This window comes from Puma concolor, chromosome A2 (assembly GCF_028749965.1).
Source record: "Puma concolor isolate L17-30 chromosome A2, mPumCon1.1.hap2, whole genome shotgun sequence".
NCBI lineage: Eukaryota > Metazoa > Chordata > Mammalia > Carnivora > Felidae > Puma > Puma concolor.
This window is the reverse complement of record NC_141668.1, coordinates 158,655,203-158,783,555: the sequence shown is the minus strand read 5'-3', so window position 1 is coordinate 158,783,555 and position 128,353 is coordinate 158,655,203. Positions and strand designations below refer to the sequence as shown.

General features: G+C 55.6%; 4 protein-coding genes, 2 long non-coding RNA genes and 1 other non-coding gene across 14 annotated transcripts; 3 read left to right on the top strand and 4 right to left on the bottom strand.

Annotated features, from left to right (window-relative positions):
- The first annotated feature begins 5,575 nt into the window (after positions 1-5,575).
- Positions 5,576-13,377, top strand: PGLS (6-phosphogluconolactonase). Its single transcript, XM_086698676.1, has 5 exons — positions 5,576-5,891; positions 9,432-9,539; positions 9,979-10,080; positions 10,368-10,508; positions 13,012-13,377. Exons 1-5 carry the CDS (start codon positions 5,604-5,606, stop codon positions 13,147-13,149), a joined length of 777 nt encoding a protein of 258 aa, XP_086554802.1. The 5' UTR covers positions 5,576-5,603; the 3' UTR covers positions 13,150-13,377.
- LOC147583668 (uncharacterized) lies at positions 7,701-9,435 on the bottom strand. Its single transcript, XR_015248468.1, has 2 exons — positions 9,297-9,435; positions 7,701-8,177 (listed from the first exon to the last, which is right to left on the bottom strand). It is a non-coding gene; the product is annotated as an uncharacterized LOC147583668 (long non-coding RNA).
- A 3,861-nt stretch (positions 13,378-17,238) lies between the features above and the next one.
- NIBAN3 (niban apoptosis regulator 3) lies at positions 17,239-33,065 on the top strand. Of its 4 annotated transcripts, none has more exons than XM_086698671.1 (15): positions 17,239-17,482; positions 19,005-19,135; positions 21,729-21,854; positions 22,429-22,543; positions 24,479-24,646; positions 25,218-25,333; positions 25,408-25,512; positions 25,710-25,872; positions 26,460-26,650; positions 27,450-27,608; positions 28,584-28,667; positions 28,761-28,868; positions 29,776-29,887; positions 31,277-31,360; positions 32,854-33,065. In XM_086698671.1, the coding sequence occupies exons 1-15, from the start codon at positions 17,428-17,430 to the stop codon at positions 32,997-32,999; spliced, it is 1,863 nt and encodes a 620-aa protein (XP_086554797.1). In that variant the 5' UTR covers positions 17,239-17,427; the 3' UTR covers positions 33,000-33,065. The 4 variants fall into 4 exon arrangements, with proteins under 4 accessions (XP_086554797.1, XP_086554796.1, XP_086554798.1 ...); XM_086698670.1 differs by having other exon boundaries at positions 28,551-28,667; XM_086698672.1 differs by lacking the exons at positions 17,239-17,482; positions 19,005-19,135; positions 21,729-21,854 and having other exon boundaries at positions 22,435-22,543; positions 24,413-24,646; positions 25,408-25,872; positions 28,551-28,667.
- LOC147583667 (uncharacterized) lies at positions 20,817-21,814 on the bottom strand. The gene is made up of 2 exons (XR_015248467.1): positions 21,711-21,814; positions 20,817-21,408 (listed from the first exon to the last, which is right to left on the bottom strand). It is a non-coding gene; the product is annotated as an uncharacterized LOC147583667 (long non-coding RNA).
- Positions 33,066-35,338: 2,273 nt separating the features above from the next.
- On the top strand, positions 35,339-55,115 carry COLGALT1 (collagen beta(1-O)galactosyltransferase 1). The gene is made up of 12 exons (XM_086698674.1): positions 35,339-35,678; positions 37,194-37,304; positions 37,991-38,108; positions 41,989-42,123; positions 43,971-44,175; positions 46,593-46,712; positions 50,814-50,890; positions 50,975-51,081; positions 51,219-51,351; positions 51,899-52,026; positions 52,912-53,118; positions 53,371-55,115. The coding sequence occupies exons 1-12, from the start codon at positions 35,416-35,418 to the stop codon at positions 53,636-53,638; spliced, it is 1,872 nt and encodes a 623-aa protein (XP_086554800.1). The 5' UTR covers positions 35,339-35,415; the 3' UTR covers positions 53,639-55,115.
- A 2,696-nt stretch (positions 55,116-57,811) lies between these two features.
- LOC147583665 (U6 spliceosomal RNA) lies at positions 57,812-57,918 on the bottom strand. The gene has a single exon (XR_015248631.1). It is a non-coding gene; the product is annotated as a U6 spliceosomal RNA (small nuclear RNA).
- A 7,574-nt stretch (positions 57,919-65,492) lies between these two features.
- UNC13A (unc-13 homolog A) lies at positions 65,493-125,071 on the bottom strand. Of its 5 annotated transcripts, XM_086698664.1 has the most exons (45): positions 124,894-125,071; positions 115,868-115,897; positions 114,901-115,000; positions 112,902-113,019; positions 111,272-111,395; positions 110,597-110,670; positions 108,792-108,846; positions 106,869-106,904; positions 104,210-104,417; positions 100,886-101,440; positions 100,516-100,624; positions 98,677-98,723; positions 96,329-96,407; positions 96,160-96,165; positions 95,616-95,687; positions 95,134-95,353; positions 94,272-94,499; positions 93,253-93,394; positions 92,964-93,133; positions 92,014-92,129; positions 90,772-90,935; positions 90,225-90,375; positions 89,840-89,908; positions 89,434-89,523; positions 89,082-89,216; positions 87,371-87,504; positions 85,722-85,807; positions 85,391-85,517; positions 84,530-84,626; positions 84,006-84,149; positions 83,146-83,229; positions 82,519-82,596; positions 82,210-82,298; positions 81,600-81,752; positions 80,281-80,404; positions 79,360-79,365; positions 77,598-77,636; positions 76,382-76,411; positions 74,931-74,987; positions 74,480-74,560; positions 73,465-73,612; positions 72,340-72,396; positions 69,664-69,756; positions 68,518-68,677; positions 65,493-67,006 (listed from the first exon to the last, which is right to left on the bottom strand). In XM_086698664.1, the coding sequence occupies exons 1-45, from the start codon at positions 124,913-124,915 to the stop codon at positions 66,706-66,708; spliced, it is 5,208 nt and encodes a 1,735-aa protein (XP_086554790.1). In that variant the 5' UTR covers positions 124,916-125,071; the 3' UTR covers positions 65,493-66,705. The 5 variants fall into 5 exon arrangements, with proteins under 5 accessions (XP_086554790.1, XP_086554792.1, XP_086554794.1 ...); XM_086698666.1 differs by lacking the exon at positions 72,340-72,396 and having other exon boundaries at positions 124,894-125,070; XM_086698668.1 differs by lacking the exons at positions 72,340-72,396; positions 79,360-79,365; positions 96,160-96,165 and having other exon boundaries at positions 83,149-83,229.
- Between the last annotated feature and the right edge of the window lie 3,282 nt (positions 125,072-128,353).

Here is a 128,353-nt window from a genome sequence, read left to right as displayed (position 1 = left end):
AGGGTCCTGCCTCTGGGGGTGCAGCGCCCCTGGTGTGCTGACCAAACAACTGCATTCCCGTATAATGTGCCACGAGACCTCAACTGCCGTGGTCCCCATTGTACAGATGAGGAAACTGAGGTACAAGCAGGGGAATGGAGTCAATGCCAGCAGCTCCCGGTGCGAAAGCGGGCCAGCAGGACCTTTCTTGGTCCAAAGCTTGTGAGTCCCAGAAGGGTAAGACGCTCCCTCCGAGCTGACAAGAAAGTAATCCTGCGTCAGGCTCTGTGTCTGTCTTTTTAATTAATCATAAACTTTATTTATTGGGGCAACGTCAGGTTTATTAAAAAAAAGTGGAAAGTACAGAGTTCCCATATACTCTTGTCACCCCGCCCCCTGTCTCTCTTACCATTAACATCTTGCATCACCGCCCTGCATTTGTTAGGGTTGATGGGCCTTGTGTCCGTGCGTTCTTCTCTCAAGCCTACGGTTTATGTTAGCGTTCACTCCGTGTTGTGCATTCTGTGGGTTTCAGCAAATGCGTGCACCCGTTGTGAGAGTATCCTAGTTTCTCTGCCCTAAACGTCCCCGGTGCTCCGCCCCTCCTATCCCAACCCCTGGCAACTGCCGATCTTTTCCCCCGTCTCCATAGTCTTGCTTTTTTCCAGGTCACGCGCTTGGAATCACGCAATGTATATAGCCTTTCCAGACCAGCTTCTTTCGCTTAGCCGGATGAAGCTCCACTCAGGCGCCCTCCACGACGTTTCATGGCTTGAGAGCTTTGTATTGTTTATGCCGGATGAGACGAGTCGGTCTGGGACGCCCTCTCCCCACCCCCGCCCTGCCCCAGGAACCGGGCTTAAGTCTGGGAGGAAGAGCTGGGATCAGGAGGCGATCTGTGGCCTCAAGCCTCCCCCCTTCACGGAGGGGCCCCGGCAGGATGTGTACGGAGGGGATGTCCGTCCCTGTGACGTGGGAAGAGACTCGTCCTGGTCTGGCATCGGCACGTGGGGTCGAGCAGTGGTGTGTGAGGGACAAGGAGGGAGAAGCCGTGCCAGAGAGGGCGTGTGAAGGAGGGGGAGTTGAGGACACGAGAGCCTTCCAAGGAGAGGTAGCTGTGGGCTGGGACCTTGCCTCCTACCCTCCGAGGGTCTCCCTCACTTTGGGAAAGAGTCCAGGCTCCCTGGCCGGAGCTTGCCATCCTATAGGCTCTTTTCTTTCCACCGTGAGTGGTCATTCCCAGCTTGCGTCTCCCTTCGGTGCCTTTGCACCTGCTGTCTCTTGTGCCTGAACCATTGTTCGTCCGCTGCATGCCTGGCCAACTCCTACTGTTTTGTTTTGTTTAAATGTTTGTGTATCTTGAGAGAGAGCGCTTGTGTGAGAGCAGGGGAGGGGCAGAGACGGAGGGAGAGAATCCCAAGCGGGCTCCATGTTGTCACGGCAGAGCCCAATGCAGGGCTCAGTCCCACGAACTGTGAGAGGACGACCTGAGACGCAATTAAGATTTGGACCCTTAACCCACTCAGCCACCCAGGCGCCCCTACTGACTTGTTTTCACTTGAGGTGTCATTCACATACTTTAAAATTCATCTTTTTAAATTGCCCAATTTAGTGGTGTTGAGTGTTTACGAAGTTGTGCAGCCGTCACCTCCCTCTGGTTCTAGAACACTTTGATTCCCCTAAAAGGAAACTTCATACCCATTAGAAGTCTCTCTCCCCAGCCCCTGGCAGCCACTAATTGGCTTTCTGTCTCTATGGATTTGTCTGTTCTGGACATTTCATGTAAGTGAAATCATACAACATGTGGTCTTTGATGTCTGGCTTCTTTCGCTTGGCGTCACGTTTTTAAGATTCATCCAGGTTCATTCCTTTTTATGGACAAATAATATTTCGTTGTATGGATGGGCCACATGTTGACCATCGACCAGTTGATGGACATTGAGTTATTTACCCTGTTTAGCTATTGTGATAGTGCTGCCGTCAACATTTGTGTACAAGTCTTTGTGTGAACATATGTTTTTAATTGGGGGGGGGTATAAACCAAAGTGTGGAAATACTAGGTCATATGGCAACTGTTCCATATTTTGAGGGACTGCCAGACTGTTTTTCAAAGTGACTGCACCATTTTATGGTCTCGCCAGCAACTGTGTGTAAGAGTTCCAATTTCCCATGTCCTTGCCAGCACTTTCTTTGGGAAATATGTCTATTTCAGACAAAACACGGGCAACAAACGGACCTGCGTGTTCTCTCCAACCTGCTTCCGTGTCTCAGTTAGCTTAAGCTCCACCAGGCATCTAATTCAGTAAGCTCGAAACTCGGGACTCAATCCTGATTCCTCTTTTTCCTCGTACTCCTTGGCCCATCCATTAGAAAGGATCAGGTTAAAAATTAAAAAAAAAAAAAAAAGAAGAAGAAGAAGAAGAAGACACATTTGGAAAGCTTTCATACTGAACACCATGATGAAGCGACGCTGAAAAACATCCATCCTGAGGTCAGATCTGTATTGCAAACTTAACAGTGGGGCTATTTGAGGCTAACCTATCCAAAGAACCATTTGCTTCCTTGAATTTTAAGTAGATCTTTTAAAAAGCAATATAATGGGGCGCCTGGGTGGCTCAGTCGGTTGAGCATCCAACTTCAGCTCAGGTCATGATCTCACGGTCTGTGAGTTCGAGCTCAGGTCATGATCTCACGGTCTGTGAGTTCGAGCCCTGCGTCAGGCTCTGTACTGAGAGCTCAGAGCCTGGAGCCTGTTTCGGATTCTGTGTCTCCCTCTCTCTCTGACCTTCCCCTGTTCATGCTCTGTCTCTGTCTCTGTCTCAAAAATAAATAAACATTTTTAAAAAATAAAAATAAAAAATGCGATATGAGAGAAGGAAGGAAGGAAGGAAGGAAGGAAGGAAGGAAGGAAGGAAGGAAGGAAGGAAGGAAGGAAGGATCGATCAGGAGCCTTGCCTCCAAGACAGACCCTAAACCCACCAAACCCAGCCAGCACTAGATTTCTCTAACCCACTAAACGTGGCTCCTGGCTGGCCTCCCTACTCCCACCCCATCCCTCCACAATCCCTTTATGTCATAGCCAAAGTGATCTTTTAAAAACATACCCCAGGCCTCTCCCCTACTCAAGCCCTTCAGAGGATCTGCTAAGGGATGTGGCCCTTCCCTTCCTGGTCTCATCTCCAGTCTGGCCTGGGTGGTCAGTCTCCAGTCACACATGCCTGCCTTCTGCTGTCTCAAAGAAATACACTTTTTAGAAAGATTTATGACTTTGTTTTCTTCTAAGGGTTTTTCGTTTCAGCCCTTAACATTTAGGCCTTTGATCCATTTTTTTTTTTTTTCTTAACGTTTATTTATTATTGAGAGACACAGAGAGAGATAGAGCATGAGCATGGGAGGGGCAGGGAAAGGAGGAGACACAGGATCTGAAGTAGGCTCCAGGCTCTGAGCTGTCAGCACAGAGCCTCATGAGGGGCTCGAACTCACAAACCGCGAGATCGTGACCTGAGCCGAAGTCGGACGCTCAACCGACTGAGCCACCCAGGCGCCCCCTGATCCATTTTTTTTTAAAGTGATCCCTACACCCAACGTGGGGCTCAAACCTACAACCCCGAGATCAAGAGTTGCATGCTCTATTGACTGAGCCAGCCAAGCGCCCCGATCCATTTTAATTTGTATATCGTGTGAGGCGGGGGATCTGTGTTTGTTTTCCAGTGCAGATGTAACAAATTACCGCAAGCTTACTGGCTTAAAATGACAACACCAATTTATCATCTTCTAGTTCTGAAGGTCAGAAGTCAGAAATGGAGCTCACTTGACTAAAATCAAGGCATTGGCCTGTGGCTTGCCTTCCCTCTAGTGGTTGAAAGAACCCACTTGCGTGCCTTTCCTAGCTTTTAGATGCCACCCACATTTCTTGGTTCATTGCCCCTTCTTCCATCTTCTAAGCCAGCAACAGTGGGTTGAGTCTTTCTCATGCTGTCATTCCTCTGGTTCTCCCTCATCCCCTCCCTTCTTCCATTTACGAGGACCCTGGTGATTACATGGGGCCCATCCAGGCTATCTATTTTAAGGACAGCTGATTTGCAACTTAATTCCATCTGCAACCACTATTTCCCCTTGCCAAGTAACCTAACGTTATTCACGGGTTCTGGGGATGATGGTGTAGACACCTTTGCCAGGAGCAGTGGGGTGGGGGTGGGGGTGCCCTACCGTTCTGCCATTATAGGGTCTAACTTCATTCTTTTGCATGTGACTATCCAGTTGTGCCATTTGTTGAAAAGACCATTCTTTGCCCATTGAATGATCCCTGGCACCCTTGTTTGTAAAGATCCACTGACCATGGATGTATGGGTTTATATCTGCATTGCCAGGTTCTAATACATTGATAGCTCTCTCCTTATGCCAATACCACAAGGTCTGGATCACTCTAGCTCTGCCAGCAAGTTTGGAATCAGGGTATGTGAGTCCTCCAACTTCGCTTTTCTTTCCACATTATTGTGGCTACTTGGGGCCTCCTACAATTCCATATGCATTTTAGGATCAGCTTATAAATTTCTACCCAAAAAAAGAAGTCTGAAGTTTGATAGCAACTGCGTTGAATCTGTAGACGAATTTGGGGAGTACTGACATCGTAACGCTATTCAATCTTCCAATCCATGAACAGAAGATGTCTTCCCATTTACTTAGATCATCTTTAAATCATTTTTTTGCGAAGTATTGTAGTTTTCAGTGCACAAGTTTTGCGATTCTTTCATTAAGTTCATTACTAAGTATCTTATTCTTTTTGGTGCTTTTGTAAATAGACTGTTTTCTTAACTTGTTACTGATTTTAAAGACGCACTACCCATGCAAGTCTCATGGCACTTACCACAGGCTCCTGAATTCTCTGACCCGGATAAGTGGCCCAGCTGGCCAGGCCCACCAGGTCTCCTGCTTCCAGTCTTCCCTGCCCATGCTATTCCCTGGAATACCCTTTTTCATCAGCCAAGACCCATTTGCCCCATCTTAGGAGCTCCTCCAGCCAAGAGCCAGGGTAGAGGCCTCTCAGGGTCCTCAGGCACACAAATCGCCAGGGAGCATTTTCAGAAGCAATTCAACAAGAATGTTTCCAGCCCCAATTCTGCAACAAGCATAGTTCAGGGGGCTTTCGGGACACGAGTGAATAAAACGCACCCTGCCCTCATGTTGTTTGTACTTTAATGAAAGAGGAAGACAACAACGAGCAACGAGATCAGTATGTTAGAAGGTTCAGGAACTTCCAGGTCCACCAAAACGCGCCCTCCTCCAGGAAATCTCCCATCTCCTCCTTCCATTCCACCCCCACACCACCCTCTTGGGGACCCCAGATGTGGGGTCCTCTCTCCGACCCCGCCCTGACACCGCGAGGCTGAGATCAACCGCACCGGTTCCGCCTGCCCCGGCCCAGCAAAGAGCTCAGGCACAGCGTGCAAAGAATCAACGAGCCCCTTCGGCTCCACCGCCGGGACGAGCCGCGACTTCACTCGCGGGAGTGCGCATGTGCCGTAGGCGGCCGCCCGGAGGTACTGACAGCGGTGCGGCCGGGCCAGCCTTCGCGCAGGCGCGCTGGCGGCTGCCCGGGGCGCTTCCGCCTCCCCGCCGTCGCCATGGCCGCGCCGGCCCCGGGCCTCATCTCGGTCTTCTCGAGTCCGCAGGAGCTGGGCGCGTCGCTAGCGCAACTGGTGGCGCAGCGGGCGGCGTGCTGCCTGGCGGGGGCCCGCGCCCGCTTCGCGCTCGGCCTGTCGGGCGGCAGCCTCGTCTCGATGCTGGCCCGTGAGCTGCCCGCCGCCGCCGCCCCCGCCGGCCCCGCCAGCCTCGCGCGCTGGACCGTAGGCTTCTGCGACGAGCGCCTCGTGCCCTTCGAGCACGCCGAGAGCACGTACGGTCTCTATCGGGTGAGAACTACGGGGGCCGCCGGGGGTCATGCCGCCGAGAGGACCGCGCCCACCGCCTGAACCTGACTACGGGGGCCGCCGGGGGTCATTTCAAGAAGGCCGCGCCCACCTCCTGAACCCAGCTGTGGGGGTCACGGAGGGTCACACTGTCCCCTCTGCCACTGTCTGGGAGGGGTCTGCTGCGTGCCCTGAACTCCCACCTCCACTGCCACCCGAGTGGGCCCGTGGGGGCCTTGAGGTCCTATAATGCTTTATCCTGTGGCCGGGCAAAGGCGTGGAGGTGAAACAGAGTGAGTGGCCCATGCCAGGGACCTAGAGAAATTCAGGCGCCACACAGCCTGGCAACTTGCAAGGGCAGAGGTAGGGAAGGGCCAGGCAGGAGGTATCTGGTGTGGAGCTTGGGCTTCGGTTTTCTCATCTCCAGCCTGGACGTGTTCTTGATGTACCTCGAGCTACCTCGAGCTTTCGGTGCTGATCACCTCCAGGGGTGGTTATGCTTCGCTTGTGGCCTCAGATCCTATAGAATCCGGGAAACCGAGGCTTGGAGGGGGTCGTGGCCTGCCCTGGGGTTCCCCAGCTGCATCTGAGCTCTCTCCTCCTGCCCTAGGCGTGGAAAACGCGCCCAGGGAGGTGTGGAAGGGGCGGGCGTGGCCAGAAGCTTCTGGTCCCTCAGGTCCTGGGTGTGTTTCCCCCTCTTTAAAATTTTTTTTTTTTTCAACGTTTTTTTTATTTATTTATGGGACAGAGACAGAGCATGAACGGGGGAGGGACAGAGAGAGAGGGAGACACAGAATCGGAAACAGGCTCCAGGCTCTGAGCCATCAGCCCAGAGCCTGACGCGGGGCTCGAACTCACGGACCGTGAGATCGTGACCTGGCTGAAGTCGGACGCTTAACCGACTGCGCCACCCAGGCGCCCCATGTTTCCCCCTCTTTAGGTAGAAGCTGGAGCTGATGATTTTCTGTTGTCGTTGTTTTGTCACAAGAAGGAAGGCTTACTGATTACCAAACATTTTAGCCACATCAGCTCACGAAATTGCACGATAACCTATGAGGCGGGGGCTGTTAGTTCCTCCATTTCATAGGTGGAGAAACTGGACCAAGAAGGGGAGGGGAGCTTATGTGCCAGGCTAGTAGGGAAGCCAGAGTTTGAAGGGACGCCCCGGATAGCACTTGGGACACGTCTCAGGGGCGGGGGCCTCCCTGTGGGTCTTTTTCAAGAGTTTAATTAAAAAGCGGGCTCATGTTTCTTCATTTTAGTCTGCATAAATTTGAAGAACTTTACTTTTTTTTTTTTTTTTTTTAAGTTTATTTATTTTGAGAAGGGGGAGGAGGGGCAGAGAGAGAGGGGGAGAGGGAGAGTCCCCAGCGGGGCTGGATCTCACGAACCTTGAGATCGTGACCTGAGCCGAAACCAAGAGCAGGACGCTCAACCAGCTGAGCCACCCAGGCGCCACGCTGGGGACACGATGGGACGCTGGGCCATTCTCTCATGGGGCTCCTAGTGGGCAATCGGGCACTGACAGGGCAGGAAAGTGCAGCGTGGACAAAAGATAATTGTGTGAGATGATAGAAAGAGCCCAGGGATGACCTTTCAGCCAGGATGGTGGGGGCTGGGGGAGCTTTGAGGGTTGATGTTTGAACTGAGGCCTGGAGGTATGAGGACCTGGCCGTGGGCAGAGCTGGGGCAGAGGTTATGGCCAAGGCCTACGCTTTGCCACGGGAGCGAACGTGGGGCCAGGATTTACTCCTTCTAGGGGAGTCACATGAGTTCCCTGGGGCTGCCGTTAACAAAGGACCACAAATCGGGTGGCTTAAAGCAAGGATTTATTTTCTCTGTCCCGGAGAAACCTGAAATCCAGGTGTTGGCGAGGCCACGCTCCCTCCGGACGCTCAAGGGGAGGATCCTTCCTCGCTTCTTCCGTCCTCTGGGGGCTCCGGGTGTTCCCTGGCCTCCAGTCTCTCACCAGTCACTGGATGTAGGGCCCACACCAATCTACTATGAAGTCAGCTAATCACATCTGCAAAGACCTGCTTCCAGATAAGGTCACATTCTGAGGTTCTGGGTGGGCATGAATTTGGGGGGGGGGGGGCACTGGTCAACCCAGTATAGGGATGCAGAGGCGCTTCTGTCCTCAAGGACGGATCTCGCATACCCCGGGGCTCTGTCGGTGTGTGTTCTGTGCACCCTGCGTGCTCCGTGGGTCTTCTGCTGCTGAGGCCAGGGCTTTGTCTCCGCTGGAAGGATTTGCAGGGGCTGCCTTCGGGGGGAATGGTGCCTTGGTGCCTGCAGAATGTCGAGAGAGAAACAGTCTGGTCAACCAGCAGTTCTGCTTCCGGGAACCTGTCTGCCTGACCCTCCACCCCTGAGCTCCCTGGAAGGAGCCCAGCAGGAGGGGGAGGGAATGGCTGTGAGCCCGTAGGGGAAGGGCAGCTAAGGAGACGATCATGGGACAGAAATAGGGCCCTGATATTCCCCACTGGCTTGCTTAGTATAATCCCCGAGCGTGTGTATAGATGGGGACCTTGGACAAAGCAGAGCGGTCTTTCCGAGAACAGATCTGACCGTGTCCCTTCTTGGCTGACACATTGGCTCCCCATTACCCTCAGTATATCGCTCTTACTCTTCAGGACTGTGTGTCTGGCCTGTTTTCTCTAAAATTATTATTTTTTTTAATTTTCTAAATGTTTGTTTATTTTTGAGAGAGAGACACACACAAGTGCGAGTGGAGGAGGGACAGAGAGAGGGAGACACAGAATCTGAAGCAGGCTCCAGGCTCCAAGCTGTCAGCACAGGGCCCTGCGCAGGGCTCGAACCCACGAACCGTGAGATCATGACCTGAGCCGAAGTCGGACGCTTCACCGACTGAGCCACCCAGGCGCCCCTGGCCTGTTTACTCTATGTCCCTGTCACTTTCCCCCTCTAATACTATATTTTTGCTGCTTCTTGCTTTTCCTTTGTGACTCACCTGGGCGCTGCGTCCATGGGCTAGATCCTGTGTGAAGGGAGGCACCGAGGTGGGAGGCACCAAGGTGGGGTCGCCAGGGTCCATCCCAGAGCAGATCAAAGGCCCTGAGGTTCACCTGGGGAGACGAGGGAAAGGGCCGGAGCCCTCCACCTGGCAGGAGGCCTGACTGTGGCCGCTTCCACAAAAATTAAATCCATTTTGCAGAGGCCAGGGTGCGTGCTATCACGGGGGGGGGGGGGGGGGGGGGGGGGAAGGTCAGCTGGGCGTCATGGAGGGCAGAGAGGGGCTGGGTTTTATCCTGAGGTCCAAGGGACCCTGGAGACTTGGAAACAGGGCTGTGATGTGGCCACACAGGTGCAGGCTGGGGCCAGGAGGCCCCCAATCATGCTGGCCTTGAAAGACTCCTGGCGGAAACGCCCCCCGGGATCCCGACTCACCCAGGAGGTGGGTGTATGATGGTTCTGTCCTGGAGGCATCTTCCCCTGGAGGATCCAGGTGGTCACGCGTGCAAACCTTGTGCCTCTGGGAACCATGTGTGGCTGTTGGTGACTTTGTCCCTCCGTCTGCTGCAGACCCACTTGCTCTCCAGGCTGCCCATTCCCGACAGCCAGGTGATCACCATTAACCCCCAGCTTCCTGTGGAGGAGGCGGCCGAGGACTATGCCAAGAAGCTGAGACAGGTGAGTCCCATGGTGTGGCCCCAGGGAGGCCTGGTCCATGCGGTGGTGACGGAGCAGGCCTGTGGGTGGCACTGTATGATTATCACCAGCAAAAACTAGCGCCCCGCGCCCCCCCCCCCCAGCCCCGGGGGTGGTTGCAAATACGGCCCCACCCTGGACAGATGCTTTTCAGGACCACCCCGCTCCCCCTTCCCGGAAGTCCACAGCCCCACCGTTGGGTCCCTGAAGGTAGCCCAGCCTCTGACACTCTGGGAGCAGGTCTGGGACAGTTGCGTCCCCAGGCTTTTGGCCAGTCACACGGGTGAAATGTGGAGCCTCACAGAGGCCCTTTCATGCAGGTGAGGCTGCGTGTTGCTCCCTGTGTTACAGCCACTGTCTCTTTGTGTCCTTTGAGCCCCACCCCGCCCCCAACCTCTCAGGACTGTCTTTTCCCCCCCAGGCCTTCCAAGGGGACGCCATTCCGGTTTTTGACCTGCTGATTCTCGGAGTGGGTCCTGACGGCCACACCTGCTCACTCTTCCCAGACCACCCCCTCCTCCAGGTGAGCACACCCACATGGGCCTCTGCCGACTAGAACTTCCGGAGGGAGGACCACTTTGGGGGGACCGGGAGGTGCCCACAGCAGGGTTTGAGTCAGCCTCTGCCAACTAGCAAGCCTTAACCAACTCTGGAGCCTTGGTTTACCCATCTTAAAATGGGGATTTACATCAAGTACCACAAGATTAATGGTGGGGGCGGGGTGATGGAATGATGGACAGATCATGCCTGGTGTATGTGAGTGCTCGAGAAACTGAAGTGACATTCCACCCCGGGGCCTCCCTCCCCCAGGAGCGGGAGAAGATCGTGGCCCCTATCAGCGACTCCCCAAAGCCACCACCAGAGCGTGTGACCCTCACGCTTCCTGTGCTAAATGCAGCCCGAACAGTCATTTTTGTGGCAACCGGAGAAGGCAAGGCAGCTGTTCTGAAGGTAATGGCTGAGGGCCCCATTCCCAGGAAGGTCATGGCATGTGGGCCCAGGGATGGAATATGGCCCCAGACATTATTGTGCTAGAAGCACCAGGCCCCAAGGGACTTGAGTAACTCTTGGTTTGAAGGGGAGATGGCCACTATAATTACAGGCTACTTAGGAATAAATAATTATGAAATGAAGTGAAATTGATGAGATGAGGCCAAAGCTGCACTCAGAGGTAAATTTGTAGCTTTAAGGTGTGGTTTCAAAAATTAGTAAATAAGGGCATGACTCTTGATCTTGGCGTTGTAAGTTCAAGCCCCACACTGGGTGTAGAGATCTCTTAAAAATACAAATTTTTTTTTTTTTATTTTTTTTTTCAACGTTTTTTATTTATTTTTGGGACAGAGAGAGACAGAGCATGAACGGGGGAGGGGCAGAGAGGGAGACACAGAACCGGAAACAGGCTCCAGGCTCCGAGCCATCAGCCCAGAGCCTGACGCGGGGCTCGAACTCACAGTCCGCAAGATCATGACCTGGCTGAAGCCGGACGCTTAACCGACTGCGCCACCCAGGCGCCCCAAAAATACAATTTTTAAAAACATTATTAGGGGCACCTGGGTGGCGCAGTCGGTTAAGCGTCCGACTTCAGCCAGGTTACGATCTCACGGTCCGTGAGTTCGAGCCCCGCGTCAGGCTCTGGGCTGATGGCTCAGAGCCTGGAGCCTGTTTCCGATTCTGTCTCCCTCTCTCTCTGCCCCTCCCCTGTTCATGCTCTGTCTCTCACTGTCCCAAAAATAAATAAATGTTGAAAAAAAAAATTAAAAAAAAAAAACACAAAAACATTATTAAATAAAAAAACAGTTAAACAAATTGAGTGCTTTACTCTAGACTCAGGAAAAAGAACAATAACAAAAATCCAAGAAAAGTCAGTGGAAGGAATAAGTGACATTGAAGTCAGAAATTAATGAATTGGTTAATATTCTTTTTTTATATGTTTATTTATTTTTGAGAGAGCATAAGCAGGGGAGAGGCAGAGAGAGGAGGACAGAGGATCTGAAGTGGGCTCTGCGTTGACAGCAGTGAGCCCGATGTGAGGGTTGATTCACGATCCATGAGATCATGACCTGAGTCGAAGGCGGACACTCAATCAACTAAGCCATCCAGGCACCCCTGGATTGGTTAATATTCTTAAAAGCTTAATGGTAATAGATCCCAAAGTTAGACCCCTGGCAAAACTAATCAGGGAGGGAAATTATGCAGTAGGAATAACTAAACAAGGAGGAATAAGAAAAAAAAGTTTACTTGATATTTTAGGAACATATAAAACAAGTAAGATATTAGAAGTAAACTAAAAAGGGGCGCCTGGGTGGCTCAGTTGGTTAAGCGACCGACTTCAGCTCAGGTCATGATCTCATGGTTCGTGAGTTCGAGCCCCGCGTCGAGCTCTGCTGACAGCTCAGAGCCTGGAGCCTGCTTCGGATTCTATGTTTCCCACTCTCTCTGCCCCTCCTACTCTCTCTCTCTCTCTCTCTCTCTCTCTCTCTCTCTCTCAAAACTAAATAAAACATTGAAAAAAATTTTTAAATGTTTATTTTCGAGAGAGAATGTGTGCGTGCACACACACACACACGCAGGGGAGGAACAAAGAGAGAGGGGACAGGATCTGAAGCGGGCTCTGCACAGACAGCAGAGAGCCTGATCTGGGGCTCGAACTTGTAAACTGAGATCATGACCTGAGCTGAAGTCAGACACTCAACCCACTGAGCCACCCAGGCACCCCAGAAATATATGTTTTTTTAAATTAATAAGTAATAATTATTCCTCCCAAACTGTTAAGCCCAGATGTCCTCACAGGAGTGGCTTGGGATTAAGGGTTCAGACTGTAAAAAATCCAACAGGCCAGCATCCCTGCCTGTGACGTCCAGCATGGCCTTGGGCAGCCACTTAAGCCCTCAGGCCTCAACTTTCCCATCTGCAAGGTGGGTCGAGAGGCCCCTTCTGTATTGTCCTCCTGAGGATCAGTGCAGCGGTTTTAGCTCAGAGTAGGCTCACGTAAGACTGCCCAAGCCTCAGGCTTTCCCTGACTGTAAAATGGGGGTGGAAAATGAGGCGACCTCACAGGGCGATGGTCAGAGGAGATGACAGAGGGCATGGGGACAGGCCTGGCCATCAGAAAGCAGTATTTATAATTCCCACCGATCGTGAGGTCACATCAGGGGATCAGCACAGAACAGCCCACGGGACCACATCCTGCCGCTTGTGACAGCCGAGCTGAGTAGCTGTGACAGAGACAGGGTACGACCTGCAGAGCCGAAAGAGTGACTCTGATCTGTGCCGGAAAGGTGTGCCGACCCCGGTATTACACAGTCCCCTGCTGATCGTTTAAAGCCAGGACAGCCGGAAGGGTGACATCACATTCTGAGAGTAGGAGACTCTTGTCCGTGGGGGGTCCCGGGAGCTCCGAGGGGTGCTGGGGGTGCGGGTCGGGGGGCCTCACGATCCTGCCTTTTTTATGCAGCGCATTTTGGAGGCCAAGGAGGAGAACCCCCTCCCCGCCGCCCTGGTCCAGCCCCACACGGGGAAACTTTGCTGGTTCCTGGACGAGGCCGCGGCGCGACTCCTGACTGTGCCCTTCGAGAAGCATTCCACTTTGTAGCTGGCCCCGAGGGACACCGCAGCTGGGACCACAGACGGCCCCCGTGGGCCGGGACCTTCCTGGGCTGGGCCCCGCTGCCCCCCGCCGCCGCTCCAGGCTTCATTTTCGAAAAGCCGCGTGGTGCCGCCAGAAGCCCCCTGGGCTCCAGCCACCGGCCCGGCCCGGGGGCCCTCAGCCCACCGGCCGTGGCTCTGGGTGACCAGATATTAAAGGGCGCGTGTGCTTGAAGTCTGCACTGTCTCGTGGTCCTTGGTGGGCAGCGGGATCAGGGATGCCCAGGCTGTGCGTGTGACCTAAAGCCTTCGTCCCAGAGGGTGGAGGGCAGGGATGGGCACCCTGGGCTGCCGGAGCAAAGTGCCACAGAATGTGTGGTCCCCCAGAGCAGGAGGTCAGAAGTCTGAAATCGGGGTGTCAGTAGGGTTGGATCCTTCTGGAGGTTCTGAGGGAGAATCTGTCCCATGCCTTTCTTCTGGGTTTTGGTGGCTGCTGGCTCGCCTTGGCCATCCTTGGCTTCTAGACACATCACTCCGTGTCTGCCTCTGTTGTCCTGTGTCCTCCCTGTGTGTCTGTGTCCTCTCCTGTTCTCGTAGGGACACAGGTCATTGGCTATAGGACAACCCTAAATCCAGGATGAATTCTCAAGATCCTTAGGAATTACGTCTGCAAATAAGGTCACATTCTGAGGTTCTAGGGGTTAAGGGATGGACATATCCTGTGTGTGTGTGTGTTAAAAACCAAGTAACGGGGGCTCCTGGGTGGCTCAGTGGGTTAAGCATCTGACTTCAGCTCAGGTCAGGGTTTCACAGTTTGTGAATTTGAGCCCCGTGTCAGGCTTTGTGCTGACAGCTCAGAGCCTGGAGCCTGCTTCGGATACGGTGTCCATCTTCCTTCCTTCCTTCCTTCCTTCCTTCCTTCCTTCCTTCCTTCCTTCCTTCCTTCCTTCCCTCCCTCCCTCCCTCCCTCCCTCCCTCCCTCCCTCCCTCCCTCCTTCCTTCCTTCCTTCCTTCCTTCCTTTTTTGAGAGAGAGACAGAGCACGAGCAGGGAAGGGGCAGAGAGAGGGGGAGACACAGAATCCGAAGCAGGCTCCAGGCTCTGAGCTGTCGGCACAGAACCCAACGCGGGGCTCGAACCCATAAACTGCCAGAGCCTGACCTGAGCTGAAGTCGACACTTAACCGACTGAGCCACCCAGGTGCCCCTCTGTGTCTCCCTCTCTCTGTCCCTCCCCTGCTTGTTCTCTCTGTCTCTCTCTCTCAAAAATAAATAAACATTTAAAAATAAAACCACATAACAAAATTTACCATCTTAACCATTTTTTAAAGTTATTATTTATTTATTTATGTTGAGAGAGAGAACGCACACATGAGCCAGGGAGGGGCGGAGAGGACAAGAACCCCAGGCAGGGCCCTCGCTGTCAACACACACACAGCGCAACTTGGGGCTCAATCGTGACATCGTGACCTGAGCCGCAAGTCAAGGGTCGGACGCTTAACTGACTGAGCCACCCCGGCGCCCCTCATCCTAACCGTTTTTAAGTGTCCCGTGCGGTGGCCTTAAGTACGTGCACACTGCTGTGCAGCCGTCCCCGCCCTCCGTCCCCAGAACACTGGTAGATCGGAAACTCTACCCCTGTTAGACAGCTCCCCACGCTCCCCTTTCTGTCCCTATGACTCTGACTCCTCTGGGTACCTCCTATGAGTGGAGTCCTACAAGATGTGTCCTTTTGCGGCTGGCTTATCTCACTCAGCGTAACGTCCTCACGGTCCCTCCATGTTGCAGCCTGGGCCGGAATTGCCTTCCTTTTTAGGGCCCAGTCCTCTTCCACCGCGTGCGTGCGTCACGTTTTTTCCCGTTCGTCTGTCGAGAGACGTTTGGGTTGCTTCCACGCTCTGCTTCTTGTGACAGGGCTGCTGTGAACGTGGGTGTGCAAACGCCTCCTCAAGAACCTGCTTTCAGTTCTTCTTTGGGGATATTCCTAGAAGTGTAATTATTGATTCACATGGTAATTCCGTGTTTAGATTTCAAGGAGCCTCCGTAGGGTTTTCTGTAGCGGCTGTGCCCTTTTATGTTCCCGCCAACAGGGCACAAGGGTTCTAGTTGCTTCGCATCCTCACAAACGCTTGTTTTGGCTTTTTGATAGTAGCCTGTGGACATATCCTTTTGGAGCACAGAGTTCAGCCCTTTGTACACTTGACCGGGCTCTCCCGGCACACGTGGGGCCGGCAGCAGCCGCTGTGTCCCCCTGGGCTGCGGACCTTCTCAGAGCCTTGAATGTGCCAAGACACCTCCGTCTGTGATGTGCCTGCGCCGTAGCATTTTCCCAGAGCGTGACCACGCGTGGGTCACCTGTCGGCTTTGTGGCGTTAGGGGCTGCAGTGGGGGAGGCTGGTGGGTGCACGGGTGCCTCTCAGCCGTGTTTGAGCTTTGCCACGTTTGGGGGCTGGGGGCGTCCCGCAGAGGCACCTGATCGGGGCCATGGGGATTGAAACCCCGAAGCCAAAACCACAGAAACTGAACTTTGCTCCAACATCTTGTCTGGGTCAGTCACTCAGATGTGAGAGTGAGGAAGTGGGCCGGGGCCAGAGCGGAAACATGAAGAAAAGCAGAGAAAGCAACCCAGGCGTGGGCTCGGGCGACAGCAGGTGGCCGTGACCCCAGTGCTGCAGGCAGAAGGCAGGATGGGGGTGCCAAGAAGCAAAGGGAAGTGGTGAGATGGGCATGGGGACGCCATGTGGGGGGCCTCTCCCCTCTGCTCCTCTCCCTGTAGCCGCAGCGATCCAGACCTGTTTTGTCTGCCCCTCGCTTGCCTTCCTGTAGCCCACCCACCTCGGGCTATACCGGAACCTGTCAAGCCCGTTCGCACCTCAGGGCCTTTGCTTGTGCTGTGCCTGCTCCCCAGTGTTCTTTTTCCTCCAGCTTTTTGCATGGCTCGGGCTGTCACTTGCTTTAGGTCATGGCGCAAATCATGTCCCCGATCCCTCTCCACTCCTGGTATTTTCTACCTCTTCCTGTTCCAGCTTTCTTCCTCACCCTTCTCGTTACCTGACAGTTTTGTTGGTGTGCCAACGGATGGTCCGTGGGGGCTGGACCACGGTCTGCTTTACCCACTTCTGCATCCCTGGCACATAGTTCAAGGATGACACTCAGGCTGGCAAGGAGTGATGTTCGTTGACAGAAGAAACGAATCCGAATCCGGGGGCATTGGTGAGGGTTACAATCAGATGTCCCTGGTGGCTTAAACAAATGGAGGGTTAGCTCTTTTTCTGGAGGGAGGCCACCCAGGGCCGGTGGAGCAATGTCATGAACTCTTGGGGGGGGAGGGATCCCCGGTTCCTACATCATAGTTGTGCCATTGTCGGTATGTGGGTTTCACCTCACGGCCCAAGGTGGACTGCACCTGCTCCAGCCATCACATCCACATTCTGGCCACGTGCACTCAACACTCTCCTCATCTGAAAGCCTGCAAAACTCCCATTTGATCATATTTCAGCCTGGAGTGCCGACTCTGCTTCTTCCCTCCCTCCCTCCCTCCCTCCCTTCACTAAACTGAGGGCTGCTGTCTGCTAGGCACTGGAGAGACAGATTAAGGGGTAGGGAGACCCAACTAACCCAACCCAGTCCAGTGCTATGTGCACTGATGGAGGACAGGCTGACGAGACAGGAACACAAGGGACGTATCCCATCAGTCCATGGCATACCGACAGCTCCCCGTCCTCTCCCCCTGCGCCAGCACTGACCCCAGGAACTGAGGCTGTCAGGCTGGGGGCTGCTGGGGGCTGGGCCAGGGCCGGATCCTCTCAGAACCCAGCACCACCCAGCAAGGGGTTGGCAGAGTGGGAGCGGGCACCAGGACTTAGACACCCCGTCCCTGCCCATCACCCCAACAGCAGCTACTGGTCCCACCGGGTGTCTGCCCTGCGTCCCTCCTCCAAAGCCAGCCGGGACTCTTGTCTTCCATACCCCCAAAGCACCGCCGGGGCTGCCCCAGCAGCCCCTGCAGAAACCAGCAGCTCTGGAGGCCTTGGTCCCAGGAGGACGCAGGTGCAGGGTGGGGCAGGGCAGGGGTGGGCAATTCCCCACCGAGCCCAACAAACGCACACACTCACGCAGGGGCTTATGTTCTGGCTTCTGAGCCCAGGCGGCTGGTCTCAGCGGCATCCAGGCCTCTTACGGGCTGCCCTGCTCCCGGGGTGCCCCTGAACCCAGAAACCTTGGGGTCGTGGGAGGGAAGGGAGTGTCTGCTTTGCTCTCGAGGGAGCCCCCAGTGACTGCAGCAGGATGGGTGGGCGGCCCTCGAGCCCCCTGGACAAGCGGCGGCAACAGCACCTGAGAGGTGAGCCGGCACGGGGTGAGGTGGGTTGGGGGCCAGGTGGGGTTCAGGGCCAAGTTTGTCCGACACGGTGGCTGACCGTAGCAGGATGCCCCACGTTCCAGATAAGCAACGAATATTCTTGTTTTGTATGAGTATGTCCCACGTTTTGCCTGGGGTACATACGTATGCGAAAAAATGACTCCTCATGTCTCTGAATTTCTTCTGAATTTCTCTGAAATTCAAATTTCATCGGCGTCCTGTACTTTTACTCGGTAAATCTGGTAACCCTATTCGGGGCGTGGGTTCGGGGTGAGGGCGGGGGGCCAGGTGGGAGGGTGTCCCAAGCCCAGCCAGACCTCCTGGGACGAACTTTCTGCGGGGGACACGGTGGGGTGGAGCATCCTTCCGCCCTCCTGGGCTCGTGATCTAGACCAGGAAGGAAAGCCAAGTTATCATTTCAAGAATGGCAGTTGATTGATGAGCACGGTGGAGAACCCCCACGCTCCCCACATCAGGGGAAGAAGGAGGGGTGGGCAACTGCCCACTGAGATGAGGGCCAAGCCGGGGCTGGAGGGACGTGATGGAGTTGGTGGGCAGATCTGGGAAGAGCATCCCAGATAGGGGGAACAGCATGTGCACCGGCATGTGGCATGTCTTACCAACACCCAGACCATCCAAGTTCACCCCACGGCCACTTACTGTGTGACCTTGGGTGAATCACTTCATCTCCTAGGTCTCATTCTCTTATCTGCAAAACAGGGATAGCAACAATGCCTATCTCATGGAACCATTGTAAGGATTCAGTAAGTTACTCTATGCCGTGTTTTTCTTTTTCTTTTCCTGTAGGGGCTTAAACAAGATAAAGATTTATTTCTCTCTCCTATAGGGAGGTACAGTGGCAGGCAGGCTGATACAAGTTAGACACCTGAACTCCTTCGCTTCCTCATTCTCCCATGCGTGGCTTTTGTGCCTAAGGCCACCTCATGCTGCATAATGCCTGCTGATGCTCCGGCCGTTGGGTCCACATTCCAGGCAGCAGGATGGATTCATGTTTTACATACAGCCAAGTGCACACATCTTAGCGAAACCGCTTGGCGGACTTTAACACTTGTGTGGTCGCTTCCTAGATCGGGTCACCCCAGAAAATTCCCTGGTGCTAGGGTGAGGCTCTTAAAAGATTTTGAAAACCTCCCCGTGGAAGGGGCAAGAGGGAACTCGGGTGGGATGGCTCCGTTCACCGCCTCGATTGTGGCGATGGTTTCTTGGGCTGTAAAGGTGTCAGAGCTCATCAGATCGGATGCTCTAGACGATTAAAATTTATTGTGCGTCTGTTATAAATTAAGCCCGGGTCACCTAACTCCCCCACCCCCTGTTCCCACGTGGATGGAAACAGTCTGGAGGGTTCAGGGTGAATGGAATTTGGAGCACCTCTTGTTGGGCAGCTTTGGGGCAAGGGTAGGAGCTCACAAGCGGCCTCCCTGCCTGTTCGGCCCTCCCCAGGCAGGTCTGATTCAACCGCCTGAGTGTCCCCTTGTCCCTGCAGGCCAGGTGGACACCATGCTGAGGGACTTCCTGCCCTGCTACCGCGAGCAGCTGGCGGCCTCTGTCCTGCGACAGATCTCCCGTGAGCTGGGGCCCCAGGAGCCCGCCGGATGCCAGCTGATGCGCAGTAAAGTGGGTGCCACAAAGGGAGGGGGCGCCGGTTCAGTTGGGGGCCCTCCTGACGCCTTCGCCCCTGCTGGCGCCGAGACCCGGGAAGACTGTTAAAATGCATCCTTTGAACAAACACGCACGGGGCCCCTACCGCATACCACGTCCTAGGCCGGACGCTGGGGACACAGTGGCGGTGGGGGTGGGTCCTGCCATGCGCCACCCCTCCCCCCCCCCCCCCCCCCCGCCCCGGCTCACAGCGTGACGGGGAGAGGAATGACAGACTACTGTGTCGTGTTGCAGCGTCATTGCCGATAGGTGCCGTGAAGACAAGATGAGAGGCAGTGTTGGGGGCGGGGGCGGGGAGTCGGGGGGCAGGGAGGCCCCCTCTGAGCGGAGATGTACAGGACGAGAAATTGCTGGACGCGGAGCCCGAGATGAGAAGAGGATTCTAGGGGGAGGGCACAGCCAAATTCTGAAGTTGGGAAAGGCTCGTCTTGCCTACTGGGCATGAAACACGCCCCTTGGACCCTCGAGCCTTTGCACGTGCGGCACCCTCTGCCCGGTGCACTCTCCCTGTTCCTCCTCATGCTTCGGCCACCGCTTCTTCCAAGAAGCCTTCCTTGATCAGCACAGCCCCTCCCTGGGCTGGGTGCCTCCTCTGGGATCCCCGTCCCGCTGTTTATCCAGGGAAGCCTTGGGTCACACGTCTGCCTCCCCCATCTGTCTGCCCTGGGAGGGCAGGGGCCAGGCTTTGTCCCCACCCCCCCACCCCAAATCCCTTGCGTCCATGTGGTGCCTGCACCCAGTAGGAGCTCAGGACGTTTCTTGATAGGACGTAAGAGCCTAGAGCTGCCTGGCCCCAGCTCCAGATGTTGCCAAGCCAACAAATGACTCCACATGCCCTCTACCACACACCCTGTCCTCACCAGCCTGGGAAATGAGTCTCTGACTAGTGAGGAAACTGCAGCGCCCGAGGTCGCCCTGCCAGCGAGGGGCAAGGCAGGATTTGAGGGGCGCCTGGGTGGCTCAGTCGGTTAAACATCTGACTTCAGCTCAGGTCATGATCTCACGGTCCGTGAGTTCGAGCCCCGCATTGGGCTCTGTGCTGACAGCTCAGAGTCTGGAGCCTGCTTCAGGTTCTGTGTCTCCCTCTCTCTCTGCCCCTCCCCTGCTCATGCTCTGTCTCTGTCTCTGTCTCTCAAAAAATAAACATTAAAAAAAAAAAAAAAAAAAAAACGAGGCAAGGCAGGATTTGAACCTGGAGCCCATGCTGGTTACTGACACTTCCCCGATCAGGGCTCTGAGTTGTTCCTACCTCTCTCAGATGACTCCTTTTTCAGCTCTGCCTGCCCTGGGGTGGAGGCTCCCCGACACTGTGGACACAGAGCCCTCTCTCACCCGGGACTCTCCTTGTCCTGCCTAAGGCATCATGGGACCGCGGGTGTGGTCCCCACCTGCCCCTTTACCGCCTATAGGTTCCGGCCACGGGGGCCAGGGCACAGTTGACGCTGGGGTTCGACAGTGTGGGGGCTTTCCCCTGGCTTCAGTTTGAACATCTTACAAAACGCTTATCACATATAATTTCTATAATCATGTTTTAACAATATCACTAGGAAAAATCTCAGACCTCAGAAAAGGTTTGGAGAATCATTTAGCCAACACGTGACTTTCTATCAAAGAATGAAAACATCACAAATGCAGGTAGCGTATTCACAGAGTATTTATCGAGCACCATCTGGGTACCGGGACTTGCTCTGGGACCCGGTGATGAAATAAAAGGCACACGGTTCAGGTGGCCAGGTAGTGAGAAGAGTAACAAAGGTGATAAAACAAAGTGATGCCCCATCCTGCCCAAGGGAGGGGTCTGTGGGCAGAGGACTGGCTGTTTCTCCCATGAAGGTAAACTCCACCGGCTCCACGACCCAGCAATCCCACTTGTATCAGTTAGCTAATGCTGCATAACAAAACATCCCACAACCAGTGGCTGGAAACAACACACACGTATTACAACTGCTGTGGGTCAGGAATCCAGACACAGCCTCCTGAGTTTCCTTCTTTCAGGGTCTCTCACAGGCTGCCATCAAGATGTCGGCCAGGGCTGGGGCGCCTGGGTGGCTCAGTCGGTTAAGTGTCCGACTTCGGCTCAGATCATGATCCCGCGGTTCGTGAGTTCAAGCCCCACAGGGGGCTCTGTGCCGACAGCTCGGAGCGTGGAGCCTGCTTCGGATTCTGTGTCTCCGTCTCTCTCTGCCCCTCCCAGACTTGCACTCTGTCTCTCTCAAAAATGAATAAACCTTAAAAAAAATTAAAAAAAAAAAAAAAAGACGTTGGCCAGGGCTGGGGTGTCATCTGAGGCTCAGGGGGGAAGTGGGGACAAGGTGTCTGCCCCCAGGACTGTGGGGAGGACTGAATCCGCGTGTATTTGGAGCTGTCCCAAACAAGTGCATGCTGTGGGCAGGCTTAGAAAGGTAGCAGGGCTACCTCAGCAGCACCCGGGCACCCTGGACCTGGTAGAGCCTGGGATGGGGGGTGTGGAGTGGGGTGCTCTCCAGGCGGTCTGGACGTGGGGACACCGGTCTGTGCCCCTGACACCCACCGGTCCCTCTTCCCGCAGAAGCTTCCCCGAGTCCGTGAGCACCAAGGGCCTCTGACCCAGCTGTGGGGCCACCCGCCTCGGTGGCAGCCGATCTTCTGTGTCCTGCGGGGGGATGGCCGCCTGGAGTGGTTCAGCCATAGGGAGGTAAGGAAGCGGCTCTCCTCCCTTCCCTCCTGGCCTCGCCAGGCCACGCTCCTCGGCATGGGTTCTGGGGTCCAGCTCCCAACATGGTCCTCTCTCCTGTCTTCAGTCACCTAGTATGAATTGAGGGTCCCTATGAGATGGGCCTGGGGTGGGCAACCACCCCCCGCTGGGCTGGGTAGGAAAACCGAGGTCCAGGCCAGGAGTCGCGACTTCCTCATGGTCATCAGCAGAGCTGAGGTTGCAACCGAGAGGCCTTCGCACATCACGCCTGGCTGGGGAGCTCGGGCAGGTCATTTGTGCTCCTGGGACTCAAGTTTCCACCTCAGTGAAATGGGTTGGTGCTGGTCCACGTCATATGGGGCTGTGAGGATTCAAGGAGATAACCTTCGTATATTATTTAGGACTGGCCTAGCACCCAGTGGGTACTGGGTGCTCGACTACAGGGGAGGGAGGGAGGGAGGAGGGGTGGGGGACTTCCCTAGCTAACCCCAAGCCTTCCCCTGATCCCACAGTTAGGACACGGAAGCCGTGGTTTAGACCTGTCCCAAGTTGGTTCTCTGGATGCCTTTCATAGGAATATGAGAATGGGGGCCATCCCCTCAGCTCCGTGGCCTTGACAGGGTATACTGTCCTGACTTCCCAGCGTGAATATCTCTGCCTGTTGGATGCTCTCTGCCCAGTCCCCTCAGGTAAGGTTCCCGAGATCTCAAGAGCGCGTTTCTTTTTTTTTTTTTTTTTTTTAATATTTTTTTTTTTTAATTTTTTTTTTTCAACGTTTATTTATTTTTGGGACAGAGAGAGACAGAGCATGAACGGGGGAGGGGCAGAGAGAGAGGGAGACACAGAATCGGAAACAGGCTCCAGGCTCCGAGCCATCAGCCCAGAGCCTGACGCGGGGCTCGAACTCACGGACCGCGAGATCGTGACCTGGCTGAAGTCGGACGCTCAACCGACTGCGCCACCCAGGCGCCCCAAGAGTGCGTTTCTTAACGTCAGAACTGTTGACAGTTGGGGCCAAATCATTCTTTGCAAGGGGTGGGGGCACCCTATACATTGCGGGATGTTAAACAGCATCCGTGGCCTCCACCCACTCGATGCCCGTAGGACACCCCCACCCCCGCGAGGTGTGACCATCAAAAATATCTCCAGACACTAGCAAGCGTCCCCCGGGGGCAGCATTGCCCTTTGGGTGAGTACCCCAGCTCTAGCAAGAGGAATATCCACTCTTACTAGAGTGAGAAGGAGAGTTGGGACACTGGACCGGAACCAAAGTAGCGAGGGTAAAAACAATAAAACCCGATGTTAGCAAGCATGTGGGGAGATAGTCACGGGTGGGTGGGACTATCACACAGATTTGCTGCAGGGGGTACTGTTCAGCCTAGCATTCCCAGGAGGGTTTCCCACCGTCCCTCCCTTCCCTCCTCCTTCTACTTCCTCTCTCTACCCCCCCTCTCTCTTTCATGACCACAATACCGTGCAGGAATAGGGAAAGGAACCGCATTATTGGACTGGCATATGTATGACGAATGCTCAGCGCGGGGCTCGTGTGATCTCACTGAGCCTGCCCAGAAGCCGGCCCCATCGCTAACTACCCCATTGCACAGATGAGGCCACTGAGGCTGAGGACCGTCACACAGTAAGGGACAGCGCCAGAATCGCATTTCTGCTTCACTGTGGCGCTATCCTGCCACCAAACGATGCAAAGAGGTAGCAATAAGGACAGTTTGCAGAAATGTTGGTGCTAGCGGAAAGAAGAAAAGCTATCCGAATACCCGGCCCTCAGGGGTTGATGAAATCAGTTATGGCCCAGCCCTGAGAAAGGAAAGCTGGGTAGCCGCTGAAGGCGCCCCAGACGTATGCAGGAACAAAAAGGCCAGTTATAGACCGGAAAAGTCCATCCTCTCACTCGGATGCACATCATGCGCTTTGTGCGGATTTTAAAATCTGGGGTAATGCCCCCCAACAAAGCGTTAAAGGCTGTTATTGCCTCCGGAGGCTGCCGTTGAAGGGCCGGGATGCCCAGGGGTTTCCACCTTCTGGATTCCTGCATCTTGCTGCAGTTCTGGAAATCAGAAGAAAAAAGTGAGGATTTAGGCCCCCCCCCCTGCAATAAATTAACCCCCTCCCCCCAAAATTCACTCACCCTGGCTCCCGCACAGTTCTCCCAACGGGTCATCGATATCACTTTTAGGCCCATTTTATAGGCAAGGAAACTGAGGTCCAGGTAGGAAAAGCGTGCCCTACACATAGAGCTAGCAAGTGACTTGGCCGGGTTTGAATCTGGCCCTGGCTGACTCCCAGGGCAAGCAGGGCTCAGATGATGACGTGCCAACTCAGACAGACGGGTGGTGGCTGTCCAGGCCTCCGTGTTGAGGAGGAAGCTGAGGTTCAGAAACAACGCTGGGATGGCTCGCTGATGTCTCCCCTGGGCGCACCTCCCCCTGGGACCGAGCCAGAATAAGGATAGTGCAACTATGTTAGCAACTGCCCGTGCGGGCGGCGGGGGTGGGGGGTGGGGGTGGGGTGGGGTGGGTATTTTCATGGGTGTTTTCTTCCAGCGAATGAACGATTGATTGTAGAGCGAGTGAGTGGAGGATGACACCGCCTCCTCCGTCTGCTTCCAGGAGAGCATACCCAGGAAGAGCCCGAAACCCTCCTGGAAATGCCCGTGAACTTCCCCCTGTTCCTGCAGCACCCCTTCCGCCGGCACCTCTGTTTCTCCGCGGCCACGGGGGAAGCGCGGCGGGCTTGGAGGCTGGCCCTCCAGGGTGGCATCCGGCTCCGTGGGACAGGTGGGTCCTGGGAAAGGTCAGGCAGCTGCGTGTCCTGGGGTCCGAGGCGAGATAGCTCCGCCCCTGCTGGCTGTGGGGTCCTCTCCCAAGTTTCCAGTTTGTTTACGAAATGGATTCTGGGGGGAGACAGACGTGACAACAGGCTGTGATGGGGACGCGGCCCTGTGGGAGCTCAGCCTGGGAGATCAGGGAGGGCTGCTCAGAGGAGGGTGTGTTGAAGCTGGGGCCAGCCAGGGGAAGAAGGGGAACAGGACCAACATGCATGTTGAGCAGGCTGTTGAGCGCACAGATGTGCCTATCAGGAGGGGCCGCGCAGCCTGGCCTGTGACTGCCCACAGGGGATGCTTTTTCCTAAATCGGAGTATCCAGGTGCCTTATGGGCCGGTGATGGTCCTGGGGCACCATGTTCCCTGCAGAGGGCCCTGCTTGTGCAAGCGTCTGGAGATGGGTGAGATTTAGGTGTCTGGGGACCTGGTGAGGAGGTGGAGGGCTTCCCGCCCGGGTGAGAGGGAGCCGGGCAGAGGTGAGAGCAGGGGAGAAGTGGGCTGGCACTCAGGAACTGCCCCCTCAGTCTTGCAGCGCAGTCAGGCCCCCGCAGCCCGTGCCTTCCTGGACGCCTTAAGACTCTATCGGCAGCGCCGAGGCCACTTTGGCGAGGACGACGTGACCCTGGGCTCGGATGCCGAGGTCAGTGCGGTGCAAGGCCGCCCCCGGGACCCCTCTAGGCCCGCCGCGGGCGCCTAAGGCCCCCTCTCCCGCAGGTGCTGACCGGGGTGCTGATGCGGGAGCTGCTGCCGGCGCTGCGAGCCCAGACCCTGCCCGGCCTGCGGGGGGCCAGCCGCAACCGTGCCTGGGCCTGGACCGAGGTACACGCGGGTGGCCGCACAGGGGGATAGGGGCCGGACCCTGGGGCCCGTCTTCCCCCTCCCCGCGACTGTCCCCTAAACTCTCTGCGCGTCTCTCTGGCTCTCCGTCTCTGTGTCTCTCTTCCCCCATCCCGCCCCATCTCGGCTCGCTGTCGCGCCTCTGGCCCGTGTGGGGTCCCCTTGGCCGGTCCGGGCAGCTCCTAGACGCAGTCCACGCTGCCGTCCTGGCCGGGGCCTCCGCCGGGCTCCGCGCCTTCCAGCCGGAAAAGGACGAACTGCTGGCGGCCCTGGAGAAGACCATCCGCCCGGACGTGGACCAGATTCTGCAGCTGCGGGCGCGCGTGGCGCGGCGGCTGCGGGGTGAGACCTGGGGGCGGGGCCTCGGCCGGGAGGGGCGGGGCCTCGGCCGGGAGGGGAGGGGCCAGGGGCCTGACTGGTAGGCGGGGAACTGGGTGGGCGTAAGGGGTGGGGCCGAGGATCCGGACCCAAGACCCAGCGGGACAGGGCAGGACAAAGAAAGGGCGGGGCATGAGGGGCGGGGTAGAAGTTGGAGTATGGGCGTGGCCTTGGGCCAAGGCTGGAGGATGCCAGACCAAGGCGGGGTCAAGAGCGAGGTCGCGGCCGCGGAAAGGCGGCGGGCTAGGGATGGGGCTAATGACATCCAGTCGGGAGAGGGGTGGAGGCACAGGTAGTGGCAGACCTGACCCGGGTTGTCCCGGTCAGACGGCGGAGGCTCCCACTCCGCTCAGTGACAAAGACAACCGGCTTGGAATCCAGACTCTGGCCTCTCGGGCGTGCAAAGCCTCAGTTTTCTCACCTGTAAAATGGTAGAAGAGGGCGCTCAGAGTCTGAGCCCCTGTCCTCCTCGTGCTGAGCCCCGGGCCGCCTGCGCCCCCTTTGCGGAGCGCCTTGCGGAGGAGACCCGGGCTAGTGTCTTCCCATTCCAGTGGAGGTCGAGGGCCCCCTGGAGTCCTGCCTGCTCGGGAGGGTGGACACACAGCTGTCCCGGGTCACGCAAAAGCTGCTGAGCACCGTGGAAGCCGTGCTCTCAACAGTGCAGACCCTCCTAGCCCAGGGCATGGACCGCCTGTCTCGCCACCTGCGTGGGAGCCCCTCTAGCACCCGCTTGCGCAAGGAGGTGAGCTCCCGGGGTGGGGTTCATTCGACGGACGTGCGGCGTGTTAACCTCACAGAAGAGTTGCGTGAACCCTCTCATCTTTCTGTTTGAAAGCCTCCTTTGAAAACTGTTTCCGAACTTTGCCCTAGGGTGCTTTTTTCTTATTGTAGACCACCATGCTCTGGTCGTTGAGGGGTACAGTTTGAAACACGGTCGGGGAGGAGCAAAATGACAAGAGGAGGATTTTAGCAACATGCGTCTGGAATCACCTACCCTCAAATCCCTCCTTTTCCCGTTCCTCTGTTTGCCAGAGCCCATCCCCCATCCCCTAAGCCAGTGACTTCTGCTCCATGCAGGTCGCCCCTGTTCTTCTGATATTAAATGAACACCTACTAAGTGCCAGGAAAACTTCAACTCATTAGGCCTCCGTTTCATAATCACTTGATTGTCGATAGTTTATCTTCCCCAACTTTTCTGTGAGCTCCTTGAGGGCAGAGACCATATGGGGTTACTCCATTTCTGTGGCCCCAGAGCCAAGGACAGAGAGGGGATCAGGTGATGGGTGCGGGTGTGACAAGGGCTGGTGTGCCTGTTGCCCCTCAGTCGTGCCAGCACGGCGTGTTATCTATTTCTTTCAGGTTTTACCATTTTATGTCCTACACCATACCTGTTGTCTTTATTACGCATTTGGGGGGTAATGGCTGAGGTGGGATGTGTTTCCATTTGCATTTCTCTTGCTACGAATTGGCTGTGAGGTCCTTGGCCCGGCTTTTCCATCGACTGATGGTGTTTTTGTCACCTGACTGCCATCGGGGCACAGGTTTACTCGTTTGGGGAGATGCCATGGGACTCAGAGCTGATGCACGCCTGCTACCGTGAGGCTGAGCGAAGCCAGAAGCGCCTGGGGCAGCTGGTGGCGCCTTTTGGCTTCTTTGGCACACGAAGCCTGGTATTTGGGGCCCAGGATCTCGCACAGCAGGTGAGGGCGAGTGGGGGGGTATCATGCGGACATCAGCACATAAGCAGGCTGTGACCACACGTGGTGGACAGGGCCGTGGTGCTATGGGAGCTCTGAAGAGACACTTGATTCATCTCCAGGGTTAGGAGGACCCCCCAGGAGGAGAGGACTTTCAAACTGAAGCAGCGGTGGGAGGAATGGGGGGTGGAATACATCCTGGGTAGAGGGAACAGCACTGGGAGGTGAGGGAGTTCGTCTGCATTTGGAAGCCATTTAGAGACACTGGGCTGTAGGCTCCAAGTGAGGGCAGCAAGGCGGGAGATTTGCCAGCAAGGTGGAGGGGCAGGTGGGTCAGGGACTTGAGTATGGGGTTAAGGGGCCAGGCTCTGTCCTGAGGGCCATGGGAAGCCACAGCAGGTGTGTGAGCAGGGGAGGGGCGTGACCAGATTCAAAATTTAGGAAGCCCTACCTGCTGTGGGGAAGAGAGGCTGTTGGGGGCAGGAATAGAGGAGGCAGGCAGGAGGCCTGAAGCACAATGGGCACTGTTGGTGGAGAGAAGTGGCGTGTGTTTGAAGGCCAAGGGAATGGGGCCTGCTAATTGACATGGTGAGTGAAGGAGACGGGGATGGAGAAGACCGAGTGCTGCCTGGTACAGTTGTTCAAGTTGTACGCTGCACAAGAGCGCTCAGCCAACGAGGCTGAACTCTGACCGGCTCTCCGCTCCCCAGGCCGAGCACCCAGGCACCATCCTCCAGAGCGGAGGGCACTTTCTGCTAGATTACACACAGATCCCCACTGATTGGATGATGCCCCAGTCCCGAGAGGAAGGGGATGCTGTTTCCTGAAACAAGAAGGAGGCTGGGGAAAAGTGACTGGTCGGGTCAGTCTGCGCGCTGAGAAGGGTCAGCCAGGCAGGCACGGGGCTCCGTCGGCCGGAGCGTGATTCTGTTACTCTTCCCGCAGCTTATGGCTGACGCCGTGGCCACCTTCCTACAGCTGGCGGACCAGTGTCTGACCACAGCCCTGGACTGCACCCAGGCTGCCCAGCAGTTGGAGAAAGTCAGGGGGCGTGTGCTGAAGGTGAGGTCCACCGGGAGGGCGTGGCAGATGGCAGTGGGCCCGGGCGCTCAGAGGGCCACTGGACTGGCCGCTGCTGCTTTTCCCCCCCGGCAGAAGTTCCAGTCGGACAGCAGCTCAGCGCGGAGGAGGTTCATCCGTGGATGGTTGCTTTGTATCTTCTTGCCCTTTGTGTTGAGTCAGCTGAAGAGTAGCTGCAAAGCGGTGAGTAATGGGGCCCAGAGGACAGCCATGTGCCTGTGTCTTTCTATGAAAGTGGGCAGAATGCTCTCTCTCTCAGAGACTATTGTTCCCTGAGCCCTGTGGTTGGGCTGGATGGGGGGCCCATGCATTGTATCTCAGAGAAGGGAGGAGGCAGAGAGGGAATGTGGGGGGTGGGGGGAGGGGTCACCAGGTGGCCAGGGAGGCTCTTCCTGAAAATGACACCTGAGAAGCAGTGAACTGATGGCATGAGCCATGTCCTGGGGAAGACACAGCATGTGCAAAGACCCTGAGGTAGGACTATGCCTGGTGCGTTGGAGGCAAGCGTGGCTGGTGCTCAGTGAGTGAGGGGGTTGGAAGGCAATGGGAGAGGAGGTCACAGGGGCCCGGTCACACGGGGACACCAGGCACGGGTCTGCTTCAGGCGCTCACACGATCCTCTAGAAGAAGAAGCTGGGGAGGGGGGTTGGCCAACAGAGATCCCCGCACAATTCCCATTGAGATGTGCCGTGCTGTGGTTCATCAATGCCCGCAACAACCTGAGGGCATATGGATCCAGGAGTTCATTTTATTTATTTTTTTATTTTTTTTAATTTTCAACGTTTTTTATTTATTTTTGGGACAGAGAGAGACAGAGCATGAATGGGGGAGGGGCACAGAGAGAGGGAGACACAGAATCGGAAACAGGCTCCAGGCTCTGAGCCATCAGCCCAGAGCCCGACACGGGGCTCGAACCCACGGACCGCGAGATCGTGACCTGGCTGAAGTCGGACGCTTAACCGACTGCGCCACCCAGGCGCCCCTCCAGGAGTTCATTTTAAAGATGAGGAAACTTAGTCCCAAGGTCCCCCAGCTGATCAGGGTCACAGCCCTCTCCTCCAGCCCAACCCCTCACCCACCTCTGTTCTAGGAGCTGCCTGAGTTCGAAGGGGAGGTCCTCGCCGTGGGTAGCCCGGCCCTGACCATCGAGGGTATCTATGAAGACGTTGTCCGGGGGGTCCTGCTGCAGAAGATTGATGGAGGTGAGCCCCGTTCCTCTATGGCTCAAGGAAGCCTGGTGCCCCCTGGCTGTATATACCAAGCTCTCCCGGGTTCCCCATCACCTCTTACTTCCTGTGAACACTAACCTTTGACTGACTGTTAGGACTGGGACAGATGGGGACTAGGGGGAGCGAGTCTTAGAAGGGCAGTGATGGAGGTTCCCTAAAGGAGGGGGCATTGGGGCAAGGCTGTAAGGGGTGTGTAGGAGTTCTCAGGCTGAAGGCAAGGAGGCAAAATTCAGAAACTGGGGATAGAAGACACATTGACCTTTATTCATTCAGCAACCATTACCTGTTTTCTTGTTTTTGTTTGTTTTTTGTTCTTTTCTGGGCGGGCATTGAAGCCCCGAGAGTCCTTGGATCTTCTGGGCTGGGAAGTGGTTCCAGAACCATCTCTTCTCCTTCTTGCTTCTTCAGTTTGCTCGTGACCCACTGCCTGTGACTGAAGAGATGTGTGCTCGGATGAGCCATGTGACTTTCAGGGAATGTCATGGCATCCGCGTGGCTGATACAGAGGATATGAAGGGGAACGGAAGGGGAGGAGGCAGGAGGCTGCTGGGGCAGGTGTGCAGGGCCTTGAATAACAGGCAGAGGAGGTTAGGCTTTATTGGGCAGGCAATGGGGAGCCATGGAGGGTGTGTGAGCAGAGGGCAACACCGGCCACACCGGAAGCCAGGGGAGGAGGTTGAGGGCACAGTCCTAGAGGCAAAGGATGGACTGAAGGTGCAGCACACAAGGGGATAGAGCCCAGGCGTGAAGCTGAGGTGGGAGCCTGAGGTTGTTGGGCGTCATTGAGGGCACAAGAGGGGCCACGACACTGGGAATGCTGTTTACAGGGAAGAGTGGCGTCCTGGAGCGCCTGTATCTGAAGGAGCAAACAGGAAGTAGGGACACAGAAGGAGCACTTGGAGAGGTGGGGGGGGGGGGGGGGACCTGAAGACAGTAGGGTTCTAGGAGCCAGGAAGTAAGGGTGACAAAAAGAACTAAGTTCCCTTAGAAAAGGGGCATTTTAAATGGAAGAAGGCTATTCTCTAATTGGTAAAAAAAAAAAAAAAAAAAAATCCAGAAACAGGTAACCTCAGAGAGTCTCTATTCCTAGAGGGGTCCTTCGTGGTGTTTCATCCTTAATTGACTTGTAATGTCTGCTTGGAGTGTTGTGTTGGCAGGTAGGGTTGGTAGGGGGCTCAGTGAAGATGTGGGGATCGACTAGCAATGTCTGCCATGGCCACAGGTATGGAGAGAGGGTTATTTGAGCCACTTGTTTTGGGTTCCTGGTTGAGACATTTCCTGCCATCCTTTGCCCTCTTGTGGCCTCTCTGAGAGAACGCATGGAATCCCCAGATGGGTCCAAATGTTTATCTCTTGCTTTAGAACTGAAAAAGGCCCTTGGTGGCAGCGACATGTCCTGCGCTCTGGATGGCTGCTTGGAGGCCCCATGGGACCCGACAGGAGCAGGTGAGGATCTCACAAGCTCTTGGGCCATCCAGTGAATTGTTGGGGGGATGGTTCTTAAGTGTGGATTCCTGGATGGAACGGCGTATACCTTATCTCCTGACCCAGCCAGGTTGGCCAAGCTCACGGTAAACAAGGGCAGTGGGGAGCCACAGTGTTTGTCTGAGTCAGAGGTACCCTCTGACACGCACATGAATTTGTGTCCTATCGCATATTGCCAGGCCTCTGTGGAGCCTCTCCCAGTAGCTACCGGTTCCCAACACTGCAAGGGGAGCTCATGGCGATGGGAGCCTTGGGCTCACCACAAGCCAGGGCTGCTCTGGGAGAGGGGTACAGGGAGCCGTGCTCAGCTCCGGGGGAGCCTGACCTCCTACCGCAGGATCCTACAGCGAGCGCTTTGTTGGAGCGGTCAATGCATGTAGGACTGAGGTTGACACTGCTGGGAGGTGCCGGGGTCCTCGGCTCCAGCTGTGAGATGGAAATGTGTCATGGGGACCTCCCTGAAATGGGGCAGAAAACAACCGATCCAACCAGAAGCAGGCCAGGAGGCAGGACGGCTATAATCTGGATGTTCAGCACCCGGGGTAGGGGCAGGGATTCTGGAAGAGCTAACAGCTCAACCCCCTTGAGTATTACTGTTACGAGAGCCTTATGAGCCCACCCAACTAAGCAGTTCCCACATTCTTCATCCACAGAAACTCTGAGATCATGTGTGTTGTTTTTGGCTGCTCACTTTTGGGGGGGGGTCATTTGTTACACAGCAGCAGCTCACAAATACACCACTGATCTGGGCTAGCATCCCATAGTTGGTCACTGTAGATAAACTGAAGAATATTCACACTTGCTGGCGTAAATGGAGATTCAACAGTCTTTAGAAAGACTCCTGGGTGTCAAAATATTTGGGGATGTGCAATTGAGGATGAGGTCTTGTTGAACGGGCCCCTTAATGTTTTTAACCGGAATCTAAACAGTGATGGTTATTTTGCTTCTAGTCTTTTGAGCTGTTATTGCTTCAGGAAATGACCTTGAACAGACTTTCCAAGCAAGTGCAGGTCTCCGGGTAAATCCCCCAATACGAAATCTCAGGGTTTAGAGCATTTGTGTTTGTTACTTCAACAGCAGTGTCCAGAGCATTCTCCACCAAGGTGGTCCCACCTGGTGCCCCTCACCTGTATGCAGGTGGCCCATTTCCCCATCGGCTGCACAGGCTATCCGCTGACTCGGGGTTTCTCAGATCTTCTGAGTGAATAATGGTGTCTGGTCGTCATCTTAATGAGCATGTCTAATTGGAGAGGAGATTGAGCATCTTTTCATGTTTATGAGCTGTTTTTAGCTTCTTTTTGGTGAAACTTTGCTCCTCTCCTTGGCCCATTTACCTTCTGGGTGCTTATAATTTCTGCTCAGTTTCTTTTGCTAGGCTTACATTTACTGAGCATTTATTATGTGTCAGGCATTTGATGTATTTTGTCTTCCTTATGACGCTTTCTATTTTACAGGTGAGGAAACTGAGGCTCAGAGAGGGACTTGTCCCAGGCAACCAGGCTCTGGTGCCGAGGTCCAGCCGCTCTGCTCACGGCCTCCTCCAGGAACATCCACAGCAGCGTCTCGACCGCATCTCTCTTCGTTCCCATCGGACAAATAAGTCAAAGCATCCACACCATTTCAAGGCTTTTATTTTTCTTTTATTATTAAAAAAATTTTTTTTAAATGCTTATTCATTTTTGAGAGAGAGACAGAGACAGAGTGTGAGCAGGGGAGGGGCAGAGACAGAGGGAGACGTAGACTCTGAAGCAGGTTCCAGGCTCCGAGCTGTCAGCCCAGAGCGCAACACGGGGCTCGAACTCATGAACTGTGAGATCACGACCTGAGCAGAAGTCTGACGCTTAACCGACTGAGCCACCCAGGTGCCCCTCTGAGGCTTTTATAACCCTCATATCTCTACCTCATTCCTCTCCAGAAACGCTGGGTTTCTTTACCCTCCCACCAACAGCATTTGTGCACGTTCTCTGTATCCTTTCCAAACACTAGGGATGTCCATAAGAGAAAAAAAAGTCAGTTGGAGGGACGCACACATTTCATTGTTTCATTTTGAATTTCTTTAATGATTGAATTGAACCTAAAAATAGGCTTATTGCCATTTTTGTTTGTGCTTTTTTTTTTATTTTTTAAAGTGTATTGCCAGTTCATGGCTTTGCCTACTTTTCTCTTCAGTAGATTTTCTCTTTTTCTTATTGATCCCTAAAAACTCTTTGTATATTGAAGATATTAATGCTTTGCTATACGGTACAGGTTATTATTTATTTATTTATTTATTTGTTTGTTTGTTTGTTTGTTTATTTAATTCGCAGCATGCTATAGACCTTTCGGATTTATTTGCTCCAAATCTTAACTTGGTATCTAGTTTCTCAGCTGAGAGTGAAGCACTGATTGACTTCCCTCTGCCTGCCAGAGAAGCCATCTGTGTCCTGGCAGTTGACAGCTTCATTGTATCACAAGCCTTACAGCTGCTTCCGGAGCAGGTTCCGGAGGGATTTCCCCAGGGTCCTTCTGGGTTCAGCTTTCAGAGGGGGAGATGCAGACTCCCCGTGGAGATGGTTCCGCCTCTTTCCGCCCTGGCGTTTTCAGCCTCCCCAAAGAGAGTTTCTTCACTTTTCCTGACTTTACCCTCCAGCTCCAACTTCTGAGATAACATTTGTGCTTCTGCAGCCTTGTACAGCTGTTGTAGTTTTTAAACCCAGGATGTGATGTTAATCCTGCAAAACTGGAGAAACAAGAATTTGCCATCCAGTCCTCCTGGAGAAAATCGCTATTTGTCTTTGGTCCGAAAACCTTCTAGTCTTTTCTCAGTTTATCAGGGTATGGGATACATCTTGTCACTCTGTTTTTCTAACTTAGTATGAATGCTCTGGCCAGGTTCATAGAGTGCAGAATTGTTTTTGCCATTTTATTACAGAAAGTCTCTAACATACCCCTAAAGCAGAGCCCCAAGTGTGCCCCTACTCGGATTCAGCAGCAGTGACCAGTGTGGCCAGACCCCCTTCCTCCACTCCCTTCCTCACTCCCTTAGTCAATCATGTAACCAGTAAATTTTAGGTTGCGCTTCCAAAACATTCAGCTAAAAACTGAACTTGCACAAATGATTATTGTAGAAAAAACTGGAGAACAGAAGAAAGGAGAGAAATGAATTTGGAAGAAGGGGATGGACAAGGAGAAGGGCATGGGGAGGAGGAAGGGCAAATATCACGTGACTCGGTTAGCGCGCGCCGGAGCCGTGAGGCTTTTTGGGTCAAGCCCACCGCCCTGTCTTACTTAAATTCAAGCCCTACAGTCCCCCTGAGCACAAGGACACACTACAGTGCCCCGAATTTCACTTAACAATATTCAATCTCCTCCTTCCGACCATACTAATAAATGTACACCTGAGCATCCTTCTTAAAACTTAGTTTTTAAGAATGGCCCAGAAACAAGCAATCGTAAAGTACATTGATAAGAGTCCTGGGAAACAATTCCCTGATAGCATTTCTCTGGAAACTCCCACCCTGCCCCCAGATCGCGTGCTCAGCATTTTCAAGTATCTGGCTCCAGCAGCCGCCAGCCTTGAGGCGTCGGGAAGACCCTATAGTACAGATGGACAAACTGAGGCTCACACTGGGAGCCCACGGTGGGGCTGAATTTGAAGCCAGGTCTGCAGGACGCCAGGGACCACGCGCGCTTCACACCCAACAGCCCTAGACGACGTCCCCGTGAAACCTGGTCCTAACTAGCCAGTTCCGCCTGGAGGCACATCAGGCGGGGGCAGGTGTCGGGAGGCAGGGCTTGTTCTGAGCTCCGGCACCTTGAAGGCACCAGAGTCACGTCAGATTGGAAGGCTCCGGGCTCTCTGTGCCTTTAAGGCCGTCCTGAGGGCGGGGCCTGGGAAACGGGCCCAGACGGCTGATTCACTCCAGGCGCTCCTCCCCTTTAAGGCGCGCGGCAGGGCGGGGCCCCCCACTGGCCTCTTCAAGGCGCGGTCCGCGTCCGCCGGCAGAAAAAACGGCTTAAAGGCGACGCGTGGCGCGATGGCGGCGGCCCCACGCGCGTGCAGGCGGGGCTGGCGGCCGCGCCCGGTGCTGCTGCTGCTGCTGCTGCTGCCGCTGCCGCCCCCGGGGGGCCCGCCGGGCGCCGCCGCCTACTTCCCCGAGGAGCGCTGGAGCCCGGAGTCGCCGCTGCAGGCGCCGCGAGTCCTCATCGCGCTGCTGGCGCGCAACGCGGCCCACGCGCTGCCCGCCACGCTGGGCGCGCTCGAGCGGCTGCGGCACCCGCGGGAGCGCACCGCGCTGTGGTGAGCTCGGCCCCCGCCCGGCCTGCTTGCCCCCATTCGGGCGGCTCCACGCCACGCGCTGCCTGCTGCCCCGCCACCGGGCGGGGCGGGCCGGACCGGACCCACGCGTGGACCCCGCCGGCTTCCCTGTTCGGGGCGGGCCGGGCGCGCGGGCCCTTTGCTTTTGCCGTCCCGCCCCTCCCCCTGTCCCTTCCCCGCCGCATTAGGACTGACCGACCGCTGTCTGCAGATCCGGGACCCCTCGCGCCCAGCCCAGGGCTGGGCCGCTCTGCCTGGGACTAACCCTCAAACCCGCTTCGGAGCACCCACAGCCCCAAAGAAGGGGAACCCGGGGTCCCCGCGGCCCACACGGCACTTCCGCTAACAGAAAGACCTTACGGCTTCTGGCTTCTGCTGCCTTGGATCCCGAACCCAGCCGGAGTCGGATTCCCTGCCCTCTAACCAGCGTGGGTGGGTGGGTTACCGGACCCTAGTGGCCAAAGGGGGAAGTGGCTCTTTCGTGGCAGGGGAATGAGGCCGAGTTCTGCCTGACTGGTGACTTCCCGCCTCTTGCCTCAGTTTCCTCATCTGGAAAATGGGGGGCCTTAATGCCACTGCGGTTGGGTCCGTCTCAGAAAATTAACCAGTTAATGCCTGTGAAGCCCTTGTGCCTGGCGTCTCTGATTTGGTGCCCGATGGGCCGGAGCTGGGACTAGTACTCTTACCCTTATGTTGTCATTACTAATCATCACTGCTGCTGTTGGCGACTTCATAACAATTTTTTTTCGGTGGGGGGATAGCTCTCATCTTTATGGTTAACCTGAACTCTTAAATGGCTCTCACTCCTCCACCCCAGATTGCGTAGTCTGGATAATCCAAGAATTGTTTGTTGAATTAATAAGTAACCACAGCCCACTATAAGGTGGTGTTGCTCATAAGAGACAATTGAGGAAGGGGGGGGGGGGTGAGCGTATGTGATATACTGGATACGTTTTAAAATTCAATTGCACAGGGGCGCCTGGGTGGCTCAGTTAAGTCAAGTCTTCAGCTCTTGATTTTGGCTCCGGTCATGATCTCATGGGTTCTCATGGGTTCGTGGGTTCGAGTCCCCCCTCTGGCTCTGTGCTGACAGTGGAGCCTGGTTGGGACTCTCTCTTTCCCTCCCTCTCTCTCTCTCTCTCTCACAAAATAAATGAATAAACTTTGAAAACATGGTAAAACTAAATTGTACCTATTTAGTACTTGGGGTGGTTATAAGATCCTAGATGCTCAATCGTCCTAACGACGTCTGATGTGTTTTTCCAGAATGAGCTCGTTTGATCCCCTCTGCAGCCCAGGGAAGTGGGTCCAGTCCTCCCTTACCTGTATTTCAGATGAGGAAACAGGCAGCGAGGGGGGGGAAGCGTCTTGCCCAGGGCTATAAGCTAGTGGGAGGCTGGCTTGGGGTCCGGAGTCTGTTGTTGCCCCTGCTGCCCCGGTGGTCTGCCCTGCCTCACTGTCCCCGGCCTCACGCTGCCTGTCCTGCTCTGCCCGCAGGGTGGCCACGGACCACAACTCAGACAATACGTCGGCTGTGCTGCGCGAATGGCTGGTAGCTGTGAAGACTTGGTACCACTCTGTGGAGTGGCGGCCGGCGGAGGAGCCCAGGTGAGCTTCGGCTTCTGCCCGGATGCCCCCCCCCCCCCCCCCCCCCCCCCCCCCCGACAGCCGGACTGGGCTGCGCCCTCATTCACACACCTTTCCTGATTCCCCATTGTCCCAGCTCTGCAGCCTTAAGGGCTGGCCTGGGCTGCTCTGATCCGCCTTCAGCTTCAATGGGCCGGAATCCTCCAGCTGGACCTTTGCCCCAGAAATTCTCTTCCCCCGCAGTTCCCTTGGGCCCTTGTCCTCCTGGTGGTGGGGACACCTACTGCTTTGTCCCCAGTGTCCCTCTGTGCCCTGGCACGAGCTCTACTGCTTAGCTTCCCCATGATCCCCTGGGCAGTGCTGACCCCTGGTTTCTTTAATCCTTTCAGGTTTTTTTTTCTTAACCCGTCTGCTGCCCAGACCAGATTCCGAGTCTGGGAGGACAGGCTGCAAGTTTGCTTCTGCGGCTCCTCTTACCCTCAGGAATGACCCTGCAAGGCATAGAGGCCCCCCGACCCCCATCTCCAGAGCTTTCTTCCTCCTCTGCAGCTGGCCCTGGGCTCCCTCCCCCAGTTTTCTCCTCTTGCTTCCTCGCAGCCTTCAGATCCAGCCCACACATCCCCTCCTCCAGGAAGCCCTCTCTGACCACTGCCCCCTGGGTTGCGATGGTGCCCCACGCTTCCCACAGCACAGCTGCCTCTCTGCAGGTCCTACCCGGACGAGGAGGGCCCCAAACACTGGTCCGACTCGCGCTACGAGCACGTTATGAAGTTGCGCCAGGCAGCCCTGAAATCTGCCCGGGACATGTGGGCCGATTACATCCTGGTGAGTTTCTCGGCCAGCTGCCCCCAGATGGCGGGGGAGGTCTGGGTGGCCGAGGGAGGCCGGAGCAGTGGGCTGTAGAGACCAACTTTAACCCCCCCGTTTACGGAGGGAAACAGGCTCTGAGGGGGAGTGAGTTGTCAGAGGTGACACAGCTGGGTAGCAGAGTTGCTGGGATTCAGTCCAGGGCCCCCTGGGCCCTTAGTCATCAGGTTGTGTTCCTAACCGTCCCCTGTGGTTGGACCCTTGGGCCATCTCCTTTTTATTGCCCCTCCTGCACGACCGACGATAACATCCTCTGGGCGAATTCCGAGAAGCTAGTGGATGGGGTGGGGGGCTGGGGGGGCACTGGCGATGGGGCCTGACTTTCACTTCCTTCTGGGCCGGCCATTGCCTCTGGAGGGAGGGACGGTTCAGGCGCAAGTGCAGTAATGTTAAGGTATCTCCCCACAGGCCTGCGAGCCCCGTCAGCCCATCCCCTTGATCTGGACGTGATCTCCCCCCTGGTGCGGGTGGGGGTGGACGGCACTGAAGGCTGGGCCTGGCTCCCCGTGGAGGCTGAGTGCACCCATGCCAGCCTGACGTATCTGTGGTTGGTCTCCATCTACACGCCGGGCCCTTAGCTGCGGTCTGCACCTTCCTTATTTACTTAGTGGGCAGACGTCTGTGAGCCTCTCCCCTGCCCTCCGTCCGCGGGCTGGACCCCGAGGACACGGTGAGGGTCAGCACGGGCTGCACCCTGCCTTCCTAGTGTCCCCGGAAAGGTGGACGGGACCAGAAAACGAAACTGAGCGAGGACATACCGAAAGGCAGCCAGTGCTGCGATCGTACAAAGGCAGCTGGTGGCGGATCGGTGTCCTGGGGCTACGGTGATAAAGTAGCCCGCACTATGGGCGGGGGGGGGGGGGGGGGGCTTAAAATGATGGAAGTTTATTGTCACGCGGTTCTGGAGACCAGCAGTCTGAAGTCAAGGTGTCCACAGGGCTGTGCTCCCTCTGAAGGCTCTAGGGGAGGGTCCTTCCTCACTTCTTCCAGCTTCTGGGGGCTCCGCATGTTCCTTGGCTTGTGGCCACATCGCTCTGTTGTCGGTCTCCGGGGTCACACGGACTCCTCTCTCTGTCTCTTCTTATCAGGTCGTTAGTCATTGAATTTAGAGCCCACCCTACTCCAGTCTGACCCCCTCTTAACCTACATCTTAGTTACATGTGCAAAGACCCTATTAAGATCACAGTCACAGGTTACCAGGGGTCAGAATTTCAACATATCGTTTTCTGGGGGCCCCCGTTCAGTCCACAACAGATGGCATAATCAGGGTGTTGTGATGAGTGAGCAGGGTTGGGGGCCTCCCTTAGGAGGGGACCCTAGCAGTGGATCCGAAGGAAGAAGGAAGCCAGCCTCTGGGGGGACACCGGGGACAGTGTCTGAGGCAGAGGGAACAGAGTAGGGCACAAGTGTGGGGCATACAGGGACTGGCGAGGAGGCCGGTGTGGCTGGAGGGGTGATGGAGGCGGTCCTGGAGTGGTGGGTGGGGGCCAGACTACGCAGACCAAGGGAGAGATTTTGCTTTTACTTTGAGGGTAATGGGGAGCCATGGAGGGTATGTGAGCACAGGAGAACTGTGTTCTGATTTACGATTTTCAGAAGCCCCATGGCTCCTCCCATGGGGAAGCAGGGTCTGTTGGGGCAGGAATGGGGTTAGCAGGAGGCCAGGGTAGAGGCCAATATGGAGGAGGAGGAGTGGGGAGTGACTGCAAATGGATTGGGGATGCTTTTTCAGGCTGAGGGGACAGGCTCTGTTTGGGGACTAGATGTGAGGGTGCCAGGAGGACCCCATGTCCCTGGCCTGAGCTCTGCAGAGAGGGTGGAGGAGAAAGAATGGAACACCCTTTATAAATTACTTTTTCTTTTCTTAAACTGAAAAAAAAAAAAAAGAACAGACTCCTCCTGGGAGCCCTGTAGGTTGATGTCTTATCAGCCCATTTACAGACGGGAAGGTGGAGGCTCAGAGAGGTAGGTGACCATGTGCTGGGTGGAGTCTCGGAACCAGTGAGGTGCAGAGAGGAGACCGGACCCTCCTGGAACCATCTAGCACAGAGCCACCTTGTCTGCTTCCCCAGGTTCGAGGCTGGCTGGCTTGCACTTCTCTCCCTCAGCAAACTTGGGGGGAACTCAGTGTGTTTAAAACTAAAGAAACAAAAACAAAAACAAAAACTCAAAGCAGCTTTCAGCATACCAGTGTCTTTCTGTGACTGGGGTCTTTGGAAATCCATACTGGGATGTGGACCCCTTTGTCCGGTGTTTTAAAATTGTTACAAAAAGGATCTCTCTAAAAAAAAAGGAAGGAAGGAAGGAAGGAAGGAAGGAAGGAAGGAAGGAAGGAAGGAAGGAAGGAAGGAAAGAAAGAAATAGAAGAAAGAGAAAGGGGAAGAAAAGGACCCTCTTTTTTCCTCCTTTTGCAAGCGATATAGGTGTTACTGGTGTGAAAATACACAAGAAAAAAATAAGAAACTTAGGAAAGAAAAAAAAACAAGTAAACCTTATAATCTTACCTCCCAGGGAGACTCACTTTCTGGCTGCTTTTCTGTGTTTTCTAATTGAGGTGCAATTTACATAACATAAAATTAACTGTTTTAAAGCGGACAACTCAGCGGCATTTAGTACATTCATTATGTTGTGCAACCACAACCTCTGTCTAGTTCCAGAACATTCCCAGCACCCCAGAAGGAGACCCTGTCCCCATGAGCAATCACTCCCCACTCCCCCTCCCCCAGCCCCTGGCACCCACCAGTCTGCTGTCTGTGTCTATAGATGCGCCCGTTCTGGACATTTCATGTAAATGAATCATAACACCACGTGGCCTTTTGTGTCTGGCGTCCTTCACCGTGCACCATGTTCTCAAGGCCCATCCATGTGGTAGCGTGTGCCAGAACTCTAGTCCTTTTTGTGGCTGAGTCATGTTCCTTGAACGGATGGACCACGTTTTGTTCATCCCTTCTGCCATCGACGGACACTTGGGTCATTTCCGCCGTTTAGCTGCTGTGGCCAATGCCACTGGGAACTTGGGTGTGCAAATGTCTCATCCCTGTTTCCGGTTGTCCTGGAGCACGCCACGGAGTGTGGAATCGCATCGTGACCTGCGTATCCCCGGTGGACAGGACCACCCTTACCCGATCGTTTACTGCGGCGCGATTCCCAGCCGTCTTGGCTCACTCCGCTATGGGACGCGGCCCGAACCCCCCTGGCTGGTTCGCCACCACCAGACTCTTGGGTCGTCCCTGGGTTGTGTGATAAATAACACTGTGGTGAGCATCCTGGTGTGGCCTTGCTGGAGAGTGTTGGTGATGCGTGGTTTGGGGTGGGGGGACCAGCAGGCACCCCCCCCTCCCACGGTGACGCCGTTCCCGGGCTGGTAGATTTCATCTGATGCTGCAACAAGGAAGTTACCATCTTTTTATCCCAACATTCGAGGCATTAAAGGAAAAAAAAGGCTTATGTGAAGGTCTGATTTTTATACGCTTTTTATCAGCATCTAATTGACGTTAGGAGAAGCGTGTGTTCCTCCCAGCCACTCCGCACAGAGGTGGCCTCTGCTCCGACTGTCCTCGTCCTCCAGCACTGTCCGTTTTGAAAGTTTCCAGTGCTACATCTGGGACCCATTTATGTTGCTTTGTGCTGTGTGGTCTGTCCCTTCTCTTGCCGCGTAGTGTATTGTATGAGCATGACTTGGCTTGTCACTTGAGGAACCAGGTGGCTTCCAGGGCCCCATCTGCTGCTCCGGGATCCCCAGGCACCCCTCCCCTGTAGGACTCTGGCTGTTCAGAGCCGTGGCCCAGCCCAGGTCAGTCCCGTGACCCATGCTGATGCTGTATTGGGTGTTTTGCAGTTTGTGGATGCAGACAACCTGATCCTCAACCCTGACACACTGAGCCTCCTCATCGCCGAGAATAAGACCGTGGTGGCCCCGATGCTGGATTCGCGGGCTGCGTACTCCAACTTCTGGTGTGGGATGACTTCCCAGGTCAGGGGGCTTCTGGGGTAGGGTGTGGGCCGGGGGTGGGAGGGGTGAGCAACTGGGGGCTGTGGCTAGGGTCTAACTTATCATACCACCTCATGTGAGCATCTCACAACATCATTGTGATAATTCCTAAGTAGCTCCTCTGGGGAGGGGCTGTGATTGTGCCGTCTCCTCCCCACCCTCTTCCCAGTTACTAAAGCAGAAATAGAAGCACAGAGAGGAGTTGACTTGCCTAAGCTCACACAGCTAGGAAGTGGCGGTGCCAGGATAGGACTTCAGGCACCACTTGATCTAGGTATTCAAACAGCATTCCTATCTTCCTCCATCCTTTGGGTGGCTTCATTTTCAGACTCTTGAGGCATGATCCCAGCACCATCTGGCCAAAGTCCACTTTGGTCCCTGTCTAGTCTCCTCCTACACCCGAGCCAGTTACTGAAGCCAGGAAAATGCCAGGTTCGGATTGACCAAGCCTGGGCCACAAGTCCCACCCCAGGGTTGAGGCTGGGGTTGCAGGCAACTCCAGGGGGAGTGAAAGGGTAGGTGCTGGAGTGGGGACCATGCCAGCGGAATGGGGTTTGGTGGCTGGAGCCGGGACCCCTCTTGACTCTGCCTGTCTTTTTAATTGTTGGGTGATTCACATAACATAAAACTCAGCTTTGTTTGTTTATTTTTATTTATTTTGAGAGAGAGAGCAAACAGGGGAGGCAGAGAGAGGGAGTATCCCAAGCAGGCTCCGCACTGCCAGCATGGAGCCCGACGTGGGACTCAAACCCACAAACTGTGAGATCATGACCTGAGCTGAAATCAAGAGTCAGACGCTTAACCAACAGCTACCCAGGCGCCCCAAACTCACCATTTTAAAGTGAACAATTTCACGGTTTCTATTTGTTAAAAATATGTCGTAGAAACCTAAATGTTACACTCTAAGAATTACAGTTTGTAAAGGTATGATGAAGAGAGAGACCAACCTCCGACTGTTAAGTCATCTCTTCTAGAAGATTCCCTCCCAACTTCCTTGAAGTTGTCCAGTGTAAATCAAAGGATCACAAAGATCCAGCCCTTTCTTGACTTTTTTTTTTTTTTTTTTTTTTAATTTTTTTTTCAACGTTTATTTATTTTTGGGACAGAGAGAGACAGAGCATGAACGGGGGAGGGGCAGAGAGAGAGGGAGACACAGAATCGGAAACAGGCTCCAGGCTCCGAGCCATCAGCCCAGAGCCTGACGCGGGGCTCGAACTCACGGACCGCGAGATCATGACCTGGCTGAAGTCGGACGCTTAACCGACTGCGCCACCCAGGCGCCCCTTGACTTTCTGATTTCCTCCTTCCCTAATGTCTCCTGTCTTTCTTCTTCTTCTTCTTTTTTCTAATTTTTTAATCTTTCTTTATTTTTGAGAGGGAGAGTGCTAGCAGGGGAGGGGCAGAGAGAGAGGAAAACAGAGAATCCAGCGCAGGCTCTGTGCTGTCCGTGCAAAGCCCCACGTGGGGTTCGAACTCACGAACCGTGAGATCATGACCTGAGCCGAAGTCAAGAGTCCAGGTTGGACGCCCAAGCGACTGAGCCCCCCAGTGGCTCCCTCCTGATCTGAAGTGTGGAGCTAGGTCTGCGGGTGGACAACTGCTTCCCTTCCCTTATCTGCCACCCCCCACCCCGGGTGGCTGAGGTTCTGGTGGGGGGGTGGGGTGCAGATGAGGCCTGACCGCACCCAGAGCTTTGCACTCCGCGAATACCCACTGCGGCCAGAGGCTGGCATCTGGGTCTCGCTCTCCGAGTTGTTCCATGCCTCCCATTGTCCCAGGCCCCCCGCCTCACCTTTAGGGACCCCCGCACTCTGCCCCTCTCCCTGCAGGGCTACTACAAACGCACACCTGCCTACATCCCCATCCGCAAGCGGGACCGTCAGGGCTGCTTTGCGGTTCCCATGGTGCACTCGACCTTCCTGATCGACCTGCGGAAGGCGGCATCCAGGAACTTGGCATTCTACCCTCCTCACCCCGACTACACCTGGTCCTTTGACGACATCATCGTCTTTGCCTTCTCCTGCAAGCAAGCAGGTGAGCCCGCAGGGAGCTGGCCATCACTGGGGCGTCCGGTTCATTGGGACGGTGCCGAGCCCACGGAAGGCTCACAGAATCAGAGCTGCAGAGTGCAGGGATGGCTTCAGGTGTGGCTGTCGCCAGGTGTTGGGCGATATCCTCAGGACCTACTTACTTTCCAGCCCCAGCTTTGCTGGGGCGCTTCACTGCCCAGGTGTTTAAGACCTATTTATTGAGGGTTATTCCCATCTTGATATTCTCCTGTGTTCTCCCAGTTTCCTGTAGCTGAGCGTAATTGTTCCCTAACTGTACAATTAGGGGAAAAAAAACTAAAAAAAAAATTTTTTTTTAGCATTTATTTTTTGAGGGACAGAGAGAGGAAGCGGGAAAGGGGCAGAGAGAGGGAGACGCAGAATCCGAAGCAGGCTCCGGGCTCCGAGCTGTCAGCACAGAGCCCGACGTGGGGCTTGAACCCACAAACGGGGAGATCATGACCTGACCTGAAGTCGGACACATAACCGACTGAGCCACCAGGTGTCCCCCCCCGAAAAAAAAAAACATTTTAAAGAGAGAGAGAACACAGCCAACCATAGCTGACCTGTCGTATTTTTTAAAACCACCGTGCAGCCAATTATGGCCCATGGGCCAAAGCCGGCCCACCATCTGTTTTTCTGTAGCCACGAGCTAAGAATGCCTTTGGTTCCTGGACCCAACTGCATCATGTATGTGTGCGGGGTGGGGGTGGGGTGTTGTCCAACAAACAATTCTCGGACACCAGCATTGTGTCCTATCATTCAACTCCATTCTGACACTGTCTACCCAGAGATAGCGTCAGATTCCACAGGTTGAGGGTTCGGTCCTACAAGACTGCCCCCCCCGCCCCGGCCCCCGACTTCACATGCCAGCCACCAACCCATTAATCACCCTTAATTTGCCAGAGCGGCTCACAGAATTCAGGAAACCCCTCGACTCACTAGATTACTGATTTATTATAAAAGGATAGAACTCGGGAGCGGCCATGTAGAGGAGACGCCCAGGGCCAGGTACGTGGGAAGGGGCGCCGAGCTTCCTCGTCCTCTCCACGTGCACTGCTCTCCCCACATCTCCACGTGTTTACCACCCCGGAAGCTCTCTGAACCCCATCCTGTCGGGTTTCTATGGAGGCTTCCGTGACATAGACGCAGTTGATTGAATCGTTGGCTCTTGGTGATTCAGCCTCTACCTCTCTCCTCTGAAGAATCCAACCTTCTATTCATGGTTGATTCCCCTGGCAATCAGTGTGTGTGTGTGTGTGTGTGTGTGTGTGTGTGTGTGTGTGTGTGTGTGTGTGTTGGGGGGGGGCCTCTTTAAATGCTTCTCAAAAGGCACTTCTTAACATAAGAGACACTTTTAAGCTCTCAACATTTAGGAAATTCCACGGGTTTGGGGAACCGTGAGCCAGAAACTGTGAACAAAGACCAAATATATATAAGAAGTATATAGTTGGTCACCTGAATGGAAAAAAATGAAAAGAACAAGAATATTCTGTGACATCTGAAAATCATATAAAATTCATATTTTAGGGCCTATAAATAAAGTTTCAGCGGCACGCAGCCACGCGCATCCATTTAAGCATCATTTATGGCCGCTTTCGCGTTCCAACGGCAACTGAGTCATTCAGACAGAACTGTCTGGCCCAGAAGCGTAAATATTGACCGTCTGCCCCTTCACAGAAAAAGTTTAACCAGTTAAAACGAAAAATCATTTTCACCGGGGTTTTTTGTTTGTTTGTTTTTTACTTAAGGGAAAAAAAAAAAAAGATTACACAAGATACAAAGATGTAAACCACTCAGAAAAGGGCGAATGCAGAAGGCTCTGATGTAACTAATGTTTTGTTCAGCTGCAGCCCCTTTCTGGGCATAAGGGTGCATCTGGTGGGGTCCACCCGCCGTTTTGCGGTTTGGTTTGTCATGGAATCCTGCGGGGACTGAGTCCGTGGCCACGCAAGGCGCCTGTTGACAGCTCTGGAGTTTGTCATGGGCTTGCCCGGCAGCGTGAGCCCCTCCTCTGGCTCCTGGCCCCAGATGGGGAGGTGAGGAGCCTCTGCTGGTTGCCAGGAGCAGCGGGACCTGTCTCAGATCCAGCCCCACCCGGGGCCGTGCGGCTTCACACCATTTGCACTTTTTTTTTTTTTTTTTAATAATTCGTTTTAACGTTTATTTATTTTTGAGAGAGAGAGAGACAGAGTGCGAGCAGGGGAGGGGCAGAGAAAGACGGAGGGAGGCACAGCATCCGAAGCAGGCTTCAAGCTCTGAGCTCTCAGCACAGAGCCTGACGCGGGACTCGAACCCACGGACCGCGAGATCACCACCTGAGCCGAAGTCGGGCACTCAACCGGCTGAGCCACCCCGGCGCCCTGCCGTTTGCACTCCTGATTGTTGTTTCCTTGGCCCCAGAGGTCCAGATGTACGTCTGCAACAAGGAGGTATATGGCTTCCTGCCAGTGCCGCTGCGGGCGCACAGCAGCCTCCAGGATGAGGCCGAGAGCTTCATGCACGTGCAGCTGGAGGTCATGGGTGAGTCCACCCGCGCCCAAGTCACCTCCCTTTCTCCGCCACCTCGCACCCATCCCCCGACGCGAGCGTCTGCCGCGCGCCAGTCCCTTGGCTGGGGGCAGGGGGTACCTGGCACGAACAGCTTGGGCAGGTAGCTGTGCGCAGCCTCCCGAGAGCGGTCGGGGTGGGCTTCCCGGAAGAGGTGGCATTGAGATGCAGGGTGGACGGGAGTTAGCCAGGAAGAAGATTGCAGCCGGAGGATCAGCCCTCGCAAAGGCCAGGAGGCTGGAGGGGACGTGAGCCCAGCGAACAGCCAAGGTTGATGGGGCAGAAATGGAGGTGGTGAGCTGGGCAGAGCTGGCAGGCGGAGCAGGGCAGTGGCCTCAGACACCAAACTGAGGAACAGGCCTTTTTCCCCGGTGGCAGGCGGGAGCCATGGAGGGTGTGGGAGCCCAGGGGCAGCAGCTTTTCACTGATAGACCTTCATGTGCATGGTAGCGTCTGGGACACTGTCATCTTGAGCCGTTTTCTCATCTGTACTCCTGCCAACCCCCAGACCCACCATTCTTTGTCTTGTATTTCTCTTACATGAATGCTTTTATTTTCCCCACTTGAATAGATTTATTTTAAAAAGGTATTTGTATCATAGTTGCAAGCTCACGTCTTTCTAATATGTATGTACATATACACATCAATCCATAAACTGTTAAGCCAGCCGTCCCTCCAGTGGGGCCCTGAGGTGGGACAGGCACGCAGGGCTGAGCTGCCCTCGTGGTGGTTTGAGCAGCTGGGGATCTCCGGAGCAGCCAGCAGTGAGACACTGTCCACCTCCACGGGGGCCTCGCCCTGTGCTGGCCACACACTCCCCCAAGACGGCCTCTGAGGCGGCATGGCCACTCCTCCCACTGCACAGACAGGGAGGAGCCCAGCTCTGGGGCTCCTTTCCCACTCTGCCCATGCTCTAGAAAGTTCTGTCTGTGGCACCCCCTGGTGGCTGAAGGTGGAATGGCACCCTGCCTTCTGGGGCAACTTCTGGGTATTTGGAGGTGACATCTGGAGGCTGCAAGGTGACCAGGCTGAAGACCGCCACCCCCCCCCCCCGCCCCCACATAACATCTGAGCGTCTGGGACGGATGCCCACACCCGGCCCAGCAAACCCCACCAGACTGCAGTCACAGGAGGTAGATCTCTGCTTGTCACCAACTCCCACTGGCGACTAGACCCTGAGAACTATCTCCGAGGCTTCCGTAGCTTTCCTAGTTTAAAGTTTCACAAATATTTCCAGTGTTATCTCCGGTCAGGAAACCATTCGCGCTGCTGTTAGAAACCGAAAATGACAGAGGGGCGAATATTTCCCCGTTTTCTCAGGGGCCAGAGCAAAGCATAGGGAACGAAAAGAAGGAGGGGCTGGAGGTTTCAGGTGTTGGTGCAAATCCTTCCTTCTGGTCTGAGTGAAAACCACGTGTCCACCTGTGGGCGCTTGGACCCAGGCTGTGCGTGTGATTTTTTTCCCACGCATTCAAGTCTGTCTTACGGCGAAGCTTCAGACTCGCAGAAAAGCTCCGCGAGGTCCCTGAGTATGGGGAACCCGGAGACTTGCTTCCTTGCCCCGCCCCCGGACTATGCGGCATCTCTCCCTGTCGGCCCCGTAAACCTTGCTGGATAGAAGTCCTGTCCGTTGAGCTTTAGCCACACGGGGGCGATGGGCGTTGTGTGTGTGCGCGGGTGATGATCGCTTTTGTATCCTGTCACCAGCCACAGCCCGGGCCCTGGCCTTCCCCTGGCCCTCCCACCGCCCCTATTTCCTCAGCGGATGGGTTTGGGCTGCCTGGTGCTTCTGGAAGTGGAATCGCCCCGCGTTCCTCTCTCAAGTACCAGGTCGTCCGCCCAGCGTCCCGCCGGTGCTGCCATGGCTGCTGGATGCAGCTGAGGCTCGTCCCCTGCCTTGCTGCCCGGTGTCACTAGTTCTCTTACTTCTTAGACCAGTTGCAGAGTCCGTGGGTCCCTGAGACCACACTCGGGTCTGATAATTCGCTAGAAGGACTCGACTCACCGGAAGCTGTTACACTCACGGTTTATTATGAGTGAAAGGACACAGATTACAGTCAGCAGAGGGAAGGGGTGTCTGGGGTGGTATCCAGGAGCGTTCCATGCATGGAACTTTCAGTCGTCCCCTCTCTGTGGGGTCGTGTGGACAGCTTGTACTTTTCCCAGCACCAAAGTGTGAACAACACGCATGGTGTACTGCCAGCCGCGGGTGCTCCCCTGAGCCTCGGTGTCCAGGGTTTTTATTGGACTCACAGGGACCTGGCTGACTGCCACATGGGTGACCTCCACGTCTAGTCCTCGCAGAGGGCGAGCTGATTCCACATGGCGCAAGATCCTACATCACACTGTTGGCATAGACCACCCGGTGTGGCCCAAGACCCCAGGCAAACAAAGATAGTCCTGCCAGGCAGGGTGTTCAGAGGGCTTCCACCTCCCAGGAGCTGGGGACAAAGGCCAGACCTCTCTTTGGGCAAGTTCGATTATTCACCCCATGATGGGTCTGCTGAAGGTGTTAGGTTTTTATAACCATTGTGATGTGACTTTCTGGAAAGGCTGCATGGCTTTGCTCCTTCTGGATGCCCGATGTGCTCCATTTTCCCAGAACAGGCAATAAAGAGGAGATCCTCACTCCCCACAGGCAGGCCAGGGGAGCCTGGGCCCCAGGGGAGGGGCAGAGGCTCAGAGAAGGGAAAGGCACCTAGAGTTTGCACCCGGGTGCTCAGACCCCAACATCTTGCCCTTGGTCTCCGGCTCCCCCAAAGAGGGCAGGGGGTGGTCAGAGCTGTGTAGGGACCCCAGCAGGCAAAAAAAAAAAAAGCCCAGGATGTGGTGTCCCTGGGGGGCCCAGGTTGGCTTTGGGCCTCGCCCAGGTCTGTCCCAGACAGAGGGGCCTGTGTCTGTCCCTCAGGCTCACATAGGGCCTGTATTCTTGACGGCTGCAGATGCCGCACTGCCCGTGAGGCTGGGCTCCTCTGGGCCAGCCCAGTGGGTGTGCAGGAGCCTCCCCAACCCCCCGTCCACCCGCGGATCTGATCCTTCTGAGGGAAACCACCAGGGGTGTGCCAAGACAGGGCCCCAGGGACGTGGTCTGAGCGTCGTTCACTGCAGCTGACAGGGGAGTGGTCATGGCCACTCTGAAGTCCTTGGCATAGCTTGGCTTGTAGGCGCTCCAGTCACACGGTCACCATCCCCCTGCACGTTTCCTGTGGTCCTCTGCGCGTGCATCTGTAACCAAAGTTCCCATGTTTCTAAGGATCCCAGTCACCATTTTAACTTGACTATGTCTTTAAAACCTTACCTCCAAATAAGGTCACATTCCGAGGTACGGGGGGTAAAGATGCCAACGCACTGGGGAGGACACAGTTCAACCCATAATATGTGTCGTTTCGTGGCATCTTTTCCTGAAACCTCTGGGAGGAGGAGGTTTTTAAAATCGGATCCCATTTTAAAGAATTTTTTGTTAGTGGTTTTTATTTATTAGAGTCCCATTTTATAGATGAGGAAAGCCAAGGCCCAGGCAGGTCAACGTCACACGGCTTGCCATCATTCCTGTGCTCGTTCTACGAGTAATTATTGAGTGCCTGCTGCGTACCAAGCGTTGGGCACTGGGGACTCAGCGTGAGTGGACAGACCTGGTGTCTGTTCTGTGGGGGCACACGGGAGACAGGAAACCAGAGAGGTAGGACTGCAGGATTGGGGTTCGATGGCAGAAGCCCAGGTGTTGTGGGAGCCAGGAGGAGGTGCCCCGCTCCAACTCAAGAGGCCGTCTTAGAACTCAGGGGATGGAGGGGGGGAAGGAAAGGGGTTTCAGGCAGAAGCCCAGCGTGTGCAAAGGTCCTGAGGTAGGAAGGGGGTGCATTTGGGGCAGTGCCAACAGCCCGAGTGAGTAGGGGTGGGGAAAGAGACTAGCACCAGAGTTGTGAGTGGAGCCGGCTCAGGCACAGCCTCCAGTGCCAGGCTAAGGAGTTTGGGGTGAAGGGGGGTCACACAGGGGCTGGGATAGGGAGGTTGTTAGGAGGCCAGGCCCCTCCCTGAGGGACCCCACCGAACCCGTGGCCTCGCTCCGCCCCACAGTGAAGCACCCACCGGCGGAGCCCTCCAGGTTCATCTCCGTGCCCACCAGGACGCCTGACAAGATGGGCTTTGACGAGGTGAGCCAGGCCTTCCTTCCCCGGGGGCGGGGGTGGGGACAGGGGCCGGGCCTGGAGTCTCCCACTGAAGCTCCTGGCCCGCAGGTCTTCATGATCAACCTGAAGCGACGCCAGGACCGGCGGGACCGCATGCTGCGGGCGCTGCGGGCGCAGGAGATCGAGTGCCGGCTCGTGGAGGCCGTGGACGGCAAGTGAGTCCCACCCCGGGGGGTCCACAAGCATGGGTGTAGACCGCTCCCTGGCGGGTGCGGACAGTGGGAGGGGGCGGGCTGACGGCGGGATGGCAGGCCGAGCGGGGCTTCCTCTGACCCCTGCTCCCTGCCTCCAGAGCCATGAACACCAGCCAGGTGGAGGCGCTGGGCATCCAGATGCTGCCCGGCTACCGGGACCCCTACCACGGGCGGCCCCTCACCAAGGGCGAGCTGGGCTGCTTCCTCAGCCACTATAATATCTGGAAGGAGGTAGGCCTCGCAGGGGAGGGCGGGCTGTCCTCGGGTCCTCAGGCTTCTGGCCCCTCCTGGAGGGGATCACTGGCGCCCCCTGCAGGCTTCCGGAACTTCAGCGGGACACAGGGCCTCTCTCCGGTGACTGCTTCACCGGAAGTCCCCTGAACCCTGGGTGGGGCAGCTGTTGTCCCTCCTTTGTGCAGAGGGGAAAACAGACTAGGGAGGGAGGGGGAGCCCGGCTCCCACAGAAGGTGGGGTCTGAGACCCAGGGCCCCCAGTTGAGGGCTCTTCCCACCCAGCTGCTGTCAAATGTCTCCGGAGCCTGGTCTCTGTGCTCAACATTTACAATTAGAAACGACGGCCACAGGGACATTAACCAACGCCAGCCCCATGCCAGGGGCTCGGCAGCCACCCTCAAAGGGAGGGAGGTCGATCCAAAAGACGGTGAGGAAGGTGCCTGTTTGCTTCCCTCCGGCTGCCCCAGGGCCTTTAAGCAGAGCTGACTTCAGGGTCGGGTCTGGCCTTGGTCTTTGTGTGACGTGGGCAGGGCGTCCTCCCTCAGGTGGTGGACCGCGGGCTGCAGAAGTCGCTTGTGTTCGAGGACGACCTGCGCTTTGAGATCTTCTTCAAGAGACGCCTGCTGAACCTCATGCGGGACGTGGAACGGGAGGGTCTGGACTGGGACCTCATGTGAGTGGGGGGGTGGGGGCAGGGCTGGTGGCGTGGTCCGGGGCCCAGTTTAGAGTGGGGTGGAGCTGGAGCCTGGAGCTCAGAAGGGTGGCCTAGAGCCTGTAGGTCTGATGGCCTTTGCAAGTTAACAGGCTGAGCCAACTCTTGGGGGTATAGCAGAAGAGGCCCCGCGCTCCCTGGATCTGAGAGCAGCCGGGGCTTGGGGCGTGGCCTGGGGTGGGTGTGGTCAGGGCTTGGGAGTGTTCCCAGAAGCTGGGGGCCTGGCGGACTGTGGGGGCATAGCCGGGGAGCCTGGGTCTTGGACCAGCTCGAGGTGGGGTGTGGCCAGCGTATTTCTGGAACAGTCCTTTGGAATCTCCTCTAGGTCAGTTGGATCCTCCTCCCTGCCTCTGTCCTTTCTTCCCTCCCTCTCTCGCTGTCCTGCTGGATGCAGGGCCCTGATGCAGGCTCTAGGCCCCAGACTGTGGACCATGTTTGTAACAGGAGCAGCAGCCGTACCCCTTCGTCCCTGACTCCTCACCACATTCCCGCGCCTTGCCCAGCTGCCCCACAGCCTTGTGAAGTCAGAGCAGCTTCCCTCCCGGCCCCACTCCTTCCCGTGGTTCAGCCTCAGCGAGGGTCCAGGACATCCTTCCCTTCCCAGCTCCGGATCCTCCCGTGGCTCCCCAGTGCCCTTGGAAAAACCCAGTCTCCTCCCTGCGTACCTCAGCCCCTGGGGTCCTCCCTGGCCCAGCCACTCCGGCCTCCCCATCGCTCCCCAAACACACCACGCCTGCCGCCCCCCCGGGGCCTGATGGAGGCTCGCTAGGTCTCTGATTTGCTTGCTGGGCGTCCTCTGGCGGGCGGGAAGGAGGGGGGTGACAGGGCCCTAACTCTGCACCCCAGCTACGTGGGCCGGAAGAGGATGCAGGTGGAGCGGCCGGAGAAGGCTGTGCCCCGTGTGAGGAACCTGGTGGAGGCCGATTACTCCTACTGGACCCTGGCCTACGTGATCTCCCTGCAAGGCGCCCGCAAGCTGCTGGCGGCCCAGCCGCTCTCCAAGATGCTGCCTGTCGACGAGTTCCTGCCCGTCATGTTTGACAAGCACCCAGTGTGAGAGGGGGTTGCGGCGGGCACGCGGGCCGGGCTCTTGCCGTGGGTCTGTCCTGGGTGGGCTCTTGCTGTGTGTCTGTCCCAAGGGTGTGTCTTTTCCTCTGCCTGCTTCTTCCCCCGTGCTACCCCCACCCTCCGGCTCCACGTGATCCCCCCCCCACCCCCCGCCACTGCCCTGCCCACTTCCGTCTCAGTCTGTCCCTTACTCCCAACCCACTGCTGCCTCTCCTCTCGCCGCCCCCCCCCCCCCAGGTCTGAGTACAAGGCCCACTTCTCGCCCCGCAACCTTCGCGCCTTCTCGGTGGAGCCCCTGCTCATCTACCCCACGCACTACACAGGGGACGATGGCTACGTGAGTGACACGGAGACCTCGGTCGTGTGGAACAACGAACACGTCAAGACCGACTGGGACCGTGCCAAATCCCAGAAGATGCGCGAGCAGCAGGCACTGAGTCGCGAGGCCAAGAACTCAGACGTGCTGCAGTCCCCGCTGGACAGCGCCGCCCGAGACGAGCTCTGAGGGGCTGCGGCCGAAACACCAAAGCAGGCATCGCTGGCCCAGCCTCCTTGTGCTCGCCCGGGACAGAAGGGCCACCCCCCCCAGCCCCCTGCGGACCCCTGGCCGGCCGCAGAGGGCCCTCCACGCAAGGCGGTATCCAGCCAGCTCTTGTTCAGCAATCACGTGCACGCAGGCAGCTTTAATGGAGTGCCTACTGTATGCCGGGAACGGGGCCCGGAACCGGGGGGATCAGATGGGAACGAGACACGTTCCTGTCTTCAGGGGCCGAACACCTGAAGTCCCCGCTGTGTCCCAGGCTTCTGTGTTAGCGGCAGTGAGTGAGGCGCAGTTATTCCGTAGGCCAGTGATCGATTCAGTCGTCAAGGTTCTACCGAACGCCCCTCCCCCCACCGCCCCAAGAATCAGCACTAGTGATACACAGTCATTGTTTTGATTCATTTAAGTATTTATTGAACGCCTACTGTAGGCTGGGCACCAACCATCCTAGGCTCTGGGAATATTGAGATTGACCAGCCCCTTTCGTTCATTTCTTCCAACAACACATCCGAGCACCCGCTCTGTGCCTGCCTGGTACTCGTGACACAAAGACAAGTTCTCACTGACTCAGAGCATTTATCGAGTGCCTGCTGTGTGCTGGGGATGAAGAGAAACAAGGTGCTTTTCATGCTTCGATCGGTTTCCTCCCCCCACCCCCCACCCCATCTACAGAGCACCTACAGGCATTAGCGATACAGTGTAACACTCGCCGGGTCGGCACCGGGTCACCTACGTGTGTGCCGGGCCACGTGCTAAGTGCCAGGCCACTGAGATGCACAAGACGAGTCTTTTATCTCTTTGTGCAGCGGGCATTTATTGAACGCCTGCTGTGTACCAGACCTCATGGACTCCCAATGGGACTGGGGAATGATTGGCTGAGTTTGACCCCTGCCCACCCCTCCCCACCCCGGTCACCCAAGCTTGTGCAGACAAAATCCCCCCCCACCACCCAGGAGGGAGGGTGGCTCTTCCTTCACCAGGGGCAGCTGTGGGTCCCAGTGACCACAGGGCCACACGCAAGCTCCCCTAGACCCAGCCCCCCTGGAGGGGGCAAGGGATGAATACGGGGGCTGGGTCTCCTGTGCTCACCCCTGCTCCTGTTTTGACCCATCCCCCTGTTGGCTCAACCTCCCCGGCCTGCATCCCACGTGTGGGTCCTGCCTGCGCAGTGGGGTTCCTGTGTTCAAGGCTTCGGTGGGGTTGTTTGTGTGTTTGGGGCCTTGCGTGGGCTCAGCTGCCCCCCCCCCCCCCCCCCGGCGGTCCTGCCCGAGGCCTGGGCAGGATGTCCCCCAGCGGGGGCTGGAGGGCTTGCTGTGTCTTTGGCCTGGAATGAATGTCAGAGCCAGGACTTTGCTCTCGTAGGGACGACTGCTCACTGGGTCAGGTCCTGGATAACTTGCTTATTTTTTTATTAAATGTTCCCGGTTGGTTTTCACATAAATCTGTGTTCTTTTCTTGGTCCACTGCTCCACTGACCACCAGTGCATAATCACGCTCCCCGCCCCCGCTGCCGGCCCGTGTGGGAGGAAGCCAGGTGCCGGAGAGAAAGCCACTGGTGGAGTGAATGCGGGTGAGGGTGTAGTGAGAGCCCCATAAAACTTCCCTAGAATAGCCCGGGGACAGCTGGCCAAGTGCCCTGTGTCCTGTGGGGTCGACCGCGGGGTTGCCGCCAACGACAGATTGAGGAGACAGGCTGCCGTGTTTTGGGGTCTCCGGGAAACTCCTAAGATGAGGATTTGAGTTGTCAGAGAGGTGACTCCAGGAATCCCCGAGGGGGGGTGGGGACGGGAGATTAGGATGCCAGTGAGCACTTGACTCTGGACAACTGGGGACCTCAGGAGACCGCATCAGACCAGTCCCACCCCAGGGGCGACAGAGGTGGGGCGTTTATCCACACCCAACCGCCTTTGGATCTCCTTTGTCCAATACTTAAAGGTCCTCAAGATTCTCAAGCCCTTGGAGCGCGTAGGCACCTACCCAGGCCTTTTACAAAGTAACACAGATAGTGTGTGATCCTTGCGGAAGAAGTAGAATGTAAACATGCGACAAGATCGCACCCAGTTTTTCAGCAATTGTCTTTTTTTTTTTTTTTTAAGTTTATTATTTTGGGAGAGAAGGAGAGAACGCGGGCGAGCAGGGGAAGGGCTGAGAGAGGGAGAGAGAGAATCCCAAACAGGCCTCTGCACTGTCCGCAGCGGAGCCCAACGAAGGGCTCGATCTCACGCACTGTAAGATCACGACTGGAGCCAAAGTCAAGAGTTGGAGGCCCAACTGACTGAGCCACCCAGGTGCCCCTCGGCAATTTCCTTTTGAATTTTTTTTTTTTCAACGTTTATTTATTTTTGGGACAGAGAGAGACAGAGCATGAACGGGCGAGGGGCAGAGAGAGAGGGAGACACAGAATCGGAAACAGGCTCCAGGCTCTGAGCCGTCAGCCCAGAGCCTGACGCGGGGCTCAAACTCACGGACTGCGAGATCGTGACCTGGCTGAAGTCGGACGCTTAACCGACTGCGCCACCCAGGCGCCCCATCCTTTTGAAATGTCACAACATACCATGGACACTCTGATCAGTGCAGACGTCTACCAGTTCTCTTCCGGGTCGTCACATACAAAGCTCCGCGATGGTGACGGACCGTGCACTCGGCCGGTCCAGCCCAAGAGCGTCCCGGCCCCACTGAGAGCGGTGTTGCAGGACGCATCTTCCTGCTGGAGCTCCTACTTCAGTTGGGTGAGTCGATACAGGTGAAAATGCTGGAAGGATGGGTGTGTGTGTTTCCTCGTGCGGCTGCCATATTTACTCTTCTCGTTAAGTCCTGACCGTTCCCCGTGTGTTTTTTCGGAGGCGGGTGATGTGAGCGTAATTAACCGATCCCCTCTTGTGGAACCTCGGAGTCACTTCTCCGGTGTTCCGGTTACTCGGGGTGTTTCTAAATCTTACTTTCAGATCCACCCAGTGGATCTCAACTGGGTGTTTTTGTTCCTCGGGGACATCTGGTGACGTCTGGGGACGTCTCTGGTGGTTACGACGGGGGGTGGGGGCTGCTACTGACATCTGGTGGGTAGAAACCAGGGACGCCACTGAATGTCCTACAATGCACAGGGCACACCACGAGAAAGACTGCTTTGGCCCCAAAAGTCCACAGTGCTGTGGTTGAGAATCCTGCACCATTCCATTCAGCGTCTTGGGGACAGGAGTCTCTAGAAGGGCCTTTTTGGGTGTGTGTGTGGCATGAAGGGAAGTTTCCTTTGCTTTGAAATTTCTCTGGTTAAAACACAGATTCTCAGGCTCTGCCGCCGGATTGAAAGGGTTAGAAGCTTAGAGGTGGTGCCTGGGAATCCCAATTTTATCTTGAATAAAATCTCCAGGAGAATCCTATCCTTCCTTCCGAAATATGTATATTTCCATGTTCCCACAGATAACGCGTATATATCAGAAGGTACATTCAGGGGCGCCCGGGTGGCTCAGTCGGTTAAGGTTCTGACTTCGGCTCAGGTCCTGATCTTGAGGGTTTGAGCCCTGCATTGGGCTCTCTGCTCTCAGCAGTGGAGCCCGCTTTGGATTCTCTGTCCCACCCCCCTCTGCCCACTCCCTGCTCTCTCTCTCTCAAAAATGAATAGAAATTAAAAAAAAAGAAGAAGTGAGGGGCGCCTGGGTGGCTCAGTCGATTGAGCGACCGACTTCAGCTCAGGCCATGATCTCATGGTTTGCGAGTTCAAGCCCCGTGTGGCGTTCTGTGCTGACAGCTGAGAGCCTGGAGCCTGCTTCGGAGTCTGTGTCTCCCTCTCTCTGCCCCTCCCCCACTCAGGCTCTGTCTCTGTCTCAGAAAGGAATAAACATTAAGAAAAAAATTTTTAAAAGAAGTTATATTCAGAAGTCTGGAATCCGTTTCACTTGAGGACAGTCAAGATGTCAGAAGGCTCGCTTCCTTCTGGAGGATTTAGGGGAGAATCCAAGTCCTTGTTTTTTCCAGCTTCTGGAGATCGCGGGCGTTCCTTGGCTCACAGCCACTTCCTGTATCACATCTCCTGCTCCTTCCTCTGACCTTCTTCCATCCCTCTTACAGGGAGCCTTGTGATTGCCTTTAGGGCCCACTTGGATAATCCAGGAGAATCTCCCACCGTCTCAAGGTCCTTAATTACGTCTACAACGTTCCTTTTGCCATGTACGTGCATCCTTGTGCAGGGGCCGTGCTAATCTTCTCTGTATCATTCCAATTTTAGGATACGGGCTGCCACAGAGGACGCTTCTTTTACCATTTGAAATACCATTCACACTTTCTGGGCAGTAGGACGTGGGTATCTTTGGTACAGGACACTATTCAGTCCTCCACATTCCCCTGTAGCATGCTGTAATTGCGGCTGGGTCTGTGGATGTATCATCACTTATTATGTATCAAAAATGTAGCATGTCAGGCAGGATTAAGGGTAGGAAACAAATTAAGAGGTCTTTTTTTTTTTTTTTCAGTCAATTATATGCTCAGTGTGGGGCTTGAACTCACGGCCCCAAGATCAAGAGTCCCATGCTGTACTGACTGAGCCAGACAGGCGCCCTGAAAAACCAGTTGAAGTCTTAAAAAAAAATTTTTTTTAATGTTTATTTATTTTACATTTATTTATTTTTGAGACAGAGAGAGATAGAGCATGAACAGGGGAGGGGCAGAGAGAGAGGGAGACACAGAATCTGAAACAGGCTCCAGGCTCTGAGCTGTCAGCACAGAGCCCGACGCAGGGCTCAAACTCACGGACTGCGAGATCATGACCTGAGTTGAAGTCGGACGCTTAACCGACTGAGCCACCCAGTCTTTTAACAGAAAGGGTTTAACACAGGAAACTCTGCGGCTGTAGCGTGAAAGCAGCCGCAGGCTGCGCCGAAAGAGTCAATGGATGGGCGTGGCCATGTGCTAATTCAACTTTATTTACAAAAACAGGCAGTGGGCTGGATTTGGCGGCGGCGGGGGGTGGGGGGGGAGCGGGGGCGGGGATAGTTTGCCAACTCTTGGTGCCCAGGAGCGGGACCAGGACTGGGCCTACAGGAATGATCCTGCAGAACTTGCTCACCAGGGGAACCGAAGCTCCTCGAAATCAAGGCAGAGAGTCAGGTGGGCCTTGAAACTTCCCACGCTGGGCACACACCCTGTATCTGTGATCCAGAAATAGAATGCCGCCTTTGCGTCGGCCACAACTGCTTTCCGACGCCCTCCAAGCCTGTCACCGGACAAGGGGATGCACCTTCCAGAACAGCAGGTGTTCCCGTGCCTGGCAGCTGGCAGAGCGAAGGGGAAGCAAAAAGCAAGACAGCTCTGGGTCTCTCCCGGCCTTCCAGACTCCCCCAGGCATCTGCGTCGGTGGACCTGAGCACGCGCCCAGCTGCGGGGAAAGTCCGTGAGCGCGGCGACAGCTCTGCAGCCTCCGCCTGGAAAGGGGCTGGATCGGGGCGGGTTCTGATGTCAACCCACCACGTCCTCCTCGTTTACCGCTGTACGTTATGGCGATGGTAAGAATGATTGGGTAATTGTAGGATGCATAATCATGGAGCCTATTATATGTAATTGCAGGATTAGGAACAGAGTAATTATCACGCAGTGTAATAAATTATGTAATGAAATGGAATCGTACATGGATCATGAATCACATAATTGGATTACACCCTCCAGGAACCTGGTTATCTTTCTTACGTTCCCTGGATGGTCCCAGCAGGTTGGCAGGTGGAGTGATGAGAGGGTGTGGGTAAATGGGGTGGGATTAGGGTAGATTAAGGGGGGTTGGGGGCAGAGCAGGAGGACAGGGTGAGGTTGGGGCTGGGGCTTCAGGTGACAGGGGCAGGTGGGCTGAACATGGGGATGGTTGCTGAAGTTTAGCCCAAGGCTAGGAGAGGTGAGGAGAAGCAGGAGGGGAAGTCGAATAATGGATTAATTAGGTCAGAGGTTGGCAAACCATGGCCCAGGGGCCCCAATCTGCCCAGCTGCCTGTTTTTCTTCTTAAAAATTGAGGGACGCCTGGGTGGCTCAGTCCGTTGAGCGGCCTACTTCGGCTCAGGTCATGATCTCACGGTTCGTGAGTTCGAGCCCCGCGTCGGGCTCTGTACTGAGAGCTTGGAGCCCGGAGCCTGCTTCGGATTCTCTGTCTCTGCCCCTCCCCTGCTTATACTCTCTCTCCCTCTCTCAAAAATAAATAAACATCAAAAAAGTAAAAATAAATAAATAAAAATTGAGATGAAACTCAGATAGCATAAACGTAGCCGGGCGAAAGCGTACAACCCCGTGGCATTTAGCACGTTCCCAATGTCGTGCAGCCATCACCACCATCTGCCTCCAGAACTTCTCTATCTTCCCAAACTGGAACTCTGTCCCCGTTAAAGACGAACCCCCCCATCTCCCTCCCCCAGCCCCTGGCGCCCCCCCCCCCCCCATTCTACTTTCTGTCTCTACAGATTCGGCTACTCAAGGGACCTTCTGTAAGTGGGATCATATTTATTTGTCCTTTTGTGACTGGCTTCTTTCACCCAGCATAGTGTCCTCAAGGCTCATCCATGTCGTAGCCTGGGTCAGACTTTCCTTCCTTCTTAAGGCTGAAGAATATTCCAGAACGTGGATAGACCGCGGTTTGCTCATCCATTCATCTCTTGATGGACATGCTGGGTTGCTTCCACGTTTTAGCTATTGTCACCCATACTGCTGTGAACACGGGTGTACAAATATCTCTTCAAGACCCTGCTTTCAGTTCTTCGGGGAATGTTCCCAGAAGCGGGATTCCTGGCTCACCAGGGAATTGTATTTTTCAGCTTTTTAGGGCCCTCCCGACCGTCTTGCACAGCGACTTGCACCGTCTTCCATTCTCACCGGCAGGGCACCCGGGTGCCAACTTCCCCACACCCTCATCAACACTTGTTGTTTTCTTTTTTTTTTTTTTAATGTGTGTGTGTGTGTGTTTTTTTTTAACGTTTTATTCATTTTTTTGAGAGACAGAGCGCGAGCAGGGGAGGGGCAGAGAGAGAAGGAGACGCAGAATCCGAAGCAGGCTCCAGGCCCTGAGCTGTCAGCACAGAGCCCGACGCGGGGCTCGAACCCACAAACTGCGAGATCACGACCTCAGCTGAAGTCGGAGGCTTAACAGACTGAGCCACCCCGGCGCCCCAAGACTGGGTTTTTCTCAGTCAACATCACGCTAACACTTATTCCCGTCCTTGGTCGGAGAAAAGCCTCCCGCAGAGAGAAGGGCAGGGGTGAGCCGGCCCCTCGCCCACAGGTATGGCCTTGGCTACAAGACTCGGTCGATCCCGAGCCAGCCCCTTCGGTTCCCACAGCACAAGCAGCGACGTGAGCCCCAACCCCCGCCCCGCTCCCGCTCCCAAGCCTCGAGGGTGACACGATGGACCCACGTGCTGAGGGGACACGGGGCCAAGGGCTGCGCACCTTTTGTAGCGAGCAGCCAGCAAGCCAGCCCCCTCTGTCAGGGAGCAAGCGAGCAGTTATGCAGAAGACACGCTGTGTAGACGTGCGCCCAGCTACGGAAACTGCCGGGTGTCAGGGGAGAGGAGAGAAGCTTTGCAGCCCGGCGCAGTCAGCAAAGACCTGCAGGGGCCCCGGTGGCCTGCGTCTTCTGACACGACGCAGACAGTTCTGGCCTGGCCATTTTCACTGCTAATACTCCCCCGTGTGAACCCCACCCCCACCCCCTCCAAGGCTGCTTCCGGCCTCCCGGCCCAAGTGCAAGGCTCCCTGAGGGCGTACTCGGAGGAGAGCCTCAGGCCTAGGTAACGCTGCTGCGGGTCCTGCTTTTAGCTTTTTCTGTTCCTGGTAGCTCAGAGCCCTCAGGGAAACCCGCTCCCGGTGGCCGAGCTCACGGCCCCTGCCCTGGCCACTCAAATGCGGAAGCCACCCCAGATCTTAAGAGCGGGATCCTCAAATTCACCCAGGAAACCCTGAGCTGGGTGAGGTTCCGTTTCTGCCCCCTGGTGGGATGGGGGCTCAAAACAGAAATTAGAAGGAGCTGCAGAAAAAGGAGGGTTTGTTCTCTGCATATGCGAGTTTATGAAATGAGATTCTTACCTGCTACATTCGAAAAAACAACAACAGACAACAGACGGGGCCGTAGGTTGAAGATGAGTGTGTCCCAACTTGCTTGAGCTAAGAGCGACAGCTACCGCATGAATGTCCTCGGTTCAGATCCCGGATCTTTCCTTCTCTGCAGTATCTTTTTTTTTTTTTTAAGTTAGCACCCCCCCCCCCTTTTTTTTTTTAAACGCATATTCATTTTTCAGAGAGAGACAGAGCGCAAGCAGGGGAGGGGCAGAGAGAGAGGGAGACCCAGAATCCAAAGCAGGCTCCAGGCTCTGAGCTGTCGGGCACAGAGCCCGATGCGGGGCTCGAACCCACGAACCGCAGCTCATGACCTGAGCCGAAGTCGGACGCTTAACCCACTGAGCTCCCCAGGCGCCCCCTTTCCTCTGCAATATCTTGAGTTCGTGGGTGGGAAGTGTGTTCAACAGCGTGTGTGTGTGTGTGTGTGTGTGTGTGTGTGTGTGTTAAGTGCTAGGCTGTTTTGGTTGTTGTTTTTGCTGATTCGGGAGTGAAAGGAAGCCACCACACGTCTGAGGCTTTTCGTTTTTTCTATTTTTTTTAATGTCTGCTGTTAATAAAATATTTTTACAGAGACCAAAAAGTCAGAATAGTGCAAAACATCTCAACACCATGCATTCATGACCGCTTCTCGTTGGGTTTTAAATGTTTGTTCCAAGTCACGTATTTACAGAGAGATGGGGGCATCTGTGCCGACGCCAGACCAACGGGATGGAATTAAAACAAACGAACGAACAAACAGCATTTTGATTTCACATTTGCAATCACATGCTAAGAGAAGGTGTGTGGAGGAATGAACCCCCCTGGACTGCGTGGCCGGGTCTGGGGGGAGGGGGGGCGGTCTCAGGGTGCCGGGGTCAGGGGTGAAGCGTGAGTCCCCCTGGCCGTGTGGCCTGGGATGCGCAGGGGACCCTCCGCCTGTGACCTGGGTCTCGAGAGAGCCACCGCGGTTAGGCAGGGGTTGGGGAAGGGGGAGGTCTTACTCGACACCGTCAACTTGATTTCTCTCTTTAAAAAAATAAAAGGCAAAGAGAAAAGCAACACGTGTCAGCGAAGACGACTTTGGTCCTTGACGATTCTTAGGAAAGGATGTTCAGGGGGCAGGCGGTGTCGCGATACGAACCCGAACCCCCAGTGAGCTCCCTTCCCTCTCCACCGGGGCAGCAGAGTGTGGGGCGACTCTGGGCTGTCCCTGCTCTGCCCCGCCCCTCAGTGTCCCCATCTGCAAAACGAACAGCACAGGGTGTGGGGGACAGAAAGGTCTCTGAGGTCCCAAAGATTTCTAGTTGGGTGTTAAGTTTTTTGCATCTCTGATGGGGTCACGGTGAGGTGTCAGGCTCCGGAGCCTGAGAGGGATTGCGGGTCAAGGCCAGGCACCTGCTCGTGTAACATAAATCCTTCCAGGCTGGACCGGGGAGAGCCAGAAACCAGTGGGTTCCTCTTCCTTCTAGATCCCTGATTTCCCTTTCTCCCCATCTCCGAGTCTCTCTCTCTCTCCATCTCAAGGTCTCTCTGTGTCCTCTTACCTTCTCTCTCTCTCCTTCCCTCCTCTTCTCTGTGTCCTTACTCTGGGACACTGTCCCTCTTGTGGGGGAGGGGTGGATGGGGAGAGGGGATCGGCTCTGTCCAAGATACAATGTCGCACTCCCCCTACCCGACTAGGGGCCAGCCCTACTCCACCCTTTCCCTGACCCCTGGAAATCTAGGGCCAGATCGTGGCGTGAAATGGGTCCGAATACAACCCCTAGACCCCACCAGGGCTCAGAACTTCGGGCCACCCCAGGTGAGGTGGTGAGTGGCCTTGGGGAAAACCCTGCTCCTCTCTGAGCCTTGTTCCAATACAGGAACTTCCTGGTTCCAGGGGCTTCGGGCCTCCTAGACTCCTTTCCTTTCCTCTCTCCTCCTCGTCTGCTCTCGTCCTCTCTCCCCCGTGTGTCCTGCGACCCAGTCACAGGCTGGCTGGAATGCCTTCTGCGTGCCCAGGTCTATGTGGGAGGGGAAGGTTGGTATGGCCAGACATGGATAGACACGCAGGCGGACCCTCCACCCCAAGACCGTTCAACTAGGCATACCCTTCTGTCATCCCCCTGTGCCCGGTCTGTGCTGGGTGAACTTGGGGCTGTCAAGAGGCCTCAGACCCCAGTCCGGGGGGGGGGGGGGGGGGGGGGAGGGGGAGGAGGGGGGAAGGGCCTGTCCCATGACATCAGGGACAGAGGGGTGGGGACGGGGGCTGGGGAAGTCCTGAGGAGGAGCAGGGAGGGTTTTCTACAGGACGGGATATTGGGGATGAGTCTTGAGGGATAAATAGGAGTCCCCTGGGGGAAAGAAGAGGGAGGAAATTTCTAAAACAGCTCTAGCCTGGGAGTCAGGGGGAAAAAAAAAATCATTCAACAAATACTCCCTGAAGCTCCCTCCATGTGCCTGGGCTGGTGCTGGGGAACTGGACACACACACACACACACACACACACACACACACACGCAGGTGCGCGCACGCACGCGCGCGCGCACGGTGCGCGCGCGCTCCTACATACACGCACACACACGCAGGCCTTGACCAGAGACTCCCAAGGATCTTTTGGGAAATAAGTTGGCTCGCTCAGGCAGAAGCTCAGCTCCCCCTTTTCTTGCTGGTCACCCAGAAATCCCGCAGGGCTCACCCCAAGTCACGTTACCTCCCCTTTGGCTGTTGGCTGGTGTTCTCAATCCACCTCACTCCCACCCCCCTACCCCCGTGGCCAAAATTTAAAATCTGCCCCTCAGTCCATGTGACAGAGATTCTCAGCTCCCCCCTTGCCACCTCCCAGCCTGCCCCTGGCCCCTGCCCCTCCCCCGCTGTCCTGTATGAGAACCTGCATCTCAACCTCTGGTTCAGAACCTTCAGTCACCCACAGCTGCCGAAACTCAGGGGACATATGCAGCACCTCCAGGTAACGCAGGAAATGGTGCCACTTCTCCCAGACTTGTCCACGTGCCGGGAAACCATCAGTATAAACACACAACCCCCAGCACCTAGGACTTGCACATGGCCTCCTTAGAAATGCCAGACCCTTGGCCAGTGCACAGCAGGAACAACTGTACCCATCGGCCCTGGGCTCGTCTAAGGGGTGGGTTTTTGTTTTTTCCTTTTTACTCTATCTCCCAAAATCTTTCCAGGAATTAATTTCAATATCCCGAAAGCACTCTCTCTCTCTCCCCTAAACTGCATTCGTCCATTCTCCATGAGGTAGCCAGAGGGAGCTTCTGACGCCTGAAATCCAGACTGTTCTCAGCTTTAAGATCTCCTGGGGCTCCCCAAATCTCTTCGGGTAAAATCAGAACTCCCCAGAGCAGCATACAAGGCCCTGCCCGGTCTGATATCCCTGCAGGTCTCCCCGACATCAGCACCTTCTCCCCGTGGTCCCCCTCGCCAGCCACAGTGACCTCGCTGCGCTTCAAACCTGCCCACCTCAGCCTCCGCACCTACGGTTCCCTCTGGTGCTTGGTCAATCTGGCAGGAAAAGCAAACGGCCCATAAGCACCCGTCCAACACGGAAAAGCAGATTCTGGGCAAAGACAAGCCGTGACAACCTTTACCAAAAGATTCTGTCTCCGTGAGCTAAAATGGGGGAAACTTGACTCTGGCCAGATTGCCCCACCAACGCCTGCTGGAGGAAGAGCTTCAGGCAGGTGGAGGCCCCTCCTGGGGGTATCCTGCGGCACGGTGCCTGAATGAATGAATGAGATTTTGGAGACTAAGCTCCGAGCATGTTGGTATATTTACACACACACACATATATACACACACCTAGAGTTTCTGGTCTCTTTCTCGCCTGCCTGGAGAATTCTGGGAGAGGAAGAAGGGGTTGGGGGGGGGGGGCGGTGCCTGGGTCCAGGGAGTCCCAAACCCTCACTCTTTCTTGGTGGGAGGTCAAGAGTCCTCAGGGAATCTTCCCATAGGGTCCCAGGGGAAGGGCTGAGGGCTGGGGTCTTGCTTGGCAGCCAGCCGTGGGAGGGGGCAGTGGGGGCCTTGGCCCAGAACCCCCATCCCTTGTAAGGAATGGGGGAGGTCCCCTGAGGAGGGGTTAGCAGCAATGGGGAGCTGTGTCGGGTCATCCGATTTCAGCCCACCCTTAGATGGGGCACACAGGCCAAAGGGAGTGGGGAGAAGGTGTGGCACTGGGACCTTCAGCAAAGTCTCGCGCGGCTCTCTGGGCCGCAGTTCTGCCATCTGTTAAACGGGTGGGTTAAACTCTATGCCATGAGGATGGGTATGTTGGGGGAAAAGGAGAGGCAAACCCCCATGGGGAAGTGGGGGCAGTGCGGGTGCTTCAGAGCCGTCCACTTGGCCCCCAGGGTTTGGGCGCCCGAGGGCGCATGTGCTTTTGAAATCCCATCCTCCCCTCCCTCCCTGTTTATTTTTTGCACAAACATGAAAAGACACTCTGGTCCAACCTGGGCCCTCCAAACAGCTTTCTAGTGCCTCCAACCCCTAGACCACCCCAGGGGGCGCTCTAGGAAGCCCTGCCCCTTGCCCAGGGCCCGCCCCTCCAGGGAGCTGAGAGTTCCATACTTGGCAATTGGTCTTGGGCCCCAGGATTTGGGGACCCATCTTATGGCTTTTCCAGGGGACAGGAGGCAGGGTCTCCCCGTACCAGAGCCCCAGGACCTGGCCTCCTCCACAGGGGGGCAGGACTCCCTCCCATCCCAGCTCGAAAGGTCCCCTAGGCGCTGGGGACTTGGCTTCTAGTAGGGGATGTGGCTTCTTCCTTCATCGCGCCCTAGGGCGTGGCTGCTCGAGGGGGCGGGGCGTCGTCCGTTCACCAGTCCCTAGAGGTGGGAGCTAAGTCAAGGGCGCAGGCGCACTCAGCCCTCCGCACAGAGCCCGGAGACTCGGCCTCTGGCAGGTCCCAGCGCACAGACGTCGCCCCGCCCCGCGCGCAGGCGCAGTGCTGCCCGCCCGCGTGCCCCGCGCTAGGGCGCAGGCGCCGCGCCGCCCTCCTCGGCGGAGCGCGTGTCCGACTTGAGCTTGACGAACTCCTTGGCCACCTCGTCGTTGCTGCGCTGTGACAGGATGCGCAGCACTGTGAGGCCCGTGTCGTCCATGTGGATGCGGCGACCCAGTGGCAGCCAGCAGGCGGCGCTCCCGCGCTGGGCCAGCTCCCGCAGCTGCAGCACGGCCAGCCCCACCGTGCGGTCCTCGCGCGCGAAGCAGTAGTCCTTGACGCACACCTGCAGTTCGTAGCACTCTGGGCCCGCGTCCGCGCTCAGCGTGCTGCGAGGGGGCGGGGCGTGAGGACAGCCCCGCCCGCCGGGCCACCACCCCCTCCTGCTGACCCCGCCCCGCCCCGCCCCGCCCCGCCCCCAAGTACTGTCTCTGCCCCGTCACTCCTTCCTCCCTTCTAACCCCCACCCCACCTCCAACCCACAATACCGCCACCATCCTACTTTCAGCCGAGGGCCAAACCCCGCCCCCACCCCAGGTGACACTTTTCCCAGGACACCCTGGCGAGGCCATGCTTCCACCCCGTCCAAAGCGCCCACACCTTTGGCCCGCTGAGCTGCTGCTCGCCACCCCGCCCCAGACGCCACGCCCGGAGGCCCCTTTACCAGGCTGCCACCTGAACTCCGGTTATCTCCTTGGCGTGCCCCACCCCCATACTTCCTAGCCCACCCCTCTTACCACTAAGGAGATCTGTCCACGCGAACTGCTCTCAAGCGTCACCGTGAGTGACCCGCCCCACACTCCAGCACGTCTCCCCCTACCAGCAGGCTGCGTCCCCAGTGATGCTGGGCTTCTGCCCCCAGGGAACCTGCCCTAATGGGCTATGCCCACACCGCTCCCTAGAAACACCGTCCCAGGCTGCATTCCTGGCCCTCAAGGACTACCAGCCACCCCAGGAGACATTTGTCCCCCAACTGGATCATGGGCCTGCTCCCAAGCATTGCATCAGGTGACCTACCACTCCAAAATCCTCTGACCAAGAGACCTCTTCTTGTCCTTCAGGGGTCCCCACCTCTCCCCTGCTCTGATGCTCCCTTACCCCTCTGCATTTCTGTCCCCCAGGAACAGCCCCCTGCCCCCACTATCCTGCCCCAGTGAGGTTTACACCTGATCTAAATGTCTGCCCATCCCAAGTAATACCTTGATCAGACATATTTATGCTCCCCAGGTCATCTGCCCCTCTGGACCCTGGATGCTTCTGACTGAGCTCATTCTTGCTCACCAGGAAGCCCCTTCTGGATGTGACCCCACCCCCACCCACTTGACAGGCATCCCCATGCCCTGGACCACGGTCCACTCCTGTCCCCCAATGCAGACTCCTCCTGACCTGCCCCAGCAGTCCTGACAAGGCTCACTGCTGACTCCAGGACACCTGCCCTCATGGCCCTGAGACCCTCACCCACACGTTCCTTGCCTCATCATGATCGCTCATGGCCCTTAACCAGACCTGAGTCTCCAACCCCAGAAATGACCCTGCCCCACATGCCCCCTCTGCTCAAACTTCCCTTCCTCTTCACAAGCCTTCATCAACATGTTATATCACATTCACTGCCTCCCCTGGGAACGGCCTGTCTCCCAAAGTGGTTACCCCCATCCCCTCGCCCACGTCACTCCTGCACCAAGGCGCCTCGCTCCCCAGGGCCCTCCCCTAGGATATGACCCCTCTCATTCCTGCACCCAGACACCACTGGCCCACCAGACTTCCCTCTGGCCTAGCGGGCCCTGAAATTCACGCAGCAGATGGCCCCTCCCCGTGATCCCCCAAGCATCCTCAGACTCACAACTGGAAGCTCTCGTTGTACTTGGGGGCCCAGCTGTTGTTCTTGGATTTGGTTGCAAACTTGCGTTTCTTGTCGCTGAGCTGGGGCCCGATGATGTTGACCTCGATGAATGGCCGGAAAATGCCAGAGGTCTGCCACTTGAGGTCATTGGCCGCCACCACTGTCGGGGGGGGGGAAGTAGAGGGTAAGGCTGTCAGGGTCCTCTCTACGCAGCTGTGGTTTTCAACGCCTGTCTGAAAAGCCCCATCCCCCGCAATCTTCCTACAGCTAAGCGCGGCCGTATGACGAAGTTCCAGCCGGCGAACCGTGAGAGGAAGTGATGTGTACAACTTTCAGGTTGGGGCTTAAAGGGCCAGGAGAATGCGCTACAAGTTCTTCTCCTAGCTGCAGGCTGGGATGCTGGTGGGTACTGAGTCCTTTGGTACCTTATGGAGGAGGAAAACATTAGAGATGAGAGTGGAATAAGAAATGCAGGGATCCCCAACACTGGAAAACCTCCACGTCAGCTCCGGGCTGATTGTCCTCGGAGTTAGAGAAAAATCACATTCTATTTTGTTTAAAATTTGTTGTAACGTTTATTGATTTTTGAGACAGAGAGTGTGCAAACAGGGGAGAGGCAGAGAGAGAGAGAGAGAGAGAGAGAGAGAGAGAGAGAGAGAGGCACAGAATCCGAAGCAGGCTCCAGGCTCCGAGCCGTCAGCACAGAGCCCGACGTGGGGCTCGAACTCACGGACCGTGAGATCATGACCTGAGCCCAAGTCAGACGCTTTACTGACTGAGCCACCCAGGCACCCCTCGTTCTATCTTGTTTAAACCAGTGGTATTTTAGGCCTTGGCTAAAACAACCGAGTCTGTTTTAATCTAAAAATAAATAAATAAATAAATAAAAGCCAACAAAAAGAAGGCAGAGCGGAGGAGGGATGGAGAAAGTGGAATTCAGTCCCATCACACTGTTTGTACCCCTGGATCCAGCCATGCCTGAAAGAGCTTTATTTCTGGAATTGTTTAGTTTTATGAAATCTTTTTTTTTTTTTTTTTTTTTAATAACAACTATTTTTCTTGATTAAGCTCGTCTGAGGGTGGTTTCTGTCATAGGACTAGCGAATCCTGGAGAGGGCACTCTCCCTCCCAACTCAGACGACTCACCTTTCACAGTGACCTTGTGCTCCCCGGTTCCCGGATGAGTGAAGAGCTCCACGTGGACTGAAACTTCACCCACAGGGTCTTCCACACCCGAGCCTGGGCGGGGTAGGGGAGGATGCTTGGCGTGAGCTCCATTCCTCCCACCCGCTTAAGGGACCTGGACCACCTCCCACCCACCATGTGCTGGCGGCACTGGGCCATCAGCCCTGACAGGGTTGGCACTGAGGGTGGGGCTGGGATGGCACGCGGTCTTAGGAGGCCAAGAACGCTGGGTTCTGCCCCTTCACTGCCTTGCTGTAGGGTCTCAGGCGGATCTCTTAACTTCTCTGAGTTTAACGCACCTGCCCCCCATTTTTCTCAGGCCAGTGATTGCCGCCTGGTCAAAACTCATCCTGGCAACACCTGACCCCCTAGCTGCCTGGGTTTCATTTTCTCCTTTGGGTTGTCACAGTGCCAGACTCTTCGGGTTCCCATCCTATACACTAGCTGAATACACCAGAGAATCTGTCCCACCTCCTTAGCCTCCATCCTGTCCCATCCCCCACCCTCACATGCCTGGACTGTTGCAGTAGCCCCCTTCTGAATCCTCTTTTCTCAGTACACCGGCCAGAGAAATCCTATTAAGTTAGGTCACTTCCCTCCTCTGCTCAAAAGCTTTCCATGGCCTTCCATCTCGCTCTGAAATCATCAAAGTCCTTTTTGTGATCTGCAAGGTCGCTCCCAATGTGTCCTCGCTATTCCCTGGCCTGCCTCGTTTCTCTCCACTCTCACCCTCGCTAACTCTGCTCCAGCCACGTGGGCTTCCTCGCTGCTTCTCCAAAACACTGTGATAACCTGACCCGACCCAGAGTCCTCACTTCTTCTGAGGCGACAGCTTGCAGGATATCTTTTCTCTCCCTCCCTCAATGCCATTCCGCTTTCCAATAGAGAATCTCAAGTTTCCATTGAGAAATACCCCCACACCCACCTCAGATCTTGGTATGGCTAAATGAGCCATGGCTGCCCAGAGCATTCCCTGGCCACAGTTGCAGTGATTGGCTCAGGAATGGTCATGTGACCCACGCTGGGCCAATCAGAGTTAGCTCTGAGACTTTGGCTGCAACTCTGAGGAAAGACTCTTCGGTGCTAAGCTAGCAAGGCTGTCTCTGCCCAATGGGGGGAAAGCCTGCCTCACAGACGTCTCAACAGAGACCAGTGACCAAAGACATTGTTAGAGGCTCTGGATTCAGCTATTATTGGTGTCAGCGTAACCCTTAATCTTTCGGTTCCAGGCCCACAAATTCCCTAGTCTGACTCTATTTCTAGCTACCAGGAATGCCCTGACTGATTGGTTCCGATGGGGGTCATTGAAGGAGCAGCTTAACACTCTCTGTCCCGTCCCTCTCTCTGTGGCTCTGGAAAGGGCATCCTGTGGGGCCTGAAACCTGTGACCGCCAGCACCCCCACCAGGCCCCTCCCCTGCCCCTCAGGAAGCTCCCCACACCTTGAGCGCCCCATGCATGGGGGAGGAAAGGGAGAGTCAGGGGTGGGTGCCCAAGGTTAATCCGGGTTACCTGGCATTGGGTAGGAAGTGACTGAGGCTCAGGGGGCAGAGAGGCCTGGAGACCCCCATCACCCCACTGCTGGGGCGTGCACCCCCCCCCATCTTTGCTGCCCACCCCAGGCCACCTTCCTTGTCATTTCAGGCTTCGGTCCCCCCTCCCCCCACCAGTCACATGCTCAGCCTCACCTCCCCCACCCCCCAAGGCTGATGCTTCACAGCAAGCTCAATCCGGGCCAGACTGAGGGTGCCAGGGGGGGTGGTTGGGCAATGGTGGGTGGGGTGAGGGGTCAGACCATGGCCAAAGCTAGTAAGAAGGGGGAGGAGGGCAGTGCTGGGCGCCCCCATCCCGTAGTTTGCTGGCTCCAAGGGGAAGGGTCTTTCTGGGGCTTCCCTGTGCGTACCCCAATCCCATCCCTCCCCGACTATCTTCCCGTAGGGGAAGGTTCCTTGGGCAAGTGGCTTAATCTCCTTTGAGACTCAGCTTCCTCATCTGTGGAATGATGGACCATCCTGGGGGGCAATTGGGAGAAATCTTTTCAAAAATCCCTGAGAAATGCTTCTTGGCACAAGCGCTGGCCCAGAGTCAGAGCCTGAAAACCGTTAGTTTGCTATGCTTGGAAGAATGACATCAGTAATAATATTAATTGATTAATAATAAAAGTAACAACAATACACTCGCTGGGAGCTACTGCATGTATGACAGGTCAGGAACTTCTCTACATTTAATTCATCTAATCCTAAAAACAATCTTACGAATTAGGGCCCCTGACGGTTCCCATTTCACAGATGAGAAAGCTGAGGCTCAGGGAGGCGAGATGCTCCCTGCAGGCGTCCGGCCCGCCCAAACGGCGGAGCTGGGATCTGAGCCCACTCTTAACCGTGCAGGCGCTGTCCGGGGGACCGGGATCTGGCTTAAGAGATGCACCTAGGAAGAAGCGGATTCCGACTCGAATCGCTTCTCCTTCCCCACGTGGAACCAGCAAGCCGTCCTTCCCCCTCATCCACCTAGGCCCCCACAGCCGGTCCGGCCTGGACGGGGCCCGGCGGGCCGGGGAGGCGGAAGGACGGGCCCTTTACTAGCCGGGGCCGGGAGGGGCGCAGGCACCGGGCACCGGGCGGGCGGCGGAGGCACGTACCCTTCTCAGGATAAATGTCTTCACTAAGGGTAAACCTAGTCCCTTTTCCACCATGGACTAATCACGGGGGAAGGTGGAGAAAGGAGGGAAGGGAGGGGTGGGGGGAGAGACGAGCGAGCGAGAGGCGAGGATGGAGGGCGAGAGTGTACGTGGCGGGGAGCAGGGGAGGCGCGGAGAGGGGGCGGCGAGTGAGAGGGAGGAGAAACAAGAGAGAGAGAAACGTCAGCTGCAGACGGACGGACAGACAGCCTCCCGCTCCGGGGGGGGGGGGGGGGGGACACCAGGGACACTAAAAGCAGCAGCTTGGACTGGGCACGAAGCTGAGCACAGAGGCCTGACGCCCAGGGAGCGCCCCGGGCCCTGGGCTGACTGGAGGGGAAGGGGGCCGCTCCCCTCACCCCAGCTTCCGGCTTGCGGGCAACTCTCCCTCCTACCCCCCTGCCGGAGCTAAGCCTGGGTCAGCGGCCAAACATCTCTCCCTGGTCTTAGGGCCGGTTTTGAAAAGGGCGGGTCCTCAGGGAGGGGAACTAGGACCCTGGAGTCCTGCTCCCCTCAGCCCCAGCTGCTGTGTGGGAACTCAGAGAGGGACAGGAGACAGAGACAAGAGGAGAGAGAGAGAGAGAGAGAGAGAGAGAGAGAGAGAGAGAGAGAAAGCGAGAATTTGAGAAATGGAAACCCCCTCTCCGTCCACTCCTCCAGGCCGGGGCCCCGCCCATCCCTGGGACAGCCAATCATCCCTTTGCCGCGTGGCGTCATCTGCCCCGCCTCCCCCCGCCCCTAAATGTCAACCACTCCCCGGACCCTGCCCTTCAAAGCCGCGTCCTGGTGCTTTCAGTCGCTCCCTGGTCCTGGCCTTTCAAAGAGGTCCCGCCCCACAGCTTTCAATCCCCTCCTGGCCCCGTGATGTCATAGATTTCCCCCAGGAAATGCCAATCACCTCCTGGCCCAGTGACGTCAGAAGTCCCGCCCCCACGAGTTGTGGATCCCTCACTGGCCCGGTGACCTCACGGAGCTCGCGAGCGCCGGGAGCTGGTCAGTTGCCCCGGGCCGTGACGTCACAGAGGCGAGTCAGTGGCAGCCTCGCTGGGTAGGGGCTGGGTCGCCGCGCGCTAGGCCGCCGCTTACCCTGGGCCGATTGCGTCTGCACGAAGGTCTTGATGAGCAGGTCGGTGGCCTGCGTGTAGAGGGACAGGGCGTAGCGCAGGGACTGCAGGTCTGGGCTCTTCTCCAGGAAGGTCTTCTTGAGTCCCACGCCACCTGCGTGGAAGTATTGCTGTGGAGGACGGGGTGGGGAGAGGTGAGACCAGTTGGGCAGCCCCAATCCGCCCTCTCCAACTCCGCTGCCCTCCGGTGGTGACGCGCCCCGGATGGCCTGGGGGCCCTCAAAACACCCAAGTCGTGCTCTCCACTCCCCGACCTCCAAACCTGTCCCAAATCCACGGGTGGGCTTCCGGCACTCTCAAAGTAATACCCATGCCTCCCGCCTCTCCCCAAGCCTCTGTGGCCCCAACCCTGCAACCTCCCAGGCTTCTCTCCAAATGTCTTCCCTAGAACGTACCTGCCTCGGGGTCTTTGCATTTACTGTGCTCACTGATGGGGAGTCCCTCCCCCCCACTTCAAACACCCCCATTTTGCCATGGTGGTCTTCCTCTGGGTAAGGTCTCGAGGAGCTTTCCCTGACCACCCTCCTTACTGTGTTGCGAACCCTGTTTCACTATAATTCTCTGTTGCAGCAAAAAATGTCTTCTAGAGTAATTTTCATGCTTTCTGTGTCATGGAGACCACAGTGTTCTTGCACGGACTGGTCCTCTGCCTGGAATGCTTTGTTTGCTTTGCCTTGTGAACGCCTACGCATTTCTCAAGACCCACCTCCCACATGCCTTCTTTCAGAAAGCCCTCGCTTCTCCGTTCCCGGGCTCCCTCAATTCCCATCCTCCCTTCTACCCGGCCCTGACCCCACAGAGCTGGGGCTGTCCCCCCCGAACCTAGGGCTCCTCGGGGCCCCGCCATCAGCCAGCCTGGAGCTGACAGAAGAGTCATCAGGGGGTGTTTGTAAATTGGATACATTGAGGTGGGTTCAAGCCTAAGTCACACGCTCTGCCTGCTCCCCCTGGGATGACACAGGGGTGGGAACTCTCACCTTGATGGTGTCCAGGGCCAGCTCAACTACTGCACACTGCTTCGGGGTCAAGCTCTTGGCTTCTTCTCGTACCATGTGGTCCTGGATGGATGGAGAGAGGGCCCGGGTGGGCAGACCCACCTTAGGGATCTGCCTGTCTATAGGCCTCATCCCTGTAAAACTCTGAGGAGTTGGAGAGTGGGTCTGTCTTTTCATCACGATGTCCCTGGTGCCTAGTATGTGAGTGGCACACAACAGGGGCTCAATATTTGTTGAATAAACGACATGTACCCTTGATCAAGCTGTATCCGAAGCCGAACTTTGCACATCTTTCCAACACAGTGGAGCAAATCAATTATGCTTCTGTCAGTCTGAGCAGGGTTTCTGTCCCTTGAGCATGTCACCATTCTGGGACCTCTCCCCCCAGGAAGCTTCCCCACCCCAATCTCCTGCCCCCCACCCCTGGCCTCACCTTGAGTTTAGACAGCTGACCCAGTTCTTTGGCTGCATTGAAGATCATCTGGGTTCCCTGCAGGTAACAAAGAGTCACAGCCAAGGTGAGCGTGGGGGTCCTCCAGACCAATCCCCACAGCCTTACTGACACCCCAGCCCTGGACACGATCTTAGTTTTTGTCCAGAGGCTCTGGGCAGGGCAATGGTTGTGTCCCAGGGACAGAGGCCTGGAGCTTCCCCCTCAGAAAGCGCTGAGGAGGAGGTGGTGACTTTGTCCTTGCAAATCCCAGTGTGGGCGCACTACCCACCCTCTCGCCTCCCTCAGGACCCCAGGTTTGTGGGACAGAGACGACAGAATGGGCAGCGAGGGACCGTGGGTGTAGCGAGCCGTAGATGGTGTTTGTCGGTATGGGATGGGCTTCCCAGCCCCAAGTCAGGGGGTTTTGAGAAAACTGGGGGATGGGCTCTAGTGACCCCCGCCCCCAGCCTTCCCCGCCCCCTCCCTGGGCCCATTCCCTGTGTGGGCGAATTTCCCCAATAATCTGGGTGGCTGTTAGTCTGACCTTGTAAAGGGAAGAATCCTCCCCACCCACACACACCTCGGTACCCATCCCCCACCCCACCCAAAACAGACACCAGCAAGATGGCATCCTGGGTATGGCCCCGATGAGCCGGGTGGGCCTGGGTTCAAATCCCAGCTCTGCTGTGTGGTCCTGGGCAAGTCACTTAACCTCTCTGAGCCTTCCCATCTAGTTGGGGGACATTGTATCCACTTCACGGCTTAGCTGGGGCTCAATCTGTCTTTGTTCAGTGTTCCCTGTTATTATCATTTGGTCTCAAGGTCATGAGCAGTGCTGGGGGCAATGGTCCTGCCGCCTCCGATCGCTGTGCTGGGTGACCTGCGGCATGTCCCCGGCCTTTTCTGGGCCTCAGTTTCCTTCCCTGGTTAACAGGGGCACCTACGCTAGCTTGGGGGATGGGGGAGGCCTAAGTATCAATGAGGTAATGAGTCCTGCGTTTACTGGGCCCTGGGATGGTGCGGGGTCCTGAGCAGGGCGAGGCAGGGAGGAGGGCCATTCATAGCTGCGATCGTTGGAATCGTGTGGAGGGTCGACCAGCTGGCCGATGGGAGCTGGCCCTCCGGCCACTATTACTGTTGTTACTTTCATCCTGGCTGTCGCTACTCTTGCCATTACTTGTCTGTGATGACCGGAGGCTGTCATGAGGTACAGTGACTCAGGAGCCCAGCCGTCTGGTCCTTGGTTCCCCCTGCCACCCCCTCCTCCCCTCCTGCCTCCCCCCCGCCCGCCGCCCCTCGCGAGCAAACCAGACAGACAAAGGAAGAAGAGACCACGGATGGGTTCACAGTGCGCCCCCCGAGACGGCACAGACCACAGAGGTGGAAGGAGGCACAGGGTGGGGAGGGGGAGGGGGGTGGGAGCCAGACAGACAGTGACGGGCTGGTCTTACATCTGAGTGGCTTGGCAATTTCACCCTGCCCTGTGGAGAGAATCAGGCGGAGGTCAGAGTTTGGGCGGCTGATGGGAGGGTGCTCACTGGGGTTTCCCTGCCCCCTGAAAGCACGGTTCCACTCCCCGGCCCACAAGCTGCCCTCCCCCCCCCCCCCCAGCTCCTGGATCTAACGCTGGGCCCCCTCCTCAGCTAGGCACCTTCCCTTGTCTCCCACTGGGAGCTGGGGGGCTAGACGCCCGGACTAGCCAGGAGGCTAGAACCAGCCTGTCACCTGGGGACAGCCTGCCCAGGGATGAGGCGCCTTGGGGAGGAGGAGAGGAGAGAAAGGACTTGGGTTTCTCTCCTCCCCCAACTCCCAGGACTCTTCCCTGGGAACCCTGGCTCTCAAAGAAACGTACTTCTAGGTACCACAAGTTCCCTCAGTGTAGAGAAACGCACCCAAGCACATCCACGCAGGTGCAGAGAGTTTATGCCCCCTCATACACACACACACCTGGATCAGCATACAACACACACACACACACACTCACACACTAAAATACACACGTGCACTCCCAAACGCTTGCACACATGTGCACAATCACACACATCAACTCACACACTCTCACCCCCACACGGATGCACTTGCATGTAAATGGTGCCCCCCAAAATGGCTACATGAGTGAGTAGGGAAGCCCTACAACCCATGTTCACATAGCAGAGACCCCTCTTGTGCGCTCACAGGGATGACAGTTCCTGCGTGAATTGCACAGCAAGGGCAACTGTTCATGTGCTGTCACAGCTCCCGTCTCCTTACAACAAACACCCGTTAGAACAACAACAAAATCTACATGAACAACAAGGCATGTCTCGGTCGAGGGCCGTGGTCCAGCATCTGGGGCCCTTCTTGAAACCATAGAATTTCAGTGGAACCCAGCGCTGAGATAAGCTCTCTGGGTCTTGTTATGAGAGGGAGGGAGCTGTTTGCATACGTTTGTGTACACATTTGCCCACATGTGCACCCAGACTCCAAGCCATGTCCCTGAAGAATCAACTCGTCTCTGACTTCTGGTTTTGTGGGAGTTGGTTAAGACACCTGCCTTTTACCTGTGATCCCCAGCTGACCTTCCTGCCCATGCCAATGAACACACACACACACACACACACACACACACACACACACACACTCGGACCCCAGAGCTCAGGACCTCAGCACAGATGAGGCCCTCATTACCTTTTCTAATCCCTTGCCATGTTTTCTCAAGAGGGTGCCCTGCAGAGACAATGTCACAGGGTGATCAACCTGGCAAGCCATGTGGGGTGGGAACCCAGGGTGATCACATACGTACTCATGGGGACAGGAGGTAAGGGGCATCTAATACCGCACAGGGGGCTGATGGCTGGGTTGCATGTGTGTGTGCCTCAATGATCAACTCTTAAAGGCTGTAAGAGAGTCAGAGAGACAGGGAAGAGAAAGAGAGGAAAAACAGAAATACAGAGCCAGAGAGAAAGAAGTCACTGCCAAAATATAACCCATTTACGTTTACTGTATATATGAGGATCTTGTTGCTTGGGTCAACAGGAGAACAAATGGGCTCCAAATTCAGACAGACCTGAATTTGAAACCTGACTCTGGCCTACGTTTACTACGTGGCCTTGAGCAAGTGACTTCTCCTCTCTGAGCCTCAGCTTCCCTCATCTGCAAAATAGGAACAATAATATCCACCTCACTCAAAGGGTTGTCACGAAGGTGGCCTGTAACATCAGCTATGAGGTCTGGCATACAAGGAATCATCAATAAATGTGAATCCCTGGCCCCCTGGGTGGCTTAGTCGATTGAGTGTCTGACTCTTGGTTTCGGCTCAGGTCATGATCCCGGGGTCATAGGATCAAGCCCCACATCGGGCTCTGTGCTGAGTGTGGAGCCTGCTTGGGATTCTGTCTCTCTCTCTCCCTCTGCCCCTCTCCCCTGTTTATGCTCCCCCCCTCTCTTTAGCGGGGACGGAGAGTCACCCTTAGCTCCTTGCTGCCACCAAGTGGTTACAGCCAAAGATCCAGACTGCAGCCACCAAGAAGTGAGCCGAGTACGTGCAAACTTTGGACAGGTGACATCTTACGACGACCTGTCTTGCCCACAAAGGGAGATCTCTGCCCTCCTATGTGTCTACATATTGCCTCCGCCAACAATAATAGTAGCTCTAATTTTAGTGACCACACAGCCTAAGCTAGTCACGGAGATGAGCACTTTAATGCATCATCCCATTTGGTTCTCACCACAACCCTCAACAGAGTTACTGCAGTGAACCCTTTTTCCAGACAAGGAAGTGGAGGTTGAGAGGTGAAGTGACTTCCCAAGGTCACAGAGAGAGTGGCTGGGCTGGGATTTGACGCCAAGATGGCCTGACACAAAGTCACGGATGCTACCTCCCACCTGGGTGCCTGGGCGTGTGCCCGCGATTCATGTGGTCGTGGAGTGGGACTGGGAAGGCAGAGGTGGTAGGAGGGTCTGCACTGAACAGCCGAGTGGGGACCCAGATGGTGAGGGCCTGTATTTTGGGAGGCTGCTAGCAGTTCAGAGCCCAAAGGGGAGGTCAGAGCGACTCCGTCGACTTTTAACCTCCTTCTAGCTTCAGGGAGAGACTGATACCCTGCTGGAGTCTGAGAATATGGGAGGAAGGGTGATTTCCAACTAAAGGACGAGGTCAGATGGGAAGGTCCTGGGCTCGGGGTTTGGGGTTTGGGAGGCGGAAGGTAGGTCCTCTCTGCTTATAACGGGGCGGGGTGGGCGGGCGTGGCCTCCCTCCCTCCAGGCCCCGCCCCCTCCCCATGCCCCGCCCCAGACAGACACAGGCACATCTAGGCGGGAGGTGGGACAGTGGGTGGGGGGCCGGTGGGTGAGGAGGGGGCGCTGGGTGGGGTGGGTGCAGCCACGCGGTGGGCCGAGTCCAGACACAGAGCGGACGGACAGACAGACGGACAGAAGGGCCTCTACTTACGATCATCTGTCAGCCGCGATGGGGGCGGGGCGGTGGGGGAGGGGGGAATAAGTCACCATGAGTCTCCCAGGAAGGTCAGGGAGGGGGCGGAGACGGCACCGAGGGGCGGACCCCGTGCCCCTGCCCAGCCCAGAGGAGGCAGGCAGGTGGTCGGAGGTCCGAAGCCTCCCCCACCAGGGTTGCCTCCTGGTGGCCCTGCCCATCCTCCCCAAGCCCCCCTCCTGTCCACCCAGGAATGCCCTCTCACTCCGTGCTGTGCCATGAACCCGTGTGCCATTGCTGTCCTCAGGCCCCCACACCTCCCGGGAGGAACCCGCTCCCAACCACACCCCACTGCAGAGGTCTCGGGTCCCCCACTCCCTCCTGGAAGCCTGATCCCTGGGGATCACGATCTCTGGGCTGTTCCCAGAAGGGTTCCAGAGGCATGGCCCTGGTCTCTGGATGAATGCTGACCTCTGCTTGACTTCTCTGACCTTGGATGCTCTCTGTGACCTCTGATTGACCTCTGGGAGCCCTCTGTCTCTGATCTTTGAAGTCCATGGTGTCTCCCCTCCTTGTCTCTTGATTGACCCCCCAAGAGCCCTCCGATGAACACACTGACCCATATGCCCTGTGTGATCCATGGATGGCCATGAGCCCCAAACTGACCTCTTTATTTTCTGGGTGACCTCTGACCTTCGTAAGCCCTCCTGACCCACGGGCGGCTTCTATGTCCCCTTAGACATCTCTTAACTCTACTTGACCTCTTTTTATATATCTGACCCAGGCATGACCTCTTTGACTCTTTGATGACTTTTGACCCGTATATGACCTCTCTGATCTTTGAATGGCCCCACTGACCTCTGAGCCCCAATGCCTTTGGCATCAAGTTCTCTGGGCTCCCACAGGGGAGGTGGCCCAGGGATCCCCTGTGGGCCTCACCGTCTGGTCGGTGAGGGGTGGCAAGACGATGGTCTTCTCCATGGTGTTCATGACCAGCTTCCATAACTCCTTCAGCACCCGCTTCAGCACCGTCTTCTCGCAGATTTTGGCAAAGAGAGTCAGGCTGGAAGTGAGGGGCAGATCTGAGAGACAGCCCAGCTGGCCCTTAACCCACAGAGCCCCTTTCCCTCAACAAATGTGGGAAAGGACTCCATGGACCCACCAGAGGGCACAGAGCCTCTACAGGGACCCCTGGATGGTCAGCCTGATGGAACTATGGTGTATGATACATGTGAAGAGTGAATGGCAGGTGGACAGGCCAGCAGGGGCCAGACTGGAAGGGGACTCAACACCTGGGAGGAAGGCCCGGGCCTTCGAATGAGGGCAGTGGGGAGCCATGGAGTGTTCGAGAGAGACACAGCCAGACTTTCCTGTTGGAAAGAACAGAGTGAGGGGCAAGCTAATAGGAAGGCTGGAGACTAGGGACTGTGAGGGGGCTGGGGCCATGCTCAGGAGAGAGAGGGAAAGGGAACGATGGGAAGAGGGAAAACAACAGGGGCGCCTCGGTAGCTCAGTCAGTTAAGCGTCCGACTCTCCGTTTCGGCTCAGGTCACGATCTCATGGTTTTGTGAGTTCGAGCTCCACATCGGGCACTGCGCCGACAGCGTGGAGCCCGCTTGGAATTCTCTCTCTCCTTGTCTCTCTACCCCTCCCCTGCTCACACTGTCCCTGTCTCTCTCAAAATAAATAAATAAAAGTTAAAAGTTTTTTGGCAAAACAAAAGGAAGGAAAACAACAAAGAATCCGTGATTGGATGTGTGGGGGTCGAAGGAGATGGGGTAATCCACCGTGATTCACCCAGCAACTGACCCACCCATCCAAACTATCCCTCCCCCAACTTCCTTTAATGGCCCCTCCATATTTTTCCTTCCCCCTTCCTCCCTGGCTCCTTCCCTCCCAACCATCCTTCCACCCATCCATCCATCCATCTTCCTATCTCCTTTCCTTCCTTCTTTCCATCCTCTCATCTACACTTCCATCCACTTATTTCAATCGATTGATCCATTCGTCCATCCATCCATCCATCCATCCACCCATCCAACCACCATCCACTCACCCTTACAAATATTTCCTCACCAGTCCTTCCGATCATTTACCCACCCATCTTCCCATCCTTCATACCTCCACCCACCCATCCAAACCATCCAACCACCACCCAGCAAACACGCCCCTAGTGTCCCCTCCAGGTCAGCCCTGGGTTTCTGAGGTCCCATCCCTGACCACCCCCTGGCCGTCTCAGTCCACCCAGCCCGACTCACTTGCTGTCCAGCAGGTCCATGATGGGTTGCAGTACATTGTCAGCATCCTGGGCCACGCTGCTGCAGGCACTGGCTGGCACGTTGCCCGTGCCCTTCACCTGGCTGAGGATGTCACCCATCTGCTTGACACACTCCTCGATGTGTGGCTGGAAGCTAGGGGCACAGGGGGTGGAGCTCAGGCCAGGCTCTCCAGGCCTCCCAGAGAAAGGGTCAGGTGAGGCCTCAAAAGCTGACCCGTGGACCTTGATGTTTTATCCCAAGCATCACGGAGGCGTGGCATATCACTGAGCAGGGGAGGGGATGGTGTGGAATAGCAGAATTGGGCACTGTGCTGAGACATTTACTTGTGTTGTTTATTTCATTGCACAGTCCTACCCAGGCACTATTATCATCCCCACTTTATAGATAAGTGAGGTAAGATTCAGAGAGGTTGCATGACTCACCCAAGGCTATATAGCTAGTAAGTGGGAAGCCAGGATCGAACTCAGGTCTAACTCCAAGCCTGAAGTCTTCACCACTAACTACATCTGCTGAGTCTCTGGATGCCCCAGGCTCAGAGGTCTGGGGGCTGCCCCCTCTTGTCTGCTCCCAGCCCTAGAGGTGCCCCCACCTGGTAGCAAACACCCGGCTGAGCTCGTCCAAGACATTGTTGAGTTTCACCTGGAGCTCCTTCAAGATGTCACTGGCCTCAGCATCCAGCTGAGGAGGGAGAAGGGACATTAGATCAGGTTTACAGAGCATCCACATAAGTGGGGCATTTGCCCATCCAACCCAGGGAAGGGGATCCCAGAGGGCTGGGGAGGAAACAGGCACAGATAGTGAAGCTTCTTGCTGGGGTCTGAGGGAGTGGTGGAGCTGGAATTCATCAACAGCCTCCAGGGACACGGGAGGTGGTGACCCTGCCCAGGCCTCGCCTGACCTCTTTTCCTCCCATGGCTTCGAACATCTTCTCCAGCTGCACTCGGAGCTGCTGGGTGTTGTTCATGAGGATGCAGGGCTGGCGGTGCAAACAGAGCAGAGACTCAGCACTCAGGATCCCTCCCCAGAGCCTCCCCCATCCGCTGCCGGGGACCCCGGGATGGTTTCAGGGTCTGGGTCCAGAGAAAGCTGGGGTCCCATAGGGTCATCTGAGAATGGAAGACAGCCTTGGGATCAGGTTCCGGGGAATGTTGGGGAGGACGGTCTCTGGGGATTGGCAGGGGGAGTCAGGGCTCAAGTAGCTCCTCCCCTGAGGGGGGCTGGCTTCTGGGAGTAGCAGGAAGGAAGGGGAGAGTTCTTGTCACACACCTATATTCTCCTACGTGGTCTCAAAGCTTTGCAAGCTCACATCCATACACCCTGAAGGTTTTGTTCACAACAACCAGACGGTGACACACTGAAGGCACGTGCCCTCACCTCCAGATCCCCTCAGACACACACAGCCAGGTACACGGACACACACAGTTGGACATACACAGACAGAAGTATCAGAGCCCAGGGAAGGATGAGCCCTTGGGGGTACAGAATGGGGATGGGAGGGGACAGGACAGGGACCCCCAAAGGTCACCACTTTCTCCTTCTCCTTGGAGCAGTAAGAGGCGAAGTCCTTGGAGATGATGTCTGCATACTGGAGGAGCACATTACTGATGGTCTGGGGAGGATACAGATGTGGGGGAAGAACAGGAGCTGGAGTTAGGCAGGCTCTTCAAGAGCCACTAGTGAGATCAGGGATGAACCCAAACCCCTATGAGCACTCAAGATGGACCCATTCGATGGGCGAATTCTCCACCCAGGATGACCATCACAACCAAGAGGAGACACCACCAGGTAAAGATGATTATTTTATGTAGAGCCAGCTTTTTCACAGAGCAACCAACCATCATACTAACCCAGCTCCAAGCATGAGCGCGACTCAACCCCAAATGGAATCCCAATTCTTACTTGCAGTCCTCAACTTCAACCCAGCCTAAAGCCAATTAGCTGGAACCCTCAAACCCAGTTGGATGGCCTTGACTTCCAAACTCACCCCGAGACCCACCCAAATTCTACATAAATCCCAACACTCACTCCAACCTCAATGCCAAATGGAATCTCAATCCCAGTAGTAACCCTAAACCCAACCCCAACTTCAACCCCATCTTCAACCTTGACCCCAGCTCCAAATTCAACTCCAACTGTAACCACAACCCTGACCTCAACCTCAACCTCAACCTAAACACTGTCCTCAACCACAACTCCAACACTGATGTCAACCCCAACCTCAATCCCACTGATATCACCAACCCCAACTTTGACCTCAGTCCTAATCTTAACCCTGCCCCTGACCTGGACCGCAATCCCAATCTCAAGTGCAACCCCAACCTTGACCCTATCCCAATCCCATCCCTCCCCTGGACTGCATTCCCAACCCCACCCACACCCCCGCACCTTGGCAAAGCGCCTCATATAGTGCCCCACGATCTGGGGGTCAGGGCACTCGAGTTTCTTGATGATCTCAAAGCTCTGGTTGAGCTGGGAGAAGACGTCCACCACGGAGCAGGAGAACAGAGCGTGCTCTGAGGTCTGCTGGAACTGCAGGGGTGGGGAGGCCATGAGGGAAGAGAGGGGTCAGAGCCAGACAGTCCCTAGAGTCCAACCCTCCCACTCTTCATGGGGAAACCCAGAGACCAACTGCCCTGGGGTGAGATGGACACTGTGGAAGAGTGACTTAGAGGTGGACACAGAGACTATGGATAGAGAGAGTGGGGCTTCCAGCTGGACGAACTCTTTCATTTGTTGAGTGAACAAAAAACTTTCAAAATCATGAACAAGATGAAGACGATAGTCACCTTTCAGAGACTGGCTTCATCTCAAGGGCAAGTTTTGCCTCCATATTGGATCCCAATGGACCCCAGAGGGAGCAAGACCACTGTGGGCAGACTAGGGGCTTGGTCATGGGTCAGTCTCCTCACCCCATCCTTCTTGTCTCGCTCCAGGGCCCCATGCAGGAAATCCCGGGACACCTCCTCATTCTCATCCAGCCACTGGATGACAAAGGGCTCAAACCACCTGGAACAGAGAGCAGGAGTGAGGTCTCGCCACCTCTTGTCCCCTGGCCCTCTGCTTTGCCTGGTTCTGGATGGTACTTGGGCAGGTCCTCCTCTCCCTTGAACTCACCCTGTGGCCTCCGGTGGGGGGGCTACTCCCTGCTTCCCTACCCCACCAGGCCTCGGTTACTTCAGCCATGAAATGGACCTCATGACCACTGTCAGAGAAAGGCCCATACTTGCAGGAAGCATGGGTCAGATAAACGACCCATGGGTAAGGGCATTTACTCTCTGGGATCCCATTACCTGGACAACAGAGGAGTATCTATCCCACAGTGCTGCTGTGAGCGTGAACGACACAACGTATGGTAGGTCCTCGGTAAATGGTGACCACCATCCTGCTCTCCAACACAGCCCGTGAGTCAGACATCCAGAGTTCAGATCCTGGCTCCGTCACTTATTGGATGTCACCTTGGGCAAGTCCTTCGGCATTTAACTCTCCATTTCCTCATCCACAAAATGGGAATTATAACGCTCCCATCTTATAGAATCGTCAAAAGGATTAAATGAGAAAAGGCACACAGGACTGCTCAATGCAGTTCCTGATACTTATGAATATTAATTGGGCTATAGGAGTCCATAGTCTAATGGCTGAAAATAGAGAATACTAGGTTTGCACCCCACTGTGACCCTGATGCCTAGGGAACCCTGAGTAGGTCAGCCCTCATCTCTGGGCCTCGGTCTAGCTGTCAGCACTACGGTTCTGGCCTGGGGCAAGGGACTTACGCAGGGTACTCAGGCACGCGGTCCTTGAAGGCAGGAAGCTCTGCCACATACTCGTTATATAGCCACTTGACCTTGAAGTGTAGGTTCATGTAGTCAGCACTCTTACACAGGCGATGCTTGTCATGCTCTGGTAGGGGGAGAACGGACGTGGCTCAGTCAGGAAAGTCTCCACCTTCTGTCTTGGCAGCACCTGCTCTGGCCATCACAGGTGTCCAACCTCAAGCTTGAGGGTCCAGGACACTCACAGCCTTGGAGGGGATACTGAGGCACAGCTACCTACTGTAGCCAGGCTGGCAGACATGGGAATTGTGTGTGTGGGGGGGGTACTTACCCTCCATGGCATACTTCATGTCCTGGGCAAACAGGTTCCACATCACTTCAGCACTGATTTTACCCACGTTCAGCTCCTGGGGAAACCTGGTGAAGGTCATGGAAGTATGAAACCTTGGCAGATGGAGGCAAGATGGCACAGGCTGCTTTGGCCTTCTGACCCAGAGGGTAGTGCAGGACAGGCAGAGGGATCTGGATTCAAGCCCCCTCAAAGCCACTGACTTGCTGAGTGACTCTGAACTGAAGCCCTGCTTCTCCCTGAGTCTCCATCCATCTATCTCTCCATCCCTCCATCCACTCATTCACACAGTCATCCATCTTTCTACCCACCCATTCACTCACCCATCTGTCTATCCACTCACCCATTTCTCCATGCATGCATCCATCCATCCATTCATCCATCTCTCCATCCAATCAGCTATCCATCCATTCCTTTATCTACCCATTCATCCTTCCACCAATCTATCCATTCATCAACCTATTCACCCATTCAGTATATCCCCATCCCTCCCTCCATCCATCCATCCATCCATCCATCCATCCATCCATCTCTCCATATAGCCATCCATCTCTCCATCCAACCAGCTATCCATCCATTCCTTTATCTACCCATTCATCCTTCCACCAATCTATCCATTCATCAACCTATTCACCCATTCAGTATATCCCCATCCCTCCATCCATCCATCCATCCATCCATCCATCTCTCCATACAGCCATCCATCTCTCCATCCAACCAGCTATCCATCCATTCCTTTATCTACCCATTCATCCTTCCACCAATCTATCCATTCATCAACCTATTCATCCATTCAGTATATCCCCATCCCTCCATCCATCCATCCATCCACCCATCCATCTCTCCGTACAGCATCCATCTCTCCATCCAATCAGCTATCCATCCATTCAGTCATACATATCTCCATCCATCTTCCCATCCATCCATCCACCTTTCAGTCCATCAATCCCAAATCCCTGATCTTAACTGAATATCTAACTAACCAAGAGATACTGGCACACCAGAGTTAAGAGCCCCTCTAGCACTCAGGGATAAATAAGACACAACAGTTCATTCAGCTAACATAGATGAAAACTCTACAGATACATAAATCCATATAAAACTGTGTACATATTCACACACAGTTACACAATATGCAATATTGTATATTGAAGTGCATTCCACAATTGTATGCATATATACAATATACATTTAAACCCATAGGCCACAACTATACACAGAATTACATCCACACACAAGATATAATGCAATTTAAATGTAAAACATTTGGTGGAGTCTTTAACACACATTAAATACTTGAACAACACTGCTTATTGTTATTTACGAGCCTACACTATTATATACATATGTACACATTTTTATTCACACAAATCAACATGTACAAAATACCTATCCGATTATACCAGTGATTGTATACATACACACAGTTTTATGTTTCTGTTTATAAATTATGCCATATTTCATTCAGGCACAACCACACCTACAGTTGCCTCCACATACGCATCATTTTATGTGTAATTAGACATGATCGCCTTTACACACAAGACACAAAGTTGTGTACACACACACACATACACACACACTATAAACATACACCTCCAGATAATTAACTGCACGGATGCACAACTCACTGGTTGAGGCAGGGAGTGTATGAATTCTTGTCTTCCTCAATGATGGACACTATGAGAGTGATCAGCTTGGACCAGAAGTCAAGGTTCTTGATGCTGGGTCCCTGTTCCTCTGGGGGAACTTCTCCTTTCTTAGCCTGGAAGGGGCAATGGAGAGATTGGCCAGAGGGGTCCAGGGGGTGGGTGCCTCAGTTAGTTCATTATTGAGGGGTAGGAGGTTAGTGAGGAAGGGGCCCTGTTAATAGTGTGTGGTTCAAGTGGGAAAACTGCATGAAAATGAACTGAACTCTTGTAAACTGGTCTAAACAGAGCTCATGTCCCTGCAGCTCAACAAAGCTTAATTAGACTCAACTCATAAAATTGAATAGAACTGAATTTAGTTGAAAAAACCTGAAGCCCATGAAACCAAATGGAACTGAAATGAATGCCAATCAGGCCCACTTAGCTTAACAGATGGAGGTTCTCAGAGTTAATTCAGTGAAACTGAACTTGGGCCAATTACACTGAGTGGAGTGGAATTAAACTTAACTGGATTGAATTAAACTCAAATGAATTCAATTGGATTGAACCTAATCAACTCATCCAAGAGCAACATCATCCTAAGTCAAAATAATGGAAATAAATAGACTTGAACTCAACCCAACCTAAATTAATCTAATTCAACTCAACCAAGTCATCCCAATCCAACTCTACCTACTCAACTCAACCTAATAGCCTCAGGCCAGCTCAATCCAACTGTAGTCAGTCAATGAAAATGGATGCAGCTAAATTCAACTGAAACAAACCCAACTCAACCCAACTCATTTGAACTCAACTATACCCAAGGCAACAATCCAGCGTATCCTAACTCAAGTCAACTCAACCCAGTCGACAATAACTTCAGTTCAACTGAATAGAAAAAAAAAAAATGGATTTTTGCTCAAGGAAACTCAGCTTAATCCCACTTAGTTCTGCTCACTAATTAGCCAAGAGCAATTTTAAGTCACCTAAAAAGAAATAAATGAAGCTGAACAGTTTATAGTTAAACCAAACTCAACCCAATTTAATCCACTGCACCTCAACCCAATTCAATTCAAAGTGACTTAATTTCAACTCAAGGGACTGTAAATGAATGGAATGAAATAAAGTCTCACTAAATTCAGCTTATCTTATCTCCTATCAGAAGCCCAAGGTGAGGTAGGGGTCACCTTAGCTCCCACAGACTCTTGCAATTCCTCCACCCCAGAGCTAATCATCCTAGGTTGTGAATTTCCGATGTATACATCTTTCCCTTCTAATAAGCCATGAGCTCCTTGAAACCTTATTGACAATCCTGGGACATTATATGTGTAGATAAACACATATTAAAAGATCTCAAATAAACTGACTTGAAATGGCCCAAACTGAATTTTACTCAAAAAATTCAATTCAACTCAACATTTAGAACAGTGATTCTATCCTAGGCACACTGTATGCCTAACTCAACTAAATTCAGCTAAAACTGAATTTATTGAGCATCTATTGTGTATCAGGTGCCAAGCACTTACCTACACTTTATCTAAAGGTTGCAGTTCATTGAATCTTCTCTTCAATCCTGAGATATGGGTTTATGACCTCATTTTACAGAGGGAGATACTGAGGCTCAGTTAAACCGCTTGCGAAGGGGAAGCTCTGGAACTTGGTCAGGGCCTGGTTGGTATCCCCTATTCCTTTCTGCTTTATCTGGGGTCCTCACCGGATCTGTCTGGTATTCCCGGCTATAGAGTTCATGACAGTTGTTGAAGATGTACTCATAAGTAGAGTTGAGGCAGGCTTTCACGCAATCTTTCACCACTTGGCTGGCTCGGGGTGGGCTCTGGAGTTCTTGCACCTAGAGGGAGGGAGACGGGCACGAGTGGGCACAGCTGGGACAGGAGGTATGCAGGAAATGGCTACAAGTAGTTATGAGCTTAAGGAAATGTAGCAGGATGAAAGCAGAGGTCACTGAGAAAGGGCACATTTCTCCAAGAGAAACGTTACTCGGTTAGGAGCTAAGAGTCCTGGAGAATGCCCCTTGGAGAGCTAATGGCACCGGGTCCCCTTCTTACCTTCATCCGAAAGAAGGTGATGCTGGTGAGAAGGTCCACAGTGGATTTGAGGTCCTGGAGTCTCTCTGGGCTGCTGGCTGGGAAGTTATTCTGTTGGAAGGGAGAAGAGAGGTTGGGTTATGAAGAAGGCTGGGTCGGGGTAGAGTGTCTTAGGGGAAATACAAGAGCTCCCAAGTTCCAGGAAGTGGGTGGGGGGTCCATGAGAACACCTTGAAGCAACTAGGGTGGGAGCTGGTTGGATGCACCAAGCACGTTGGGCAGGTGCTGCCCATCTATGTGCACACATGTCAAAGGAACACATTCCACGTGTTAAGATGGGTCCTCCCATGTGCACACCTGCCGGGAGCTCTCCCTTCCAGGCACACGCGTGTAGGAGCAAGCAAGTCATTATGGGTGCACTTCTCACCCGATACATGGAGAGGTCGATCCGAAGGGAGTTGTGCAGCTGGTCCAGAAGCTTGACAAAGCGCTCTTTCTGAGGAGGCAGAGGAGGAGGATGGACAGAAGCAGGGACATGGGGGGTCGAAGCAGGGACATGGGGGTCGAGGTGGCTGCCATATAGGGTGAGTGCTTACTATACACTAAGTGCACCCCATCCATCATCGAAATGGGCCTTCACAATATCCATTTCCATTCTACGAGAGGTAAACTGAGGCTCAGAGAGGACAAGTGACTGGTGCAGAGTCACAGAGCAAGTCAGGTCCAGATTGGAGACCACGGAGTCACACAGGGTCCGACCCGCACAGGGTTGGGCTCGCCCTCATCCCCCAGCCCCGGTCCCCGGGACTGACCCCAAAGTTGGAGGCAGCGAAGCGGTCAGAGGCGGACACGTTGGTGGAGGCGGTGGTGTGCGCATAGTAGGCATTGATGTTGGCGAGAAGGGTGCTCATGACGGCGGGCACCCCGGGACACATGTACTTGGAGGAGAGGCAGGCAAAGTGGCTGGTGGGAGGGAGCGGGAGGAATTGGGCTTGGCATCCAGCCAGGACAGGCAGTGTTCCCCCCAGAATGCCTCCAAGACAGCATCTGTGAGGGACTCCCTCTGACCCCTCAAACCATTCCCTCTGCCTGATTGTGTCTCCCAAGTTTCTCTCGGTCTCCTCTCTGGGTTGCCCTATCTCTGCCTCTAACTCTGACCCTCACCCTGTCACTTTAGCTGCCGGAAACTGCACTTTCCTAACCTCCAGGGGATTACAGGATGCCCACCACACCCACGTCCTCTCTGGCTCCTTCTCTCAAAAACCCTTCCACCCCAGATCTGTCAGTGTCTGCTAGGGAACCCCCTCACCCCGGTTTCCTGCACCTTGCCCTCAAGTCCGCCCCAGCCTGCAGCCTCACGTCATGGCTTGGTAGATGGACTCGACGCCGTAGCGCATGGCAAATTCATCCACAATCTCCTGGGCTGTCTCATCATAGTAAACCTTCCAGGCGTCATCACCCTTGGCATCTGGGATCTTCACAACCCCGTTGTTCTGCACGTCTGTCACGAAGTGGAACAGGTTCTGCCACCGAGAGGGAGAAGGCATCGTGAAGAGTGCAATGAGGCACAAGGGGTCGGAGACCCCAGGCTGGAGGCAGCTTACATCATCCATCCGTTTGTTTATTCATCTACGCTGATTTATTCATTTATTTATTGATTTATTGATCGATTCATTGATTGATTTATTGATTTATTCATCTACGCTGTCATCCACCCATCACCCATCAACTCTCGCAATTACCAAAACATTTCACCAATCCACTCATCTGTCCTTGTAACAATTCAACCACACAACCATCCGTCTGTCTGTCCGTCCACTCATCTACCCATCCATCCACTTGTCTACTCACTCATCCATCAATCCAAATACTCCAAAACCTACCTATGTACTCCTCTATCCTTTCGTACATTTATCCATTTGTCCTTCCATCCAAGCATCTATCTAAACATCTGTCTGCCTGACAATTCATACTCTCATCCACCCACCCAACCCATTCAACTACCCAAAACTTCCCCCACGTGCGAATCCTCCCTTTTAATAATTCAACCATACATCCGTCCATCCCATACATCTACCCACAACTTTGTCTATCCAGCAATGCATCCATCCGCCCATTCAACCATCCATCATCTATTTACTACCCATCAATTTATCCACCCATCCGTCTTTCCACCAATCCGCCTATGCAACTGCCCCAAATCCACTCATCTCTACTTTCAATAGTTCAACCCCACATCTGTCCGTCCGCCCATCCTTTTATCCACCCATTATGCATGTGGCCATTCAACCAATCATTTATTCACTCAAAAACTGAGTCATCTCCAGGAGCCCCCTGTTCGGGTCTGGGACGGGCGAAACACCTGGAGCTGGGTAGTGAGAGTCTGCCTGGAGGTCAAGGAGGGCTTCCAAAAGGAGGGGGCCCTGAAGTTGGATGGAGAGGGAGGGGTTTTCCAGGCAGTAGGAATGGCACGGGGGATAGTCTTTGAGGCCCAGAGAGTATGGATGGCGTGGCTGGAAACAGGAAGGTGGAGCTGGGGTGGTCAGGGATGAGAGGAGATCGCAGTGAGCTGTGAAGGCAGGGAGGGGCGTTGGGCCTCACCTCGTGTAGACAAGTGTACTGGACATGGTAGGGGGCCACCTTTTCTTCGCCTTTGATCTCCACACTGATGTGTAGCCGGATGGCACCTGATACGGCGGATTTGTCAGTCCGCTTGTCTGCAGAACAGAAGGGGACCTCTGCGTCAGACCTTCCGAGTGTAGGCCTGGGATATTCTAATGTATGCATGACGGTAGGCCAGGAGTCATGACCCTGAAGTTAAGACCCAGGTATCTCTTCTCAGATCGGCTCTCTGGGCTTGTGCCTCTCCCAGTAGCCTAGAACTCACTAGGCCCCGTCTCTTCCTTCAAACTAGGATTCCACACCCTGCTTCCTTGCGCAGATTAAATTCCCGAGTCTGCATCTTCTCTTTAACCAGGAGCCCTAGGCCCTGCTTCTCTCCCAGACTGGGCTCCCCAGCCCTGCCTCCGCTATCAGATCAAGATCCCCAGCGTCCACTCATCTTAGATAGGATTCCTGGGTCTGCGTCTCTCTCCTCAGACTAGGATCCTCAGGTTTTGCTTCCTGCCCCCATCAGACTGGGCCTCACAGAAGACCCTTCCTCCCCCATCAGACTGGGCCTCACGGAAGACCCTTCCTCCCCCATCAGACTGGGCCTCACAGAAGACCCTTCCTCCCCCATCAGACTGGGCCTCACGGAAGACCCTTCCTCCCCCATCAGACTGGGCCTCACGGAAGACCCTTCCTCCCCCATCAGACTGGGCCTCACGGAAGACCCTTCCTCCCCCATCAGACTGGGCCTCACGGAAGACCCTTCCTCCCCCATCAGACTGGGCCTCACAGATCCTGATTCCCCCATCAGATTGGGACACACAGACCCTACCTTTTCCATCAGACTGGGCTCCTAGACTACCTCCTCCTGACACTGGTTCCCCACTTGGGCCCCCTGGGGCACCCTCCCTGTCCCCTTGCAGGACACCACCCATGCTCACCCAGGTTGTACCACACGTCCATCTCGCCGCTGAGTGTCCGCACCTCGATGATCGTCTGTCCCAGGAAGTCATCGGATTCCCTCTTAAACCGCTGCTTCACACGGGATTTGATGTCATCATCCTCGTCCCAGACACGCACCTTGATTCGGTCTGAGGAGTTGTGACATTCACTGCGGGGGGGGGGGGAGGGGAGGCAGAGGCGGGGGTCAGGTGGCTGGTCTTGGAGCCCCCTTTGGCTGCTCCAGCAGGGAGTCCACCTGGGCGGCCAGGGGTTCAGCCAGGCACTTACAAGTGGAAGTTCTCCTCCCACACAGGGTTCAGGTTCCCATAGATGGTTTTCGTCCGTTTCTTGGTCTTCCCAACCTGGACAGTGACATAGGGGTCACTGGATCCCGTCTTGTCCTTTGCCTGCAAGCCCTGGGCACAGACCACTGGAAGACACACAGGACAAATACAAATACGGGCTCAAGGAGTGAGGCGTACGGAGAAGAGTCACTGCCACAGGTTCCCTGCTGCTTATTGGGGACACCTGCGACATGGCCTGAGGGCTTTGTTCTGACCATGGGAGCCCATGGGGACGCCCACAAGACAGGAAGGGCTTCCTGAAGAGTTAACACCCCCGGAGTCCTCGGCTGATGCTGGATGGGAAGGTTGCCCTGGGTCACCCCTGGGTAAGACATTCTGTACATTGTCCTCCTGAAATTTCCAGCAGGATTGAGCCTACAGTTGCTCTCAGAGCTGCCTGTTTATTGGGGTCCCCTGCAGGGCTCCTTCTCTTCCTGCTCCCAGACTCATGTCTCCACCCACACTGGGGCTTCCTGGGGCCACCTTCTGGATACCCATCTGCCCCGAAATCCTCATCTTGGGGTCTGCTTTCAGGGAAATTCGAATGAGGTTGGGCATGGATGAACATCCGAAGGCCTCCACCCGGGCAGGACCCTTCTGCCCCCAGTGGTCAGCACTGTCCCCCAGTGGTCCTGATCGTTGACACCCTGTGTAGGGCTCCTTCCGTCCCAGGCTCACTTCTCAACTCCCACGGCATCACCCCCTAGATAAACAACGTGCCCTCAACTCTTCTTCTTGGGGTCTGATTCTGGGGGTGGGGTGGGGCACAAACCATGACTCATGCAGACAGCGTCATGCACTCCCATTTGGAGGCACACATGCCCACCGCGGGAGCACAAACACACCTAGGGACATGGGACAGATATGGACACACTACACACAGCCAAAGGAAGAGCCATAGGAGGGAGCACAGGGGGCTGAGAAGAAGGGACCCCGTGGCCACCCCCACCCCCGCGGCCTCACCAGTGATGCTGATCTTGGCCGACCACTTGGACGTGCCGTCCAGCACGCTCTGCTTGACCGCCTTCATCTGCTGCGTATGCGCGGTCTTGGTCACGGCGAAGATCTCCTGGATGAGCTCGAAGATCTCAGGTTTGTTCCGCTCCCGGATCTTCATGCGGTCCTTGAGCACCATGATGATGTTCTGCGTCCGGTCCTCCGCCCCGTGCTTGGAGCTCTTCTCTGCAGCCCCTGTGGACGCAGAGAGCAGTCACCGTCCAGAGCGCGCCCCCTCACCGGAGCGAGAACCCCAACTCCCACTCCTCAGCTTCCTGGGCTGCGGCCAAGAGCACTTAGAGCCGTGGGGGTTCAGGTGACTCACGCCCCGAAGCTAGAGCTGCTAGAGATTTCGACATGCTGTCTGCAGCCTCCTACTCCTTCTCCGCGTAGTACCCACCTTGCTGCGCGAGGCGGCCGCGCTGAACCCTAGCGCTCCACCAAGACCCCGCCCCTTCTCTGGCTCCTCCCCCCCACTCAGAGCCCCCTCCCTCTCTGAGCCCCCTCTCTAACCCATTTTTCTCCAGGGGAACCGCTGTCAGTAAGCCCACCCTCGACAGTTTAGTTAGTCCCTGAGTCTCTCTCCCCACCCCTCTCTGACCCCCTCACGCCCCCTTTCCCCTCCTCTCGCCCCACTCCTGCGGCCAACGAGTCCCTCCCCTGTTCTTGCCCCGCCCCCGCGGAGCCCCGCCCCCGCGGAGCCCCGTCCCTCTGCGGAGCCCCGCCCCCACGGAACCCCGCCCCCACGGAGCCCCTTCCCTCCGCGGAGCCCCGCCCCCACGGAGCCCCGCCCCTCCCCGGAGCCCCGCCCCTCCAGCCCCGCGCTCACGCTGCAGGCAATCTGCGTTGAGCAGGTCCTGGCACTTCTCGTGGCACTTGACGCCGCACTCCGTGCAGCGCATGCCCTGCCGCGCGATGCCCCACAGCAGCCCCTCGCACTCGTAGCAGTAGGTGGGCGTGGTGGCCGTCCACACCTCGAAGTTGTGCGGCGTCGTGCAGGAGATGGGGTAGATTAAGGCTTGCAGGGTCTTCTTGTAAACGTGGTTTTTCTGAGCGGAGAGAGAGGGGCGGCATGGGGCGCTGTCCCGCGCCACCCTCACCCCCTCGCTGAGTGTAGTAAAGTCCCCGTCCCTCCCCCTGCCCCCACACCGTCGGAATCCACGGTTCCGGGGCACAGATCATGTCGGCCGGCCGGACGCAGCGCAACCAGATCGTGGGGAGGGAGGAGTGCCCGTCCCTGCCACGCTCTCCTCCTCTTCCTCCCCGGAGCCCCCAGCCCACCCCCCGTGGAAGGGGAGGCGCCCCACGCACCAGCTCCTCGTTGTTCAAAGTGCTGGAGGCCAAGGCGGAGGTGATGCCCGCTTTTCTGGACTGGACCAGGGACTGGGGCAGGGAAATCACCAAGGGAGTCACCGGGGTCGATTCACACCCGTAGGGTTGTCACCACGAGCAGAATCCACAGCCATGGTTGGGGCCGCCAGCGACGGATTGCAGCCACGGCCACAAATAGCAGCAGGAGGAGGGCCAGTGAAGAATTGGAAAGTGACAGAGGCTCTGGGTTAGAAGGGACCCTGGAAGGTGAGCAGCCTCACACCCCTGACTCACCCATCCCCCCACCACCAGGAACCAGACTCAGGAACTGCATTTGGCCACGATCAGCAGCCACAGAGCAAAACTACCAGCCACTCCAGGAACCAAGATCGGGAGTCACCTGCTCTCTTCCCCACCCAGAAACTGTAGGACAGGGCAGGGTCCCCTCACCCCGGAACCCATGCATTGGGGGCCATTTGGAAGATCCTAATGGGGGGGGAGGGGGTCTGAGGAAGAGATTGGGGCCCAGGTCACTACCACTCACCATGGCCTGAAGTGTCCATGCAGCAGGCAGGGTAGAAATCAGATTACATTAGTCCCAGGGAACACCTTGCCAGCCCCCAGCCCCAGGTCTGCCATGGGCAGTTGTACAGGTTGAGCACTGCTTATGGCAGGCCTGCTCTGCTGGGGGAGGAGAGGGCACAGGCGCTCACCAGGTCGCTCACGAGTGGAATGGGCTTCCTCTTGCGGATGTCCGGCATGCTGTCAATGATGATGAGGCCACCGCCAGGGCTGTAAGACACACACGGGGATGTCAAGGGCCCAGGCGTCTCCCTGTCTCCAACAGACATCACTGGAGGCCTGGGCAGGACACTTGATCACCCCGGGGGCTATTAAAGGTTGAATGGTGTCTCCCAAAAAGATACATTTAAATCCTAGCCCCTAGTACCTCAGAAGGTGGCCTTATTTGGAATATCTGGGTCATTGCAGATATAGTTAGTTAAGATGAGCTCACGCTAGACTGGGTGGGCCCCTAATCCAATATAACTGGTGTCTTTATAGAAAGAGAGACAGCAGTGTGACAACAGAGATCAGAGCGACACATTTACAAACCAAGGAATACTGAGGATTGCCGGCAACTACCAGCAGCTGGCAAGGCAGGGAAGGAGTCTCCCCTACAGGTGACAGTGACAGAGGGAGCGTGGCTCAGCCAACAACTTGACTTTGGAATCCTGGCCTCCAGAACTGTAAAAAGACTATTCTCCTGTTGGTTTAAGCTGCCCATTCGGTAGTGTGTTACGGCAGCCCCAGGAAATGAAGACGACTCCGGGCCTCAACTTCCTCACCTGGGAAATGGGGAGATGATGCTGTTGCCCAATTTGAATGGAAGTTTGAATGGAAGTTTGAATGGAAGTTTGAATAAACTAAGACATTCACGAGACACTACCTAATTGAAATAGGTATTTCAAAATTGAAAATACCTATGTATATTTAAAGTCAATCCTGGAAGGAGTGATTTCGAAGCTGATGGCTACGCAGCTTTGGCGTAGCTGGTGGGTCAGAATGAGCTACTTTGTGGGAGATGCTACCGTGGCCTTTACGGATTCACCTTACTGGGAGGGGCCCACATCCCAAAGAGGGTTCAGGCGTGGCTCTTCTCCAGAAGGTTCCCACTGGCCAGGGAGAGAGATGCCTGGCAGCCAGTGACTCTGGACAAGCCCCGGGGTGCCATCCATGTTCCAGTGCTGCCTGGAGGATCAGGCAGAGGCCTGGTGACTCCCGAAATACACCTGGGCTTGGCTCAGGGGGCTTGGCTCCCCAGCCTGACCCCCGCCCGCGTCTCTCGAGGGCATGTCCTCCATAGATCACGTGTTCATCCCCGTGTCAGTCCCAGCTTCCGGGGCTCCCCCCAAGGACACCGGCTCATCTGGGAGTCACAGCGTCCGTCTCCGCGCCTCTGTTTGCAAAGGACGTACAAGGAGAGGCAGTCACCCTTCCCGCTGCTACTTGAAAACATTAGTGCACTTTAAAAGTATCTTTTAGGGGCGCCCGGGTGGCTCCGTCGGTTAAGCCTCCGACTTCGGCTCAGGTCACGATCTCGCCGTGCGTGGGTTCGAGCCCCGCGTCCGGCTCTGTGCCGACATCTCGGAGCCCGGAGCCTGCTTCCGATTCTGTGTCTCCTTCTCTCTCTGCCCCTCCCCCACTTGTGCTCTGTCTCTCTCTGTCTATCAAAAATAAATAAACGCAGAAAAAGTATCTTTCAGGGGCACCTGAGTGGCTCCGTCGGTTAAGCACCGGACCCTTGATTTCAGCTCAGGTCATGATCTCACGGCTTCTGGAGCTCAAGCCCCGCGTTGGGCTCTGCGCTGACAGCGCGGAGCCTGCTTGCGACTCTCTCTCCCCTCTCTCTCCGCCCCTCCCCGCTTGCGCGCTCTCTCGCTCTCAAAATAAATACAACCACAGATAAAAAGTAAGTGTTTAAGAATATCTTTGACATCTTCTAACCTCTCCACTCAGGCGCTGAAGGAAGAAAAGCCCGCGTAAGCGCTTAGATAGGACAAAAGGCTCCACGGACGCCCAAATAACTGTCATTAAAGAAAGGGTCACCATTAAAGAAAGAGCCAGCGACCGTAGCCATAATCTGGGATGTTTAAAAACGGAATCAGATCAACACCTTCACCCCGGGATTGCAGAGGGACGCTGCAGGACACAGGCTTCTCCTCTCTCTTATACTTATTTCTCTAGGAGGAAGTGATCTTGGATAACGCGAGCGTCTGGGGCAAGGCACGTACCTCTCTGGACTCAGTTTCCCCACCTGGAAAATAGGGGTAGCGGTCCTCCCGTGGGTGTGTTGTGGGGATTCAATGTGCGACTCTCTCTGGCTTCTGTCCGGGGTGAATGCTTATGCTAGTGGCTACGTTATTTCACCCGATCTGTCACTCAAGCTGTCCCCTGTCTCCATGGAACGGCTGGCTATCCTCCCTGGGCTGACGCTATGGTGTAAGCAGTCTCGAGCTCTGGATTCAAAGCTTCCTGCTTCCCCCACGACTCCGTTACTCACCCGCCTTTGAACCACAGGGATTTGGACATCTCTCCTTCTCCTCGGGCCTGCGTGACAGACAGACAGACAGACACGGTCAGTGTGGCAGCCTCTCCCCAGAGCAAGGTAGGTTCCACACCCGCTTTTGTCTCCTCTTTGGGCCGGGAGTCAGGAGGCCCGGGTCCTAGTCCTCACTGTGTGTCCTTAAGCTCTCTCTGGGCCTCAGTTTGCCCAATCTGTAAAATGGGGAGAGAAGAGCTCCTCTCTACCACCCACCTCAGTAGGACTCGGTCTCCTTGTCCGTCAAACGTGGGGACGTGTTAGCATCATCTCCAACAAGAGCCCGTGCACTATAGTCCTGGGCTTCTCGGGGGTTGGTTTAAACACTCGTAAGATTCTGTCATTCTCTAAACTTCTCCCGGCCTCACCTGCTCATCTGGTCTTGTGCCCCAGGGCCTTTGCTTGAGCTGCGCCACTTGCTCGTACGCCCTCCCACCTACTGCTCCCGATCAGCCTCCATTGATCCTTTTTTTTTTTTTTAAATATATGAAATTTATTGTCTCCATTGATCCTTCAGATCTCATTGTAGACCCAGAGCTGACACCCTTACCTCCTATGCAACTAAAGGGTGGCATGGTGGGAGAAGGGTGGGGAGGGTCCAGCACTCCCCTGAAATATCGTTGAAGCATTTTGGATATCACTTCTCCTTAAGTGTCACCTCCTCCAGGGAGTTTTCCTGATTACCTTGGATTTGTTTTACGCCCCTTCTACGAGACCCACAGAGCCTGCCCACGTTTATTTGGTTTTTGCCATATTACGAGTTCCACCAAAGAGTCGCTGTTGTTTTTTATTTTTCATTCAAATTGCTGACGTAGCGAAAGTTATTCTATAGACCTGACACTGCATATTCTTTTCTACCCTTTGCATTTAGAACCATGCGAATGGATTACTTAGTCAAAAATTTTTTTTTCAATTTTAAAACATAAGACATTCGATTGGAAACGTCTGTGGCTCTGACATTTGACGGTCTAAGACCTTGAGAGTCTGTTTAGGATATCCTACTGCCAGCGTCACCCCCTGGATAATGGTCCCCCTGGATAATGACACTGCTCTGTCCCCAGCCTAGGGTGGCTTGAGCAATTGAAGAGAGAAATGAGGGGCCTCAATCCTGCTGCGTGACCCTAACGCTAATACTTTCGCCTAATTCCTTCTCTGATACTGACCAGACCTGAGACCTTTCCCCAACCCTGACTCTGGTACCCAGTGTGATCCCAGGCACTGATTCCTTTCCCTAACCCCAGTGTTAACCCAGACCTCTGATCTCTGACTGCTGCCCTCGCTCTGACCTCTCTCCCTCTCCCTCACCTCTATCCCTATCCATGAGCTTGACTCTGACATGGCTGTAACCGTGACCTGGCTCCAGGTTTCAGCTCACCTCTCCTTACTCCCTCCTCAGAAATCCCAGGTGGGCACGAGGGAGGCTGGGCCGGGCCTTGGTGGGGCCAGCTGGTTGGGGGGGAGGGCAGGCGGTCATGGGAGACCAGGGAAGGGCCCTTCTGGAGACAGATGAAGTCAAGGTGCAAACAGGGCCAGAGAGGGGTCAGGTTGTACAGGGGCTGGGCCGGGAACGGTGAGGCCAGGACGCGGGCAGGTGTGGGTGGGGCCAGGTTGGGGTGGGCGGAGCCATAGAAAGACCAGGATGTAAGAAGGCGAAGCGAAGCCCGTGGTGGACGGGGGGGGGGGGGGGGGGGGGGGGGGTGTCCGGGGGCAGTGGGCGTGGCCACGCTGTCCACTGGCGGGCCACTGGCGGGCCACGGCAGGTGTCAGCGGTCTGGGCATCGGGCTGCAGCTGTCACTCACCTCCTGCAGCTGCAACCGCACTTTGTTGAAGGCTCGAAGCCAGTTGGCCTTGGCCCTGGACACGGAGTCCTGACCCTCCTGGCCTTCCTCATCTTCTCGTCGCCTGAAACTGAGGCAAGGGGCGTCGTGAGGCTCCAGGACCGGCCCTCCCTTCACCCTCCGCCCTCCGAGCGATGTCAAGCCCTGCGTGGCCTCTCTGGCCCTGCAGAGACACAGTGACCCACCTGTAGCCCCTCTGACGGGCCTCAGTGCCCCCTCCGCTTTCCCGGCCATGACCCTGCGACACCCTCCCCTCCATTCCCCGGGTCCATGCTGACCCCATCACAGCGCCACTTGGCCGCGCGACAGCCCCTTGGCCCCCTCCCATTACCTCTCCTCAGACTTGGGGGGCTCCGGCTCAGGGGCCCGCTCCGCTGTGGGCACCTCCTCCAGTGCGGCTGGCCCAGGGGCCGCCTTGGCCACGTCGGGGGCCTCAGCAGGCCCGGCCGGAGGCCTATCCTCCTTCTCAGCTGCGGCCGGTGGGAGGCTGACACGCTTGAAGTCTTTGGGCTCAGCCACGGCCACCTCCTCCCGCTGGGCGTAGCTCCGGATGTCATCAGGCACCTCCTCCTCCTCCTCCAGCTCCTCCTCCTCGTCAGGCAGCTCCTCCTCCTCCTCCAGCTCCTCGTCCTCCTCCTCCTCCTCCAGGAAGTCCTCCAGCTCCTCGTCCAGCTCCTCGTCCAGCTCCTCCTCATCCTGGTCCCAGCGCGGCGAGTCCTTGTGGTAGCTGACCGAGCTGTGGCACGAGTGGTAGGAGTCCCGGTCCCGCTCGTCCTCTATCTCGGAGCCCTGCAGGCTCTGCTCGTCCGGGTCGAAGTCCTCGCTCAGCTGCGAGCTGCCCTGGCTCAGTTCCCCCGAGGAGGCGTAGCGACTGCTGCCGGTGGGGCTGTGGGGACCAGCCAGGGCTCAGCCGCGGAGGCACCCCCGAGCCACCGCCCGCCCCCCCCCCCCCCCCCCCCCGCGTCACGCAGGCGCCACCACCCGGTCATTCACTCAGCACTGGCGGAGGAGTGCCTACGGGGCACCTGGCCTTGCCCCGGGTACCCGGGAAACCTCGGCCTGGAGAACCCGCCGGGCGCCACTCCTGTCCTTGGGCCCCTCCGATGTGCTGGGGACCCCAATCAGTGCCTCACCTCCAGTCTTGGGAGATTTAGTGCTTCTGCAGCTCGAACCTGGCCATGGCTCCTGATGTCCCCGAATCTAGACGCTGCCCCAACGTCCCCTCCTGTCCCCGACAGCACTCGCCTCCCATGGAAGCCACAGAGGGGCTTTTTCAAATCATAAACGCAGGCACTTACGTCCCTGTTCTAAAACCTGCCGTAGCTCCTTAGAGCCCTTGGTATAAAATCTGGGCCCTGCCCTACACCCCAGGGTGGCCCAAACCCTCCAGCCTCCCCACCTCATCTCCCTCCGTGCTCCCATCTCTCCCCCCCTGCTCCGGCCACACTGGCTTTCTCACTGTTCCTCCAGAGCCCCTGCATCAGCGCCCACCTCTGAGCCATTGCCCTTGCTGTGCCCTCTTCCAGGAACACCCTTCCAGACTCTCTTTTGGTGCCCATTGAAATGTCGTCTTTGAGTGAGTTTCCCCCACCCTCCCGCCAAGTCGGGTCCTTAGGTGTGCCCCGGGTCATGCTGGACATGACTAGGAAGGAACACCTAGCCCTGCTTGAGGGCAGGCAGCATGACGCATGGGCCACCACTCGTCCCCCTTCTAATCATTCACTCAGTCACTCAACAAACATCATTCCTTGTCTTAAATACTTCCTCTGCTCTCAAGGACCGGGACCCCTCTCCCCAGCCAGCTCCAGGGATGCTGTAGGGGCCAAAACGGGGGTCTCTCCCTCTCGCCATTGGTTGCTAGTTTATGCATTTAGTTGATTGCTTTTTAGTGGCCCGCCTTGTAGATGGCAGGGGACAGGTGAGGGATCAGCAAGTATTATTTGGCTGGAAAGGACTTCCAGCTCCCTCTGCTGGTGAATAATAACTCTGAAGTCCATCCCGGCACATTCTGGGGTCCCTGGGGAGGGCGGCAGCCCAGGACTGGAATCCCAGCATAGGCCTGGATGTGTCCACCTACGACCTCAGGCGCCGCCTAAGTTGCCCCAGGCTCGTCTTTGGGGCCATCCTCCCATCCTGGCTCTGACGTACTGAGTCTTAACACAGCTCTCACCCCCCTCAGATGCTCCCCCTGGCTCCCACGCCCCTGAGTTGGCCACCCAAGGGCCTTCCTGATCATGATCTGGGACCTGATCTCAGCCTGTGGCTGAGCTGTTTCCTCTGCCTGAAATTCTCTCCCTCGGACTTCTCATTTATCCTTCTGGGGCTGCCAGGCACCTTCCTCCGGGAAGTCCTCCCTGCCCTTCCCCACTGCTAGAGTGTCCCGCCCTGCCCCTCCTTCCAGCCAAGCCCTGGCTTGTGGGATGGAATGTCTGGGTCCGGCTCGGTGTCCCCAGCCTCTCGGATCATCCAGCACCAGGCAGCACGGCCAGGATGGCCAGGGAGCGCGGCTCGAGTCACTCTCAGGGGAATGCAAGCTGTTTCTACCTCTACATCCTCTCCTCCCCCCTGCTTCTGGAGGGTCTCCCCTCACTCCTGTGTAGCCTGACCAAAGCACAAGAGGAGAGGGTTCCTCTTACCCCGACTCCCCCCCCCCATCCTGTCCCAGGAATGCTCACGGTAGACAGACTTCTCCCAGCCAACCCTTTCTGGCATTTTCTCTTTCTCCAAGGGCAGACCTTTCCTTTTCACTAATATTTGGTCTCTGACTCTCTCAGCTGTTTCCGACAGGTTGAAACTTTGTTCCCACAATCGCTTCAGCCTGAGCCAGCTTGGGTATGCAAATGAATGGGAGTGAGGCTTGAATGGGGGAACCGGATTCTGGAGAGAGCAGGTAGATCGGAAAAAGACCCACAACCCCAAATCACTGGGCACCCACGGGGCACCCAGTTAGCTCCAAACGGTATCGTTTGTGCTGTCGACACAACAGTCACTACGTGGCACGTTCGGACGCCCCTCTAGGCGCTTTACAAACGTGCGACCCGTCTAATACCCCGTGCGTCGCGGTTTTGTTTGGCAACCAGGGCTGGGTGATCCGGGTCGGCGCGGAAGGACGGCGGCAGGCACGACCCTCAGCCTCACAGGCTTGGAGACCAGCGCCCCGCACCGGGCAGTGGCGTGGCCCGCCTGTCGGACAGGTCTAGGGCCAGTCGACTTTCGAGGGGGTAGCGGTAGAGGCCGGAGCGCGCAGGGGCAGCTCCCGAGGGACTGTGCCCGAGCCTGCCGGTCAGAAACAGAGTCGGGCCATCAGGGCAGGACCACGCCAGGACCACCAGCCGGCCGCTTGCTGGGAGACTCTTCCCTAAATCGCCAGCGCCCTTAAAGGGAGCGCCCAGGCACCCCCACGTCTCGGGGGCACCGCTCGGGAAGGGGGGGGTCAGCCAAAGCACACCCCCTTTGACCAAGCTCGTGAGATCTTCTTACCAGGTTTAGCGTAAAGAAAGGGCCCTACTACCCTACAAGAATGCTGCCTTCCTGGACCCGCTGACCTCCACGCCCAGCTCCCCCAGGTCCTCTACTCCCCTCTCCACTCTGGGACCCAGAGCCAGATACACGCGCAGGCACGCACACGGATCCCCTTCCTGAACACCGTGGCTACCTGAGGGCCCGCGGCTCGGAGAACTCCTCATAACTGTGCACGGAGTCACTGTAAGATTCCCGGGAGCCCAGGGGTGGTGGGCGGACAGAGTACTGGTGGACTGAGGCATTGGGCTGGGATGTGGTGTAATAGGGTGGCGGGATGCTGTTGCTTGTCTCGCTGCGATAGTCGCTGTCGCGATCGTCCACCGCACTGTCAGGGTCATCGTCTGGAAGAGAGAGGAGGGGAGGGAAGAGGGTGAGGAGGGGAGGGAGAGAGAGGGCGTCCAATGGAGGCCAACACAGTCTCTCAGACTTAGGGAGTCTTCGCTGTCTGCTAACCCAAGAAGAGGGATCTTTGCCAGAATGAATGCAGGATCTCGGGTCAGGCAAGACCATTGCGCACCCAGAATCTACGGCCGAATGGAACAGGGCAGAGTGCTGAACTTCAAGTGTTTTATAAGCACTAAAGGGCATTTTAGTGTGGTTTGTTTTCCTTGATAAAAAAAAGAACAGCGTCGAAGGATGCGAGATTGTGATTAGGACAGTAGAGACTCAATTTATTTAAAAGGCAACCCTGGAAAACAAATGGGCTGCAAGAGAAAAGAAATGAAGGCCCAGATTAGGTGGCCCAGGGCGTGAATTGACCGGTGGTATTAAATGCCAAGGGGGGTGATTTGCCCCTTTTTAATGCCTTTAGGTTTCTTTGCTCGTGTTCCGGATGTGTGTGTATTTTTCTCGCCTTATTATTTTAATCTCCTAACTCCCCCCCCCCCAGCTAATTGTGTCTGTTTCTATGTATTTGACAAATAGGTCCATTTTTTTTAAATGGGGTGAACGGTGGGGGGGGGGGCGCCTGGGTGGCTCAGGTCATGATCTCACGGTGCGTGGGTTCGAGCCCCACATCTGGCTCTGTGCTGACAGCTCAGAGCCTGGAGCTGCTTCGGATTCTGTGTCTCCCCATCTCTCGGCCCCTCCTCTGCTCGTGCTCTGTCTCTCTCTGTCTCTCAATAATAAACAAACGTTAAAAAAAATCAAGTTCATCCTTCATGTAAACACCTATTTGGATTCATTCCCTAAGTTAGTTTGCCTTTTGAGAAACCTTGAATTCATTCTCAGCGAGCAAAGCCAGCCTCATCAAGGTCACTCTGGCCTCCTGGTTTCTCATCTGACTCGGGCCACTGTGACCTACGAGCTTTTTATCCTGTCCCTGTCGTAAGCGGCCACCATCTGATGTGCTGGGTGCCATCAGTGCCGGCATTTTAGGCAGAGGCAGATGTGAATTTCCACGGCTCAGGTCTACACGCATCAGGGTATAACTGTGAGGCCACGGAGGCCTGAAGCCGGGGATCTGAAATCCGGACAGAGTGTCCCCGTGGAATCCTGGACGAGTTGTCAACCTTACCGAATTGTTCCTTCGACCCATTTGTTCGCTACCCAGTTTTCTGGGTGTAGAGCCTCTAACCAAACCGGCATCCTTTCTGCCCAACTGTCCTGGACCAGGCCAAGATGCTCCCAGCCAAACTGCCTGACGCTGCGGGTGTAGTCGGCGAACGGTGTTTGTTTGTTTGTTTGTTTTTCCAGACACATTGTCCAGTTTTGGGGGGCAAATTGCTTTCTATCGGTTTGGGTTTTTTGGTTTTGTTTTATTTTGCTTCCGCCCTGACTCCGCTTCCTCCCACATGGCTTTTGACCGAATTGCCTGCTTGCCCAGAGAGGCATTTTCAGCCACTTGTGTTTCAACCCACTGGCCCGACTGTCTTTGTGCTTCTTGACCCAGCGATCAGCTTTCGCCACGTTGGTTTTAACCAAAAATATCTCTGTTTGTCGACCGTGCCGTTTGTCTGTGGCAAACGGGTTGGTACCGGGCCCTCTTGCTTGCCGAATGGCTTTTCTGGCTAAATGGGTTTTTGACAAATTGTTCCGGATCAAAGTAGCGGTAAACATTTCCCCTGGTCCCGGAGGGAAGGGGGACGCGGGGTCTGGCCGTCAGGTTGTGGGCACTGGTGGAGGCGTTCCTAGTTGGTGGGGTAAAGGGAAGGAGGGAGATTCACGTTCAGGCCATAAGCCTGGATTTTTCTGGAAGGGGCAAGACATGGAGGAAAGGGAGCTATTCCTTGGGGAGATAAATGGGCACCCAGGTGTTGGGGGAGGGGAGGGCTGGTCTCCTTCCCCCGGGGGTTAAATTGGAGGAAGATGGCAGGGGGCTTTGGGAGCTGAGGTCTCTGGAGTGATCCGTGCCCGGGGTTCCCTGCCCGGCTGCTCTCTCAAAGACCCTCTCCCCCCCATACCTACCCCCCTCTGGGTGACACTGGGGCCCATTTCCCGGCAGAGGAGGAAGGTGGGGAGACAAAAGACAGGAAGGAGTCACAGGAGAGGAGATGACGTTATACACGGGGAACAGGGGGGAAGGGGTCACAGTGCCCAGCTGGAGACAGACAGGTCTCTGGTCGAAATGCCCACTCCTCCCGGCGGAATCCCTCCACCCCGAGCGAGCAGAGCAGGACCCTCGAGACAGACCTTAATGGTCAGGGACAGGAGGGCACAGGCGGGGTCTTATGAGTCCTCAGGCCCCCCCGCCACCGGCTCCCCGATTCCCCGGCGGTCGGGCAGGGGGGCCTCAGGGTTGCCAAGGCCCCCACCTCCCCGTGGCCTCCCAGAACATCAAGCTGAGTACTTACTCTGCTGTTCACCCCAGCCAAAATAATTCCAGTTGCCTACAAAGAGAAGGGACAGAGATAATAAAAGGGAGCAGGCGGGGGCGGCACGGGGGGGGGACCCCCATCCTCTTCATTTTCCCCTTCTTCTCCTCCCACCCCAGGACCTCGATCCCCTCCTGCCCCGAGCGTCTCAGAATATCACTCTAACCCCCCTGACATTTGTGCTGCCTTCGGTCATCAAGGTGGGGTAACCGCATCCTTCAAAGAGGCCACAGTCTCAGCCAGGAAGTAATCAAGGGGACCTTCGGGCCCAGGGTTTTATCACCCCTGCCCTCCCCCTTCCGGCAAACAAGGAAAGAAACCCTGGACTGGAAATCCTACACTTCGAAATACCACCACCCCCCCCCACCCGCCATTGGGTGGGGTTTAATAATTCTGGTCGTTTGACAGGTGAAGGCATAGGGCTCAGAGAGGTAGAGTGAGCAGCCTAAAGTCACACAGCTTCTGAGCATCAGGACCGGGGAGAGAACCACATTTCCCCCCATCCCCTCAACCCCAGCGCCCCCCCCCACCCCCACCCCGGGCATCTTGGGAAAAATGCCTCGGGCCAGAGTCCTGACACCTGGCTGCCTCCTCCGTGAAACGGAGGCGACAAACTGTTCCCAAGAGAACTTGGAGGTAAAGGCTGAGGGGTAAGGTAAGTCTCCGTTCCCAAACTGAACCCACCCCTTCCTTCAGTCCACCTGTCCAGGAGTCACCTGTCTGCTCCTGCCTGATGCTGTCCCCACCCCACCCCTTCAGTGACCCCGTTCGCCACCAGGGTGGGGGGTTGTAATTTCCTCAGGGCGGTGATGACCCCTCCCCAGGTAGGGAAGTCAAAGGGTTTCTCGATAGCAGCCCCAAGAAATGAGGTCCCCCAAGTGCAGTCCCCCCCCCCAGCCCCTCCACTTTGTGGTTACCATCCTGGGCATATGGGGGGTCGACAACGCATACAGGGGAGACTGGGGGGGGGCCGAAAGGGGGAAGGGGGAGCAGGATGGAGAAGGAGAAAGAGGTTGAAAGGTGGGGGGGCCCAAAGTGCCACGGGTGGGGTTCTGCCCTGAGACTGCATGATTTGTCCCTTTCTCCCCACTCCAGAGGACTCGGAGGGCACTTTTAGGAGAGAGACATCTCCTTGGCCCAGGCGCGACCGGCCTGGGTGCCTCTGAGTCTCTGTAAGGCCAAGGAGGATAACCCCCCCTGCAGACTTCAGCCTCGACGGAGGGGCAGGCGTCAGAGGCACGGGACTGTCATTGCCATCAACAGATGCGGTGCAGTGGAAAGAGAAGCAAACTTGGGAGCCCCGCAGACCTGAGTTCAAGTCCTAGCTCTGCCTCCGGCTGGGTGTGTGGCCTTGGGCAAGTGGCGTCTCTTCTTGGGCCTCGGTTTCTCTGCCTCAGAAAATGGGCGAGTGAAAAAGCCTTCATCCATCGTTCGTGCACCCTGTGTTAACAGGGTTGTCTGTCTACACCGTCTGACTGGGCTGCTGGGGTGGGGGCGGGGGAGGTCTGCGTGGGCCCCGCGGAGGTTTGTTCAACGAGTTATAGGCCCTCATCCAGGGTCCGGCGAGTGACACGAAAGGGTCTGCCAAGGGTTTTTCAAGTCTCTAGAAGGACTCCTCTGCGTCCTTCCAACAGGCCTCAGGGTTGAAGACACTGTCACGCCCTCTTTCACAGAGAGGGGCTCTGTGGATCCGAGGGGGACACCGGCAGGCCTGCGACCACACAGCAAGGCAGGACTCACATTCGGGTCCCAGGTCTTTTCTTTCCACTGCACTGTGAGCAGGCATCGTGCGTTCTTAGGACCTGTCCTCTGGAGGGGAGTGGCCCGTGACACAGGACAGCCCCGGGTGGGGGAGGGACGAGGGTTCAGCTGATGCCCAGGGAGGACTCGAGAGATACTTACAACACTGGTTGCTGGGGACGGGGAGAGGCTTGTCTTGTTCATCTTGGAACGAATACTGAGAGGGAGGGAAGGAGAGAGGGTGCCTCTCAGGAAGGGACAGGAGCCAGGGGACCAAGATGGCCCTCTGCTCTGTTCCATTCTGACCCCCGCCCGCGGCTTCCCAAATCCCCTCCATCTGCAGGAGGAGGATACAGATGTCCACAGAGAAAGACACACACACACACACACACACACACACAGAGCAAGAAACAGAGACGCGACAGCAAAAAGAAACACGGATGAGAGAAAGGAACAAATAGACGTGGGGGCAACCGAGGCAGGGAGCAGAATAAAGAAGAAGACGAGACATGAGGCTGGACAAAAACGGTTAACTTGTGAGTGTCGCCCGTTTTGGGCTCCACCTCCCGCGGGACAGAGCTCTGGTCTTGCCTGCGGTTTCTTCCTCGCCTTCGCCTTCGGAAGGCTGTTCTTCTGGACCTCAGTGGCTCTTTGCGCGGTGATGACGCAGAGCCACGAAGAAGACGGGGAATGTCACGGAAGAACAGGGGGGCAGGGGCGCCTGGGTGGCTCTGACGGGCACGCGTCCGGCTTCGGCTCAGGTCACGATCTCGCGGTTTGTGAGATCGAGCCCCGCGTCGGGCTCTGCGCTGACAGTGCAGAACCTGCTTGGGAGGCTCCATCTCTCTCTCTCTCTCTCTGCCCCTCCCCTACGCTCTCTTTCTCTGCCCCTTCCCTACTCTCTCTCTGCCCCTCCCCTACTCTCTCTCTCTGCCCCTTCCCTACTCTCTCTCTGCCTCTCCCCTACTCTCTCTGCCCCTCCCCTACTCTCTCTCTCTCTGCCCCTCCCCTACGCTCTGTCTCTCTGCCCTTCCCCTACTCTCTGCCCCTCCCCTACTCTCTCTCTGCCCCTCCCCTACTCTCTCCCTCTCTCTCTGCCCCTTCCCTACTCTCTCTCTCTCTCTGCCCCTCCCCTACACTCTCTCTCTCTGCCCCTCCCCTACTCTCTCTCTGCCCCTCCCCTACTCTCTCCCTCTCTCTCTGCCCCTTCCCTACTCTCTCTCTTTCTCTCTGCCCCTCCCCTACTCTCTCTCTCTCTCTGCCCCTCCCCTACTCTCTCCCTCTCTCTCTGCCCCTTCCCTACTCTCTCTCTCTCTCCCTCTCTGCCCCTCCCCTACTCTCTCTTTCTTTCTGCCCCTCCCCTACTCTCTCTCTCTCTGCCCCTCCCCTACGCTCTGTCTCTCTGCCCTTCCCCTACTTTCTGCCCCTCCCCTACTCTCTCTCTCTCTGCCCCTTCCCTACTCTCTCCCTCTCTCTCTGCCCCTCCCCTACTCTCTCCCTCTCTCTCTGCCCCTTCCCTAATCTCTCTCTGCCCCTCCCCTACTCTCTCTCTCTCTCTCTCTCTCTCAAAATACATAAACTTTCAAAAAAATCTTTTTAATTAAAAACTAAAGAAACAACACGGGTACAGAGCTAGTAGGGGAAGGAGGACTTTGAAGAAACCCAAGGAGTTGAGGGGTGTGGGGCGGAAAGCGGAGGTACGAACTGCCGCAGGGCCCCTGTGTCTCCTCGAGGGCGTCTGGCAAGGGCAGGACTTGAGCCGATTGAAATCAGTTGGTCGTTGGGGGACTGTATGCCCCTCAATGCCATCCTTGCTTTGAGACGGGACCAAACGAATCGCCGATTTAGTCCAGTTAGGGACACAGACGTGGGGAGACCAGTGGAGAGAGACGAGGACGTGGGGAGACAGAGAGACAGACACAAGAAGAACAGAGTCGTCCCCCCGCCCCGCCCCCTCCAACGCTCACCTCATCCTGGTCCCGCATGGCGTTCAGCTGCTCCAGCTTCTTGGCCCAGTAGCGCGCTTCCTCCTCAGGGATGTCTGGAAGCGGAGCCCAGGCTGTGAGTCTGGAAGCCCGCCCTGCCCCTCAGCCTCCACCCAGTGCACCCTGCAGGCCTAGGGCCTGGTCTCAAGGGGGTGGAGGAAGAGGAAGGGAGAACAGGGCAAGCTCCCATCCCTCCCCGCCCCAGGCCGCCTTGGGAATGAACGGTGGGTGGCCGAGGAGAAGCTCGTGGCGTCACAAAGGTGGGGAAGCCACGGGTCCTCGGAAAGATGGTACGGAGATGACTGAGCTGGGTCCAAGAAAGCAAGAGGAGCTTCTCTGTGTCTCTGTCTCTGTTTATCTCCACACGTCTCTCTGCCTCTGTCTCTCCTCGTATCCCCAGCTCACCAAGGACCAGCCCAGGACAGCTCAGACCCAAGCCCCATGGGTCAAGAAGCAACTGGCTGCCTGCTGGTGACCTAGAGGGCCTGGGACGTGCTCTGCGCACGGCAGACACATGGCCCGCTGCCTCGCTGCACCTGCGAAACTCTCTCTTCTGGAGAGAGGAAACTTCATCTTCAGAACGAAGGGCGGCCTGAAGCCACCCAGGCCTGGCCATTCTCCTGGGCCTGAGGAGGGTCCTGTGCCCCCCACACTCACCTAAAGGCAGCTCGAAGCGGGTGTCAAGGAGGATGCGGTGGAAGGTGGGGTCCTTGGTGCCGCAGATCTCGCTGTCCGCCATGATGACCTGAGAGTCCAGTGTTAGCCACTCTCCAGGGCCCTCCTGGGGGTTGGGATGGGGTGACAGGGCCCAAAGTGACACAGGGTGGAGCAGGGATCTGCCGCACGCCGGCCAGTGGGCCCCCTACTCTCACAGAAGATCCCCTTTGCCTCACCTCACTCTTACCCCGAGAGCAAGGGTCGTGCCCCACTTTACAGATGAGGCAACTGAGACTCAGAGAGAAGGTCCCAGTCCAGGGCCACGCGGTAGGTCAAGGACGCAGAGAGAAGGCCCTGTGGGGCCAGGTAGCAGGGGTCTGAAGCTCGCGTCGCTATTCCTCATCTCTGATGAGGCGTATGTGGCCCCCGCTTCGAATAAAAGCCCTGAAGCCCAGCCAGGGGAGAACCCCCACCCCAAGCGAACAAACCAGACCCGCCCTCACAGGAGACAGAGCCAGGCACAGGCACCTCCAGCCCAGAGAGTCAAGGGCAAAGCCAGAGGAAGGGAGGGGGCAGGGGCATCCCAAGGGAAGTTAGGGAAGACTTCCTGGAGGAGAGCACATCGGAGCTGGGCTTAGAGGGTGATGGAGAGGGTACTTGAAGCCCAGGGAACAGCACGTGCAAAGGTTCAGAGGCCATCTTTGGGGCCTATGAAGGGTGGAGGTTGGGGTGTGGGGGGAGCTGAGGCTGGCAATGTAGGCAAGTGACATCAAGAAGGCCTCCCAGTGCCTGGGGCGCCTGGGTGGCTCAGTCGGTTAAGTGTCCGACTTCAGCTCCGGTCATGATCTCACGGTTTGTGGGTTCGAGCCCCGTGTCGGGCTCTGTGCCGACAGCTCAGAGCCCGGGACCTGCTTCCGATTCTGTGTCTCGCTCTCTCTCTGCCCCTCCCCTGCTCGTGCGCTGTCTTTTAAAAATGAATAAGCGTTAAAAAGAAAAAAAAAAGAAGGCCTCCCAAAGAAGATGGGCAGAGATGGCAAGAAAAGGTCCCAGGGTGGTAAGATCCCCCTGGGTTCAGCATGAAGGGGCTGAGGGGAAGGGGTGAGGCTTAAGGCCAGGGGGCCAGGGAGGAGGCCAAGCTTATGGTCTACCGCCTCCGGGGCTGGTGCAGCCTTCCCCCTGCACAAAGTGCCCATTACCCACAATGTGTCCCTTCTCTCTCTTCCATCGGAATACATCTTCAGCAGGGCCACGGCCTATGTAGCTTAAGACTACATTTCCCCGACTCCCTTGCAGCTAAGGGTCCGCACGACTAAGTTCTAGCCAATAGGCGATGAGTGAAGTGCGGTGAGCCTCTTCCAGATGAGGCCCTTAACCAAGAGGGTGAGCCCCCTCCCTGGCCACCTTTTCTTCCCTTGATAGCAAAGCAGACGTAACGGAGATCCTCCAGCAGCCGTCCCTGGCTGCACAGAGAGAAAGGCAGAGCAACAGGATGGAAGTTTAGACCCTAGTGACTTTGGAGTCACCATCACAAACGTTGTGGGCGGACGGAGATACGCGTCCATCGTGTTTAGGCCCCTGGCCTCTGGGCCCCTCCAAGGCACTCTTCCCCAACCCTTGACCCACCACTCACTTCGTTGGACTGGCGGATGGTCCGCAGGGGAATCCACACGGTGCCCACCATTGTGTCCCAGATGAGACCCTTGTTCCACACCTCTACCGTCAACCCCAAATCCAGGCGGTTAATCTCACTGTGGAGAGAGGGGAGGGGCATGAAGGGGTAGGAGTGAGGGGTGAAGTCTCAGAAAAGTCCGTTCCCTGCCTTATCTTAGGACACACAGCCAACTGGAATTCAACCCCAGGCCTGGATGAGGCCTACCAGGAAGGTAACACAGTAATCTTTGTTTTACAGAGGGGAAACTGAGGCCAAGGGGTTAAGTTACATGCTCAGGGTATCACAGCAGAACCCGGGAAGGTATCACCTCTCCTGAACCCCCAACTCCCTTGGCTCTTCCTGGAGCCCTCAGGCCCAGAGATACTGGCTAAGGGAGGAAGAGGCTCAAACACTCTCCATGGCTCCCTATTACCCCAGGATAAGGGCATTCAGGATGCCTCCCTCCTTCGCAATGTCACCTCCATCCAATCATATGGGGACAACCCTGAGAATGTGAATGATACCACCTCTAGGCACTTTTCTCGCAGGACCCACCCTGGAAATAGGCAGATTGGGAGGAAAACCTTGGGGAATGTCCCCCTTCGCTGAATTTACCAATCCACCGGAGATTTGTCTCGAGGACTGTTCTCCTTGAGTGTATCTGTGACCTGGTCGTTCAGTGACTGGTTTCCAGGGGGTTGGGGACCACACTGTCTCTCCTCTTCCGCATCTTCCCTAGGAACCTGCAACTCCCACCCTTTCCTCAAATTCCTCTGCTCCAGGGTCCCAACTCTGGGTTCTCTCATGGCCTCCACCACTGCTCGTCCCCGGTCAGGCTCTGCTCGGGGGGTTGAGGGCTGCCTGGGTCCAAATCCCAGCTCTGCCAGGTATGAGCTGTGTGACACTGAACAGGTGGCTTTGCCTCTCCAGCCTCTGCCTCATCTGTAAAATGAGGATTGAAATAGCGCCCTCCCTCCCAGGCTTGTGTGTGTGTGTGTGTGTGTGTGTGTGTGTGTGTGTGTGTGGCGGGGGGGGGGTTGATTTAATCAAAGCCTTAGAAGGGGGCCTGGTATTTTGTGGGTCATCATCAGAGAAGATGGGGTGTCATACGGGGCGCCTGGGTGGCTCAGTCGGTTGAACATCTGACTTCGGCTCAGGCCATGATCTCACAGTTTGTGGGTTCGAGCCCCGCGTCAGGCTCTGTGCTGACAGCTCAGAGCCTGGAGCCTGTTTCGGATTCAGTGTCTTCCTCGCTCTCTGCCCCTCCCCCACTCAGGCTCTGTCTCTCTCTCTCTCTCTCTCTCAAGAATAAATAAACATTAAAAAAAATTTTAAAAAGGAAAAGAAATCACACAAATGACTAAAATAACACTTGGTGGCTAGACCTGAAACTGCCCACCAATTGAAGCTTGGGGCTGTGGTCAGGGAGGGCTTCCCTGAGGAGGAGACACCGGTGAGACCCAAAGGACAAGATGGAGCCTGCCAGGTCCGGTGGGAGCGGTGGGGGAGAGGAGAGAAGAGCAAGTGCAAAGGTCCTGGGGCAGGAACAAGCTGAGCCAGAAGAGATGGAGGCAGATGCTGGCAGGAGATCACAGGGGCCGGGCCTGGAAAGGGGGTGCTAGGGAGAAGAGTGTGGGTTTTGTTCTGAGGTTCACAAACCATGAGCCATGGGCAAGTTTAGAGAGTGACAGGATGTGATTTGCAGTTTTAAAAATATCCCCCTGGCTGCCCGGAGGAGAACAGATTGCCGGGAGGCAGGAGGCGGGCAGCAGCAGGAGGCCAGGGGAGGAGGCTGGCGGGCAGCGGGGACTTGGCTGGTGGCCACGGAGATCAAGAGGCAAAGCCGATGGCTGGACGCTGGACGCGGGGCTGCGGGAGGAGGGAGCGGAGTCCCAGACAACACCCAGGTGTCCGGCTCGCTCTGTGGGACCAGCAAGCGATGCGACAGGCCCTGCTAACTCAGTCACTGCAGACTCACAACATGAAATCCTGTTCCCAGCTGGGCTGGCTGCCCCGCACCGCGATGGTCGTGCTCTTGACATTTTGCACCTTCAGGGTCACATACGTGTTGAATTTCTCTGCAGTGGTGAGAGCAGGGGTCAGCACAGGGGCCCAGGGAGTCCCCATGCCCCTTCCCAAGCTCTAGACGACCCTCTTATAACCCCCTGGGGTCTCCGTGTGCTTGGGGCCACGGTCTAATAACCAGGTCCAATAGACGGAGCTGTTTCTGTGCCTACAGCCCAGGCTGACCCCCAGAGCCCCTCCCCCGCCCCAGTCCCTCAGAGCATAAGGGAAGAGCCTTGTGGGATTTGGGGGTGCCTAATCTAGCTGCTTAGAAATGACTACGTTCAATAGCTTTGATTTTTCAGATGGGAGGACTGAGGCCCTGGAGAGGGGAACCAAAATGACAGTAAGGGGCGCCTGGGTGGCTCAGTCAGTTGAGCGATCGACTTCGGCTCGGGTCGTGATCTCACAATTTGTGGGTTCGAGCCCCACGTCGGGCTCTGTGCTGACAGCTGAGCCTGGAGCCTGCTTGGGATTCTGTGTCTCCCTCTCTCTCTGCCCCTCCCCCACTCATGCTCTGTCTCTCTCTGTTTCAGAAATAAGTAAACATTAAAAAATATTTTGTTTAAATGACAATAAGAAATTCCCTTCGCCTCTCCGAGCCTCACTTTTCCCACTTGTAGCCTGATCTAGGAGTCCCAGCCTGTCTCTTAGGATCCTGGGAAGGGCTGTTGGCTCAGGGTGAGCCCCACCTCCACTGGATTCTCCAGGGGATGGCTGGGGAGACTCTGGGATCACAAGCCAGGTCTGACACTCTGTGATGCTCAGCAGACAGGCAGCCCAAGTCCCCTGTCACTGGCTCCGGCCCCCTCCCCTATGTCTCCAAGACACAGACAGACAGACAGACGACACAGGACAGGGCAGGAATAGAGGCCACTTACCTTGGGCACCATCAAACTTGGCTTTTTTGACTGTGGAGAGAGACAGAGATAGGGAAAGGAGATGGGGAGAGAGGTGGGGAGAAGAGAGAGACAAAGACACCGAGATGGAAATAGAACAAGACAGGCAGAGAGGACAGGGACACAGAAACAGAGAGACAAAGAAAAGCAGAGACAGAGAGCAAAAGGGACCGATGGAGAGATCAAACAGAAAACAAAAACGAGAGAGAGAGAGAGAGAGATGAAATCAGAGACAGAGACAAGAAGAGGAGAAACAGGAAGGAGAGGAGGGAGGCAGGGATGAGAGGGGGAGAGAGAAGCCATCAGACAGATGAGCATAGACAGACCTCAGGGTTGAAGGAAATTTGGACCCTGGGAGCAGTTTCTGCCCCCTTTCCCTCCCCATCAAACTCCCCCCCAAGAGCTCCCCCACCTCTGGCTGTGCCTTTCCCCACAGTTGAACAGGATTCAAAAGAAGGAGCTGGGCAGGGCACAGGAGAGGCCTCCCACAGGAAGCCCTCCAGGATTGCAGCAGTGAGAGACCAGTTAGGGAGGAAGAGAGGTGGGGAGAGAGGAGAAAGGCGATCTCCAGTGACCCCCATCCCCCTGTCAGGCCACTGAGGCTTCTCCCCCAATTATCCAGCTCAGTCTGTCCTACCAAATGCCCCACCCCGGGGGTTGAGGTCTCATGTTCAAACGGGACTGGGCGACGTCGCACAGAACCGCCCCGAGACCTGGCTCCCTAGCGCACAGAGAGACATCCTAACCCCCGCCGGGAGGTTGTTACGGCTTGTCCAGCCCAACCCGCCGATGAAACGTGAAACCCAAATACGTGTCGGGTCCCAGGTGGTCCAGTCTCTCCGGGTTTCACGTAACCCCACAGTCCCAAGGGAGTCAAAGCAGTGCCACTGTTCCCTGGGTCTTCTCACGGGATACAGAACTTACATTCAACATCTCTCACACCCTGCAGCTGCCCCCGACATCCTTCCCCGCCACCCACTCTGTATCTCCACCCAAACCCTGCTTCCCCACTGAGCCCTTCCGCCTGTTTTCCACCATCCTTTCCCCTTGTTCCTTTTCGATGTACGTTGTGGTTCCCACGGGCAACACACGCACCTTTTGCAAAATCCAAGGCGCCCCAGAGATTGGTACGCGACGAGAACAAGGCTCTTCCCACCCCAGGCCCCGCAGTCCCCGCCTTGTGCAGTCAACACTACCGGTTCCTTCCAGGGCTACGGGCACACAGTCTGTGATCCAGCAGCCGTGTGCACTATTTTACTTCCTACGCCAATGGCAGCGTTCGACACCCTCTGTAGAAATTTGCTGTCTCTCGGGACGGACTGAAGAGTTTGTGCAAGCGAGTCGGAGGATAAACTCCTAGAAACAAAGTTGCGCGGGTTGCTACTCTTTCTTTTATTCTGAGAGCCAAGTTCAGCCCTTTTGTGGGCAAATGCCATGGCCTCCCATCTTGGGGTCATATCTCTGTCCACATCGCTTGAATTTCTGTCTTGCAAAAGCGCCCAAAAGATACCAGTGAAGGGAGAATTCCCATCAAGGGTGGGGGTGGGGTGGGGGCCGTGGGGGTGGGGGGGGATTGACGTCCAGAAGCACAGCGAACCCCCCGGAGTTGCAGAGCAGGAGGGAGAATGATCACCTTCCCATACTACTGCCCAACCCCCACCAAACTTGAAATGCAGATGGGCTGTGCGTCGTACTCAACACCCCTGGGTTTGGGTTTGGCAGGTTGAAGTGCGGAAGGAGCCCTCGGCTGGACCTTGGGAGAGGCGAGCACTGGTTCAGCACGGAGTCAGGTGGAGTCAGGTTCAGCCTATGGTGCTGTGTGAACCCGGGCAGGTGAACCCCCTTCTCTGGGCTTACTCCATCTCTCTCTTTCTGGTTTTCTAGATCTGGCTTTCTCTCTGTCTCTCTGTCTCCTGCTGTATTTTATCCCTGCGTCTCTGTCTCTCTTTGCCCCACACCCCAAGTCAGTCACCGTGTCCTGTCTTCCTCACCTTCCCATTCAAGACACGTAACGGCATGGGCAAAGGCCCCTCTCTTGGGTACATGCTCAGCTCCTGTCCCACTGCCCCCTTCTTGCACCCTCAGCCCCGCTCAGCCCACAGGGAGCTCAATCACCCAGCTCCTCACCCCTGGGGCCGAGTGAAGCTCAGGGACCCTTAGGAGGGTGCCCTCTTTGAGGTCTCTGAGCTCTGCCCCTGGTCTGTAAAAAGGGACCCGGAGCAGGAGCCGCAGGTGTCCTTCCTAGGGGACCCCCTGCTTGCACTCCTGTTGATTGGGAAGGGTGGAGCAGTGATGGCGCAGAGGCAGGGGCCAGGCAGGGAGGAAGGACGGAGAGGGACACAGACAGAGGCTGAGAAAGGGGCACGCACGGAGGGATCAGTCTGGCGGAAGGAAGAAAAGGAGAGGCAGAGTGGGGAGAGAAGGGTTGGAGGGGGATCTGAGGGGCTGATTGGTGTCTAGCCTGGCCTGGCCCGCAGATCCCGCTCTGGGTCCCCTCACCAGGGACAGAGCTCAGAGAGGAGGGCAGTCATCCAAAGTTTGTCCTCCATCCTCTCCTCCTGGGTGGGGATGGGGTGACTCTCCCTGTCTCCATTCTCCTGATTCTGTTTCTCTTCCTCCCCTTCTCCCCCATCTGACTGTCTCTGTCTCTCTTGTCCCCTCTCCCTCAGAGTACCCACTTTCTTCCTCCTTAAGCCTCAGGAGGACCAGAGCTTCACCCTTGGGCCAGAGGGTGATGAGCTCAGCTGGGGCCCACCAGCAGTGAACTGATTGCTAGAAGGCTCTAGCCCCGAAAGCTGTGGCCAGGCTCTGGCTTCCAGGACCCTTGAGTGGGTCCAGGATGAGGACATCATTGTATATTCCTTACTGAGAACTGAGGCAGGAGGGGGAGATTCGGGGGCGGGGCTCAGAAAGAAACGCGGTGGGGGGGATCAAGGAAGGGGCTCAGAGTGGGGAGAAGGACTCAGGGGGGCATGGGGTATAGGGTGAGGGGTGCAGGGGAGAGGACTAGGAAAGGAAGCTCGAGAGCTGGAGGAAGGTCTTGGTGGGGAAGGGGGACTCAGGAAGGCAGAGAAGCGATGTCATCAGGGGAGGGGCTCAGAGGAGGAGAGGCCTCAAAGGGAGGGAGGGGTCTCAGGGCAGGAACCAAGTCTAGGTCCTTCTGTCTTTCCCCCTCAGTAAACGGTCCCAGTCACTGTCGCCTTCACCACCCAGGCACTGTCGCCTTCACCACCGTAGTCATCACGTCTCTGCCCGGCCACTCCCTCCCAACCCCCCTCGCTGCAGTATCGGGGTCAGCGGGGCGGAAGCGCCACCCCTCCCCGCGAGCTCCTGGTCACACGCACAAGGCTATTTATAAAGCGAGCACAGAGGGCGTGGGCGACGAGACAGCTGGGAGTGACGGCTGGGGGAGGTGCACACTGCTGGCCCCTCTGACAGGAGGCTGGGGAGACACCGTGTCACGACGGTCAGCAGCCTGCGCGGCCCTTGGGGACCCCATCAGCCCTGACTGATTAATGTGGTTACACAGGCAGATGCTGGCCAGGGCAGAACCCGGGAAGGTAGGCACAGGGGCTCAGGCTTCAGGACTTCCATAGGCGCCGCCAGGCTCTGCATCTAGGAAATGGAGCGAAGTAGGGCCTTCTCCCCTTCCTCCTCCCCTCTTTCTCCCTCCTCCTCCTGCTCCCCTTTCTTTTTAGTCATTATTAGAATCGGCATTATTATACTGCCATTGCTACTGTTTTTATTATTACTCTCACCAGCATCATTACTATTTGTATTATTTGGTTGGATTCTAAGTGTGCCCCTGGTCTGGACAACCCTGGAATTGAGGGGCACCTCCTCCTTGACTTGCCAGGCCTGGGGTGGGGGCGGGGGAAGCGTTGGACCCCAACCATCAAGGGAAGCATCAGGAAGCTCCCTTCAGAACATGCTCACTGGGTGTTGGCAAACACTACAAGATGGGGTAGGAGGGAAGGGAGGCATAAAGGATTCAGAAATTGATCTTGAGATATTTGGCGGTTTTATGCGTGATGCCAACGGCCTATATGAGTTTTGTGATAAGGGCACTGGCCCCACTGGCTTTCATCTGGGAGAGAGGACTCCTACCTTCCATTAACGGAAATAAGCCAGAGCCCAGGTAGGGATTTCAGTGTAAAAAAACAAACACACCAAGAACCTCGACAGAGATTTCTGTGTTTTTTACCCACTGCCACTTAGAACTAGGCCTGACATATAGTAGGTGCTCATCAAATAGTGTTCAATGAAACAATGACATAATTTCCTCCTCCAGCAGCCCTGTGGTGAGATCTGCCCCCTGGGCGCCGTCCGCGGTGTGGCACGCTCGGTCCCTGCTCTGTCCAGGGTGCTGAACCCCTTTCCCTGGTTTACCTCCAATGAACTTGGCACGCCTTTTTACCTCCTGTGTACTACTGAGCCCTCCTCAGGCCTGAGAACGCAGTGAGCTCTCAGGAAACGTCCTACACCCACGGACCTCCTTCCCGAAGGCTTTTAGTCCCCATTAATAAAAACACCATCATTGATTTTTCCTGTCATTGGCTCACACTTACGGAACTTTTCCACAGGCCAGGCAGCATGCCAAGGGCTCTGTGTGCCTCATCTCACTGGAGAGTTCTAGCAAACCTAGGCAGTGGGTGCGATTAGTGTGCCCATTCTACAGATGGGCGCGCTGAGGAATGAAGAGGATACAGGACTTGCCAGGAAGCAGTGGATTTAAGGGTTCAAACCTAGGCCTGTTGGACTAGGGATGTCCCGGTTGGCACTCACAGAGTAAGCCCATTGTATGTGGGAGGAAAGTGAGGCACGGGTTAGGAGAGGGACTAAGACTGCAGCCCTGAAGATGAATCAGAGCCAACCCTGGAGGGCATCCTATGATTATAGTGAGAGCAAAGACTCAGAGGCAACCTCCCCTGGCTAGGTGGTCATCAGAAATAGGGCAGCCAGGGGAAGAGGGGTTTGTGAGGGCTTCCTGGGAGAGAAGCAGAGGGAGAGGCCACAATGAATGGGGGAGATAATGACATGTCTCTTTATTGCGTGAGTGAAGGAAGACGGTGATCCCAGGACAGACTCTCACCCCATGAAAGGGAGGGTTAGTCTTCTTCCAAGAAGAGGTTCAACCTTCACCCTGAATTCCCAGTAGGCTGTGGAGTCAGACAGCTACATCTCTAACTCTGTGGCACTAAGCAAGTTGTCGAACCTCCCTGAGACTCAGTTTTCCTTATCTGTAAAATGGATGTCTGTAAGGATTAAAGAGGGCAATGGGCATAAAAGTCCTCAGCACCGTACTTACAGAATGCCGGATAAACGGGGCTTATTGTTGATATTATTAGTTTTGAGGCAAACTCACCCATGTACACATTTGCTAATTGTATGCAATATGCATTCGCCAAATATTTCTGGAGACTATAAAACCATTGAGTGGCCTGGCCAAATGCTGTAAGGCACATAAGAAGGTCTAGAACGGAGTCCCCACCACCATGATTTTACACGTGCTATTCCTTCCACCTAGAGCACCATGTCCCTCCTGCTTAGCTCCCCCTCATCTTCTGAGACCCAGGCAAATGTTGAGGGTCAAGGGGCAGGGGGAGGTAAAAGCATGCTTCCTAAAGGGAGAGAGCTCTGGATCCTACCTTCCCTGCCTCCCTCAGCCCTTCCCTTTCCCTCCCACTCTGACCGCACCAGCCTGAGGCCAGGAATAGTGCTGGGTCTCCAGGAACGGTGCCTACCATATAGTAGGTGTTCAACAAATGCTTGCTGAATAAATATATGAATGAATTCATGAAGGAGCAAGGTTCCTTTGCAGACTCAGGACTCTGCCAAGCCCTACCAAGTGGATGGGGTTGGGGCAGCAGTGGGACTCCATATAGATAGATAAAGAAATGAGGGGGGGCAAAGGCAAGACCTGAACAAGATGATCTCCTGTATGTTGGTGTCAGATAAGTATGCAAGAGTTTACATTTGTGTGTGTTTGCATGTGCATTTGCTCATGTTACCAGGGAAGGCAGGAGTGCGTACATGGGTGTACGTGTATGCGTGGAGGGACACGTGCTTATGTGTACCACCTGAATGCAGGTGATGATGTGCACATGCATGTCAGGAAGTGCAGTGTGACTGTATGGGCGAAATGCTGGTATGGGTGAGTTTAGGTATCTGCGGGCTTGCAGGTGATGTGTTAATTAGAAACCTATGTTGTGGCGTGTATGTGTGTGTGTGTTACACTGTTATATGGAATGTGCATTTGCTTACTTGCGTGTCCACATATAAGTGTGTATTTTGTGAATCATCATTCGTCTGTTCAAAGGGGCTGCTTTGAATGTCCAGACAAGCGTCATCATGCATGTGGCTTTGGTATGTGTACATGTGTGTGTTTCTTGGGATTGGGGCCCTAACAGGTATACGTAGGTACAGGCCTGTGTGTCAGGGCATGGGTTGACCTCTATGTGACATGGATATTGTGAACACGCATCACACATGTTTGGATACATCCGTGTGTGCATACATGCACGTGGACACACATGCCTGTATTTTGGGGACCATGTGTACATAGCAGAGTGGCTGTGTCCCATATACCTATGTGTGTTCACACACACACACATGAATGTGCACACGTGTCCACGAGTGAGTGTGCATTCATAGGTGGTCTTCGTGGAATCTTGGTGGGTCCTGGGCATTTCTGTCCACACAGGCTGAGTCTGTGTATGAACGTTCCAGTGCGTGTGTGCATAGATACGGGCAAACATGAGTGGGCTCCCGGTTGGGGGTACAGCTATTTCCTCAACTCCAAGGATGAGTTCAAACCCATGGAAAGCCCTCCCAGCCCAGCTCCACTGCTGCCTTGCCCCCTCTCCCTTTTCATTGACCCCCTCAGCCCCAGCGGGCATCACTCCCACCCCTCCCAGCATTTCACCCCTCTCCACTTCTCCTGGTCTCCCCCTCTGCGTTATTCCATTCCCCATACATCTCAGGGTTTTACTCCCCACCCCACCCTGAGCCTTGCCCCTCCCAGCAACACCCCTCCACTCTACTGGTGATTCCCTTCCTGTAAGTTCCACAGAATCATCCAACACAATTCTTCCCCCAGGCCTCCGTTTCTGGAAGCCTCATCCCTCTTCACACCACCCCCACAGTCCAGCCTCCAGTTTGCGTCAGAGTCAAGGGTGAGATTCCCTCCCCTCCCCCCCCCCCCCCCACACAACTAGGCAAACCTTCCAGAGGAAGCCAACTTGGAGGATGTGAGGCAGGGAGCAGAGAGAATCAGGAATAACACACCAAGTGGCCCTCTCCTCCAGTGCCAGCCCCACCGGCCCCACTGCTGGGCAACTTAGAGGAGGGGGAGAGGCCAATAGGGGTTTGGACGTTCACCTCCGCCTTTCCTTTAGTCAGAGTCAGGGGGTCTCCTCCACTTCCCCACCCCCCCCAACTCCATAGGCCAGGGCGTAGTTGGCTTTCAATCTTATGGGCCCTTGGACCACCATCAGCCACGGCAGGGAACGAGCTCAGGGAAAGGAGGTCCTTGTCCCTTTAAGAACACCCGCGTCCACGCCTGCCCAGCCCCGCGCGACAGCACTCTGGAAGCCACCGCGGCAGGGAGCGGGCGGGCGGGGCAGGGTTTGTGAATGGAGCGACGGAGGGGGAGGGGAAGAAGGGGGAGGGGCGACGGGGGCGGTTCCCGGCTCTGGGCCTGTTCACTGGGGTCCAGGTGGAGACGGGGGTTCAGCGTTCGCTCTCTCTCGCTCTCTCTCTCTCTCTCTCTCTCACACACACACACACCACACTCCCCGCTGTCTAAGATCTCCCAAAGCCTAACATCTCAGGTCTCACCAACACACTTCTTCCGAGACCTCAGCCTTCTTGGAGGGAGTAGGTGTGAGTGAGGGAGATGGACCCCAGTCCTTGAAACCCAAGGTGGAGACCTCTATAAGCCTTGAGCCCCTGTTCACCACCAACCCCACCATCCAAGGTCTCCCAGAGCTTGAGTTCTCAGCAGGAATGCCCGGGATGCCTGAGTCCTGGTGGGCTCTCTTCACCCCTACCCCAACCTCAGAAGTGGGGGACAGCGATCATGCCCCTCCTGTGTCTCTTTCCTTCCCTCCCCACCCCAACGCAGAGCGTGGGCCTGGGCGTGGGCCTCCGTGCAGATGGCGTTCGAGCCCCAAAATAGCTCCACCCCACTTCTCCCTCCCTCCATTCGGCGCAAAGTGGGTGAGGTGAGGATGTCGGGAGGGGTGCAGGCCGGCACTGCACCCTCAAGGGGTCAGCTTCCAACGGGGGAAGCCGGTTAGGCGTTCTGGAGTGCTGGAGGGGGCAGGGAGTGGGGAGACCCTCAGGCGATTCCCCCAGCCCCCACTGGAGAGTCCAAAGAGTTAGCGGGGAAATGTGTCCCCAGACACCAATCACAAGCCTCTCAGGACCTACGGAAGGGTCTCCCTAGCCCCGACCCCGGCCTCTTCACACCCAAAGCTGAGGGATTCCTAGAGGTCGCCTGGGCAAGCCCCCTTACCCAAATCTTACATGCTCAAGGCTTGGAGACCCCTCCCCTCTGCACTCCTTTTCCAATTCCGAGCCCAGCCCACGTCCCTGAGAAGCCACAGCCCAGCCCACCGGCGCAAGACTCCCTCCAAGTACCCTACAGGATTCATTCGAACTACCCAGCCCAGCCCCTTCCACACTTAGTAACCTGGTCTACATAGACTCCCCATCTAGACTGTCTCCAGATAGAGCCCCGGATCCCGGCTGGCGTCCACGCGGGCCTCCGCATTCAGCCATGTCCGTACGACCCCCAGCAGCGGCCACTAGGACCCTCTGAGAACGCAGCTACCTCTACCTGGATCACCCTCTCCGGCTCCCTGACGCGTCTACAAGGGCCACCCTCTCAAAAGTCCAGTCTCGTGTACTCAGGTCACCCCCTCAGGAGTCCAGCCGCATCCACACGGACCCCGAGCCCGGTCCGGGTCCACACCGGTCCCCAGCCTCGCAGCCTCGCCTCCTACCTCCAACGCAAAGTAGAGACATGTCTCCGGGGTCGCCGGCGGGCCGGCTCTGTCAGGTGTTGCTTAGCGGCCACTGGGCTGGGGCATGGCCGGGGCTGCAGCCCGCGCTCAGCTCACGCCGGGGCCCGGCCTCCGCCGCCGGCCATCTTGGTTCAGCACCGGGGGTGCGGACAGCTCCTGACGTGGTGCTGATGTGGAGCGGGCGGGCGGAGCCCAGGGACGCCTGATGGGGCGGGGGCGCTGCAGGCTTGGGGGAGCTTTAAAGGGCCGGAGCCGGGTGGGGGCTCCCCGTCCCCAGGGCTTCAAGACCAGAGGGACACAGGGCAGCCCCATTCAGGTTCCCTACAGGCTCTGCGTGTTTTCGTCTCTGCTGGAGTCGCTTTGTGGGCTCTCTGTCTCTTGAGTCCTTTGCTGTCTCTGCTTTCCCTGAGTATCTCTGTTCCTCCGTTTCTGTCTATGTCTGTCTCATTGCCGGCTTCTCTATTTCTTTCTCTCCCTGTGTCTCTCTGCTCCTCTTTTTGTCTCCCCATCTCTCGGTCATGTGTCTCCCTCTGAGCATTTTTTCTGTTCAGTCTCTCTGCCTCTCCCTGCCTAGATCTCCCTCTGAGTCTCTGTTTCACTATTTAAGTCATTCAGGCTGTGGATCTTTGCATACACTCAGACTGGATCCTGTCCTTCACTCCCTTGTGTAACTGGCAAACCCCTATTCATCCATCAACGCCCAGATTGAACACCCCCTCTTCCAGGAAGCCTTCACTGACTCTGCCACACTGGCCCTTTACTTACCTTCTGGACTCCCCCAGCTCCCAACTCTTCCCCTGGCTCAGCCCTGACCCCAACACATCTCTGCTCCCCGCCCTCCCCACTTATCTAGCTGGGCAGTTCCATATGGGTTCAACACAATGCTGCTGGTTTTCATCCACGTTTCTGCAAGTGTGACTGTAATACGTGCAGTTTTCACTATTCTACAGTATTCTCTTGATTTACTATACCTCTGGTTATCTATTTTCCATCTGATAGATCTTAAGATTGTTCCCACTTTGAGTTTATTTTTTTAAAAAAACTTTTACAATCATTCTCAGAAATGTAGGCTGGTGCATGAGTAAGACTGCTGGATCATAGGACACCCACATGCTCTGCTTCACGAGATAACATCAACTTGTTTTTTCTGACGTAACTCCAACTATTTCTATCACACCAGCACCATATAAGCATTCAGTTGCCCCACACCCTTGTCAACACTTGGAATACTCTCAGTTTTTGGATCATGCCAAAATGGAGGGGGAGAAGCGGTGCCTCATTTTGGTTTTGATTTGCTTTCTCATTGCTCACAAGGGGGACCTTTTCCTGTGAGTATTGGTTTCTTCTTAGGGTGAAATTCTTGTTCAAGTCTTTCATCCGTTTTTAATTTTTTTTTTCAACGTTTATTTATTTTTGGGACAGAGAGAGACAGAGCATGAACGGGGGAGGGGCAGAGAGAGAGGGAGACACAGAATCGGAAACAGGCTCCAGGCTCCGAGCCATCAGCCCAGAGCCTGACGCGGGGCTCGAACTCCCGGACCGCGAGATCGTGACCTGGCTGAAGTCGGACGCTTAACCGACTGCGCCACCCAGGCGCCCCTTTCATCCGTTTTTAAAAATGTGACTGTCATTTCCTACTCGTGTAGTTCTTTATCCATATTAGACACAACCCCTTTGTTGGTTTAATGCGTGCTGTAAAACTTTTTTAAAGATCTCCAGTTTTGTGGCTGGTTGCCATTCTATTTATGGTATCATTTTCTGAACAGAGGCTCTTAATGTTTTAAATAAACTTTTTATTTTGGAAAAAATTTAGACATACAGAAAAGTTGCAGAGGCACTGAGCTGTAAAAAGATACAGACTGTTTGTATATACTCTTTACCTAGTTTGTCCTAATGTTAATGTCTAACATGTGGTTACAGGGTTATACGTGTCAAAAGTAAAACATTTACATTGGTGCTTATTATTAACTAAATCGCAAACTTTATATTTCACCAGTTTTTCCAACTAATGTTCTCTTCCTAGGCAATGATCCAATCCAGGATCCTACACCGCATGTAATGATCATATCTCCTTGGTCTCCACCTAGCTGTGATTTCTTAGTCTTTCTTATTAGTCATGACCTCTACAGATGTAAAGAGTACTTGTCAGGCATTTTGCAGAAAGTCACTTGATTTGTGTTTTTCTGATGCTTTCTCATTACGAGACTGGGGTTATGGGCTTGAGGGGAAGATCACAGAGACGGGGGTCCTTCGTTGTCACGAGAGGTCCCTGATGCCCACATGACATCACAGGGACTGTTAACTTTGACCATCAGGGTTAGATGTTGTCTGCCACGCTCATCCACTGTCAACTTACAATTTTTCTCCTTCCCTGTTCTGTTCTTTGTAAGCAAATCACTAAGCTCAGCCCACCCTGAAGGGGAGGGAATTATACTCCAGCTTCTGGAGCAGGAGTATCTAGGGAGATCTTAATTTTAAATTCCTTTTTTACTGCTGTAAAATACACATAACAAAATGTACCATTTTAACCATTTTAAAGCGTACAATGCAGGGGCCTTTTTTTACATTCACAAGGTTGTGCAACCACCACCTCTATCTAGTAATAACATATTTCTGTTACCCTAAAAAGAAAAAGAAACCCCATCCCCGTTGGCAGTCGCTCCTCACCCCCCTCTCCCAGCCCCTTGAAGCCACCAATCTGCTTTCTGTGTCTATGGATTTAATTTAAGATTCTTCAGCCTTAATCTTTTTCTTTGCAGTAAAGAAAATGCAAGACACTGTTATTTCCTCCTTACCAGCTCTTTATCTCTCATTTATTTTTCCTGCCTTATGGTGCAGACCGGTGCAATCTCAAGACATCATGGTAACTGACATCCTTGCCTTGTCTGCCCATCTTAAAGAGAACATTTCCATGTTCACCACCAAATAGGATATCTGCTGGAAGTTTTTAATAGAAAATCAAGTTAAAGAGGTCGACTTCTATTTCCAGTGTGCTAAGACTTTTTTTTTTTTTTTGCTTTTACCACACTCAGGTGGTGAATTTTAGCAATTAGATTTCCCAATCTTTACTGGGTGTATCTTAACTTTTTGCCTTTAATCCGTTCATGTGCAGTACCTTCTCTCTATATGGTTGACATGCATTGGTCTCTCCTGTTGTCTGTCTCTTTCATCCACACATCACCTCCTTCTATCTGCCAAAGCCTCTGATAAACTCATCATTCAGATCCAATTAATTTTAAGCCCCACCGTTCCGTTTTGCTGCCGCCAACAGCTCTGCTAAGTCCAAAGCTATTTGAGCTATCTCATCCCTCCATTTAATCATACCATGCGGGGGCACCTGGGTAGCTCGGTCCGTTGAGCGTCCGACTCTTGATTTCAGTTCGGGTCATGATCCCAGGATCATGGGATCAAGCCCCGCCTCGGACTCCACACTGAGCAT

Excerpts from the sequence above, each read along its gene's own strand:
- PGLS (XM_086698676.1), top strand. The coding sequence starts at position 5,604 with ATGGCCGCGCCGGCCCCGGGCCTCATCTCGGTCTTCTCGAGTCCGCAG. Across the intron at positions 5,892-9,431 it reads GCACGTACGGTCTCTATCGG|ACCCACTTGCTCTCCAGGCT; the intron begins GTGAGAACTACG and ends CGTCTGCTGCAG. Across the intron at positions 10,081-10,367 it reads CAGACCACCCCCTCCTCCAG|GAGCGGGAGAAGATCGTGGC; the intron begins GTGAGCACACCC and ends TCCCTCCCCCAG.
- NIBAN3 (XM_086698670.1), top strand. The coding sequence starts at position 17,428 with ATGGGTGGGCGGCCCTCGAGCCCCCTGGACAAGCGGCGGCAACAGCAC. Across the intron at positions 21,855-22,428 it reads AGTGGTTCAGCCATAGGGAG|GAATATGAGAATGGGGGCCA; the intron begins GTAAGGAAGCGG and ends TGCCTTTCATAG. Across the intron at positions 25,873-26,459 it reads CGTGGCGCGGCGGCTGCGGG|TGGAGGTCGAGGGCCCCCTG; the intron begins GTGAGACCTGGG and ends TTCCCATTCCAG.
- COLGALT1 (XM_086698674.1), top strand. The coding sequence starts at position 35,416 with ATGGCGGCGGCCCCACGCGCGTGCAGGCGGGGCTGGCGGCCGCGCCCG. Across the intron at positions 35,679-37,193 it reads CGGGAGCGCACCGCGCTGTG|GGTGGCCACGGACCACAACT; the intron begins GTGAGCTCGGCC and ends CTCTGCCCGCAG. Across the intron at positions 46,713-50,813 it reads CGTGCAGCTGGAGGTCATGG|TGAAGCACCCACCGGCGGAG; the intron begins GTGAGTCCACCC and ends TCCGCCCCACAG.
- UNC13A (XM_086698664.1), bottom strand. The coding sequence starts at position 124,915 with ATGTCTCTACTTTGCGTTGGAG. Across the intron at positions 106,905-108,791 it reads CGTCCCCAGCAACCAGTGTT|GCAACTGGAATTATTTTGGC; the intron begins GTAAGTATCTCT and ends TTCTCTTTGTAG. Across the intron at positions 104,418-106,868 it reads TGGCTGGGGTGAACAGCAGA|ACGATGACCCTGACAGTGCG; the intron begins GTAAGTACTCAG and ends TCTCTCTTCCAG.